At 41.1% G+C, this 144179-nt stretch overlaps 3 protein-coding genes across 6 annotated transcripts in view; 1 reads left to right on the top strand and 2 right to left on the bottom strand.

Moving 5' to 3' along the window:
• Positions 1 to 27074: 27074 nt before the first annotated feature.
• On the top strand, positions 27075 to 44205 carry ENO4 (enolase 4). 2 transcript variants are annotated; one of them, XM_064716672.1, is made up of 14 exons: positions 27075 to 27209; positions 28391 to 28519; positions 29706 to 29896; positions 30715 to 30866; positions 32492 to 32655; positions 32856 to 32987; positions 34339 to 34404; positions 35421 to 35468; positions 36778 to 36945; positions 38126 to 38251; positions 40448 to 40643; positions 41593 to 41660; positions 42192 to 42309; positions 43558 to 44205. In XM_064716672.1, the coding sequence occupies exons 1-14, from the start codon at positions 27075 to 27077 to the stop codon at positions 43614 to 43616; spliced, it is 1752 nt and encodes a 583-aa protein (XP_064572742.1). In that variant the 3' UTR covers positions 43617 to 44205. The 2 variants fall into 2 exon arrangements, with proteins under 2 accessions (XP_064572742.1, XP_064572743.1); XM_064716673.1 differs by lacking the exon at positions 42192 to 42309 and having other exon boundaries at positions 27135 to 27209.
• Positions 44206 to 44690: 485 nt separating this feature from the next.
• SHTN1 (shootin 1) lies at positions 44691 to 99900 on the bottom strand. Of its 2 annotated transcripts, none has more exons than XM_064716670.1 (17): positions 99728 to 99900; positions 92894 to 92946; positions 86361 to 86421; positions 82157 to 82251; positions 79843 to 80011; positions 77237 to 77334; positions 76217 to 76298; positions 74427 to 74521; positions 65592 to 65738; positions 64144 to 64297; positions 63000 to 63105; positions 60795 to 60877; positions 57851 to 57963; positions 57117 to 57170; positions 54310 to 54430; positions 53212 to 53395; positions 44691 to 46217 (listed from the first exon to the last, which is right to left on the bottom strand). In XM_064716670.1, exons 1-17 carry the CDS (start codon positions 99783 to 99785, stop codon positions 46007 to 46009), a joined length of 1884 nt encoding a protein of 627 aa, XP_064572740.1. In that variant the 5' UTR covers positions 99786 to 99900; the 3' UTR covers positions 44691 to 46006. The 2 variants fall into 2 exon arrangements, with proteins under 2 accessions (XP_064572740.1, XP_064572741.1); XM_064716671.1 differs by having other exon boundaries at positions 57851 to 57960.
• Positions 99901 to 137539: 37639 nt separating this feature from the next.
• Positions 137540 to 144179, bottom strand: part of VAX1 (ventral anterior homeobox 1) — an 11008-nt gene continuing 4368 nt past the window's right edge. The window contains exons 3-5 of one of the 2 annotated variants that reach the window (XR_010440748.1): positions 143881 to 144179; positions 138388 to 138449; positions 137540 to 137552 (exon numbers count right to left, since the gene is read on the bottom strand). The exon at positions 143881 to 144179 is cut by the window's right edge and continues 247 nt beyond it. Coding sequence is in view for 1 of the 2 variants with exons in the window: in XM_064716530.1 (XP_064572600.1) it covers positions 143887 to 144179 (293 nt within the window). In the remaining variant the exon portion in view is untranslated. Of the gene's footprint in view, positions 137553 to 138387; positions 138450 to 143754 lie in introns of those variants that run through there. The other variant, XM_064716530.1, reaches the window with a different exon arrangement.

Raw genomic sequence — 144179 nt, 5'->3', positions numbered from 1 at the left:
CCAGTTTTATTTTTCTAAAGAAGTTCCAGCTTATTCAGAATCATGCTGCTCTTTTAATCTCTTGCTGAACCTGCTGTTCTCTTTGTGATAACAATGTTATGTCTTGAGCTACATTAAGATGACTTGAAAACTGAGAAACAGGATTAAATCTTTGTTGCTAATCTTTATGACTGTAACAAAGCCTAATGGGAAATTGGAAGGGATTCAGAGAAGAGTGAAAATTATGAAGGTGCTTGGGTAGTACATATTTAATTACCTTCAGAAGGCAGCAGCTCACTAACATGGGTGTAACCAGTGTTACCCAATCTTCAACACAACTCCGAGGAATATGAGGTCAGACTCACAGTAATGGGAGGTAACTTTTTACTGTTAAAAAACTGTAATGGGATAAAAGGATGAAAGTTGTTTGTACTAAACACCAGGAAGTATTTAAAAACTTTAAATCTGATGTTTTGAACAGATGATGTCACCGAGGAAATGGTTTGAAGATGGAAGTGGGTGGCTGTTGTCAACTGCCCACCCAGGCTGCAGCCTGTCCCCAAGGCACTCTCAAGAAAGGCATGGCCCCAGCAGCTCCTGGACTTTGTGACCTGCTCTGCTGCACAGCTGGAATCCACTGGCTGGAAATCAGCCCTTGTGCTCCCTGTAAGGTGCTGCACATACTGGCTGCACCTGTGCAAGTTCTTCTTAATGACTGTGTTTGCATAATTGCCTGTAAATCCACAGAACTGGGGTTCTTCTACAGCTCTTAAATAACCTGGGCTACACAACCCAGCAGAGTTTAAAGCTGAAGCATTTTGCCCACCTTTGAAAATCCAGCCCAAATGAGCAGTTTGGTTTCCTCAGAAACAGCCCCTCTCAGCAGTCTGGGTAACAGCAAAGATTCATCAGGCCTTAAGCTACAACACTTCTCCATTCAGAACTGTCTAGGGGAAGGGAAGGAGCCTTAATTCTGGAGTTTGCTTTGCCTCTAATCTAGCAGAACTCAGCTATCAAACCACACTGAGACACTCCTTGATTACACATTGGAAGAAAGTTAAATTTCAACAAATGTGAGAGGAGGGAGGGATGGGCTGCTCCCCACTGAAAACTCTGCCACGCTTTTTGCATGCTCTGTTTTGCAATTGTTTTAAAACTGTGCTGAGGATTATGGATAAGAGTATTTTAGGCCAAATAAATAAATGGGACAGAGCAATTCTGCAGTGTCATTCTCCCCACTCTCCTTTTTCTGTGCTTTGAACAGCTAAGCCCACTGCAGAGAGTATTTGACTTGGCAGTTAATCACCAAGGTAAAAGGTCATGTACAAAATCTCAGCTTCCAAGAAACACTCAGTTTAGCAGTTGCCACTAATTGACACCGAGAAAAGATCAGACTCCAAGCACTCAGACACTCCATTTCTCCCCATCAGTAAGTTAATTGCTGCCTCTTTCTCCACCTCAGGAGAGGCACTGGCCTCTGCAACCAGAGTGCCCAGCTTTTGAAGGGAGTCACACACAGTGACCCAGACTTTTGCAAATGGCCCTTCAAAAGCCATTCTCTGGTGCTTCTTACAAAACACATTAAAATTGTGATCTTTCTTTGCTGTCCCTAATTATAAGGCTAATCTAATTCTCACTAAATGTTACAGCAGTTTTTGTATTGGCCCCAGCAGGAGCGGAAACATGGAGTTATATTTAGCATCCAAAGATGATCCACTGTTCACAAGGTCACGGAGTCTGGAACTGAGAAGAAGCTGCCGCTTCTTGAAGTTACTCTCGTGCTCCAGGGTTTATTGGAAAGAAGTTTCTGCTGTTTTTCAGAGATTCTTTGTGGATATTTTTAACCAGATCCCTGGGAAAATCCTCCTAGGGCTAAAATGAGGATTCGATAAGCCTAAAAACCAAAAGTTTCAGTGACCCTAGGTAAAAGTACATTCAGCAGAGTTGGTGTTCAGCCCAGTTTTGCAGTCCTTGTCTTTAGCCAACAGCACACTGCCATCGTGTGGTTCAGGCTGCCACCGGCAACTGGTGGAATATCAGGATGTTTTAATTTTAATTATGCTAATAATAAAAATTAAACCAACTTGTACCAACTTTATACTTTCAGGGTATTTATTGAAATTTTTTTTAATGAAGCAATTAATTTTATTCCCTCTTCAGGCTAGAAGAGTCAAAAATGTTCAGTAGCATCATTCAAAATGAACTGTATTTTGTTTGCTTTACTTTAATAGTGGGCTATTTCTAATGCAGAACATTGCCATCCTTCCATTTCCTTCAGTTGATCCAAAATTTATAGGTTATTTAAATAATTACATTATTTTTTATATATGTGTCTTCATGCACATAACTTCAGTGATCTGTTCAGATGCTCTTCTAAACTGAGAATGAACTTTCCAGTCATTCCCTCAATCAATTTGGATAAGTTTTTTAATTATAACTTGCCACTCCTCTCCCAGTTTATATTCGTGCCTGGTTTTACTCCATCCTGGGAGTCCTGGGATTGTCAAATTTCATCCCATTAATTATTGCCCAGTGCTCCAATCTATCAAGATCCCTCTGCAGGATGTCTTGACCCTCAAGAGACTCAATAGCATCTCCCAGTCTGGTATCAGCAAATCTGCTCGTGGTGCATTCCACTCCTACATCCAGATCATTGAACAGAAATGGCCCTAAAATTGAGCTCTGAGGAACACTGATGATATTCTGGTGTGGTATTTTTTAGGAATTTGATTTTGAGAGGGAGGACTGTCAGCAGTAGTCACTCATAGCTTTTATTGCAACAGCTCACCCTAAAAGGCTGGCTTTATTTTATTCACAAGGATTGCAGCAGTACCTCCAAAGGACACTCAGTTGTTACTATCAAATGAACAACTTGCTTGGAGAAGATAGCATTCAAAGCTCATACCAGGTATTTGTTATTGCATGTCCATGGAAAAAGGTCTTCCTGACTCAGTCCCTACCACGATTCCATGACATCCTGGCTATTTTTCTAAGCTGGAGTTAATAAAAAGTCAGATTTGCTTTCCTTCTGGCACTTCTATATTCAAACATTTAAAAGTAATTTACATGCATACAGTTATGTATATATAAACATACACATTTATATATTCAATAAACATACACATTTACGTCACCTTTATATATTCAGTTTCCTTTTTTTATAGTGTATCCTTTAGCTGTTGTACTGAGAGGACAGATACACTGGAATATCCCACAGGTATGTTATGCCATACATCATTTTCCGTTTGGTTCCAGAAAACAGAGTTTATAAAGAAGTCTTTCACAAACGCTTGCCAGTGTCTTGTTTGTTTTCAAACTACACACCCATAATTCCATTTTGGAAGCCTTCTCCACTGTCTCAGGTGAAATGCAGTGTTCCCTTGAGGGTCTGTGCCTTTGGGCGCAGAAAGCCCAAATCTCTCAGCGTCGGGGTTCCAGCAGGGGCTCTCCCTTCCCTGCTGCGCTGCTCCCATGGATGTCTCTGTTCGCTCCCCTTGTGCAGGACGTGCCCTGGACACGGCGATCCAGAGGAGGGCGTGCTGTGGCTTCGGAAAGTGACCGTGTCCCTGGAGCCCGGGCACAATGCGGGGCACACAGCCCGAACCCAGCGTGGGGAGCGGCACTGGGTGTGAGGGGAGGCAGGAGAGTGCGGGAAGCCGGGACAATGCATTTCCCCTGGGCACAATGCGGGGCAAACAGCCCGAACCCAGCGTGGGGAGCAGCACTGGGTGTGAGTGTGAGGGGAGGCAGGAGAGTGCGGGAAACCAGGACAATGCATTTCCCCCGGGCAGAGTGATCTCTGTGCCCGCCTCTCTCTGGGGATGCTGCCCGCCCGCATCCCTGCGCTCCCAGCCCTGCCCTTGCTCTTCCTTGGATTTCTCCAAGCAAATCATCACACAACACTCAGATTTCAAGAAGTTTTGTAGCGTGGGAGGTCTGCAGTGAAAGGTGAAGATTTTAAACCTAATCAGTTTTCTGAGCTGCTAAACACCAATGGCTTCTCAGAATTTTAGGCTGAACTCACGGTGAAATATGTGAAAAAACATATTTAATATCGAACCTGAGCTCTTTTCCTACCAGAAAAAGAGTAGTATTTCCTACCAGAAAAAGTGCGGGTATTTCCTTTGGAATTCAGAGGTCCAAATCTTCTGATAAGCTTTTTATGTTGGTTCCTGTCGCAAAATTTCATAATATTTTGCAGAAAATATTCTGAGTTGGAAGTAACCCAAGGAAAAGAGCTGCCATAATTTCATAATTTTTTACAGAAAATATTCTGTAAAATTTCATAATATTTTTCAGAAAATATTCTGAGTTGGAAGTAACCTACCAGAAAAGAGCTGCCATATCCCTTTATGAGAAAGACTGTTCAAAATTGGGCACTTAGCAGGTCGTACAGTCATTAAAAATAACTAATCTGTAAACAGATAGCAGAAGGGGCACCCCAAAGACGAGCTCAGGTGGTCAGAGCACGGTGCTGTAACACCAAGGTTGTGGTTCCATCCCTGAAGGGGCCATTCACTTAAGAGTTGGACTTGATGATCCTTGTTTTACTTGATGATCCTTGTTTTACTTGATGATCCTTGGGTTATTTCCGACTCAGAATATTTTCTGTAAAATATTATGAAATTTCGCGACAGGAACCAACATTAAAGGCTTAACAGAGGATTTGAATCTCTGAATTCCAAAGGAAATACCTGCAAGCTCTGCCCTCCCCAACAATTTATGAGATTTACTTTATCAATCTTATGCCTTTGGAAACCCTTAAGAATCATGAAGGAAACAAATCTTGCCATTGAATAAAGGTCCTCTTTTAAGTTTAACATCTTTCCTACAGTAAAAGAATATTTTTCAATGGGAGAAGCTAGACTTCTTAAAAAAGTTTCACCAACAGCTGGTTCCTCCCGTTTTGTTTAAAACAGCAAATATATTTGAAACCATTCAGTGATGAAAATAAAAGAAAACATAGGAATGGTATATTTAAAGAAAATTATAAATCATAGATGAATGTTGCATTTTTTAAAGTATGAAGTATTTTTACCACTATCAACTTTCATATTATTATGCAGAAATAACTACTACAGGCATTTTTAACATTTAAATTCTATTGCTTTTCAATTATTTGATTTGGTAAGGAGTTTTACTAAATGAAAGCTAGGATAGCTTTCATGTCTTCTAATGCATTCTGTTGTTGTATTACTGAAGTCAAGGGCAGCTTTTCCATGGACTTGAGTAAGAATTGAACTTTACAGTTACAGTCAGAGGGAACTGTAGTTCATCTTGATCAAAATTGGGTGCTTTGAATTGCTAAACACAGTTTTTGATAACTTTTGGACAAATTAATATCTTGAGGCACTTATCAAAAGACTACACAATGTCATATTCTGCTGCCCTGGAAATATGCACTTTTACTTTTTCAAGGTCCTTTAAACCTGAATTTCCTGTCCTGACCTGTGAACTGTTATGATGCACAGTTAAACAGTTACAACCTTTTATTTCTGTGATGTTTCATTCCACAAGACCTTCATTTCAACACCTCACATGCTGGTGCTGTGTGTGCAGGACAGTTTGCAAAATGCTCTGAGGTCCTTTCAAATGAAACATAGTGTGGATTTAAGATGGTCAAGCTGACCCCTGTAGTACATCAGAGAGCTGGCATAGTCCCTGATATCTGACCAATGAAAGATCCTCATTCTTTCCACAATATTCAGCGGGTCCTGCAATTTTTCTCTCAACAGGAGACAAAATGTTAGGTTACAGAACCCTTAAAATTCCCTGCTGGATCTCACAGAATCTGCAAGTCCCACCCCGTGGAGAATGCCACTTTGTGGCAGTCTCTGCACATTCCCTGAAAGAGCTCAAATTCTTTACACCAATTGAGTGCATTTCTGTCTCCTTTGAATGGCAGAGTGAATGGGGACACTTGAGAGTTCTTGGTCGCAGACATTCTAATTGATCTCTTGGCTGCAGTATACTGTAATTTGTATGGAAATATGCATTTCTCTCTGGAGGCTGTCCTGCAGTGGACTAAGCATAGCCATGTCACCTAACAAGAGCACTTTATGAACCATAATTTTCTCGGTTCAAATTATATCTCTCAACTTGGGACGTGCATGAAGAACCTTTCCATATACACACACACACACAGGAGAGAACCTGTCAAAACATGCAGCTTTGATAACATTGACTCAAAACCTGAAGGCTTATCAGGAGCTCTCTATGAAATAAATGGAGAAGAGGCTAAAAATCATGTTCTCTTGAGCTAAACTGCTTTCCACACTATCCACAAGACAGCCTCAGCTGTGGTGTCCGTGGTGCAAATCTCATTAGATAGGCATGCAGAACTCACTTCTAAGGAGGGCTCTGCCAGGAGGGGGAATTGGCAGCACACAGAGCACTTCCCCTTCCCGAGCTGTGGGATGTGGTGAGTCCCCAGCTGTTCTCTAGGGCAGAGCTGTCAGGTCTCATGCCCTGGCCCACTCCTTTGTGCCACCTCTGCCACCAGCAGCACCGCACGTTTCCTCCCGGCCGGAGCGCGCCTTCGCTCCCGCTTTGGGGTCCCACACAGCTGCAGGTGCTCGGTGATTATCTGAGCAGCTGCACTGCTCCCGGGGTCAGGGAGCAGGGGAAAGGTCACAGTCCTGCCTCTGCAGCTGGGGAATGTGCGCTTTAGCAGGGCCCAGTGCTGACAGGAGCCCTGCTAGAAGGCGTGCTCCCCTCTCAGGGCTGTGTGCTGCAGGATTTGGCTCTGTAATGACTGGACAGATGCTTATCACCTAACCTTGCACTGGAATCTGTGCCCCAGCACATGGAATCTCATGTCTGAAGACCAGAGACTTCAGAGGTTTGTTTCATAGGCTTAGCTTTCCCATGAAATTTCTGCAAGATACATGAAGAGACCTCAGAGATCTGGCTGGTATTTCCACAAGAAACCTTTTGTTGACCTTACCTTTACCCCTGTGCTGCTACTGATCAGCTATTGGAGACACAGAAACAACAACATGAATTATGATCTTTTTTTTTATTTTTTTATTTACAGAATAAAGAAGTACTTATGGTGAAGGTAACAGTTGTGGACTGATTTATGCTTATTTCTGAGTCTCTCTTGGTGGCAATCAAAAATTACATTTCATAAATACATGTTTGTATACAGTTACTTAAAATGAAAAAGGCAAGTTTTTCATTGCTGAGATTTTAAATGTCATCCACCCAAAAAAAGAACTGTTAACATTTTAGCTGCCCTCAGTAGAGGAGGCCAGTGACTGACATATTAAAAGCCTCAAGGCTGTAGTTATTTACAAATTTTGATTTTCTAGATTCTTCCACATGTTTAATTCTGCTCCTCACCATAAACCTTCCCACTCTATTTCATTGACTGGCATTTTAACAATAATTTTATTTATTCCTAACATTTCTTTTTCTGGCCTGATCTTTCATCACCTTCAGTACCATGCCAAGGAAGAACAAGAACTGGGAAATATCTTTATGCAGAAAACTTCCATTTGTTCTTGTGTACCATTTATTCCACACTGATGGATGCAGCAAGTTTTCACTGCTGCACATGACCCTCTGTGGTATTTCCATAAAAACAGGAATAGCACTGCCCTAAACAGAGGCATAATAAATTAGCAGAATTTAACAATTTTCCTCACAAATGTAGCCCTGAAATCCAGTAAAATAAGACTGAAGAAAAATTAGATAAGCTGTGCTTTACATTAATTAGAATCTTATGGTTTATTTGTCTGAAGAACTTCCTGTGGCACAATCTCCACTGACAACACATTTTGTTTAGGGTATCATATATGTTGGAACATAGATATCTGTTCTTTAAGGCATTAAATCTTTCGTTATGCAAAACCCCACAGTCCTCATATGTAAGGAGAATTTCTGATCTTAAAGATTTATAATTTCTGTTATATTTCCTGAATCTCAATTAGCATTGTGCAATTGCATTTATTTTTATGTCCTAAGCCCTAAACATCTGCGAGGCTGGAAAATCTTAGTGCATTTTAAAATTTCTTTTCATCTAGAGGTGCAAACATAAAAAAACCCCATAAGAAACCATAAACATGCCACCCTATCCAAATAATCAAATCCAATTAAAATAGTAATGTTATTTTGTATGAGACAGTGGATAAATCCCAGGCAGACAGTCTTTTTGAAACTTAAAAATAGTGATTCACAGTTAAAAACTTTTACACAGAATGTGTAAGTTTGCTATCCATCTTATAAGGTAACAAACAGTGGCAAAGCAACACAGAAAAGATACAAAAATTAAGTATTACTTCAAGAATTTAGAGTATGTTTTAAAGACAGGTGTATTATAACCCCCTCAGTGTGTAAGGAATCTGTATCCATATTCAGAGGAGTCATAATTATGCTTAACCTTCAATAGCAGTCTGCCCACAATACTGTTCTGCAGAACTTAATGTGTATCTGCTTTCTCTAAGCATTTTCCTCCTAGTTGTAGCATTTTCAGCTGCCACTGTTGACTGCTGTATCTGATCAAAGTGAAATAAATATTAGCCCCTACAGATATCATCCACCCTCCTTTTTCCTATGGTCAAATGAAGCCAGGTACTCAGGAGCAAAACCAGCAATCAGAATTCCTCACAAGATCTAAACCCTCAGCTGTCAGGTTCCAAGAACTTGACAATCCTGTTCCCATAACTTTATTTGCGTTATTTCACCCATTATATTCCACTTGCTGTCTTTCCATGTGCTACCACCAGCTACAAGTGGCTTTGCTGTTGTCATTTCACTAACACTGAAGAAATTTAATTCTGTCTTCAAAGTCCTTGTACAGGTGGAGTCTGAGGCACCTCCCACAATGTGTAAAATAAAGCAGAAGCAGGTGGGAACTTGCTGGGCATTTTTTCTGTGGCTAAAGTTGTAACCTGCATGCAAGATCTCAAGAAGGATGTCTTTAAAGTCTTTAAGGATGACTCTTGCTACTTTCTCATTATTACATAAGATTCAGATATTACATTTCCATCTTTATTAATTGATAATCCATGCTGCTCTGGATGTACTTTATTTACTTAGTTTCCTGAAGAGAGAATAAACAATTTGATCCCTGAAAGCTTTCTGATTTTTCCCTCCCCCCTTTTTTTTGTTTCATTCTGCTATTGAATGTAAAACAGATGGACAAGATAAAAACAAGGGTGGAAAGAGTGTTCTAATGGACAGGATTAACTAATCAAAGAAAGATGAGAATAATGTTTCCTACTGGCAGGTTTGCAACTCTGTATTTTGCTATTTTGCTTCAGCAGATCCTTAGCAAAATCTACACTTAAACACAGGACAAGGAAATGAAAAGAATGCAGAAGCTGCTTTGTGTTTGGGATTGATTCTACTTCCTCCTATTCCTTTCCTCCACTATTTGAAAATAAAGAAAGAAAAGATACACACCCCATGACTATATTTATTTCCAGTTAAAAGAAGATTTGTGCTTTCTTTTTTTTAGATACTGTAAAGGCTGAACACTCAACTAACCCCCTGTGTTTAGGTTTCCCTGAGTGCTTCACAGAGATTTGTTAAAGATATAAAATAGCACACCAAACAATGAAAGAGCTTGTTTCCCCAACCATTTCTGTTGAAAGCTACTTTGTATTTGTTCCTATGCAACAAAAATTAACTTTATGTGTAGGTGTTCCATGTTTTTACAAACTCTACACTCCTTAGTTGTTATAAGATTAAAACAATTTTCTCCCTCAGTAAATGCTTCCCTTGAAAACCGCTGGAAGCACATAATTCATCTGTCCATTTATAGCTTCTATTTTCTTCCAGGCACTGAGAAACTACTGATTGTGATTGTTGTTTTCCCTTTTAAGAAGCTGATGTTGAACAAGTGACAGATAAGACAATTTAATGTTTTGGTGACCATACAGATCGATTTTTCATTTATTCTGAAGTTTAAAAGACAAAAAAGACAAGCAACTAAGGTATGATTGCAGAGATTTTGTTTAGCAAATTACTCTTCTATACCCAGAAAATTTAACAAGGCACTCTCATTAAACCTGCAGGGAGTTTTAAGGTAGCTTTAGTACCAATATTTTTCAAAAAATGCATTCAAAGATTTTTCCCTTGAACCATTTTCTTCTCTATGGAATCTATCAGAACAGTTTAGAGATACAGTACAAGTCTTTAGGTGTGAATAATAGAAAAAGAGGGGGGAAAAAAGAAATTTATTACCACAGGCTGCAGAAGGTCTCAATAAAAAGATAAATGAAAAGGGAACGTTGTGGGATTTCTGAATTGGACAGAGAAATGGAAAAACCATAAAAATTTGGGAAAATGTTTGTATGGAAAAGGTAAGGATTGGTATCACACTTTACATGAAGACACTAAACACTGCTGAAATTTGCTGTTCTGCATGAAGAAATCCTTCTGGGGAGAGCAGGGGGCCTTGGGTATGTGATGTGGCTGTCCTCAAGAAGTTTAAGAATGAAGAACACCAAAGTCAAAATATTCTTTCCATTTATTCTTCAGGAGTCTAAACTTGGATGCCAGAACTTTTTATCTGTACCCAGTCCTGATGCCAGGTAAGGTGCCACTTGCAAGGAATTTATGCAGTTTTCATGATATTACACAAAAATAAAAACTGAGATGACTGATCAACTCTGAGTAGTCAACAGAGACATTTTAATTGCTTTCAGTATTATCCTAAATAGCTTTCAGTCATGTTTCAGTCATATCCACCATTTTCAGCTTACTGGATATTTGCAAGAAATTTTAAAATTATTTCAAGGATTTGACAGTGATATCCCAAGCAATCCTAGAAATGTCCTGGAGATACTGTGTTGTTTTATATTCACAAATCTTACTGCATTCACAATGTTAAACATCGCAGAACCACTAGAAAAAACCCAGAATTTTAGGTTCAGAAACTCCAGAAGTAATTCTAGAGATAAGCCTAGAGATAAGCCTCTAGATAGAGAGATATAAAAAACATGAGGCTACTAAAAACAGCAGAAAATTCTCATCTTTGTTCTTATGAAGCAATTTTTTTTCTGCCTGCTCATTTTACTGATGGAAATTTTACATCCCAGGGATCAATATCTGTGAAAATAATTTAGAACATGTGTCTGTAGATAGTAATTTGGCACTGGTATTCACTATGAGATTTTTCCATGGGCTCAACTGTTATTCTTATTATTAAAAGTACTACAAATCTTAAGCCATATTAATGAACATGTTTCTATGCAAGTTTTGCAGTACAATAGAATTACATCACTATCAGTATCCTAAAAATAACCATTGGCTCTGCTAAATGCTAGAAGCAGATTTTATTGCCTCATATACTACTCTTGACCACTTAATTAACTACCACAAAAGCTAATTAATTAGACATCACAGTCTCTAATCATTCTGGAATTTGCTCTATTATGTTCAGCTGGAATATCCTCTTTCCTCAACAGACCCCCTAAAGTTTAGATGAACACAATAAAGCACTATGGGGTTTTTATTTTCATCTTTCCAGATACTCAAGATCAGGATTGATTCTTTTTTTAAAGATTTTCCCTATTTAACTCTGTCTTTAATTCAGTGGATGTTTTTGTGAGCTTTAAAGCCTTCAGCCTGTTTGGTGTTAGTGTTCCAGCATTTTAACCTAATATTGCCAAAAAAATCATTCTTGAGAAGGCAAGAATTTCACCAGCTTAACTCAATGACTGCCTGCTGCTGCTCTATCACAACATGCATGTCACATGCACAGGTATTTTATCAAGTGACTTATCAATTAAACTCAAAAGCTGCACCTCCACCATTCTAAACTGTTTTGTCAACAAGATGCTCTGTAAAGTCAGCCAGTGTATCGTGGTGGAATGAAAGTACCAATGAGAAACAAGCTGATAAATTGGTTTGACTAATCATTAAAACCCATCCAGTATAATCGTTTTAGCTGATCTTGTTTAAGTCATTCCGAGGAGCTGCCAAGAGAGTTCAGGGACAGGTCGATCTTCTCTTCGCATCATGCAAGGATCAGGCAGATAAAATCCGATCAGTTACCTGACCATTCTTGCATTTATATGTAATTATTCCCTGTTGTTTTAAAGCTTCCATCTGGAGGAAAGAAATCTGTTCTGCTCCTGACCTTTTCAGACCTCATGTCACTGTATTTAGCTTTAACAGATGGATTCTACTGATCTGATATGAAAATAGAAATAAAAGATTGAAAACATGAAAAGAGCGGAAAAATATAGAATCATTAAAGCCCTGATTCACTGCTAAGTGCAGGTCAGTGGGTGAATCTTCACTGGATTCATGGGTCATTGGTCAGGCCTCACAGCTTGTTCCTGCCCTAAACTGCAAAAGAATTAAAGAGACTCTATTAAGAAGGTGACTGGCACTACCTTCCTCTGAGTGGGAGAGAGCAGCAAGGACTGCTAGCACACCCTGCATCCCCAAGGTCATGGCTACTCCAACACACAGCTCCAGTCTAAAGTGCCACCTCTGAACAACACTCACATCTACCTTGTGGCAGCGAGAGCAATTGCTCTGAGCACAGCAGATTTCTGCACAAAAGTAGAATTCTTCCTGCCTGTGCATGTCTTTTTGTCGATTTATTCAATTTCTTATTCAATTTCACTGAAAGCAACAGAAGAGTATTTGTTGTCTCCAGAGTGGAATGTTTTTTGAGTTGTCTCTTGGATCAGAGATAAGAGCAAACAAAATAAATAATTTTTTTTAAAAAAAGGAAGTGTTCAACATCATTAATAAGAAGGGATGCAACTGTTTCCTATTTTAGTCTTCCTGTTTAAAAAAACCCTACACATCCTATCATTACAATATAGCTACAACTATCAAGTGATATAATTTCCTTTATTGTTTCCTGCCCTTAATACTATTGAGTATTATTAACCAGTTGTCTGTAATTCCCAACTGCTGCCTTTTACTGCATTCCATAGAGGCCAGAGCAATTCCTGCATGTAGTGACCTTTATGTAAATGGGGAATGGTTAAATTCACCAGCCTAAATTTAGGAGTCACAAGTCTTGGTTGTAAGTTCAAGAAACCAGACACCTTCTGAAAATTACATTCACCTTACATTAAAGAAATCCAGTAAATTATTTCACCCTTCATCAGTCTAATACTTTGTGCCATTTCTGGGTAAACAAGTTTGAAAATCTTGACTTACTTTTACAATGGTCAGCAATGTGTTTATGCTTTAAGGGCTATTTTCTCATTAACATAACTCAGCTGAAGTCAAAGTGCTATCAGCTAAGTGAGAATTTATGTTTTAAAAGCCAATTCTCCAATAAGTTTTTATGCAATTTTCAAGACTCCTAAAACTGGCCAACTGTTCCAAAGCATGTGGCCACATATGAAGACAGTCAGTGTGCCACTAAAAAACAGGTGAGGTCAAAGGAAAACTTTATGTATTCTATTGTTCTTGCTATTTTTAAGAAACTCGTTTTTCTACAGTAGTGATGAAATAAAATTTTAAACATGTATCTAGGCTTTTTATTGTGACTGCAGAATCATTTTATGTTTTTAAGTGCTACCCAGGGTGTTTATTTAATATACATTAATAATAAGGAATAGGTTTGCAACAAAGAAGTAGGAGGGATATTATTTATGCAAGGATCTACATTTATTTCTTTTCTTTTCCATATCTGGACTGCCCAGTGCCTGGCTCCTGGAACCTGTGCTGTTTCTGCCCCAGTGCCTAAGGTTTATTTGGGGAGGGGAGGGAGAAGGGCTGCTAATGATCTCCCAGAGATAAATGAAATTGCTGATTTAGTCAAGCTCATTCTTGACCTTGACACAAGATGGGACAGGCAAAGGGAAGAGCTCAAAATAGAGCAAGTGTAAGAAAGGAAGATCAAACGAATGCTCAGGTCTGGCCAAGACCCCCCCTACATTCAGCTAACACCTGGCTGAGTTAGAAAACATGACCAGCCCAACCTTCCTGTAGGAGCCGATTGAAGCTGTCAGCTCCCGGCTTGTCACCCACTGCATCAGGAGGCCCCTGGGCTGCCACAAGAGCCCTAATTAGGCAGAAATGGCACTTGGGCAACTGACCCGCCAGGACCTTTGGCAAAGCATTTAACATCATTAGTTAACATTTTTATTAAAAAAAGTGTGAATGTAAATGAACAGCCAATGCATTTCAATAGGGTTTGTCGGTGGCATTGCACGCCCCCCCACTCTCCCAACCACACACACACTTTTTTGCATGAATAGTTCACTTGTTTTCTCTAAAGGGGGATGGGGAGGTAGAGACTGTTTTTCAAAGGGAACAAGACATGTTCAAAGCAGAAACAAGGTCTTAAACAATCAGACACAAACTCTTGCCTTTTGGGAAGCGTGTTGGGGAGTGAACAAACAGCCAAATGCAATCCTACCTGCAACATGCCTAAGGGGATGTCTGAAAGGGAAGGCAGGCATAACCCACACCTGAGCACAGAGATACAAAATCACATGTTCATCTGATTGTTCCAAGGGTATTCATTGTGCTCTTGTTCTTTTCTGTTACATCCAAGAATAGGTGCCTAATCCAGTAAGCCTGCAACCCTTTGCCACAGCTATCAAATACTACAGCAGTGGAAAAGAATGAACATCTAAGAATATACTGTCCTCCTCTTTCTTTGTAATTCCTTTATTCATTGCACATTACCTTTGACAGAAGATTACCAAAAAATACCACTCAAGCATATTAGCAACCTACCTTAATTAAGTCCCCACTAGCAGCAGTTTATGTGTGAAAAGTTATTTATTCATACAGAAGAGTATGCAGCCTTGAGGCTCTTTATTAGTACTCCATTTTTTCTGCAGGTTATTTAACTGAAGAGTTTCCATAATTTATCAATACCTGCCCAAAATCCTGGGACAGATTTTGGAAATATAAGAGACACATGAAAATTAAACTATTACAAATATACTTCCCAATAAAGAACAGGACAGGGCTTAGAAATGTGTGATATTTTATGTCTGCTTCCTAGGAACATCCCCCAGTCCAGGTAACTTTTATTTTCTTTGAACCCATTATCTCCTTCTTCCTCCAATGGAAGCTACAAAATCCAGTACTAGGGCTGATTCCTTAGGCCAGATAAAGCCCATACTACCCCAGATCTTTGAATTTCCTCCCTCAGTCTATAAGAGCCATACGTTACCAGCAACACTTTTTTCCCACCAAAGAAAAGATTTTTTCATTCCATAACATTCTACATACATTCCGTTACATTCTATCTACATTCTAGCTATATGGCCTATCACTTCTGCTTTCTGAATAAAGTACAAATGTAAGAAGAAAATAAAATAGATCTCCCACAATTTGGAACTCTTCTGGTACTGAAGACATTGGTTCAAAACCCAACTCATCAGTCTTGCTCTGAAGCCCATGGAAGTTTATCCTTTTTCTCAGAACCATGTTTAAAAAAATGAAATAATAATATTATAATTTTATCATGCATTGGCTTACCCAGAGATTCCAGTCCCTGACTGTTTCCAAGTCATGTACATGCCATATCAGGGAAAAAAAACCCCAAACCCAAAACTTGGCTATGCATCTCTCCTGGTTTGGGCTGGGACAGAGCTCATTTTCTTCCTAGTAGCTGGCACAGTGCTGTGTTTTGGATTTAGCAAGAGAATCATGCTGATAATGCACTCATGTGTTTAGCTGTTGCTAAGTAGTGTTTACTCTGAGTCAAGGACTTTCAGTTTCCCATGCTCTGCCAGTGAGGAGGTGATCAAGAAGTTGTGAGGAAGCAGGGCCAGGATATGACCCCAGCTTGCCAATGGGATATTCCACACCACAGAACTGGGGGGAGTTGGCCAGGAGCCACTGGTCACTGTATGGCTCAGTGGATGGCAAGCAGTTGCATTGAGTATCACTTGTTTCTCTTTCATAAATGCTCTGGGATCTACAGATTATCTCATCTAAATTATTTCTCTCTTTGTGTGTGTATCTATACACAAACAAGTGTTTGCATTCTCTTTTTAAACAAGTTTGTGTAGCCTTTGAAACAACATGGAATTCTAGATATACATTTTTAAAGCACAATACTAAATTTTGGAATCCAAGTAAGAAGTCTGGCTTGATCTCTTGACTCAGCTGTTGACATCAAGAGTCATTACAATTACAGCAGGTAATTTTGGCAGCGCTGAAATAATTTTTATCAGTGAATTAACAAAAACAAAATCCATGTACTTCTTTCTAGAGCAGAAATAAGATGAGATAGATATTTTTAAAAATTTATTTGTTAATGATACTCATCTGGTGACTTGTCTATCCCCATGATGCAGGTTTTTGCCTTGTAAGCAGTAATAGGAAAAAAAAATCCTTGGGAATTGCCCAAAAGCAGAATCATCCAAGGCTCAGAAAGTTGGTAACTGTAAAGAGTCTATATGTGACCCCTTTTCCCATCACATGACTATTTTCCAGTCTGGTTCTGCAGTATGGCTGCTCCTCTCCCGCTGGGAGCTCGAGGGGTGGGTGAAGGGACAGAGAGGTGACAGCCTATTGAAAAGCCACTGCTCCCTGCCTAGTTTTGGCACATTTTCTGCAGGTGCCTCGCACTATAGCCACAATAGGCTCTGGAAGAGAGGATTCAGACCTGTCAACAGCTACGGGAGGCAACTGCACAGCTTTGTCTTCCAGGCTCACTGCATTGTCTGCTGCTGTGAACCCTGCAGCACAGGCACCCGTTAATGAGATGAGCCCCTTTTCCCTCCATTTGTTCCTCCCTCTGCTTCTCCTGCCTTTCTGTAATGATTTCACTCGATCGCATTGGTTGCTTTCTAGTGGGGATTGCTCCAACAATCAGATAAGATAATTGCCTGTAGAATACTGCTCAGCAACAACTATTACTTCCTTTGCTGAAAATGTCAGAGCAATTGAAAGCTCTTAGTGAAGTTCAAGAACAAGGAGGCAGAGAAGAGGCAGCTCCTCTATAGGTACCTATCTGTGTATATTTAGCAAGTTTGCAGTGGCCAGCTCTCCTGGGTGAGAGCTTTATAAGCAACATTTTGAGCAGACTTTATATTTCCATGACTTTTAAAACAACTTAAACAATGTAAACATACATACCAAGTATTTATCACATTTACTTCAGCCTTGGAAGACAATATTATAGAATTGCTTGATTTGCATTTCCCCCAGTTCCCATTTCATTTCTACAGACTGAATTAATGCAATTTCTTTTTAATCTTAAATTTTAATCTTAGAATACTGTCTTCATACAAAAGTTTCTGAGGTGAAATGACAGCTGATAGAAAAGTGACATACCAAGAGAAGATCATTTACATATTGCACTCCAAATGTAAGTACAATTAAAATACCAGAAATCGTTTGGGCCACTATTTAATTCACTCCTTCACCTGAAATATACAATGCCACTGCCAAAACCACGTGATGTTATGCCCTGATGAACAATTCAAGAACAAACTCACAGACATAATGCTTTTTATCACTAAAGTATACAGGCTCTAGAGATTTTGTACGTCATCAAGATCTCCATTTATTTGATAGACAGGGCAAATAGGCAAGAAAAAAAAAACACACATGCAAAAATTTACTCAGAGCACAATTGGAAAAACTGCACAAAACCTCATCCTTTATCCTTTTCCATTTCCCATTTTCCTGTACTGTATATGCACTGTCAACAATAGCACACCATCACATAGCCATACCCATCAATTCTTTTTACTGTGATTTTCATAAAGAATAAATAGCTTTTGAAAGCTTCTTAGAGTTCTGTGAAAAGAGCAGAGAGTTGAATCAGCAGCTGGATCATTACAGGCTATTCATATGCTGAGTTACTGAGGAACCAACACAGGGAAATTCCTTATTCTTTGGAGAGGAACTCCAACATAGGCAACCATATGACAGTTGGTTTTTGCAGCATCATGGGATTACAGCACCTAAATCAGTGACTGATACCTGGAGAGATATAGGCCCCAGTCTTGCAATATTATTCAACCAGACTTACACTAGTTTAACTATGTAGAGAGCCAGATGTACAGCTTGTTTATACATTGGATGTTTCAGAAACTGAACACTATTTGAGAGTTAATTTCATGGTTATGTTTTGCTATATAAAGCTATGTGCAGTAGGACTTGCTCCTCAAAAACCTGAATTAATCACAGTGTGGGTATCCAATTAAACCAAGCACCGATTTCGGAAATCTATTTTAACTTCTCAGTTACTTAGAGGCTTTTGCTGGATGATAAGTTTTGCAGTAGTGAACTAAAAGGATTTTGTAGACATATTAAATATAATTTCCTCTTATTCCTTTCATGAGTATAGTTTGATCATTGCAAGAGGCACAATTTTTTTTTTAAATAGTGCCATAACTTGTTTGTCAAAATTAAAGTTGAAATTCTGCCTAAAACTTCAACATGAAGAACTGTCATACGGAAAACTGAGAGTGAGTGATCTCTCTTTGTGTCTGAAGCTGAGGCTAGCAGTCTGACTCTGGAGCCCTCGACAAACCTCACACTTCTGGAGAAAAGCTGGAAGTGGTAATTGCTACTGATGCTTGTCCTGAAACAACTTGGCCTTTGAATGAACTCCCATTACAGTGCAGACTGGTGCAGGAGCTTCACAAACACTTCATGACAGTCCTGGAAAAATGACCCTTTAGAAGCAGAAAACACAAAAGAAAAGCTCTGCTATCTTCTAACAAGGAGTCAGGGAATTTAAGATGTTCCTGTGCTCTTTTTCTTGATTTTAATCCTCACAAAATGTGGGTAGAATTAAAACAAAATTGAGAGCCATGCTGTTTATTAAGATGTTTTGCTGCAAGCAGGCAATAATCCAGCTCAGATTTAAGCCTAAAAGCCTTTCAACTTGTAGATCATATTCTTGATATACACAGGAGGTGAGGAGTAGATGATCCAACAGCCCTTTGTGGATTTCATCTAGTAAGTGCCAGGATACCATTTAACTTTTACAACAGAGCAATAGCGAGCACTTCTTAAAATAATTTCATTGTGTCACCTATTTATACACAGAATGTTCTAGTCTGTGTGTGATCAGCTGCTTCTCTCCCCATGGAACAGGTGTCTGAGAATTATTAAACTGGCACAGTAAAAAAACCTGAAGGTTTTACACCCTGACAAAGACAACTGTGTAGACTTGGTACTACTCTTGGCTTAACCACTAAGCAACAGCAATTGGCAAAAAATACATCCTCTTTCTTTGCTGAGGAACACGATGGATGTTTGGGCACATTAGGTGTAGTGATTGTTTTCTGGTAGAAGCCTGATGAGTTTTACACACAGTCATTCTCATTGCTTTAGGTGCATTTCACAAAACACACAAATGCAAATTTACTATTTCTTCCTGTTCTATAGTCTTCTGTCAAAAACCTCTTTTTCTCACTCCTCCCCTCATGTTGCTACATTAGCTATTTGTAAGAAATGGAGATTAGAAAAAAGTTAAAGGTACATTCCTATCAATGTAACAGACAGCAAGTAGACAATATTTTGAGTGGATAACAAGCATATTTTCTAATAAATAATACATCCTGGCAGAAATCTGACACTGAATTCTATTCTTCAGCACAATTCCAGTTACGCTCCATTGAGCCATGACTTTTTTTACACTAACATAATGAAATACACCATATCAATACACCACAACCAAAGAGGGTTGTGCAATTCCATCAGTGCAATTAATGCAAGAAAGAGAAGGACTTACTGGAGTGAGTCCTGTGCAGGGCACAAGGAGGATTAAAGGGCTGCAGAGTCTTTCATAATGGGAGAAGCTGAGACAGCTGGAACTCCTCAGTCAGGGAAGGGGAAGGCTCAGGGGACTCTCATCAGTGTGTATAAATACTTGATGGGAGGGAATGAAGAGGAGAAAGACAGACTCCTCTCAGCAGATCCCATTGGCAAAACAAGCAATAGGAAAAATTAAAAAATAGGACATTTAGTGTAAGACAAGAATATAATATTTGCCATGAGTGCAGTCAAACACTGGAGCAGGTGGCCCAGAGAGGTTATGGAGTCTCCCTCTGGGGATATTCCAAACCTGAGTGCCCATGATCCTGGGCAACCTGCTGGGTGGACCCTGCCTGAGCAGGTGAGATGGAGTAGATGATTTCAGAAGGGCTCTTCCAACCTAAATTATTGTGAGTCTGTAATTTACATCATAGGATAGCTTCAGGAAAGAAAGATCAAATTTTGTGAAAATTCATTTGAAAGCTGTACCCTTGTGCTCTAGGAATCTGAAATGCTGTGTTAATATTAAACAGCATTTTCTTCTAAAAGTCATCATGTTAATTACCTTATTTATTTAATAAAGTTTACAATTGTTCCGTTGAACCAAAAATATTTTCCAAAACCAAGCCACATTCAGAAGCAGAATATTTCTACATTGGTCCATATGTGTTTGAATTTTGAAGCATTTTTATCAATGTCTGAAGATAATGAATGCAGGTTTTCTATTAGAAACATTCACTATCTCTATATTTATATCAGCCACTGCTTAATTTTAGAAAACAGAGATATTTGAAATCTGAACTAATCCCTTCTGTGCAAATGCCCATGCCTGGTTATTGCTCCAAAAGTCACATCTCTTCCCAATCACTACAAACCCAGCAGACCGACCTCATGGCCATGGAACTCTTTAATTTCCAGCCTTTCTGTCAGAAATGCTATGCATTTACAAGTGTCATCGATTTTCAATGGAAGTCAAAGGTGCACAGGCTCACTCAAAATCTTCTGCTTTGAGACAAACCACACAACAAGCTTCTAATGGGATTCTCTCAGTACAAAAAATTTATAAAAATAGTATTTCATGGATGAGTACACCCCTGAGCACTAATGCCAGTCAATGGATTCTTTTCCTACAAAATAAGGTATATTTCATTGCAGAAGCTGCATGCCATTCAAACATGTCTGAGTGTCTTATATGGAACTGGTAATATTATGTATTCTTCGGAAGTCAGACTTTGAAAAGCTTTTCAGTTTACAATACCATCTCACTTCAAAAATGTGCATAGAGTATGTAAGATCATTATTTTCTTTTCTTTCTTTTTTAGTTAACTGAGTCTTGAAGTGAAGAAACAATTAATGGTAACAACAGAAATAGGGGAACATCAGGAATTTTGCCTCCACACCTCACACAGTATTTCCCTAGCCCCAGGGGAACTATTTAAAACTTGTTTGTAGCAAAAAAGGGATCAAAATGGTTATAAATGTCATAACTTTCATTAAAGATCTGAAAATGTTGCAGAGTTGTAAAAATACTGCAACAGGAAGCAAGTTTTTTGAAAAAGAAACTGACCATATTTTTGAATTAAAGAAATCTAAATTAGTGAAATGGAAGAAATGAAGTCAGTTATAAATTCATATGATCTTATGGGCTTATCACAAAATGATAGTCAAGCTTTTGCTCCAGATGGTGCAATAGTGCTTGTGACATCCACTTTGAACTGCAATCTAGTTATGTGTCAGGCAGGAGAGTCCATTATTCACTGCATCAGTGCTGGGGAAAGAAGGTTAAAAGTTCAAGACATGCCCCAAGTGATTAAGGTTGTAAAAATCAGGAGATATACCATGGGGAAAAAATGCCACTCTTCCTTTTCTTCCATACTCAGTTTGTTCCCCAAAAAAATGTGCTTAAGAAAAAAAAAACCAAATCCAAACAAAACACCAAAATCCCAAACCAACAAAAAAAAAAAAAAATAGGATGCAGGAATACCACAATTCCCTACAGTAATGTACAAATTATCTTTTTATTTTAACTCCTTAAACCATTCTGCCACCAGCTTCATTTCACCTAGAAAGAAACAAAAAGGCTTCTCTTAAAATCTGTCCACAAGGACTTGAGAACTGAGTTAACACTTTCTCACTCGTTGTGATCTTCTTCTCAGATATTACATACTTGTAACTAACTCACATTTAAAACTTTATTTTTTATGTACCCCACAGATCACCAGTTCATCTGCACAAGTCAGGCTTCCCTTCTCAGCCTTTGCTCTGCTGATCAGTAACACAACCTACAAATTGCTTCCCACCACCCCAAAAGTTTCTGCATTTGGAACTCCAAGTGCTACTTCTCCAGTACTTAAGCAAATTTAGATTTCTAATTCAATATAAAAAGAAGAAGATGCAAAACTTAAATGGTGAAGCTAAAAACGTTCCAATTAAAAAAATATCTTCTGCAAAATTCTCCATAGTGAGAGTAATGTATGGAAAGTATTGGGAAAAAAAGGTGCTTTAGTGCTCAGAACCTTTGAAAAGGAATGAAGTAATTATTTTCAGGAAGGTCTCATCTTTCAACAAACAGGTAGAAGAGAATAATTCCATTGTAATAATTTTTCTCTCTGCCGTTTTCTAACTCTCTGTTTATCTCTGAGCTTGATTGCACATTTGTATAAATTGTATTTTGTATTATGTACTATAAATGTATTATGACCACGTTGCTGCATCCTCTTTCAAATTAAGTGAATACCTCATATGCAATAACTGATGTATTAGCACACATTTCATGTAAAGGAAAATACTGAATATGAATCTCACAAAGCCTGATAACATTCAGACTCTGTATATATTTGTAAGTGTGTTAACATTTCAGAGTAGCATATTGACAATGCAGACAAAAATCCCTGTAATCCATCACATCAGGGTCCTTGAACTATGTAGGATTTAGTAATACCCTAAAGTTCACAACAGTCAAAATGCACACAAAAAGAAATCCTGTAGCAAACTCCTGATATCCAAGACTAAACCTAGCACTCATCAATAACCCATGCATTACATAAAAAAACCTACACACTACAAAACCATATCTAAATTTGAGGACAGCCTTCTGCAAACTCAAAACTCAGCTCAAAAACTTGTCTTTAAATACTGTGTGTACCAAATCACCTTTGGAGCTAGGATGATAAATCAAAGCCTGTGAGCTCCCAGCCTGCAGATCAGCAGGCTCCTGCACACAAGGCCAGGCTCACCCTCGCACAGCAGGAGCTGAGCAGACCCACAGGAAGGATCCTCAAAGTTTAGAAAGAAATTAGTACTAAAGCCCACTCAACTTGAAGTAACCACTGGAGCGGAGAATGATTACTCAAGGCAAATGAACTCACATAGGAGTACTTGGGAAATTAAAATAATAGTGCTCGGGGAGCTGGGGAAAGTCTTAAATAATTATTAGAAATTTCCAAACATGCCATATATATGTTACTTAAGTCCCTGCAAGTTTTTATCTAGTCTAAAAGTCTAATCTAAATGTTGTGTTCAGCCACGTCCAAGGACAGAATCTTTTGTTTAATCTTATACATAAAGTTATATTTAGCTTTGTTACTGGAGTTTTTTCTTTAGAGGACCCAGAATATTAAGAGCAAAAAGAAACACTACAGAAGCATTTTATGTAAAAAAGTAATTTAAAAAAAGCTTTTAAGAAAATTAAAATGCATCAAAACCAGTATTATATCTGTATAAGAGTAACATATATGTATATATAAGTAACATATCTGTAGAAGAGAATTTGTATCACCAAGCTAAAAAGGCAATCCCAATTTTATTGGAAACGTCACGCAGTTTTTATGTACTGAGAGCTGACTTCAAAGAAGCCCTTGTCAGTGGAATGAGCACACATTACTCCTCTGTGAAATCCTACAAGAACACAGATGGCAGTGAGACCATGATCTTAATTGATTTAAGGGTCAAGTTTATATCTTTAAAGAAGCATTTTAGAACAGCAAAAAGCAAATCCTTCATACAACCCTTAAGCATGTGGATTATAGTTGGGTTTAGAGCATTAGCACCACGTATTTGTACCAAAAGAGATGCAGGTGAAAAAGGGAACACGCACAACACAGTATCACAAAAAAGGAAAAGCTGATTGTCATTTCTTTCCTGGCACAAGAGTTATAATAAAGGCTTGAGTTGAGATAAAACTGTACAGTTGCTCTCAAAAGGAACATGACCCATTTGTCTCTGAAACCAAAATAAGAGGCAATCTAGAAGATTTGGGGTAAAATCTGCTGAGAAGAAACTAAAATATGATGCCACCCCTAGGAATGTCATGATTGCAATTACACAGATGGGGGTTTAATGTATGTGTTGATATAAGTGAAGTACCTTCACTGTTTAAAAACAAAAACAAAAAAAAAGAACTGCTACAGGGTGTCATTTGTACCCAGTCATTTTTCAAAGGCCAGAGTTACACCAATCACAGGCTTTTCGTCACTGGGCTTGTTCCTTGGCTCTTGTTACATATACTTTGATTAGAGAGTTTTTAATTACACTTTAGCCTGTTAGCACCATGGGGCCAATAAAACTAAGAGAAATAGAACTAAATTCTTTTCATTCAACACAACTGGTAACTAAACACCAATTAATTACACCCACACAAGCCTAATGAAGATAATGGGGTTGCAGAGAGTTCACGGATGGTATGAAGTGGCTTGTGGTATCCTAACCTTAATCAGTTAACTACTTTGTAATAGGGAGGATCACAGGATAAGCCACCCTCTTTCTACATGCTTACAATTACTATTACTGTTAATGGAAATTACATGGCCATACAGATAATTCATGTAACATTCACTTGATCAGGAAACAAAAATGATAAATACTTGAGGGACTCCCTAGCAGTATTTCCAAGAGTTTATTGAAAACAAGAGTGTAGTATCATTCTGTTTCACCTCATTGCTTCACTTAAGGCAAACCTAAAGAATTTCTTCTTTTCCAGGGAGGGGACATCCATAGCATCTCTGGGAAAGCTGTGCCAATGCCTCACCAGCCCCACAGTAAAGAATTTCTTCCTAATATTTAATCTTTGTCTGTTTCAGTTTGAGGCCATTGCCCTTTCTTCTATCACTAAATACCCTTGTAAAAAGTCTCTCCCCATCATTCTTGTAGGGGGCCTTTTTAGATACTGGCTCTAAAGTTCCCCTGGAGTCTTCTCTTCTCTAGGCTAAACAATGCCAACACCCTCAGCCTGTTCCTCAAAGCAGAGGTTCTCCAACCCTCTGAGGATCCCAGCTGCTTTCCTCATTCTAACATTCTACATCCTCCTCATGCTGGGCTGTAGTGCTCCAGGGGGGTCTCAAACAATGGGCTGAGAGCCACAATCCCCTCCCCTGGCCTGCTGCTCCTCACCCCTTTCATGCAGTGCCCAGGGGTGGCTTTCTGGAATGGCAGCACAGATTGCTGACTCAGGCTCAGCTTCTCCTCCACCCACAGCCCAAGTGCTCCTGCTCAGCCCCTGCCTTCCCCAGCTCCCTGTCCCCTGCAAACACCATGCTCAGGGGGAGCTCCATCTGCTCCCTGTGCCACTGGCAAAGCCATTCAAGAGCCCTGGGGCCAAGGGCAGAGCCCTGAGGGACACCCTTCATCCCTGGCCTCCACCTGGACATGGAGCCAAGTGGTCCATCCATCAAATCCATCTCTCCAGTTTAGAGAAAAGGATGGCATGCTGGCAATGTCAAATGCTTTGCACAGGTACAGGTAGATGACATCAGTTACTCTTCCCTCAGGTACCAGCACTGTTACCCCTTTGTTCCCTTAACTTTTCTTTTGCAACTTGGGTGGCGTAGCTGCAGCACTTGCCAGTGAATGGTAGCACAATAGCCATTGAGTGTATCAGCCTTCCTCATAATCCTAGGCAATCAGTTCTCCAACTTCCTTCTTCCAGAGAAGTCTGACATTTTCCCATGTCTCCCTTTTATCTCCAACATGTTCCTTCACTGTCACTCTGAGTTTTTAAGATTTTCTAAGCCTTCTGATGTTTACATTCTTGTAGCAAACTTTCTCACACACTTTCTGTAAATAACTTGTTGTTTTGCATCCTTTTATGGAGGAGGAGAAATTCGACGGACTATTGGTTTGTCCAGTGTAATTGGAGAGGTGGAACTTTCAGCCTCCCATCCAGTGTTACTTTTGTAAAACTATAAATGTTGGAGTCAGAAAATAAACTTCCCTTTTTCTTCACCTTGAGAGCAGCGGTGTTTGCGCTTGTGTTGTTTCGTGTCCTATAGTGACACTTCACATTTTGTTTAGAGCCTGTGAAAGGACAGAAGGTGGGAAACTGATAGAGAGAGGCACTTAAACATATCACAAGGCACAGCTCTCACATGGAGTGGTATTACACAGTACATGACCATGCACAGAGACCGCCAGATCATCACCATTTACCTCCAGAAGCCTTTTCTTCCAGGAATATTTAATTAAACTGGAGCTTTCCGGGGCAAGCCTGTGCATGTGACAAATCTCTGGCACAATGTCACTACTGCCACCCAGGCCTCTGACTGCACAAGCCCCTCCTGAGGCAGTTGTGTGCCCAAAGGAGCAGCCACCCACCACACCAACTCCTCCAGAAGTAAGAAAATCTAATGAGACATTCGCTACCCACTCTCCTCAAGGAACAGGTAGTGTCAGTTTAGAAACTTTTTCAGAGGAAACAGCTTTAAAAATAAGAGGGTTTAAATCTCTGGAGAGGTACCATAGTGTTTCTAAGGGATGTGAAAGGAAAAGAAAATGAATCCTTGGGGATTTTTCTTCATTATCACCCCACCTGGAGAAGTGAGCACACAATGGGCAAAGGTCCACACATATTGATTTTAGAGCTGGGGAAGTGTGCAGCTAACAGCTTTTAAGTATCTCCATTTTCAGTTACTTCAACAAAATTACCAGTGAACAGTGTAAGAAAGTGAAAGTTTTTGTAGGAAATTGCGGGCTAAAAATGATCATTTAGGTCGCGAAATGTTTCCTTTCATTGAAAATGGAGGGCTTTCAAACGTAGGAGTTACTGCGGGCGTATTGCAGCATCGTCTCCACCAGACATTTCCCAAACCACAGCCTGTCCCTCTCTCAGAACCATAATATTACAGAGTTTTGCTGCTCGGAAGCTTTTAAAACCGAGGAGCGCTTGGTCGGGGCGTCCCGACTCCGGAGGCGGTGGCCGGGCTCCGAGGGAAGTGCGAGCACCACGCGGCTCTGAGGAACCAAAGCCAGACCGAACCAGCCCTACCCCAACCCTGGGTGCTCCCTGAGGGAGCAGAGCCTCGGGAGCAGAGCCTCGGGAACGTGGAGCCGGGCACAACGCCCTGAGGTGCCGCTGTCCCGCCTTGGGGCTGGCGGGGAGCGGGGGAAGGGGCGGGCGCTCCCTGGCTCCGTTGCCCGGCAGCGGCCGCGGTGCCGCGATGGAGGCGAGCGAGCGGCGGCGGCTGCGGCAGGAGGCGGCTGAGTATTACCGAGGGCTCCGGGTGCCGGAGCGGATGGAGGAAGTGCTGAACGCCCTGTTCCCGCTGCCCCCCCAGGATCTCTACGGGGAGCTGGTAGCGCGGGGCGGGGAAGCAGCAGGGCGGGAGCGGGACGGCCTCTCGGAGGGGCCGTGTGGGTGCCCGCCGTGCCCATGCCTTTGCCGTGCCCGTGCCTTTGCCGTGCCCGTGCTCCCTCACGGCCCTTGCCCTCAGCCAGGGCGTGCAGCGAGGAGCTCGGCGTCTCTGTGGTGGCAGTTCAGTGGTTTGTCCCCTGGCCCGGGCGAGCATTGCCATGGTTCTGTGTTTGTGGCCCCTGGCAGCCGGTGCTGTGCATGTCCGCAGCAGCCGGGGTTCTTGTCTCGACACAAAATAAAGTAGTCCACAGATGCACTAATGTTTGTCCCTAACAAAGCTGCTGCTCAGCAGGGATGGCTCCCGGGCCGGCGGTGACAAGAGGCTGGGTGCTGTTCACACTGCAGCTGCTCGTGAAGGGCAAATGGGCCCCCATGGAAGGGTCAAGAATCAGACCAAATTTATCTGTTCCCACTTGGCAAAATATTGTTGATGGTAGTCATAATGAAACTTCAATTAGTGGCGATACTGAAATCACCAATACTAGAATAGTGAGTAGCTCTTGAAAGAGAAAGATTTCTAGTATGGTCTTTGATGGGACAGTGGCTGTGGGATGGAAATATTCAATCCCATCTTACACTGTTTCCCATCTCCAGGTGTTTTGCCATCATCAGTGGAAGGGACTGGAACTGGTAACACCTTATCTTGCTTTGGTAGTTGGCATATTCCTCTTCTTCACAGCCTTAAGTGCTTCATGCTTTTCCCACTTGATAACCCATGGTTTGGTGCCTCTCCAATATTGGATTAAATAATGAAACTAGTAAGGAAGTACATAGTAAATATTACAGGTAAAAATGCAATCCTTTTTCTAAACCAACATTAGTGTTTATTAACTACGAACTCAGACACAAGTGTATTGAGTTATGATATTTCATCAGGCCCAATAAAGATCATGTTGGAAGAAGAATGAGGACTCTGCCTACCAGAAATCATGGTTTCCACTTTCTCACAGGGCTCAAAGCTTGCTGGAACATATAAATCATGGAATAATAGAATATGCTGGGTTGGAAGAGACCTGCAATGGATTTGTTTAGTGGTGGATTTGATTTTAAGGTATTTCATGGAATAAAAGCCTCTTTGCCTGGAAATAGACTTTTAATTGAGTTCTTTCTCTTTCATTTAAGGCTAACTACTTTTCTAAATTTTCAAAAGCTCCAGTAATATGCAAATTAGTTGGAAGAAAAGTTATTGATGGAGTTGGTGAGCCAACATTAGAAGTGGAAATATATTGTACAGTTAAAAACTATGAGAAGGTATGAGCTGTTTCTTCTTGTTTTATTTATTTTACTAGGACAGTATCTGAGAAAGTTACTATTCTTCTCACATCCCAATGTATGTTTTATTTTCCATCTTTATGACAAGACATAAATCCCAGTTGAGTGTTGTAACTTGGAGAAAAAGGTGTAATGAAAAGTTAGACAGTGACAGCAGCTATGAAAGCTTTATTTTTCAGGAATTAGACAATATTTTGTGAGTGGGACCTGATAGTGTATCTCTGTATGTTAGTTTTTTTTTCTGTCTTAATGATCATGTAGGTTTTCCTTACACATCTACTAACCTTATACATTCACTTTCATTTCACCTTTTCCTTTAATTTTCAGATCTTTGTATTTCTCTTTGTGTGACACTTTTAGAAAAACACAGTACAGCTGAAAAACAGTATGGATAGAGGCACTTCTTTTACATTGAGCTAATAGGTTGATGTGGGTGACAGTAAAGTCAAACATACCCATTTAGCACCTGCAGTGCAGAATTGATGGCTCATCTCTTCCCCAACCTGAAATATTCAAACTACATCTTTGCAGCTCTAGCTATTGTGGAGTAATTATTTCTACTTTCCCTCAGTTGAGCTCTGGTTCACTTAATTCTTGAATTACATGTAACCTCATAGATATTCACAGGATGTAAAGTTAATACTGTTAATGCAGGCAACTGTGGGAAATTTGTAAATTGTGTCTTCCTTTAAGTGAATTTTCCTAATATCATTTGTTGTTCATCAGTACAGAAAGATAGGTTTGAATTATCTAAGTAGGACAAAAGTAATTGATCATGAGGGATGGCATTAAGCATGAATGCTGATGAATCATGGTACAACAGGCTACCAACAGCTGCAATAAAAGGTGTCCTAATGACTGTGTGGTCCTTAAAATAACTCCATTCTATTCTGATAGCATAAGGCAGATCTGTCAAGAGGAGTTTTGCCTATGTAGTTATAATTTTAGGTCAAAAAGCTTGAGTAATGTCTGCAATTACCAAAGTCTAAAAAGAAGGTGCTGGATGAAAATAGACAAGTGGAGCAAATAGATTTGGAGATATGTACTTGTAGAGTTGGTAAGGAGATACCTCTTAGTCTTTCAAAGGACATTTCCAAGATAGAAATTAAACAGTGTTTTAACCCTTTTACATTGTTTTGGTGTTTTGGTTTTTTTTTTTTCCCAGAGGATTTGTTCCAGTGTAATGGCTACTCATTCTCAAATACCTGAAAATGCTTTACCTGAAATAATTGAAGCTGATGAGAGAGAAAGAAATGAGTCTGTTTATACTGCTGTGGAATGGGTCTGTGACTCACTGAACACAATCTTAAGGGACTTGGACCCTACTGACCAGTGTCAAGCTGATAAGATGCTTGGGTAGGTCTTGCATATTATGAAAATTATTGCATGTGAATATTTGAAATATTCACCATTAATTTATATTGCAATGAAAGACATGTAGAATATTCAATGTTTTCTACTTTTTAAAAAATATTTTTAGGATATAAGGTCTGTCTCAGACCCATTTCACTACATTATTGCCTGCTTTTCATAATTATGATATAAAAAGCATGCTGGTTTGGGTTGCAAGACTGAACACAGGCTGTAGCAAGCAGACCTAATTGCCTTTCATGTGCATTTGGGAAAACCTTGATAAAGGGAATAAGGACTCAGTTGGAAAATGAGTCAAAATAAGATTTTAATGCATTGTTTACACTACTTTATGTATCTCACATACTCAGTTTGCCTGAATTGGCTTTCTGTGACCCTTGGGTGAAGATTTCACTTCATGCATGTAATTGAAATTCATTTCACCTCACTGTCTTAACCTAGGCCAGGCTGATGGATGCCATGAAGTCATGACAGGATCTGTTCCTACCCATGCAAAGGAAATAAATCCTTCATGCTCAGTCTGCTCAGAGCTGACTTTCAAACCACAGTGATTGACAAAGCTTGTCCTAAGGTTTGCAATCCTTGTGGTCCTTTTTTGTTTAATCAATGCTACAGATGGCTACCAAAAAAGAATGATATAATAAATTTATGGACTTCTCCAGCTTCACACAAGGAATCTATGGCAGTAGCTCAAATAAAAGCACTTTTCCTCCTAGCATGTTCTTTACCCTGCATCACGTCTGTCTACATGTCACATGTCTAACAAAATTTTGACCCAGTCATTTTCATGCATCCTCCCTCAGTGAGTACTTTGCAGAGAAGGTAGAAGAAAGAAAGGAAATTGAAAGGCAAGAAAAAGAAATGAGAGAGGAAGAAGAATCAGCAAAAGTCACTACTTCCCCTGCTTCAGGCCATTCAGCCGCGACGCCTAAGCAAAAAAAGGGACGAAAATCAGGTTGTACTTTATTTAATTTTAACATTTTCTGCAATACAGATATTGAAAAAGGTCCTAAAAGACACCCTGTCTCATGTTCAGAGGGTTTGGTTACTCTCTCCTGACCTTTTTGATCACAGCAGTTTCTGCAGCAAAATGAGGGAGGGGAAAATACAGTTTCCTCATCATTCACATGCATTGGTTGAACAGTTTCTGCCTTTGTTTTACTGTTGGTTTAGACAGGAGGTTATTATTCTTCAGAGTGAGGAATAAGAATGGAGGAGGATGCAAATGAAGAATGAAAATGATAAGGAAAGAAAAGGAAATCACAGAACTGAGTAGTAAAAAGGAAATAGAATTAAGATAGAAGCTGAAAACAATTGAAAGAGGAAGGAAAGTTTCCTTCTAACACTGAGAAAAGGAGGAAATACAGAGAAAAGCAAAAGAGAAAGAGATAAGAGGGTGAAACATGAATGAAGGGTAGTATAGAGTAAAAGGAAGTAAGCAAACATCCTACTAAAAGAAAAAGGAAAAAAATTATGTGAGACTAGAAAAACAAGGTAAAAATACACAGCCAAAATGAAACAACCCAAAGAAAAAACCACCATGTGTTACCTCCATCTGTACATTAAACTCAGACAAAAAAGGGTTGTTGTCATTTGTTGGAAGGACAGAAAAATTTGGCAAATTATTATTTCTTATCAGTTTACTTGCAAGTATCATATACTGTCAGTAAAATACCTCCTACTTCATATGGGGAGGTATTTTACACTTCATATTGGATGTGTGCACAGCAAGTTCACCTTTCACCTGAGATTTAACTTCTGCAGTTGTCAGGTCCATCCAGATATCATCATGGTGTATTTGATATTTGAGTCAAGCTCCTGCTGATGCATCTATTCTGTGTTTTCACTAATTGTGGCATTGACTGTAATATTATTGTCAGACTCAGTGCATGACTATTTGGAGCCAATATCAAACAGTTCCCAATGCAGTGATTCTTGGGAATCATCACTTATTGCAGCTTCAGAAGGTGCTCCCTCTAAGTGTTCATATAAGCAGTGTAGGCAATAAATGTGGTAGTGGAAACTGCTTGTTTTAAAGCATTTTGGACAAAGTTATTGTATCTGAAAGGGAAATAAATTCTTATGAAAATTTAGTGTGTAATATGTTTTCTCTTTGGGAATTCCAATTGTAATAGGCCTGAATTTTTTCTCACAGTCATTACTAGATGAAATCAAGTACTCCCAATCAGGTTATAATGTAATCTGCAATTTTAATGCAAAATCTGAGCATTTAAGGAACACAATAGAGAAGATTGAAAACAATACTTTTGAAAGGAACCTGAAAAACAATATAATGTTATTGGATTCAAACACAGATAAATAAAAATACATATTTCAGTGGCTGAAAGATGAAAAGAAACAGACTTGAAATGCATTTGAAACCAGAGTGAGGACAGGTACTCTTCTTATTTGTAAGGTCATTCCATATAAAACAGCTGACAAAATTAAGTTTTTTAAAAAATAAAATTATTGTTTTTTAGTGCATTGAGTACACAGTGAATATTTACTCACATAACTCTGATCCACGAGCATATATTTAGCACCAAGAAAATGTTTAGCTACTCTTTCTCTGTGTTGCAGGAAAGAAGGTGTCAGAGGACACTCCCATCCCGCCTGCTGAGCCTGCTGAGCCAGTGCTGTGTGGCAGCTTGGCCATTGGGGGAGCATCACTTGCCATAGCCAAGGCTGGGGCCACCATCAGCCGTGTCCCTTTGTACTTGTACACTGCACTGCTGAAACACAAGGTACATGGGGCTCTGGTCATTTGCTTTATTTCCTCCCAGTTATCAGAATTATTGCAGCTGTGACAGTGTTATTCAATCTGCCTCATAGAATACGCCCTTAACACCATTGCCCGTGTTTGAATCCTGTACCATAACTCAAATATATAAGAAATTATTCTGATTTTTACATTTTTATTTTCACCTGGCACTCTCAATTACAGGAGACACCTAAAGAAATTACTTTACCACTCCCAATGGTTACTGTGTTGTACTGTGAAAAAAATTCACCCACAAAACTGAAATTAGTCAAAGAAGTTATGCTTATACCACCAGTTGAGTTATTACTCCATCAGGTACTGTTTCCTTTTTTTAATAAGTGTATTCTATAGAAATCATACTAACTACATATGTACATAAGTATATAGATCTTTTCACTATAGTCCTTACAAATTATAATTTTCATTTTTTCTTAGCTTAGAAGGCCAAAGTTTTAACAGATGTTAGTGCAGAATTCTAACACTAATAACATTAAATTAAGTAAAAAGATGATTTAAAAGAAGAACCATTAAGATTTAAGTTAAAAATGGATGTTTGTATAGAGGAGAAAATCAGTGCATTGAAGAAGATGTCAAGGAATTGTGTTACACAATAACAGATTTTGCATTAGTGGATTATAAATATTACCAGTTGTTTGATATAGAATACAAAACATCAAAACCCATAACAAATTCACAGGAAAGCAGGAAATATTTGGGAATAAGTTGCTTTAAAATGAAATTGTGACACTAGAAGGGAATACAAAGAGCAAGAAGGATGGGTGAGACAGATGGGATCAGCCCTCTCTCTTTTTGTTTAGCCATGTGTTGCATTAAAGAATGCATCTGCACAAGATGCCTCCATTAGGGCTGTGATTTCTGCTTTGTGTGCTGCTGACCTGAACAAATAGCTGAGCTCGATTCACTTTCTTTTTGCTTTTCCTTTGACTTTTCTGGATTGTCTCCCAGAGCAGGATGGCTCCCAGTGCCCGTGGCAGAGCAGGAAGGTGTTTGCTGCCCTGCAGAACTCGAAGCTGTTTGCCCTGTGTTGGTGCCAGCTGTGACTGACTTCTGCCCCCTTCAGTATTCCTGTGCTGGCACTGTTGGGGAAAATCTGAAATGTCCTTTACAAAGTTCACACTCAGCATTTACTAGCTCAGCTGAAAAGGAAAAAGAGCCTTGCGTTAAAAACAATGAATCCATTTAATTGGAGTGTTTTAAATCCACACAGTGATTTTTTTTATCCTGCTCCTTGGAAGTATTCTGAAGATAAATGCACTCAGTTCTTGTCAGAGTTTAGGAAGTCTCAGGCAGAGTCACAGTTGGGAGCAGGGATTATCACCTTCCCACTTTCAGATAGAAATGCACACCCAGATGTTTTTTACTTGTTAGATATCTGAAGGGCTGCTTTTGGGGAGGAGAATGCTTTCCTTGACATCCCATAATCAAATATTCCTGCTCATTCCACTGCTACTAACCCTTTATCGTTGGACATGGCTGCATTTTGTGGATGGAGACATTGTGTTAAGGAGTCTGTAATGGTCTGAACTTTTTTGAAGACTTTATATTAAAATTTGCATTTAGAATGAGTGTTGTCTCTCTTCTGATTTAAGCTGCTAAAATGAATTAATACAACTTTCTTTTGAAGATTACTGTTGTTTCATTTCAGGGCATAGAAATAGTTCTGGAAATTCAGAAAGAAATTACAAGAAAGATGGAGTCTCCAGGCAAAACGGTACAATAAAAAATGTGTTCTTACAGTGAGGTGTCCTTCATTTGATCTTTTACTACCCTTGTCCTTTCAAACATCCTCATGGAACACTTAGCCTGTTACAGGCCTGTGACACAGAATGGAGGATGTTTTTCTCTCACAGATGAATAAAACACTGCCCATTTGATGATACTAAATTAAAATTTAGAACAAGTCATTGTTCTAAGCATAAGGCTTTCTGTTTATCTGAAGAAATATACTGGGAGTGAGTGGTATCAGAGGGCATATAAAATATATATTCTGATCTTGCTACACCTCTCACACAGAACATATTTTATTCCAGGTACTACTACTGTAGCAGCAAATCAGACTCAGTGTGTGCATGTGCTTTTTGGAAAGCAATGTTGTGTTTCTCCAAGTAGAGAGTCTAGATTCTCATTTTTGATGGACTGGATGAGAAAGTCTTGAAAAACAAATGATGGTTGGACAGATGTCCACCTAGAAATAAATATTTTAAATTAGTAACCACTGCAAAATAAAACTATTAAACTATTGAATAAAGCTATTTCCTAATTGAAATATTTGGTCTCTTTTGACCAAAATTCTGTCAATTCCTTTCCTTTCCTTTCCTTTCCTTTCCTTTCCTTTCCTTTCCTTTCCTTTCCTTTCCTTTCCTTTCCTTTCCTTTCCTTTCCTTTCCTTTCCTTCCTTTCCTTTCCTTCCTTTCCTTTCCTTTCCTTTCCTTTCCTTCCTTTCCTTTCCTTCCTTTCCTTCCTTTTCCTTCCTTTCTTTCCTTTCCTTCTTTTTTCCTTTCTTCCTTTCCTTTCCTCTTCCTTTCTCCTTTCCTTCCCTCTTTCCTTTTCCTTCCTTTCCTTTCCTTTCCTTCCTTTCCTTTCCTTTCCTTTCCTCTTCCTTTTCCTTTCTCTTCCTTCTCTCTTTTTCCTTTTTCTTTCCTTTTTCTTTCCTTTCCTTTTCCTTTTCTTTCCTTTTTCTTTGTAGTTTTCCATGGAATTGATTTTATCTTCTTTCACTCCCAACAGCCTGCTTCACGAGCAGAGAGTAGGAGAGGAAGAGGGCACAAAGCTCAGGTAAGAAAAGAGATTTTCTCTCTAAGCCTTCAACGAGGTATTAACAGCAGCAGGGAACTTAAAATGTTCTTAAGAAAGGAAGCATTAATCTACATCACCATTTTGGAAAGGTCAAGGCAAGACTTCAGTATTCCAAATGCTCATATTTTACATAAAAATTTAAATTCTTCTGACTATACCTTCCTGAAAACAACAAAAAAATCATCATCATGAAGTGCTGGCCAATGTCTTTCTGGTGGGGAGTTTCCATATCAGTACCACAATATGGACAGCAATCATAAAGTAGAATATTTCTGTGAGATATACACAAGGAAACAATGCATTAGATTCTCTGAAAAAAATTCCTTTCATTTCAGTAGGAGAAAACTAAAGGAGACAGTGAAACTGAATTTAAAACTGATAAAGGCACCATGTTAGTTTGAACTTTTTTGTGAGGGAAAAAAAGGAGAAATTACAAACTAGGCAGTGAAGAAGAACTTATTTAGGTTAAGGGAGTGAAAACTAGACAGAGAAAAATGTTTTTATACAGATAAACAATGCTTTTAATACATGTAACAAGGCACAGCATATGGGCATCTTGAAAACCACATGAAATTGCAGATTTAACCTCCATCTGAAGTGCAGGAAAACTGAGGCATCTTTTGCTGTCTATTGCTTCATCTTTATAATCCAAAATTCCCCAGACTTTAAAGTTAAAAATCTATGTTTGGAAAACTACAGAAAAGCTGACAACAGAGGGAAATACATGAAATATTTGCTCAATACTTGCAAATGTGGCTGATGTCCAGCAATTCTGTCCCTGAAGCAGGCAAGTGTGTGCAGCTGGGCTGGAGGTATTTCCCTTCTATGAAATTTGTTCCTTCTAGAACTCTTGGAAGATTCTTGAGGTTTCTTGAGCACTCTCCAGAGTCAATATCAATGTTGTAGTTGAGGATTAATGAGTAAAAGCTTTTAAAAGTGGAGGATATGTTTTTTTGGGAAAAGGGTTGGTCCATAACACCAGAGCATTTATGGCAACCCAGTGGTTGTTAAGAGTGCCTTTAAGATAATTTTTTAAACCAGTGGTAGCCATGCAAGACTGAGATCTGCATGAGTAGAAATATTTCCAAGGACTGTTGCTCTCTACTCATTAGTACTTGATAATCCCTCTTTCCTAGAGAATTGTCCTTAAAGCCACTAAGGAGATTTGTGAGAACAAATCTATAATTTGATGACTAAATGCAGACTGAAATGACAATGAAAAAGAGCCCATAAATATGTATAATAACTATGTGTGTAAATAAAATGATTATTTTTGTTTTGCTTTCAGCCAGGACCCTTAAAAAGAATTTCACACTTAGGCTGCCTGATAACAGGATATGATAGTCTGGAACAACTGCTACTGCAAGTGCAAGCTGCTTGCAACAGTTTAGGTCTGGAGCTGGGAACAGACCTGTACTTAGCAATAAATTGTGCTGCTCATGAATTAATGGATTATGTAAGTTATTTTTCAATTTCAATTTTCTTGGGTTTTAAAATAAATGTAGCTTTGTTAACATTATTATTATGTTGCAGACTCACCTACAAGCTCCTAACTCCCTTTTTTTAAGATAGCAATCAAGCAAACAGAAAGAATTATCTCTGCATTTATGAATTCTGGCTGAATCTGCTTGTTTTTCCATTATATTAAGCCACATCTCTTGTTTGCTTCAAACTGTCCTAACATTTGCTTGTATTTTTACTATGGTATGTTTATATATACATTAGTGCCCATCTCATTGTGCATCAACATTAATGTTTTAATATCAGTTTTTTAATGTTTTTATTTGACAAAATCTGTTTATCTCCTGATAAAGTCTTACAGTTCTTGCCCCTCATTCCAAGATCAATCAGATTTTTTTCCAAGCAGAAAAAGAAACTTCCAATTCCTTTTAGTACCTTATAAGCTTTTTGTGTGTTCTGTAGTGCCAAAGCTTCCATTACCAATATCTTTTGTGAAAGCAAAAGATATCACCTGGCTGTGATATTTGTATCCTATAACAGAATGTGCAAAATCTTAGCCATGGAATTACCAGTAATTCTGTAACTTTCTGTTATTGAACTGTCAAAGCCACTAAAGCAGTGGATATCCTGGCACAGTTTTAGTGTGCCCTTAAAATTCCTCCCAGGCTGCAGTTTGTGCTTCCCAGAATGATGAGACTGGTTTTAAATGAGTCTATTTTATTTTTTTTTGAAAGGGGAAAGAAGCAGGGAAAGGCAGTATCTTGGTTTTGGGCACTGAGAGTGCACTCCTTGCCCCAGCAATATTTTCTTCATCAAAATGAGGAGAAAAAAAAATTGCCTCTTTTTTGTGGGGGGGAGAGAGAAAAATGAGATTTTCTTTTTCACACGAGATTCAATAAAAATGTCAAATATTGCTAATTTCATGCTGCAATTGTGTCAGACTGGCTGAAATGCTGAAATAGATCTCTCTTCCTTTGGCATGAGCCCGCTGGAAGCCACGGTGTCACTCGAGGCAGAGTTTTCTGTACCAATGTGCAGCCAGCTCAGGCACAGGGTGAGGCAGAGGAGTGGATGCCTCCTGACCGAAGCACAGCCAGCCCCTGCCTTCACAGGGATGGCTGCACTCTGCTGCTCAGGGTCCTCATTCCTCATCTTCCATGCTTTTTGCTTTCTAGGATAAAGGGAAATACGAAATACTCACCGGAACATTCAAAAGTCCTGATGAAATGGTTGCCATGTATGTGGAAATGATTAAGAATTTTCCTTTTATTACTGCATTAATAGATCCCTTAAGAAAAGAGGTAAGATACCACAGTGCAGCCCTTTAAAAACTGGTGGTACTGTTCAGTGCATATCACTAACCTTTTCTCATTTTTGCAAAAAATGTAAAATACAAAGCTTCTGATTTTCAAGTTTTTAAGCACAAAAATATTCCTGGAAAATGCATCTAACAATTTATTTGAATATATTTTATTAGCAATATCCAAATTTTTCAATACTTTTTACATAATTTCTGATGGAAAATCCTGACAGAATACAGTGAGTACACATACCTTAAAGAATTACAAGAATTTGCTTTTTTTAAATCTGATTCTACTTGCTAAACCACTGTTATTTTGATTACATTTTCATCTTTATGTACACTATTCAAATTATAAGGTGAAATTGTAAAATTTAAGTGTATTACAAAAAATTGATGTGTTATATTAAGGTGGAGAAGAAAAAATTTGAACATTGTTGTATATTCAGCCAAAAATTCACCAGAATGTTATTGCTGCAGTTTTTTGTGATGGATATTTATAACCAGGGTCCTTTCACTGGCAGCATTGCTCAGCAAAATTTTTCAGGTGGGAGTAAGACACCTCTGTTATCAAAGTTAGAGGAGTTAATTAATGTGGCCAATCAAGAACAACAATAAAGCACAATAATATTAAGCATGTTATCAAGCTGTAGATGGATAAAAGATTGTATAAATTTAAATATTCACATTTATACATGAGGTTAAATTTCCATGTGTTAAAAAAAGAATAAAAACTTAATTGCTGCAGAACCTGCAATTGTAGACTGAGATTCTGCAGTTGCCCAGCTTAATACAAAATTTGCTCTTGGTGTCAAATTTCACTTTATCTTCTTAAAAATAAATATAGGGAGTTCATTTTCATGAACAAAACACAAAGACTGTGATTGAAGGGAGAAGCAAAGTGATGTTGGCTCTGTGAATCTGCCCAGTGCCTGAATCAATAATTCTAAAACTGATGAACTGCCAAATCCATCTGATTTTGTCCTCAACTGGAACTTTAAAAGTTCATTTTTTGAATAACTGTGTTTGGGATTACCTCACTCTGGTTAGCCTTGCCTCCCTGTGTTGTTTCAGTCTGACTCCCTGAATTACCACGTTCCAAAACACCAGGTCACTCCCCACTCCTGCCAGGGCTGCAAACGTCCTGGAGAATTCTTATGAAGGAAAATCTGTGCAAGATGAGAATCAGCAGGAGAATTGCAGCACACAGTGCAGGGCAGATGGGAACAGAGTCCAGAGTTAAGGGAAATGCCTCTCCTCCTCCTCCTCCCAAATCTCCAAGGTTTACCCATGCCACATCTTTGCCCCTGATAATCAGATCCTTCAGGATTAGTTCTGGTACCAATTCAATAATTCATTGCCAGACACTAGACCACTTTGGTGTTAAAATTTAAAACATTTGTTCAAGTGTCAAAAACTTCATTTTCTCTTATGCACAGGCTTGAAATCCATGCAGGAATGGCATCTGATGTTGATTGCAAGTACATAAGTACAAAAAACTGATCCACAGACCAAGAATGGCAGAATTATGAAATAGAGATGTTTCTAATGTGAGAACTTTGCATTCTGGGGATACAAAGCAAGCAAATTAATTCGTAAATTTCTTCTTTCAAATTTCTTTACATATCCTTGTCCTTTATTTAGCCTGGACCATGTAGCATGTGGACAATGCATTAAAATAAAGAAACAAAGACCCTGAAAAATGGAGCTTTGCTAGAAAAGAGAGCATTGTATTCCTCTGTTCCCTATGGGTCCTGCCATTGAGTCTATGTCTCCTGTTCATTGTTTTATGTTCAAACAACTGTGACACTTGAGATATAACACAAAAATGAGTCATTTGAATAAAACAATAAAAAATTATTTTATGTTCCATCAAAATGAAATAAATTTCAGTAGGGAAATCAAAATAGCAGACCCCTACACTTAATTTAATTTAAATATTTTAACTATATTTTGTGCAAATAGTGTTGATTAATTTCAGATTAAAATGTATGTTTTCTAGCATAATCTTAAAACCCAAGGAAAATCCAAGTGGTATGTTTTTCTTAGGCAGACAGATTTAAAATACAGTATAAAATGTAGTATGTTTATATGAAGGGCATATTTAGGATTAAACCCAGATTATTATTTGATTTTTAGCGTTTCCATTCAGTTTAGTTTTTTAAACTGCAGTTGTTTGCTCAATTTGTTTGTGCAGGACAGGGACCAGTGGAGCAGCATCTGTCGTGCCCTTGGTTCCAAATGCTTCCTGATTGCTGAAGATGCTGCCACACAAATTTCCAAACTCAAAACTGACCAAAACATAAACATAGCAATGTGCAGTGGTGTTGTCCTGAAATACATTAACCAGACCACGGTGTCAGAGCTCATAGAACTGACTGCAATTCTGGATGGTGAGTAGAGGGGGGAAAGGCTGAAACCAAACCCTGCAAGCCACACCTGTAAATATGACGTGGTTTTATTTAATTATTCTAATTAATAAATTCTAATTTAGAAGGCACTTGTCAGAACAAACTGAAATTCGAGTTTTGATTCAAAAATCCCTGTCAAGGGTCTTAAAACAGCAGTAAAGGTTTCAGCTATTGCCAGTTAATACACTGTGAGTGTTTTGAACGTGGGTGCCCTTTGACACTGCAGCTAAGTGACATGCAGTTAGATATCAGAATTAAAGAAAATAAGAGAGATGTGGTCAATTCATCTAAATTTTGAATAATTTTAGCATTAATAATTTAAAAATTCAGATGTGTGCAAACTGTTTAAAAATGTATTTAGATTGATTATTGAAAACATATTATTGAGCCTTTGTGGTAAGTATTAAGAAACTGTGCAGCTTCACATGTAAGATTTCTCTTTGTATCAGATTTCCTTTATTAATTTTATACCTAAGGAATAGTGAACAAATTTAATATAGCTTACTTTTTTTCTTATTCCTTAAAAAACACCCAGAGTCACTGTATCAGAGTGAGTAAATAGCAACTAAAAGATTCCATTCAGTCAGGATGGTAAAGTCTTTTTGGAATAGAAGAAAAATAATTACTATAGTGAGGAACACATTTAAAATAAATAGCACAGCCTGTTCAGACAGATCAGTGAGAGGCAGAGACCAGGACAGGATGTTAAATGTTCCCTTATCCATCTGAAAATAAAACAGAATGTTAATGTAGCAAACAGCAAATATAGCAATGCAGTTTACATTTTTGTCAGGTGGGGTTTACTCCTGTTTAAGCTTGCATAGCCCAAGGGTTTAAAAAAAAAAAAAAAAAAAAAGAGAAGTCCAAACAATTTCTGTGTCAAATATATAAAATATACTCTAATGAAGGTGTTCCCTCCTGTTATATATAGGTCAAAGACATATTTCCATATTAGGAAGTCCAGATAGAGAATCTTCAGATGAGAGCCTCGTGGATCTGGTAAGTACTGAAAGCTGTTCAATTGCAGAATTGCAAAAATACTGCTTTTAACATGCACTATTTTTTAAGGAGAAAGCGTTTTTGTGCTTGAGAAAGAAACAACATTTTACAAAATGGGCTTTTTCTAGGGGGTTGGGTTTTTTTTTTTTTCCCACAGAGAATGGTTATTCTTTTGAGTGTAAAGAGAGCACACAGGAAATTTGCCAAAGCAGGGAGTATATTCAAAAGTGTGTATGATCCATTTGCTTGCATTAATTTATAAAAAAAACTGAGTTACTTACAACATTCCAGCGTAGTAACAACACTGTAAGCAAATATCCCTAACACTACTATATTTAATCTTTTGCACATAAAATTTCCCTTCACATGCCAGCTAAAATTACTGTTTGCATCGGGCAGATCTTTCACGGGGAGGTTTTATTTCCCCGTTTTTCTCAGCAGAGAGACGAGGGTGCTCAGTTAGACTGAGGATACGGTGTTTAATTTTTGGGAATGACTTCGCTTGGCCAAGTGAGGATTTTCTCGTTGCAGGCTGTGGGCCTGGGTGCCAGGTTCCTCAAGTTGGGAGGTCTGTCCCGCGGAGAAAGGGTGGCCAAATACAACCGGCTGCTGGCTATAGAGGAGGAACTGGCCGCGAATGGAGCGCTGCGTACGAGCTTCTTTCTTACTTTGTTTTCAGCCTGCCATGAATACGGGCACAAAGATTGGAGGGAGAATGATTGAAACCGCACCCCAGGAGGGAAGCGGAATCAAAAGGCTATAAATAAGGGCTGACAAAAAAAGCCTAGGATAGCACTTGCCACAATGTATATTGTTGTCCTAATGGATTATCTGTTTACTGAATGTTAAAATAGACCCCTTCTTGAGGAGTAGCCTACATTAAGCTTTTTTTCCCCCAGAATTAATTGGTTGGAGTCTTGAAGCCCACGGTGCAAAAAGGAACAAAACAAAAAACCGTGCATATAATGTGTCGAAAAGCTGCCAAAATGGAATTTTAGGCCAAATACCCCACCTCCCTCGAGGCCCGAAACATATATTGCTAACAAAACTTCACTTCACAACCCTCTTTTGTACGTTACATTTCCAGCAAAATGTGTTTGGAAAGCTACAATTGCGTGGGTAAGCCTCAAATAAAACCCAAGAAAACCCCAAGTTGACGATGCACATTCAGCCTTAGCCACTTGTATGCATCTGCCTGCCTGTTTCAGGACCTGCATCTTCTTTTTACACTGTACCAAGGCACTGTTAAATGCTTAGCAGTTCATTAGAGCCACTTCTCAACTTGCCCAGGTATCAATCAAGCCAGAATAAAGACATGCAGTCTAAAGGGGAGGCAGAGAGACAAGGAGAGGAAGAATGGAAGGAAAGGGTTTGCAGGAATTGTATTATGCCTAAGAAAAGGAAACACGAAGCAGAATTAAGTCATTTTACCCTCTTGTTTGTAATAATTTCCAGTGTTCTACACATAGGGTAGCAGCACTTGACGTGCACGCTATAGAACAAAGTTTTTAGTTGAAATTCTTTTTTTAATTGAAAATATGTTGAGCTTTCTGAAAACTCCCCCTTGCTCATAAATAAGCATTGTAAAAACAGAAACTTTTTTTTTTTTTTTGCTAATAGTTTCACAGAATGCACTTTTCAAAGATAAGATAGGTAATTACAGAACTATGAATTTTAGCTGCATCAGCAGTATTAATATATTGCCTCCTCAAATAGTGTAGGCCATGTAGACCATGGCCTGGTCCTGTACTCACAGTGTTCTTCCTTTCTAAGGAAGGACCAGACCTCTAAAGGTGTGTCCAGCCTTGTAAGCATCATGTGGCATTTCCAAAAGAACATCACAACAAACCCCATTACAGCAAACATGAGCTGCCTGTTTCTTTTTCTTCTATTTCAGGTAAACCAAAACTTGAATTTGTTGATTTTGCTGAAGAAAAGCCAGCAACAACTTCCTGATGTGCTTCCTGCCCCACAGAAGGTTTAGCTGCCTCCACAGCTCTCAGCCAGCCCTGCAGATTCACAGCCTGCCTGCTCAGCTCCCAGAGAACAGCACACTAACCTAGGCTGTCAACACTAACTTTGGGATAAATTTCTAAGAAAAAACATTTGCTAAGAAACTTATATATTAACTATTTCTAAATCCATTTAATTTTGAGCAGTTCAGGCAGATATCTCTAAAAGATTTCAAATACTGGCTTCTCTTTTCCCAGGGACCATTGCCTTCAGCTGAAACCAAATTAACTGAGCAGTGACTATAGTCACTGAAAACACCACAAAATTCTGTGCTGCATTTACAAATTGACAAAACAAATACCGCTGTGTTAAGTAACTAAATGTTTGTTTTGAGAAAATCAGAATCTCCCTCCATACAAAGAGCAAGCTGTTGACAAACAGTAAAAAAACCCCAAACACAAACAGAACACCACATTTTACAGAAAAACAAAGGCCTTGAGTGTTCTGCTGCTCCATCCTCCCCACCCCCTCAGTGCTGCTCTGAGATCCAGCCTGCAAAGAAGAATTTGCTCCACTTGCAGCCCTCAAGACAAGTGCAAACCCCAAATGCTGGGCACAGAGCTGGGACTGGCATCAGTAGGAAGCCTGCTCCAGTTGGCAGCAGTGAGTAACAAGTCAATTCCACAAGGTCTGGGAAACTTGTCAGGAGTCTTTTTAATAAGCAACAATGAAAAGTTAAAGAAATAATTTATGTTCTAGGTAACAAAACAGTTTAAGTAAAAGAAATGCTTCTTGAAAAACTTCTTGGTTTTGCATAATTTGAAAATCTGAACATATAATACAGCAGCAATAATTTGAGGAAAAAATACATATATGAAATTTTGCATTTTAAGTTCAGTGTAACAGACAACTAAGTAAAAAATTAACCAGAACCAACTGCCCCCAAGAAATGAAAATATCAGTGAGAGACAAATTCCTGCAAGTTTATGAACTGTATGTAATTCAGTCATTAGATCAAGTCCAAGATTTTCGTAGCAAACATGCAAAAACCACCAAAATAGATGTGAAACCACCACACTCATTACTATCATTTTATTTTTAGGAAAAGCACCAGACAGTTGCATGCAGAGCCAAACCAACAAACTCAGAACATTCATCCTTTCAATACTATCACTGTTTCAAATAATTAAATAAAAAAGAATCCAAGTGCATTCAAGTACGTGCCCACCCAATTTCAGTTACACCAATCTTTAGGTAAATCCCTGATTCCATTTGTTCATTATAAAAGAATGAGATACTGTGCTGAATTTAAAGAGACCACAATGGAATGTGAATTGGCAGTGGAGCAAATCAATGATGTTCCTATCTCACCCTTGCCATAGAAATAAGGGCTGAGGGAAACTGGGATTTGTGTTATCAAATACAGACACCTGAAGTGTCACCTAATAAAGAAATTAATGCCACCAGTGTGTGCCAGGTTCAAAGCAAGGGCTCATTTGTGAGCACTGTGAGCTTTCAGCTGGGAGTTCTCAGAATGCTGATGATTCCCAATAACTTGCAGTCCTAGAATGAATCCCAAATGCAGCCCATACCCACTGGAGCCTAAGGCAAGTTATTTTTGTGCAGCAGTAAAAACAGACTCCAGCTGCAGCAGTTCCAAAAGCTGCTGTGTAACATTGAAACAAAACTCAGGAACAAGTCTTTCTTTGCAAAGCTTTTAACCCAGCTGAGAGCACCAGTCCCAGCCCACACAGCCCTGAGTCTGGCTATCACTGCCAAAAATCCTGGTACCACAAAGAGATGCTGCACTGCCTCTGCATTTCAGTCTCTGTCCCCTGACAATCTGAGACAGAAGGGTTGTGCTTGTGCTTTTCATTTCCTGCCTGTGTGGGGACAGCAGGCAGGGGACCAACCAGATCTTGGTTTAAGTGGGTATCTTTAGAGCAATGTGTCTAAACACATTTTTATTAATAATCAGTAACACCCCCATACTGAAGCTGATGAGGGTGCAATCACTTCCAGGGTCTAACCCAAACCTGTCCAGCTCAAGAGGGATGCAAGGGGCTTCTGGCAAGCTTTGGAACAGACCTTCAACAAGGCATCTTCTCAATAAAAGAAGAGTTTAAAAAGCCTCTTCAAATCCATTTTTAAAGGTAACTGACACAATCTAAGAAATTAATAACCATACCTGCAAAATTAAAATGGGAAAGGGATTTTGAGTGACACACAGTTATTTAACACTTCAGTGCATGTAACAAAAGCTGCATACAAAAGACCATTTCAATCTGTATTATTTCTGTCTGGAGTACAGACCGTGGCCCCTAGTAACACACCTAAGCAATTCACATGTCCAGATAATGATTCCCAAAAGGTACAGCCTTGCAGAGTAACAATTAACAGCTAGAACTATCTGTTTCTTTCATTTTCCCAACGTTAGTTTCTTTATGCAGTGGCTTGCTTTTTTCCTCTTTCACTTTGTTCTGGTTCAGGGCATTTTCAGACACTTGATCCCCACTGGTGGACACAGGATCTAAAACTACCACGGATTCTGTCTCTTTTTCACTGCTAGAAGCTTTTCTTGTCAATTCTGTGTGACTAGTTGATCTAGAAGAAAAAGAATAAATATATAAATACAAATGACAGTTCACATATGCAGAAAAGCATAAAAACACAGAAAAGCATTTCTATTAGTAGCACATACAACCAAGACAGGTCTGCTAAGCTAATAAATAGATTTATGGATTTAACAGCTGTTATGTACAGATAGCAGTGCACAAAATGCAACAGTCACATTCCCTCTCCTGAATCATTTGTTAAGCCAGGCATGGAAGATGAAAAATGAACTCATAAGGCACTGAAAAATGGCTTCTGCACACCTCTATCCCAGAGCCACCTGCCTGGGGGCTGCACTGCATGACTGAGGCACAGAGTAACCAGGTGTTCCCTTGGCTGCTGCTGGTCTCACTGGGAGCAAGCACTGAGCATTTCTGGAGATTCACCTACTGGTCTGCTGAACTGTCAAGGGTGTTTGACCCACGCTCTGTGCTGCAGAAATGGGGTTACACCACCATTGTTTGCAGAGCAGGGATTCTTGGGGATAAAAAAGCCTCTGAGCAGGGAGGAAGGAAAGGTCAGAGACACCTGGGTTATTTGTCAAAGCTGGCATCAGCCTATAAACACTAAAAGCACTTGTGTGTATTCAGAAGCTTTGTACTGGTGTTGAAAACATGCAGGCAAATCCTTAGATTAGCTGGAATGCACCAGCAGAGAACATGGCAAACACTGGGAATGCTCAGCCTGAACAAGTGGCAGACTGGGGTGTTCCCACTGCCACCTTAACCTTGCTGGGTGGGCAGACAGAGAGCCTGAGAGCACAGGCTGTGCCTCCTGCACCCTGCACTCCAGAGCCTGAGCCCCTGAACCTGAGCTCCCAGAGTCTGAGCATTGCAGAGCCTCAGCCCCCAAAACCTGAGCATTGCAGAGCCTGAGCCCCTGAGCCTGAGCATTGCAGAGCCTGAGCCCCCAAAGCCTGAGCATTGCAGAGCCTGAGCATTGCAGAGCCTGAGCCCCCAAAGCCTGAGCATTGCAGAGCCTGAGCCTTCCAGAGCCTGAGCATTGCAGAGCCTGAGCCTTCCAGAGCCTGAGCCCCTGAGCCTGAGCCCCCAAAGCCTGAGCATTGCAGAGCCTGAGCCTTCCAGAGCCTGAGCATTGCAGAGCCTGAGCCCCCAAAGCCTGAGCATTGCAGAGCCTGAGCCCCCAAAGCCTGATCATTGCAGAGCCTGAGCCCCCCAGAACCCAATGCCCCAGAGCTTGAGCCTTCCAGATCCAGTTCCCCCATAGCCTGAGCCCCCCAGAACCAGATCCCCCAGAGCCTGAGCCTTCCAGACCATTAGCACCCCAGAGCCTGAGCCCCCAGAGCCCCCAGCCCAGTGCCTGTGGGCAGGGAGCTGGGCAGGCTCAGGGACGGCAGCCACACTGCACTGGCCCATCCTTAGGCTCAGCCTCACAGGCCACTATGGGTGCACCATCCACACCCACAGAGCCCAGACTGGGCAGGTGCTGAAATCCCTCAAGCTGCAAGGTCCTACATGCACTGTAGGCTTGTCCTTTTTTCCTCTAAATTTTTATGTTTATTTTTAAGAAACAGTCTTCCATTCTGGTAAGGTAACACCCTTGAGAGGAAAAGGTAGAATCAACTCGGGGCCAGGGAAAGAAATTCAGCTACAGGATCCATCTGCCATGAAATGCCCTTTATTGTGACAGTCTTTGTCCTAAAGAAAATGACAAAGAAGAAAGAGGTCACCCCACTCAAAAATCAGAACACTGGGTGGGGACTGCACCAGCTCCCATGTGATGGGGAGAGGGTAAATGAACAGGTTAAAAACAAAAAATAACCACAGAAACAACAGTTGCTGCACTTTCCATTTCAGAAAGAATTTACTCAGCTTGCTGCTGCAGCACTGGATAGAACAAATGAAATTCCATGTTCAAGCTTTAATTACAAGAATTGTCTCTAACATTAGAATTTTGGTATAAGTTAATTAATGCAGAAATTGGCACTAATAGATACAGTTTCAGACTCATTTGATTATCATCAGAAGCTAGTGATTTCAAAAGGAAAATAATGCTTATTTTATGCAAAAGTTGTCAATCATTCCAGAAAAATACAAGGCGGGGTATTTTGAATGCTACAGCAAATTAAACTTTTTAAAGCAGTGTAACCAGAAGAGGGTTATTTTTAAAAGTGCTACTTTTGAAAAGCTGATTGCCCAACACTATAAAAATGGTCAAAGCCATAAATGCCAAGTTCATTTTTATTTCACTTTGGAGGTAACTATCTTTCAAATCCCAACAGCTGGACTATTTAATACAATCTGGTGAATCAAAGTATAATTCTTCACTGGGCTCACAGTGGGGAGTCTGCATTAGTGTATGGCAGCATTCCAACAACTGATGCACAGCCAAACGCTCTGAAGTCTGTTTCATTTGTAACAAAAATGGATAAAATGGCAATCATATTTACCACCTTCAAAGGACAGAAAAATGAAAGATGTCGATATAAAGTAGTTTAATGGAGAAAACCGGTGATTAAATCAGTGTTTGCAGCATAAAAATAAGAATTACTATCCGACTTTGTTGTACCAGTATTGCCTTCTTCAAATCCTTCACACTGGTGCAGCACCAGCCTGACAATGCTGCTGTTACAGCTAAGGCATTGTTAAAAATTATTAACCCTATTTATCAGTTATTCACAGCTCACTTTCAACAGTTTGCCAAGAGCAGAATGTTTCAGTGGGAAGAATGAACATAATTTTGGTGCTCCTTTTCAAAAAACAGCATCTACTTGTACAAATAAAGCTGGGAAAAGCAATGAGCAAAGACAGAGTTTGCTACAGTTCTGAAAAATTCAATTTTGTCCAGCCAAGGTATTTGCATTCAGTTCTGTGCAAAGTTTTTCTCTCACTGAGATTGTTAATGCTGTTATCAATATTCCTGTTATTTGTCCAGCTTTATATTTAAACAGAAATTGAGACCCTAGTTCTATTGCACTCATGCACACACAGTTGCTCACAAGTATGCATGCATTTTTTAATGACTAAACACATCAAATCTGCACTGTGAAATATGGATTTAGATGAGAAATGCATTTGAGATTAATGCTGTGAGATATGCAATACTCCATGCTTTTTAATGTAAGAATATCAGAAGCAATCTGTTCTGTTTATATAGTTCCAGAACCTACAGAAAGTGTAAATACTAAAGGGTTACTAAAGCCCGTGACGTAGCACTGCTGTGACCTTTGCATAAAATTTACAGTAGGAGTACAAAAGGACAAACTAAGGATCAGATTGTCAACTGAGACTTGGATGTTCTTTGTTTCCTCTGGAAATATTAGAACCTTGGCATTATTTAACCTGGGTCAGTGTTCTATTCGTGAAATCACTGTAAAATCATTGTAGTATGTATCCATTAGAAAACAGAATTTTATGCCAGTATTCATTGAGAATAAAAGCAAAAAACTGCACGTCTATTATTTCAGAATTCTTAACAAGGTAGGAGAATAAACCAGAGAAGAGCACAGGCTAATACTGAGCAACAGTAAAAAAGACACCAATTCCAAGTTTTGAAAGTCTGAGATGAACAAGGAATTCCATCACAGCACCACCAGTATTAGTCCAGCAGTGATTACAGGGAACATTCACAGTGACAGTGGTGAATGAGCCCTCTGCTCCCTACTGAAGTACCAGTGCCACCAGACATCTGTGAGGGAAGGCAGGAAACCTTCTCCATTTCAGAATGCCCCTGCTAAACCCAGCTGAGTGCAAAGGTGGCCAGCACAGCAGCCAGCAGGACAGAACTGCAGACAATCTTTAGCATGGACATTGGTCCCACTTTCAGGTGCTTCTTTTGGAAAAGCTCAAGAAGATCAGAAAATTTACTTCAATGAAGAATCTTGGAGAGCTTCTGCCTGCACTGAGAGGGCACACAAAGAGTACAAGCTAAGAAAAATGCCTCAGTGGCTTTTAAAACAGTTAAGACTGAGGAGACCTCCAACTTCCAGAGCATCCCATTGTTTTCTTCATCTGTTGTTTGAACTAAATTGCCACGTTCAAGCTGCATGGGAAAACCTTTGCAGTTCATTCCAGCTGAGGCTGAGCTGCTCCCTGCAGAGCTGGTAGATGATTTGGGGTACTAAGATTACAGCTGGGAGAGGGAGGACAAATCCTTTAATTGTATAAAATCATCAGATTAAGACTAACCCTCTCTGTAGTGCACTCTGTCAGCAGAGAACTCTGCACCCCAGAAACACAATGTTTACCAAGTGCTGAAAAAACGCCCACCAAAAAACCCAAAATCCAGGGGCAGGGCCAGATACACCTTTCCCTTCTGTGCCCACACACTGCAGGGGGTCATGGGAACTGGCTTTGCTGCCAAGTAAAACAAATTGTCACCTCTTCTGAGCAGTTGTCCCAAAATTACACTCATGCTGGGTTAAACACTGGGGAAGAGATCTGCAGAGGAAGTTACCTGCACACTCAGGTGAGGCCTCAGTTTCTCTACAGGACACAATTACTGATGTCTCCCCGCTAAGCAGCACCTCAGCAAAATTTCACACATTCCAAACCATCTCCTTGATGGCTTCAGACACACAAGAACCTCTTGCACTGAAATAACACCTCACCTAGGGGCTCTGAACTCTTCTATAGCAAGTTGTACATTAAAATCTAGGTGAAGAGAAAAGAATAAACCCTGCCCTGCAAGAGACACCTGGCAGTGATGAGACATGCAGTGCTCCCTGTGATGGGAAAGGTTTGCTCAGCTGCTGCAAACACATTAACAAGTCACACCTTGGTTAGGTTGCAAGGAATTGCAAATGATGGGAGCTGCATTTTTAATCTCAGGTGGGAATAAGGAGAAGAGGATATCCAGTCCAGGCAGGGCAGGGTTTGTTCAGTGCTCTTTAGGGAATGGGGTGGTGCAACAGGAGCAGAGTGTGGAGGGAGCAGCCCCTGTGCAGGGCACACAGCTCAGGGTGATTCAGTGTGTGCCCCCCAGGACATCCAAAACCACAGATGGATCACATGCCCTGGTTTAGCTTCACTCATGCCATGAATCCAGGGATCCAGGATGCACCAGGGGCACTCCAGATTACAAATCAAAGCACAGCAAACACAGACAATAGTGAGATTTGCTTCAGAAGTGCTCTGCTGATCCAAGCTAAGCTGCTTGCAGGGAAGCCCAGAAAGCTGCCTGGTTACAGAGCTGAGCTGTCAGACCTGCTGGCCAGAGGAACTGCCCTCTGCTGCCTGCTTCCAACACCTTTCACACCTCAGAGTCTGGAGGCTGCTTCTACCAACCTCTGCTGCAAAGAGCCCCCAGGAGAGAAAAGCAAAGGAGCTGCTCTGTGCTGTGGTGTGGGGCCTGCAGGTTATCCCTGCTCCTCCTGCCAGCCTGGCACACAAGAGGAGAGCCCCAGCATCTCCTCACTGGAAATCCACCCCCAAGGATGAGTGTTCCCAATTCAGCAGGTTTACACCAGTGACTCAGAGCAAGGAAGCCCTGCAGCACTAAGGACTCTGGCCCACCACATTTGTTTTAATGCTTTAAACAGATAAATTCAAGTGAAATGTGTCTTTTGGGATGTCACTGAATAGGCAAGCTGAGAAATAAATTGAGCTTCACATATGCTTTTCTAACACATAACAACTGTGACTGTCAGCACAAGAACCTTCCCACAGCCAATTCACCACGCATTCTGAGAGACCTTGGGGCCTGCAATTATTTAATTTCCTTTCTTGTAAATGCAATTTCCACTTAGTTTGTTGAAATAAAGGTACACAAAAGGTGGCAGGAGTTGTCTTGTGTTTTCTGGTTTGTTCCAAATCACAGAAATCCACAAACTACAAACACAATTTTCAGGATCAACCTCACCTTTCTGTCAAGGGTAGCTGCTCAAGAAAATGCAATGGCATTATTCATGCCTAAACAACTGCTGAAAATATCTTCATCTTTCTGGTTAAATTAAAATGAAGATCATTTTTCTTCTAAGGATACTTAAATGAAATAAAAGGGGAAAATACATATGATTGAAAATAGCATTCTGCTTTTAATTCTCTGTGGGAATTAAATACAACTGTAGAGCACAAAAGGAAATTGGGCTCTTTATCCACTCAAAAATAAATGATGGAAGTACCTGCATAAAAGTGAAATATCAGTTCATAAAAATAGATGCAAACTGAATATTCAGCTCATTTGTCATGACTTCTTCCTCTGAACAAAACAATGAAGACTTGCTAGAATAGGTACTGGTGGTATTTTCTAACTGACAGAGCAGGAAATCAGGAGTTTAATTAGCCATAACTACAATATTTTGCCAATCTGATTTGTCTCATCTCTTTCCTTTTCTTGAAATGACAAACTGACAAGCAAACTGGCAAGGCAGCAGAAGCAAGTGCATGGTTCAATTCCAAAAGGAGCCTGGTACTGTTGGAGAGCAAACCAATCCTGCAGGGAATCTGAAATAAATATTGCTGATGCTGGTTTCACCCTGATGCTGGTTTCAGGTCTCCAGTTTGCTGTGATGAAAGATTCTGCTGCCTATCTGTGCAAATGCAGCACCTTTTTTTTTTAACTTGAGATTTCAAGGTAATTCAAAATTTTTACCAACAAATTTTTAAGAGTAATAGTCAGGACTTGTTTTGGTTCAACAGAAACTGCCCTGCACACCAGCATACAGACCAAGACGACTCACATGATTGTATTTTATAAACTACTTTTAATCAAGAGTTAACAATATAACTATCATCCCTCTTCAGGATATGGAAAAAACCTTCAACCTTGTTATTCTTCAAAATCTCTTGAGGGTTTTTGTTTACAAAAATGAACATTTTTTGAAGAATGTTTTCAGGTTTTAGAGGAAAAGAACTTCATTAAAGAGAATTTAATTTCTCCTTTCACATGAGATGCAAATTATCTAGGGAGTCGGTGGTAAACAGCTGCAGACTGTGCATTTATCTTGTTAACTACAACTGATATTAAATCACTTCCCAAACACATCTTGTACTACAATATATCTAGAATTCCATGTTCTACTTACTGTAAAGTAGGCTTGGAGCCCGTAGCACCCTTAGGCTGGCTGGGGACAGGACCTGAGTTGGGTACTTTGGAAGTGAAATCTGTCTCCACATCCTTCTGGTTCAGTGCTGCCTGTGGGGCACTGGCTCCTGAACCCAGCACAGGCAGAGACTTTGATTCTGATGTGGCCAAGATTCCAGTGGGACCTAAAATCCAAAGAAAGTTTAATGCTTCTGTTTCCCAGATTGGTCTGGAAACAACACAAGAGCAGAGCAGAATTCAACTAACTGCAGAAATCAAAATGGAATTTTAATGAACAGCATCCAGTGCAAGAGAATGTCAAAATACTGCATTTCCAGCTCCTGCTCTCCCTTCCTTGTACCACAGGCAGCATCTGCTGTGTTGATCCTCCTGCCCTCTGGGGGGACAAGTCCTGCTGCCCTCACAGCCCCAACCAGGCACAGCTTTGGTGCTCTCCCAGCCTGACTGCAGAAAAGCTGCTCCCAGTACTAATGAGGAGCCAGTGAGCTGTCTGCAAATCCAAGATAAAGCTCTACACTGACATTCAAACCAGCCACAGACTCACATTTGTACAAATTGTGTTTGCAGCCAAGCAGAACATCAACAGCTTCTTACAGAAGATGACAGCAAAGCACAGCATAAAAACTGGAGACCCCTGGTCTGCAGAGGAGGTTAATTCAAATCACCACTCCTAAATCTCATTTCTCTGGCTAGCATTACTCTCAAGAGAATTTTCACAGTAGGTCTGTCATGGTTTGATGCTGGTGCAATGCCAGTGCCCCCATGAAAATACATTCTCCCTAGTGTGTACTGTGAGATGTGACCAGAAATAGAGCAAAGCAGAGACAAGGTTCAAGCAAATAACATCTGAGCTCCAGGATGCAAAGAGGAATTAATGTGTCTGTGTGTGCAGAAAATCCTGACAGAAGCATCTCTTGGAGAAAATGGGATGAAAAGCAACAGCTGAGACAGGGAAGAAGAAGAAGAAGGTGGTGAAGTTCTCATGGTGGCTGCAATGGCAGTGGTCTGGAAGAGCATGTGAAGCTTCAGGAGTCCCTGATGCAGGGAGAGGAGGGGACTCCTGGGGGGCAGCACTCACTGCCACTGTCCTGCTCAGTGGTCACTTTCCGGCGCCGCAGGACTCGCTCCAGCTCCGTTTCACCACTGTCTGTCTCCAGGGACTTCAGGCTCCGGGAACTGGTGGATTTATTCAGGGTTTCCTACAGCAAGAGAAAGGCAGGAGAAGCTCTCTGAGGACAGATGATGCCAAGCAGCTCATGTGCACAGCTTCAGAATCTTTCACACGGCAGCTCCAGAGCAGCTGCCAGGCTCTGCCATTGGTACAGCAGGAGCAGCTGGAATTCACTCCCCACAGCTCCCTTGCCTGGATTCATGATGCAGGGACAAACCACACTCACTGCACATTAGAGGGATGATAACAGGCTGAAGAGAGATGCCCCGGCCCTGCCACTATGAACAAATTCTGATGTTTGTGGGAAACTGCCAACTTCCTCCATCTTAACGTGTGAAAGATCTTCAGAAACTGCTGGAGAGTTATCATGCACATAATTAACCTCTGCTAACAAGGAGCCAAAGATCCATCTTTTACTGCTCCAGTGGGCTTTATATTTTAGCATGGTCCTGTGTTGCTGCATCCTGCTGTATACATGTGCAGAAGCCAGTATTTACCAGCTACAACTGCAGCAGATTATATCCTATAATGTAGCTGATCTGCCATAAATCTGACTCTATGTCTATATACTTCAAGGTTTTTCTTTTGCACAGAGTTAGATCTCAAGCTGAAACAGTTTTTTATACATATAGAACATAAACAAATTATATTAATAAATATTACTAAATAAATGCTACTAATAAATACATAAATAAATGCTATTACTGCCTTATGCCAAGGCTAGCATGTGGTATCAGTGAAGCTGCAAGCCCAGGAGTGCTTTTATTAAATTTAGCTTCTTCTTAAAGCCTGAAACCTCACAACCTTGCCTAAAGGAATTTAAACACACATTTAGTGCATACTGCATGCATTTCCCCATTCCTAAAAATCAGCTGCTGGATCAGAACACACTTGATTGTAAAATTTGCCCAAAATGTTTATAATGCAACTGGAAATTTGGTGCCCATATACTATTTCATTTTCCCTCTGAGTCTTTCCATAAATCTTGTTCCATAAACAGGAATTTTAGCATTTTACCAGATCATACAGCATTTTACCAGATCATAAAGAACATTCTATTGGCATGTTTTGTTGATAAGTACATAACCTTTGACCAGAAATAGCCAAGGAAAAAAGGAAACAGCACTACAAGTTGCAAAAGCTGTCCTATTTTCAGGAGCCCTGCAGAGAAGCCCTTAATTCTTCACTCCTGCCTAGAAGTTAAAAATTTTTCTTTCAAAACTATTTGAAATTTAACTGAGCAGGGTATTCATTAGTAGTATGTCCCAGATCTGTACAAATGTACATGTACAAAAGCAACTTAAAAAAGAGAGTCACTCAAACTCTGGAATTTACACAACATAAATGTGTTTTGTTTGTAACAATTATATGGAGGTCTACACAAAATGCATAATTAGCATAGTAACAACAAATGTTTACTCCATCACATTCCACCCCCATGTTTGTTGTCTGACTGTGCATAATCACTGCTCTCAAGAACTGACTGGAGCTGCATTTTATCCAGTTTGCCTTGCACTGCAAATACCCTGAGAGGCTCAAAGGCAAGGAGCCTGACACAGACACGCAGGGCCTGCAGGATTCTCCCTGCTCCCCCTGAGTGCACAATCCAGCTTCCCTGGTGTCAGTGACACAGTGCTGGAGAAATAAAACAGGTATTAGAGAGAGGAGCCTGGGCAGGACAGCCCTGTCCAACCCTCACTACTGTGCAAACAGCACACCACATCCCACCACTCCTGTAATTATGGAATTCTGCTTAAAGCACAGTCTCACTGTTGCATTTTATTCCTTTCCTATTTACTGCCACCTTTAATTAAGTGTCCCTCTAATTAGGGCTCAGCATTAGGGTCTGGTGACTCTCTAGACCATTTCTTCCCTTGCTTTCACATGACTGGAGAACAGCAACTTTTACCCATCACTGGTGATTTTAAATCCCACTCTGCTGTACTGCCTTGCATCCCCCAAAACCCCACTGAACTGTTTTTGTACGGGCTGTTTAACCACAGGGTGATGAGAATGATGAGCTTCACCTTCTAGAGTAGAAGTGAAGCATTTTGCTTCAAAACTGGCAGAATTTCAACTGCCAAAGTGGCACTTCAAAAGTTTCAGGATTACAGAAGTCAGGGAGCAAGAACTACAGCTCCTTCTGACACAACTTTAGTTCTTGTGCAAAAGAAGCAACAAGCAATGAGTAAAGAACACAACAGGAGCACATTGCTCTCAGCTGGGCCAAACATGCCTAATGTTTTTATTTTGTGATAAGGGGTTATATGGACAGCTATTCAGAATCCTTCTTTTCTACATATAAATGCAGACAGACCAGAGCTATTGCTTTATTTAAACCTCACCTATGCTGACAAGAAATCTGGTGCCACAGGAAAGAGACCAGTTGATGAGGACAACTCTGCATCTACTGTATGTGCAGTCCAGGGGCTTTACTTTGGACTATCCTCCATCCTTAAGCATCCCCACTATGAGTATTTGGAATTTTCCCAAAGAATCTATGGCAGACACAGACCACAAAATCCCCTCTAGTAGCAGGAGCACACAAACCCAGAGAAGAGTGCAAAAACAAATTCTCCTTAAGTCAAATGGTGGAATTGGGAGATTTGCTTTGGTGGCTTCAACCCAAAGTGCAGAAGTTTCACAGTTTGCACATAAGGCCCTGCCAGCTCAATGAGAAGAAAATGAAATTTAATATGAAAGTTTCTTCTTACCAGAATCCCTTTTAGTTCTTTCATTGCACTTTCAGAGGGCTTTGGTGTTTCTGGCTGTAAGCAAACACAAGACACAAATGTTAAAAATCACATGAAGTGGCCCAGGAGAGACTCTGTGCCTGCAGACAGACCTCACCCAGGGGCTGCTGCCCAGGCCTGTGGCTGTGTGACATTCCTGTCCCCTCCTCTCCTGGGCACAGAGCTAACACTCCATCTATTTCCTTACTCTGATGAAGAGAAAAGCCTCAGCTCTCAGCACGGTGACCCACAGACTCAAATAAAGAATATGCTTTTGTGAAGGAGGTAAGCAATGTTCTACAGTAACCACATTCAGGTGTTAGGTGTAAGTGTTGCATAAAAGAAAAAGAAGTGTTAATGCAGTCTACTTGTTGGTCATCCCCTTTAGCCACTTCAGGTACTCTCTCTGTATTTTTTGTTTCTTAACAGCTGTTTGTTTACAAGCTTCTTTTCTGTGTCAAAGAAATTGGCCTTTATTTACTTACTGCTGCCTTCATTTGCATTGTTTTTTGGGTTGTTTTTTTGCTTTCTCTTTTTTTTTTTTTTTTTTTTTTTTGTTCTTCAGGTATATGCTGCTCAAATTCATTTTATCCAAAACCAAATAAAGTAAATGAGGGGAGGAAAATGTATTCTTCTGAATATATAACAGAAAAGTTTATTTTCAGTGTAAATTACTGTTCTTAGCTAAAATGATTGGTCTGCTACTTATTCCAAACCTTTGTTTTAGGCCTGCTTGACTGGTTGACTGGTCTCAGGTGAACTCCCTTTTTAATCCTGTCCATCATTTCTTCCACAGCTTGCCTCTTCAGATCTGTAACTTCTTCACCTGCTAAAAAAGGCAAAGAACAGATCACATTTCAGACAGGAGCTGCAGAGAAATGGCACAAAGTGAAAAACCATGCTCTCATTCTGGATACAGGGATCTCTGCTACCAGCTCAGCTGCCCCCAGCTCCTCAAGGATAAAATTCCACCCTGCACTGAGCATCCTGACTGTGCAATTGCCCAGCTGCAGAAGTTTGGACAGAAGCAGGGCCCTCATCATGACAAACACAAAGCTCCAGGACTGTTTGGGAACTGCACAAGCTCAGTGCTCAGGATGAAGCAGCAGGGGCTGGAAGAACCCAGCTCTGCTTCCAGTGGGGCTCAGCAGAAATCTCCACAGCTGCAGTGACACAGGAGAAGCTGCCCCAGGACAGGGACTCCCCCATTTCTCATGGGTTTGAGGAGCTGGCAGGAACAGCACACCAACACCTCAGCCTGGCCTAAACCCACCCCTCCTAAAAACCCTGTGTCACGTTAAAGGGAAAAACTGAAATACCACGGAAGGAAATGGCTGCTCTCTCACGAGATTTGGTATCAGGACTGCAAATTATTGAGATGACATAGGAAGCTCTGTGATGAACCTAAATAATGCCTGTTAACTTATTCTGGATAACAAAAGAAAAGACCCTTAACATACCAGAAAGGGGAGGGGGGGAAGAGCACTTAAATACTTGGAGAAATAGGGTTGATGCTATTCAAAGCTGCCAACCTTGTACCTTATGTAACAGGAATTTTTAAAAAAGACTTCTGCTCTCTCACTTGTCAGGGTACTCTTGATGATTCATAGAAATGTGGTTTATGTATTCTAAGCTGATTTAATGTCAGCCTTTAATTTCACAAACAGCCTGTTTCAAATATAAAAGCTTAATTGGTGGTATGGGATAGAAACCACTCATTCTAAGTCCTTAACAGGGGTTAAAACAAGACTCAAGTTTGATATAATAACTAGATAAAGAAAGAATTTTCTCCCTTTTTTATTTTAAGGACAGCTCAACTATTAAGAGGAAAAGCAGTTTATATGTAATTGAAGAAAGGTCAGAACTGTTAGTTTCCTAATAAATAATGAAAGAATGAGGAGTTGAGAACTTAAGAGTGAATTTCAGAGTATTTCATGCAATCACTGCTTGTGACAGTCTCAACAAAAAGTTGTAATCAAAACATCTAGGATGCTTCAAGGAACCCTGACAAATCAAGGCACCATAATTGGACTTCTGCTGAAAGATAAGACTGACCCTTCATCAGAGATCTCAGACAAGGTCACCTCTCTAACTATTCCATCCAGACCAACAACCTTGTTTCTCTCAGACTGGTAACCAGTTCCCAGAAATTCCCCCAGGGACCTGCCCAAGTCACTCCACTCCTCAGTTCCTCACCTGAGAATGGGAGGAGTAAAACTCTGCTTCCCCCACTTCCTTCCTCTTGGTTCCATGCAACAATCCAGCCTGACTTACATACCATTAGTCTGCTAACAGCAGGGGTCTTTTTAACAGTTATATCCTATAATTTCAGCCAGGTTCCCTTCTTTGTTTAAGTGGCAGCAAATGAGTTAAGCAATTCACTAAAAACAAACTCCTGCTGCTTCAGAAGGAAGAGAGAAACAGCAAGAAAACCCTTGGTTATTTAACTGGCAATGCCTGTCTAACTAGCCCTGACTCCTCAGGCACTCACAGTCATTTGCAAATCTGTACTTAACTCCTGTTCTCAACCTACTAAGTTTCCAGCTTCCATTAACAACAATAAAATGCAATTTCAGCTGTTACTTTGCATGCAGAGCCACCTTAGTGCAAGACTGTTTTGTTTTAGGTTTTCAGTGTTATTAAAGGATTAGAATTACAGTCAACTCTGAGTGGTAATTTCACAAGATATGAATTGAGGGACGAAAACTGAAGTATTTAACAAACAAGCTCTGTGGAGAGGCTCTGGACAGAAGAAATTGCCATGTGGAAATTCAGAAATTTCCCTGTATTATGCTGAATAGAGCCTGCTCTCTGTTTAATGCTCATAGGTTTGTTCTTCTGCCTCTTGCAGGTAACCTGTGGAAGCACAAAGCCCTGCACATGCTGCAGCTCAAGCAGGAAGATTACAACTTTTCTCCAGTTACAGCAAATGTCAGGTGTTCCCTGGAGGTTTTTGACCTCAGCCTCAAAGACTGTTCACACTCAAATCCTTTTGGAAGAAGTAAACTGGATGCTGATGACCAGCTCAGTTGTGGAGGCAGAGGTGCCTATGAGGGCCACACAAATTTACTTGGGATCTCAAGGAAATTTGGAGTAGAATACAACAAAATGCTTCAGCTGTGACCATCTGGTCTAACAGCCTGACCACTTCAGGGCTGAACAAAAGTTACAGCCTCAAAACCTTACAAGCTTGGGGCACCAGCCACCTCTCTGGGAAGCCTTTTCTAGTGTCTGGCCATTCTCACCATAAATCAAAATTTCCTTATGTCCAGTCTAAGTATTCCTTGATGCAGTTTTAAACACTCCCATGTGTTCTGTCACTGGATCCCAGGGAGAAGAGCTCAGCACCTCCCTGTCCCTTCCTCAGGAGCTGTAGAGAGCAATGAAGTCACTCCTCAGCCTCCTTTTCTCTGAATCAGACCAGCCCAGAGTCCTCAGCCACCTCTCCTAGGAATACCAAAGCTAAAGTACCAAAGGTACCACTTCCCATCTTGGTGCACATATTCCTGGGCTGCAATCCCATTTCTGGGATTGTGCTGGACGTGGAGAGCTGTAGATAATGCTGACAATCAGAAGCATCTGAAGCACCATCTTTATGCCCAGCTCCTTTGTGCAGCCCCAGAGGACAACCCACACAGCCTGAGAAGGGATGAGCCATACCTGACTCCTGCTGGGGAGGTTTCTCCTTCTTGCTCACGTTGGTGTTGGAGTGAGATCTCTTGCGAATCATGGACATGAGAGACCTTGGGGGGAAATGAAACTGCACATTGTCATTCTGTCCTGGTCCCCACTGCCATTCTGTCCTGGGTCCCCCCACTGTCAGAATGAGCCTGAACATGACACACCAGCAGCCTGCTTACACCTGATTATACAGCCACTCACAAAAGACTCATTTAATGGTTCTTGAATGCAGATGCACTGAATTACCCCCCACAATGCCTCCCATCAAAATGCACCAGAGAAATTTATTTCTTTTTAACAGGCATTAGGCACAAATCAAAACACTCCAGATTTGAATATTAAAAGCCAGGGTCTCATTGTGACACATGACAAACAGAAGCTGCTCTGGCATAATAAACAGAAAGAAGAGCTGTAGATGTTGAAGTATTGTTCTCCAGAGGACACTTAAATATGGTGATCAGTATCTCCTCACCATTTCCAAGTTTGTAATCTCTTACAGTGTCAAATAATTATCCCCTCACTATATTCACAATGTATAAGTCCACACCAGCAAATGATTCATCTTCAAGAACAATACAAGCTCGTGTGCACATCTGATGTGTCAGTGAGGCCAGTCACTCCCTACTGAACACCACTCCTCACACAGCAGTGACATCCCTGCCTCAAAGGTCAAAACTCTGTCCCAGAAAAATGCAGCAGCCAGTGCCTATGTCCTAAAACAACTTCTATCCAAATACACATCTCAGTGCATGAGGAAATAGTCTGACTTTGCATGACAGGCCTTAAAATTAATAGTTTCACCTACTCCAAACAGTAAAGGGCACAAATTTGAACAGAAAAATCCCACGACACTCCTACACAGTTAATTCATGCTATCCATCAGTGAGAAAGGAGCAAGCAGGCCAAGTGAGTTAATGGACATAAAAGAAGCAAAAGGCCACACACAATCTGCCTGAATATGTTTAATTTCTAAAAACAATGCAAGATGCACAAAGGGATGAATTGTCCCCAGTAATCAGATTTATTTTTAAGTTTAACACAGTAGTTAACAAGACTCCTGGGTGTCATTTCTACTACAGAGGGTTGCAAATTGTCATCCAAGTCCATTTATTTTTAAAACCAAGCAGACAATGTGAAGATTAGCAGTTTTTAAAATTAACTAAGTGCCTTTTAATGTTTTGTCAATTAATTTGGGTCTAATGCCTGATACATCAGCAGAGACTGGTCATCCTCTTTTATAGTCCTTTGTAGAAATCAAGCCAAATTTTGATATTTTTGCCAAAAATGCTTGATGACTGGGTGGTGATTTTCATTTGTTATTTTTTTTCCTCCTTTTTAACTTATGAAAGTAATTGTGGGAACTCAATGGAGTCTGCATTTTCATCATGAGTATCTGACATGAAGGGACACACAATAATCCAACATATCCTTTGGTTCAAAGGAGTTTTCTTGGCAATAGAAAGCATTTCACAAGTCTATAATTACAGCTATCAGGTGAATAGGAAAAAAAATAATCTCCTAAATTTAGAGGAGACAGGTATCCCTCCTCCTCCAAAATCACAGTCTAGACAGTCTGTTAGGCTTGGCAAGGCAGGCACTGCTCAGAATTGGCCTGGCTGTTAAGTCTGGGAGCAGGTGGGGCACTGAGCATGTCCTGCAGTAACACAGTAAACAGTAAGTATAGTAAATACAGTGCAACCCCGATGACAAAGGGAGAAAATGATGCATCTGATTCCACTGGTATCAGAAGGCTAATTAATTACTTTATTATCCTATATTATTCTATATTATATTAAACTATGTTACACTGAATCTGCTCAAGCACTCAACTCCACTCAACTGAACTGCACAGAATCTTGTGACTGACTGCTGACCAACAGCCTGGACACAAAACCCCCTCACTTTGGGTAAACAATCTCCATATTGCATTTCACTTTTGCACAAACACAGGCACAGCCAATGAGATAAGAATTCTTTTTTTTCCATTCTCTGAGTTTCCCTGCTGAGATTCCCACAAATCTCCTTGCTGTGCCTTGCTTTTCTCTGGGAGGAGAAATGCGGCCACACTGCAGCTCAGGAGCCCCACCCAGGTGGAGAAAGCCTTTTCCTCTGAACACACCGCTCCTGCCTGGATGCCAGGGATGAAGGAGCTGTCTCTGCCCTGCCCTGGCTGGGGGCACTCACCGGATGGGGTTGGGAGGAGGAGGAGGAGGGAGAGGAGGCGGAGGAGGAGGCGGCGGAGGCGGGGCAGGATTTTCAGACTGCTGGATTCGCTTCTGGAGCTCATCAACTGCACGGGGGCGAAGAAACAAACCACAGTCAGCTCTCTCATCCCCTCTGCAAACCAGCTTTGAGGAAAAAACTCTACTAATTGACTAAAGAACAAACAAGAGTAAACCACACAACTGCCCAAAGTCAATTTTTGACATTTTCTACCAAGAACAACACACAATATTCCCACCAGAACAGCTGCCTCCAACCTGAGTTGCTACTGAAACTGAAACTCTCCCTTACAGGACTCTTCATGTAAAATGACAGAGCAGGGAAAACTTGATCCCATTTCTGCAACAGCATATCACAGGTTGTATCTGAGAATGAACTAACAAGAGATCAAAGAAATGGACAATTTCAACCTCCAGACCTGTCTCTGTCTTGCTGGTGGTGTGGGCTTTCCCCATAAAAATGGGTGAAATTGGGTCGTGGTAAAATAGATTTTTTTCTCTCCTGTTTTCATGTCAGACCTAAAATGCAGAAATTACTTTTCTGTGCTTGAAATGCTGTCAAATATAATTAACTGGGGAGAGGCAGAAACAGAGAAAAAAAAATCCTGAATTTCTTTTAGTTACAAAAATCCTTAGCAACTGTTTTGTGTGCAGTAGGTTATGGGAGAAGTAAGAACATGATTTCCAAAGTGGATATGGTTCTTTGTTCTTGCAATGATGGATTCAAATTAAAATTGCAGTATTTTAAGCTTGCTTTTAAATTTTAAAAGGTAAAAAAAATTAAAAATCAACTGAATGACTTTAAAGTCCAGGTATAATCTTTTGTGTCTTTCACACAGACACCTATTCCCATATATTTATCCATCTGTAAGACTCAGGGCAACCTAACCACAGGAGTTTTGTTCCTTTACAGAAGTTTTACAGGGTTATTCCTTCACACACATTTTGGACACAGTTTTCTGCAGGTGAAGGCAGTTGCTGTACTTTGTCTAATGAAGCAAGGTCTGGGTCACTGCTACACAAAAGCTTTTAGGGTCTCAAATGCAGATGTGCACCAAGCACACACACACCTTACCCCTAAAATCAAAGTTATTACACAGTTTTACCTGAGTGCTTTAGGTCCCTAGCTTTTTCTTCTGCATGCTGACACTTCTGCTCCAGTTCTTTTTTATCTTCTTCCAAAAGTTCTAGCTGCTGTTTAAGGCGACCAATCTCCTTGTGCAGTGACTGATTCTCTAGCTGCTCCTCTAATTCTTTAATCTGCAGTTGGCAAACAAGAGCATTCATCACAGTAAAAGACATTTTCTGTCCCTCCTGTTGGCAAATAACCCACTAGGCACAGTTATGCCTGAAAACATCATGTTATAGTACAGGAGTGAAGCAAAAGTCCCAGAAAAAGGAAAATTTTTGGATGAGAGCTGGAAAGATTCTTCTGAGATGTCAGAATTTTCTGTTATGATCCCAACTTGCTTTAACTCTTCTTTAAAATATGTATTTAGCTCAAAAGTACTTAAGCTTTACATTGTTCCCTTTTCTTTTTATAGAGTTTTTATCACATAATTAATTTCAGAACATTTCCTCATTTGAAGCACGAGAACGTTGACATTTTTGTTCTTTTACTGCTTCCACTGACAGGCTCATTATTTAAACTCCCTTGTCTCAACCCATGCAGATGCCAGTGGGGAAATTATGGAATATCTGAATCAGAGGCAGCATTCAGATGCAGAGTAACAGCAACTTCACAGCTCCCCAAATATATACATTTTGTTCTAGACTTCAAAGTAGCCAAAGATGCAAAGGTTTTCTATAAACTGGAAATGATTCTTCCAAAATATTCATTCAGAGCATTTGAGAATGCAGTCTTAGTATTGCTGCACTGATGAAAGAGCAGGAATTGTTCACCTATCCCTACTCTTACTCTACTGACAGAGTTTTAGGAGAAGGCCTCAGGGCTAAAGCAAAGCTCATTTTCAGGCTTTCCTGGCAAAAAAAATGGTGATTTCTCCCAGTAAAGAGATTGATCTAGTCTAGCTTCAGAGAATAAATTTGTTTATATCCTATCAGTTTAGATCTTCTCACAGCACTTTGCAGATTTACCTTACACTTCCCTGCTCCAGTGTGTCTGTCTGGCTTTCCATCCATTTTTCAGCAAGAACCAAACCACTGCCCACCTCTCACCTCCTGTTCTTTCCTTATACCCCCAAGGCACCCTTTGTATTACTCAATGTCCAAAATATGCTCTTGCCATCTCTTCACTTAATGGAGCCTGACTCACTCACTGCTTGTAACTGCACTCCACAGGCACCCAGAATAAAATACTTGCCTAAACCTGAGCCTCTTCACACTCAGGAGCCTCTGAGTTCTGCACTCACATCTCAACAGTGACTCAGAAAAAGGGAATCACAACCTTTTCTGAAATTTAAGTTTTTAAACTCGAAGCTCTTACAGGGAATATGATTTCAAGTAATTCTGAATGTAATTAAGACACAGCACTCCTTAAATTCAGGAGGTTTTCAAAGACTTCTAGGTGAGATGAAAAGAAGTTCTGTTTTACCTTTTGCTGGTGTTGAAGCCTCTCTTCTTCTAATGTGTGGGTTAGCTTAGCATTGTCATCCAAAGCCTTCAAAAGCTGTTGATCAGGAGCAAAATTTTGCAGAAGCAACTGACTCTGCCTTTTCATCTTGTTTTGTTCAATAAACATCTGCCAAAACAAGCCCACACCCAAGAAAAACAACAGTCAGGCAAGCACAGTCTGATGCTAAAATGGCAACTGGAAAGAAAATGAGATACTAACATTGTGTTAATGTGGAAGAAATAATGAGGAAGAAGCTGAGAAGGAAGGGGAAAGAAAGTTTGAGAGCAAAATTCACAAGAGCTAAGCTCACACTGAAAGGAACCAGGTGTTTGCTCAGAACCACCCACTGCTACACCTCCATTACCCACATGTTGGCAGCATTCAGAATTTAAACACATCTCTCAATTCTGTTTCCTGGAAATGGGAACAATCTGACCCCCATTCTGGGAGCTCTGGAAAGACTAAAAGAACTCTAGATGGAAGATAAAATGTCTATGAATTCACAAGCCATCTCCTCAAACACATCTGCAAACCTTGGCATAAAGCCACTGACTTGAGGGTGAGCTGGGTATGTGAATGATGGAGACTCATTTCTTCAGGAAACGAATTTCAGTCCATGGCTGTGTAATCAGTGTAGGCACTTGCCCTGGGAAAAGGCTTTTTAGGACAATTTCAGCCTTTTAGTTCTGATCCTTGTGTTCCTACTCTTCCCAAGTTATATTTTTGATCTTGCAAATGAATACATTGTGGGGGGCAGGCAAAAATCAAAAGGTCTGGAGACAGGACATTGATAAAAAAATCCCACACATCTCTAGGCTTCACTTAAGAGGTGCAGAAGCTGTCAGCATATGCAGTTGCCCTGAGAGATCTGTTCCTCCCAGACTGTTTAGGAACTAGGAAAAAAAAAAGATTGCTTCCCAACAACAAAAAATTCCTAGTGAATTTGTTCTGCACCTTGACATCTCTTTCAGGTGGATGTTTGCCCTCAGGCAACGAGGGCTTCCACTCGACAAACCCAGCTGTGCCTGTTCTTGGAGCAGAAACAGGGACTGGGTCATGCTGAGGTTTCAGGTGAGTGTGCACAGGTCAGCAGAGCCACTTCTGGCAGCAGAACAGAGAACAGCCTGAGAATGCAGGTACTCCCCCAGACTGCAAAAACACTGTTGTAGAGCTCAGCAAAAGCAAGGACATATTTTAAGAATAAAGTATTAGAAATACAAAAGTGTTGTGACATCTTTTCAGATTCCCATTCTGTTTATTCACAAACCAGAATTACAGATATGACACACGGTTTCTTCCCCTCTGGTGCCACTGCAGTGCTCTGTGATTTATTTATTTAATACAATTACATATTAAGTATGAGCTGATGCTTGTGGCAAGCATTCTTTGCACAGACACTTCAGCTGAGCCTCCCCAGCAAGCAGCTCTGTGCAGACAGACTGAGAAAATCACTGAACTCTTCCCTGCCCTGGCAGCCCGTGTGACCCTGCATGCCAGGAGGAGTCAACTGATGCAGCCCTAACACCAAAAACCTGCAGTGAACACTCCACTGGGCAAAGCTGTGCCAGGGGGGCAGGCAGCAAAGCACTGGAAGCATTTGATGGAGAGGAAGTGATGAACGTGGGCACTGGTGCTGCAATTTGTTATACAGCAAACAGGAACAAACTGCTGACAGTGCAAAGTGAAATGTGCACTGGATATCAGCTCTCTGTCCCCACCAGTCAAACCAATTTATGCTTATGTTATCCTTTACTAGTAGGGCTGGGGCAAAAACAATTCAAGGGCAAGAGAATTTCAGAATCAAAGCTACCCACAACAATCCATGAAGGTTTGCCTTTGTACTGCAACAAATTCATTTAACGCTTGGGAGTATTCTTAAAAGAAACAGCATCTTTGAACCTTATACTTAAGAAAGGCCTCTAAATCACTGCAAAACAACTCAATACTGTCTCTGAGTTTTCTGTGTTCCTGTCAAGTCACTCACAGAAGTTATTTAACCCTGACAGAAAACAACCTCTCTCCAGAAGTCAACTTCAGCAAACATCACAGTTTACACACTGTGAACTTTCAAAGCAAAGTGAAAACCTGGATTTTTTTTCCTTTTTTTTTTTTTTTAATCTGAAAAATACTTCAAGGTGATCAGTTCCAGATTTTTATTCACCAAGTTTCTGCCACTAAATCCAACCAGAGTTGTTCCAGCCTGAGGGAGCAGAAAGCTGCCAAAACAAGAAGAAATCAAGTAGAGCAACTTGATTTCTTCAACTTGAGCAGATACTTCACCAAGTGTAGAAAATTCATATTCACTTTGTTTCATGTTCTTCTGCAACAGAATGATAAAAATCCTTTTGAAGACCTGGATGAAAACTTTTTCATTCAGAAGCTTTCACATCAAGTCCTGCATTTTCAATTAGCTTTATAAACTGCTTTAGTGATATTGCAAATATTTTCCTGCTCACAAATATGAAAGCATCTTCAACATCACAGAAGAATAATTTGATATAAGGTAATGCTGCAATCAGACACACGGGAACCAAATTCTCATGGGGAGTCCCATCCATCTCAGAAGTTACTTACATAATTTCTATAAGTCCCAGCATATTCTAAGTGGAAGGGACAAAACCAGACAGGACATTTGTGTCAGGCAAACTGGTGATACTGATTCCAAGTTTTTGAGAGGCTGCACTGTTTGACATAGGACAAAAAAGACCCTTGCAAATTAATTCTAACTTAAAATTTAAAAAATCCATTCTTGCTTCAGCAGGGCGTAAACCTGTCTGTCTGCACAACCCTGAATATTAATTAAAGTGACTGCTGAAAAGGCAAAACAGCTCCTAACAAGATTATGTGGACTAGGTGGAATTTAACCAATTGATGGATTAGTTCCGACTTTGCCACCTGCTAGACAATTATCTGCAGAGCATCCCAATCAATGCTGGAAACACAAGTCAGTGGTGCAGGAATCTGCTGAAAACCACACCTGCAGCTGAAGGCAGACCACAAAGAAAAACAATTTGGTTACACCTATCAGTCTCATTTTTAAAATCACCCATTGTTGTGCAAACCAGCTATGCATCTTCCTCTCCCTGAGTTTACAAAGAGAAGCTGCAAAGTACAGGAAATCTGGGAGCTGGCCACTTTCTATCAGCAGAGTTTTCACAAGAGCTGGGGAGGTGGAAAGAAGGGGTGAAAATAATGGAAGGTTTTCCCTCAGCCTCAGTGAGGCCACAGCTCATGCTCAGCCCCTTACCCGACAGAGCGTTCACTGCAGCTGGTTTTTGTTTACAGCAGGGCTGAAAAAGGAATTCTTCCTCATTAAAAACGTTAGAAGGCAACTCTGTTAGTGTCAAATCCCTGGGAACACCAAGCCTTGTTCAAGTAAGGTTCAGGATAAAACTGGATACTTTCCAACCAACCCTTCTCCCAGGAGCAAAACAATGACAAAGGGAATTCTTTAATATCCATGTGAGGCTGCACTTCCATCTATGCATCCTTTGGGTATTTGAGCAATAACCTTTTTGTCTTAGTTACAGTTTAAGGGAGAAAAATGCCCCAATTTTCCAATGTCCAACAACAGCAGGTGTTGTTCTAATAAGGTAATCAATGGTTGCATAAACTAAAATAAAAATCAGTGGCATGATGTCCATTATAAATAGAGTAAAAAAAGGTAAGTAGTAAGGCAGAGTCAAACTTGGGAGAGTCAAACAGAAGAGAAGATCACTCAGCTGAGCAGCTGGTCATTTTTTCAATCCTCAGCAGCAGTACCCCATCTCCTCCAAAACCCAGTGAGTCACAGAGGGGTAACCCATCCACATCTGTCACAGTTTACAGGAGCTGATGCCTTTTCCTTTTGCATTACGTGTACCCCAAAGCCCCACAGCTTGTGTTCACACCTCAGCTAAGTCCCAAGAGAGGTAGGTTCTAGGTATTTGTATCTCCCCAAAAGAACAGGCTGTTTGAAGGATTTCATCTGATGGGGAGGACAGAGTAATCATGTCTAATTATGGCTTGACAGGGCACTAAGTGGCACTAAAATTAGGATTAAAATATAACTCTAGGTATGGTTTTTAGTTCAATGGCTAATCAGGAAAAAAACCAAAAAAACTCCTTTAGAGGAGTCAAAGTCTGATCTAGCTGTATTAAGTGAGCAGTGTGACCATGAGATAGCCAAGAGTCACTCATAGATGATTCATAATATTTCTGACCAATAAAGATAAAATCCAGTTGATTTTAGTTACCTGGCTAAATGCCAGACAGCTTCTGAAGGGACTGTTTAAAGAGCTACAAGCTGCAGCAATAGTAAGTTTTGTGGCTTAAAAGAAGAGATCTAATTCATTCAGAATGGGAGAAATGGAGTAGATGAGTTAAGCCTATTTTCTGTCCATCATTTGCTTCTCACCACAGAGGTGCTTGGAGCATGTACTTTGGAGTGTGAGCAGACTGTACTCCCATCAACAATGTGACTTCCTTAAAAACAGAGCATTATTTATAAATTTATAATAAACATTATTTATTTTACCAGCCTTCTCTGTACAAAAGGGTTTCTCAAACTACAGCACTCATTCTTCACTTATGAGGCATAACTGCACAAAACACAGGGGAAATATAATCTCTATTGTTATTTATTTCTTCATTTCCTGCAGTTTTCTTTTTGTTATGGTAGAAGCATAGTGATACACTCCATAATGCTCACAGCCTTACAGCATTTAGACACCATCTAACAGATTCACAAGCAGATCATACACCACATGAAAAAGGAGGAAACATCTTCACTTTTTTTCCCCCCACAGACTAATTGCCTGAACAAAAAGAGATGGGGGGAAAAGAGACCAAAGATTTTCCTGGAGCATACATCTGTTACCATTCCCCAAGCCTCTTCCTGGGAAAAAGCTTGATGAAACAAATTAGCATTACATCATGCTTCAAAAGTGGTAACATCCAAGCTCAGGAGAATTCATGTACTAACTACTTATGTCTCTTTAATTATTAAATCCAGTTCAGTCAGCAGGACTGCAAATTAATTATCCTCAGATACCAGTTGCAGTTGAACTATATCTGGGGAAAGCACAGAGAGTGGTACTGGCAAGCACAGAGTTGCTTCTCCAGGGCTGCTTTCACAGTATCCACTCACAGATGCAATATGTTAATGCAAAAGTCCTCACAAATTAACCCAAAATGTCACAAATGCATCTCAGGAAGAGGTCTTTGGGAGCTCATGTCATCAAGATAACCAAACCCATTGCATTCACCCTTCTGAGTAGTGCAGACACCTGCCAAGAGTGACAATGATTTTCCCCAAGTTGACAGCCACCTTTGATCTTTCAATATGGGAAGATTCAGTCCCAGAGTAAGAAAAGTCAGCTGTGCACTGGCCCAGGTACGGGATGCAGGTATTTTGAGGCAAACAAGTTAAATACACACATTTTGTTGTGCAGTAGTTACTTAAAAGCACAAACAACTGTAGGATGGTGAAAGCATTGAGGAGGGAAAGTCAATGAAAAAATGAATGATGCACATTAGAGATTCACTGAATTGTTTTAATTCATCTGGATCATATTTCCTCTGAATGCAGCCTTTCAACTTCTTAACTGCAAACTGTTTTACAAGCTACCATAAACACTTGGGAAACCTTTCTTTTCTTTTTCCAGTTGTGCATTTTGAGCAAAAATCCTGTGTGAGCCTCAGAAGTGAAAGGAACCCCAACAAACTGCTCAGCAGTTTCACACTTCATTTCTATTTGTCCAAAACACAGAGGGCAGGGAAAAATCAGCTCAATGTCATCTCTGAGAGCACACTGCTTCTTCTCCATGAGGTTTCCAGAGCACTTCAGGTGCAGGGATTATCTCTCCACCAGCATACACTAATAATAAACTGTTCACTTCTGCTGGTTTTGGCTGGAAGAGTTAATTTTTGTCACAGTAGCTGGTATGAGACTGTGTTTTGGATTTGATAACAGAAAGATATTTTCATTATTGCATGGAGTCAAGGCCTTTTCTGCTCCTCACCCCACAGTGAGTGAGCTGGGGATGCACAGGGAGGGGACACAGCCAGGACAGCTGAGGCCAAATGCCCACAGGGACAGGTGCCACGTGGCACCAGGCTCTGCATCCAAAGCTGGGGAAGAAGGAGGAAGAGGGAACACTCAGAGTGATGGCATCTGCCTTCCCCAGTGGCTGCTGTACCTAATGGCGCCCGGCTTTCCTGGAGAAGGCTGAGCACCTGTCTGCCCATAGGAAGCAGTGCATGAATTTCTTGTTTTGCTTTGCTTTTGGGTGCAGCAGCTTTAGCTTTACTTAGGACACTGTCTTTATCACAATACATGAGTTATTATCTCATTTTTAACTTCCAATTTGCTCCCCCATCCTGCTGGGGGAAGGTGAGCAGGCAGCTGTGTGGGGCTGAGTGGCCAAACTGGGCTTCAACCCCATCATCACTTTACAAAATATTGTTGCAGGGCAGGATGTATGTTTAATAAACAACTTATGCAAGATTATTTTGTTAAACTCAGGAGATTTTTGCATGGCTAAGAGTATCAATTTGCTTCTCACACCGTGTTCCTCTGCTTTTGGCTGCATGTACTGTATTTTGCTCATCTTTGTGGGAGAGTGCTTTTCAGGGCTACCTCTATATTATTGCAATGGCCTTCAAGATACTCTCTGCCTTCCTTTGTTTTCTTATAAACTGCTTCACAAACAGCTGAGAGATCTTCAAGTGTCTCTTAAAACCTGACACTAGAATTCTGGTTAAGCTTGCCAAGATTCCTGTGTTAACAACCCTGTTTTATTCAGGTAGGTACAGATTTTTCCATGCCTCCGCCCCTTACACACTCTATTTATTTAGTTCTTTTATGCAGATTCCTGTACCTTTCACAATGGATTGTGACTCACTTCAAAACCTCTCTCCTTTTCCTTCCCCCTCTCCACACCACGGCTGACAATATTTACTCAGTTTCTTTAGAACCTCTAAAGAGCATGAATTCTAATGTTTGAAGTTGGATCACTGTTGATTAATTAAATATATATTATGGTGGTGCCAGCAGCATGACTATAATTAAAGCTGTATTGGGCTTTTTTTTTTTTTTTAATTTTAATCAAAAGCTCTGATTTTCAAGTGTTGCCTCACTCCTATATGTGCCTGCTCCCTCCATGTCTCTGCTCTCCCCCATCTGTGCTGGCTTCTGCACAGAGCTCACCTGCCCTTCCCTCTCACACCTGCACTCCCCAGTGCTCCTGTTCTGGGAACAGAATCCTCCTCACCTGCCACAAGGGCAGGAGGCCAAGGGCACCCCTTTGAAAAGCAGCCACAATGCAAAGAGAGAAGATGAAGCCATGCCATGGAGAGGGGGAAAGGGCTGAGTCTGAGTGCATGGGCTGACCACACCATAAAGGAAAACTTAAGGTGCTTCAGCCCCTTGGACAGACAACGTGCCCACCACCACACAGGCACCTCCATGGGATGTAGTTCTGATACACATTTGGCTATTTGAGACATACAAAAATACAAAACACTAAGATGTGCTATTTTTCAGCTGCAGTGACAGCCACATTACTTGGAGCCTTTTTCCCTTCTCCAAGTGCTCCATACAAATCAAGAACAAAGCACTGCACATGCAGTGTTGTCCTTTACCCAAAGCTCTTCCTTCTGTTGACACTGCACAGCTTGACACAACCAACTACTGTGGCTTTTGCAAAATCCAAGCAAAATCCTGCAGAAATTTTGAGGTTTAAAAGAAACATTTTATAGAGACAGAGACAACAGGCTAATGCAAGCAGGCAGGAAATCCCTGAACATCCTTACCATAATCCAAACATAGCTCCTGCAAGCACATCCTAGAAAACTTAGCTCTCCAAACACAGCTGTGACCTTGCAGCCTGATCCCTGTGAGAGGAGGCTGACACAGCCTCACTCGAGCAGAAAGCTGTGCTGCTGTGGATGCAGTTGTGGCCAAAACCTCTCTGATGCCTCAGGTCACTCAAGGGACACCATCAGTGTGAAACTAGGCCAATGACAACAGGTTTAAAAGTCATTTTAAATATTGGTTCCCCAAACATGAATCAGCAATGCCTTTGTTGTCACGTGGTCATGTATTTTAAGAACTGTTCTAAAAATCTTTCTGAGCAGCACAATACCACAGGAAGACAAGCAGGTACAGAAAGGGAAGAATAATACAGGGCTAAAGTTCACTGTTACAGTGATCCCAATTTGGATAAGAGAACTTTATGGAATTTAAACCTTCAAGCAAACAGCTGCTCTGACAGTCTGCACTAACAGGGGCCCATAGTCTGGAAGTGGCAACAACTAAATAATGACAAAACCCAAGAAATAGCTGTTTAAAAATAATCAGCATTTTTCTGGCATTGTACCTAAGTAGCCTGTCAGCTCATTAGTCAATTACAGAAAGTACTTTCAACATAATCTTTCAAAATGTGTCCCTCAATTGATACTGTAGTTTTGCAACATCTTTTTTAGGAGTTCACATATTTTTCAGGAAAAAAAACAGCCCTTCAAATTATATCACTAGAAAGACAGCTAATCCCTTCCAGTTCCAACCACTACATATTCCACACTGGGATGTTGTAGCAAACTGAGCCCATGACAAATTTAAAATCCTGCCTTGAAAAGGGACATAGGTAAGACTGCATGAATAATTCCAAAGTGCTTTATAAATGCTTGCTGAAACAGTAAACTCGTTTTTATGGATGAAATACAGATGTTACCTAAGCAGAATGGATGAGAGCTGGGAATTGAAATCAAGTCATCCAAGCTGGCAAGGTTTTGCCCACTTGCAATGTCTTAATTTTTCCCCTGACTACTCACCTCCTGTGCAAATGACTCTGCCTTCTTCCGCAGGTTCTTTTCCAGCTCAAAGTTTTCATGAAGCTCTTCATATTCCTCTACTGCCAGCACAGACACTGTTTACATGAATTAAACAAGATCAGAAGGAAAAGTGGAACAGATCAAAAGAAGAAGTACTGTTTGATTTTCCCAGATAAGCTGCTATTCCCTAGCACCATGGAGCCCTGACTGACAGCATGACCTAGTTTTACATTTTCATATACAATCTTCTTTGCAGTATTTGTCCTAAACCTCACCACATATATGCACAATTACTAATCTTCTGAACAGAGAAACAGTCCTCCTTTTCAGACTCAAAATCTCCAGTAACAGGCATCAAGTACCACAGACCAGATTTTGCCTCTCTTTGCCTCAAAAGAGCTTTACTGAATCTATCAAAGATTATGTTATTCTTGAGAAATCCATATCTGTTTACCTGGTTTGGAGATGAGCATAACAGTTTTCAATGTGGTAATTTAGTTAATTTAATTTAATTAAAAGGAAGTGGTCATTTAGACAGTGGGATACACATCCAGCATACCTGACTCTTTAAAAAGCAAATAAACAAAAACCAACCACACACACAAAAAATACCCAACAAACAACCCACATATTTAGAAAGATTTAAGATCAGTTCATCAATTCTGACTGAAATGCACTGAGTGCACAGCTCCAACACAGTGCCACATAAACAAAGGGTACAGGTGCTATTGAATACTTTGGTAGCTCATTTTATGCACACACAAAAAAAAAAATCTTGCTTTAATTTAACTCTTCCCTCCAGGAAAACAGGCAAATGTGAAACTAGGGGTTGTTCTTTCCATAATGCTTAGAAAAAAGAAAAAAAAATTTAAGACAACTTTCATCTGTCATATTATCCCATCTAAAATCTTCAAGCTAATCTGTGTAATCAGCTGTTCTGAAGTTTGGTGTTTTGAGAGCCTTCAAGCACTGCCTGTCATGGGTTAAGAAATGCAGACACATGGAGGGGGTAAGAGATGGACACCAGGAAAAAGCTTACAGGATTTGCCCTACTATATCTCAGCCACTTCAGGAAAATGGGAAACACCCAATGAGGCTTTGCACCAAACAATTCTTAATTTTTTATGGCTTAGTAAGGAACAAGAGGAAAAGGCAGAGTAATCTAAAAACTAAAACCTTTTCCCTCTCCTCTAAACTTCTTTGGAATCAACTATTACTTATGTAGAAGCATGCACCTTCATTAAGCAAAACCTTTCTTTTTTTGAGTTATACCTCTTTTTAGTCTTTCCCTGCCCTGGTTCTACCTCTCTTCTCATTCCAGTAAAGTATTATTTTCTTCCATAACTTGGAAATCTTATTTCTCATATTCCAGCATTCCTGCCTATTTCTCATCATCCTCTGAACATAAAACAAGTTGTTACCAGACCTCAGACATTCAGAATGAGAAGCTGCATCCCAATGAAAGGAAGACTGGTGTAATGATTTAGGAAAGCAGGAGATTAAGGTTCAAACCCCTGGTTTCCCACTTGTGGCACGCAGGAAAAGACTTCCCTGTTCTCACATAACACCTGCTGTTCACTTTGTCACATTTTCCTGGAGTACAGAGAGTCTGGAACAGTCCATGAGTTGATGCAGTGCCTGCAGCAGTCAGGCCAGGTGTCAGATCTGAACCACAGCCACTGTGCTGTAACCTCCTCTGTACTGCAGCAGAAAAGCTCTGCACTTCTGCAAAGCATGCAGCAAACTCTTAAAGATGCAGCTCTCTTGGAGAACCTGCTGAGACTACACACCTCTGTTACATTTCTCCAACAGCTTTTGTTGCTTATTAACTTCAGTCGTCAAAACAGCCTTTTCTTCTTTCAACTTATTTACCTAGAAAAGTATAAAGAACACATCAAAACCAAGAGCATTTCAGCTAATGGCACAAGGCATTCAGCACATACAGAATTCAAGCAGTATTTTGCTGTCAGTAGCTCTGTTTCCTAGGTTTGGCTGGATGCTGGGGTTTCCAGTGGGATGGAAAGCATTTGTACTCCACCTTACAGATGTTGTAACAGATGTCACAAAAGGGTTATGAACTAATCCTCCCATGGCACATTCCAGTCACAGCTGCAAATACATGATCTTTGGAACCTTTCAGGATCAGGTGCCACAGCACCTGGTTGGAAAGTTACTGACTCTTTGCATTTTAATATAGTCAGAGCCCTGTTTTGGTTGTTTTTTCCCTGGGCTCTGTTTATTGTCCAAGTGCTGTCAGCTGTGTCTTTCTGAATGCAAGTGCTGCATAGACAGGAAGAGCCACTAAGTCCTGATTTGCATCAGTACATGGCTTATCCAGTTTTCAAGCAGGAATGAAACTCTGCTGGCTTAAAAAGCCAATTTGCTGGTCTAATTATGATGACACAGCACTGCCAATGGCTGAACTTAGGGATATACTCAAAGAAGTAGCACCAGTGAATAAACTATGTGTACTTCAAAAGTATTTCTGACACATCTGTGGGTTTAAGGAAATCCAGAAAACCCTTCAGGCTGTGATGGGTGAGGGGCTGTCAGGAAGGGGAGGTGACAGCTGTAATATGGGCTTAGATCAAACAGGTAAGGAGAAATCATGTGCCAGCTACAGTGGCACTGGACTGTGATGCAGAGGATCCCTTCCAGGGACATGCCCTACGTGATCCATCACTGGCAGGACTTGAGATTAGACAGTATTCAATTAACTTCACAACTGTTTTCAGCAAAATAAGCTAAAAGTTACAGAAAGGACAGACTCCAGGCTAACATGGTCTCGCCTTCCATGGTACAATACATACTTCTTCAATTACTTCTGCAAGTTTGCACCTCAGGTTTTCCAGTTCAATGGCCAAGGTCTTCTTTTCCTCATGAACAGATATGATTTGATCTCGCAGCTCTAGGGTTTGAGGAAGGAAATGAAGAATATATTTCATTGGAAAAACAACAACAAAGGAAATGTCACAGCAATGCAAGTACAGTTGAGTATGAAACACCTGAACTACGTATCAAGCATCAGCTGTAACCAAGGAACATCCTCAATAATTTATGAGCTTTGCATAAGTGTCAAGTAACAGATCTATAACTGGGTCACAGTTTCAGATTTACTCTGTTGAGGTAAGCTCCTTGTTCAGGCCTGCTGCCTTTATTTGCATTTTGAATGATTCATTTCCTGTTATAACATGGCCAAACCCAAACAGAGGGTCCTAAGTCCAGCTCTTGAGACTGTCACATCACAGAGACTCTGGTATAGAGGCAGCAGAAAACAATTTTTAAGAAGCATCCTTTAAAACAAATTAATACACTTCAATTCTTTTTGGATCGTGAGCTCTTGTCACAAGGGAAATAAACAAAACAACAGGCAGTTAATACTTGGGAGGTTTTCACAGAAGAAATTGTCCTGAACAGCTGCCAATTTATAGCCTTTGTAACATTATGTGAACAGAGTCAGAATATAACCTTTACTGATGGAAGAGCTAATGCTTGTAATTTTCCCCTCAGAATTTTTGTTCCTTAATTATTAAAATATGAAATAAATTAAATTCACAATGGAATAAAACACTTGATTATAATCACTTCTTAACAGGAGATCAGTTTGCATACATAATATATCAAGGTTTAGGTTAACATAAAATCACCACAAAAATCAAAATTTATTGATATATATTAGCTTTCAGTAAGTGCTCTCATTCCCCACCTGCTTCCAGTATTTCAGAGCACTGCTGTTCATTGAACACCAGCCATGAGTTGAGAAAATTGTGGCTAATCAATTGCACATGATGATGGTGACATGCTGGATGTCATTCTGGTAGGTCTCACATCTTGAAAATGTCCATTCTACACCAGCATCCCCCTCCCAGTTCTGAGGCCTCACATTTATTTTCCTCTAAATTAAAATCATACACTTTTTAAAGTAAATAAAAAGATCTGTTTTCCCAGAAGATTTTTCATACAGCTTGTCCATTTTATGGATTTGTGCTCTCCAGAGAAATTAATGGAGAAAAAATTCTCAGTGAAATTTATGAGACTTGGATTAATTCTGGTTTTACAATGCATGTATCAACCTCACTATGCAGAGAAGAAATCATATCATAAGGTTTTACTACCTTATTTGTGTATCCTTACAGAAAAGTGGTGGGAGAGAAGGAATCACTCCAAGAAACATCTGATACTTTCTGGAATGGTGAGAAGGCTAAAGGACTTAGAAGATTCCCAAAATACCACTTTTCATACTTTAATGAATTGTTCATCAAGACAGAAAGCAGATACATCAAAACCTTTCTTCAATAATTCTCTAATTTGACCCTGCTACACTCCCATCTGATTTGCAGCCAGTGTTTATTCTCTAAATGTATTCCTGACACCTTTCTCCACTACAAAAGTCTCATTTCCCATTCAGATGGGTTGCATCACACCATTTGCTGCCTTTTCCTACATCTAGAGGATGGAAAACTGATTACAGAATGGTACTATGACACCCTATTTCTTCAGTGGGACTGTTTCACAAGCATTTTTACAACACACACACCATTTTTCTTCAGTGATACTTTGTACCACTCCTTGCAGCTGCTGCATTCAAAAAGACAACAGTTAATAAGGTCAAACTGAAAGTTCAAAAAAGTTGTACTTAAACATCATGTGCTGCTCCAAGTTACAACAAAAAAAAAAAAAAAAAAAAGTGAAAGCCTTTTTTTAAAGAAGTTAAACAATTAATCTTGTCACAAAATCCAGAATGTTGGCATTCCACTTTTTTGGATACTATGCCACAACAGTATAGAAAACCATGATGACTTCATCACAGGGATGAGAAATAAGGCTTATTTTGGTCAATGGAAATATTAACTGCCTTTCAAAAAAGCAGCAGAAATTTCTGGAAAAAAACCCCACAGCTCTGTCTTATCAATGTATTTCATGTTCTCCAGCTGTGCTGTTTTACCCAGTACAACAGTCCCTCTTTAGGCTGCTTGTTTGGTAATAGCTCTGGAACATGAGTGAAGTTTGTGCATACAAAGGTACATAATGGAAACAAAAATGGAGAGTATTGTCTGACAAGCTCTGAAATAATGACATTGCAGTTGAGGTGACCTTGCCCTTCTACTTAACTTTAATTTTTTTAAGAGTTTTAGGAAATGTTTCTTTTACTGATTCAGCAGCATTGAACTCTCTTAGCTGGGTAGATCTCATTTTCCTATTGCATTTAACCTCCTCTGCAGGCTGTGTATCCCCCACCATTTATGTTACACTCTACCAGCCCTCCATGTTCTCAGTCATTCCTGGAAATTCTTTGATTCTGACCACTCCCAGAAGCATGACTTGGAACAAGACCAGTCTCTGGCCCACACCAACACTGCTGTTCTTGAGACAACTTCTGCCCTGCAGGTGGTGCAGGATCAGCAGCAAGGCTCACCTTTTATTTGCTGCTGACAGTGCACAGAATTGCATGATCCAGAGGTAGCTTCTGTATCCGTGGATGATTCATCCTCATCAATGTTGATCTCTTCAGTGATAATTTCTGGGCCCAGTTTGGCCATACAAAGCATACTAATTCTTTTCAAGGTTTTATTTTCTTTGTTCAGCTGAAAGGTGAGAAGTACAAACAGTAAGGACCTAGTTAGTCTGTCTTTAAGATGCTGGGCAAGAAGAAAAAAGTCAACTGTTTTTTGTCCTTTATCATTAAAAGATCTATCAAACAAAGAAGTCAAAAGTAACATTAGATTAAGTTCCATTGAACATTGGAATGGTCTGAAGATGGGGTGGTTATCCACTTTTTCCTCTGAGAGGCTTCAATTCAACATGATGCTTTATCCATGCCTTTTTTTCCTCTCTGGTACTTCTGTTTAAATCAATCACATCAACTACCAAGCTGACTTAATGCTACACAGGCTTTGTGACAGCTGCTCACCTTTAAACATGTACCAGGAGTCCCAACTGAATGACCTGAAGAAGAGTTTGTGCCCCTGAAAGCTCATCTGGTTTTTCAAGTTGGATCAATTGGTTAAATAAAAATCCTTACCTTCTCCTGTGTATAAACTACAAATATATATAATAATATATAAACTATAATAATAAATAATATAACAAACTATATTATCTATTATATAATTATATATATTATAGATATCATATATATATATATAATATCTATAATATATATATGCTACAAATACTACTACTACTATATTCCTAGTCACAAAATAATTATCTCAAAATTCTTTGGAGTTATTACTGTAGAGTCAACACACATAAGATGGGAGCCATCTCATGAACCAATTCTTTATGGGTCAGACCAGGAGTCAGAAACCACTTTGGGCTGGATGCCTGAACACATGGCTGGTTGGTGGATGGTACAGAAGAGATTCTACAAAGCATCTCTGTCTTAATGAACAAAAACTGAACAGGAATCACTGCAAATATTTAATTCTCTTTCACTGTCCTGCATCCAGACACCCCAGGGGTGTTCAGGTAAATGTCAGGGTGACTGCCCACCCATCAGCCAAGCATTCCCTGTGCTCAGGTTTAAGAATGAAACTCAGTTTTCTACTAAAGACACACCATGTGCCAAAGTCAACACAGACTTCAGAACTCCAGTATGCATCTTCAAAGAAAACATACACTATACTGTTCATCTGACCCCAAATTTTCACCTAAGCAATCATCTCTGATCCCCCTTATCCTCAGCCCTTCAGTTATGGGAGATTTATTCAAGAATTTATCTCCTTCCTAAGGAATGAAAGTGAGACAGTGGGGAGAGAGGTGTGAGGAGCCCTACATGGTGCAGCCAGCTCACAAACAGCCCCATGGAGCAGAGGGAGTCTTTGAACTGCCCTTGTCCCTGCATTACAGGCAAAGTGCAGAGAAGAAGACAAGTTGCATAAATGTGTTCATTTTCTTACTTATATGCTGATTGTCTATCTTATGAATTCTAATATAGTGTCATTATGCAAACAATTAAGTAAATACCTCCAGAAAGTACATTGCTAATGCATCTAAATTAAAGTGATTTCTTGCTGGTGTGATTTTTACCATAACTAAGGATGTACTTTGGGCAGGGAATGGGGAGGGAGGGGAAAAAAAAAAGGAAAAAAAAAAGGCAGTCAGCATTGCTAATGAAATTTGGTTCAAAATTGCTGTAATCCATTTTCTGATGAAGTGGCTCAGATGCATTTTACACAACCAAAAATATATAAGAGAGATAAAAACATTCTTTAATAATAATGCACTTCTGATGAGATGGAATATAGAAAATTACACACTTGCTAAATTCATCAGACTAGACGCAATCAACAGAGCAGTGGAGGTCACCTTTCCCCTGCCCTTGCTTTGCTTTCATAAACAATCACCTGAAATGTAATGCAGTGGTTGACTTTTTCCATTTGATTTAGACACTGAAATGCTCATTATTGTTTTCACACAGAGGAGTTCTAAAACTTATTTTCCATTTAACCTAAATGCATATGAAAGCTAGAGATCAGGATGCTGGTCCATGAAAATAGAAACAACATTAAAATGGTATTTTTCCTTTAAAGGCAGGAATGGTGCTTTGCATCTCGCATCTGGCTGTTAGTTTTTTGCCACTTCTAAACTATTTCACAGCTCCACAAGGTTATACAGAAATATATAAGGGTCATGCATACATTCTCAAGTTTTAAATAAATAAATAGATAAACAGGTGAATAAATAGATTTAAAAAAAAAACCCAGCATCACCATAATTCTTCTCACCTTAGAAGCCAAAGCCTCAGCACTTTCACGGCATGTCTTCTCAATTTCAAGATGGTTCTGAATACAGTTCACTTCCTCAATAACCATGTGAGAAACTAAGGGAAGAGTTCAAAAATTAGTCATTATTTTCCTGAGACTGACACATGCCTCCCATGATCAGAAATAGAATATCTTCTTTTGCTAACTTTCATTGTGAGCATTTCAAACACAGGGAAGTACATACTTAGATATCTCCATGGATAGGAATGGTTCTGAGCATTGGATATTTGGGTTGTTCCTTTAAGCAGTTCTCTCAAGTCATGTTTGCAGCATTAGAGGGGCAACTGTAGAACTGAGTATAAACTTATGGAAGCAGAGGACCAGCAGGAGCCTCCTTCACAAATCTCACTCATCATCTTTATTTCACTAACACCTGAGGAATCAGAATGACACCCTCAGGATAATCCCTTAGGAGAGGTTTACAAAGCTCCTTTTCACTTTCTGGTCTGTTTCTCATTGCCAGTCTCTCTGTGCTTGAGCAGGCCCCAAAATGAGCACCACGGTCTCACCTACCTCCACTGTTCACAACACAGATTTCAAAACACTCCCAAAATCTTCCCTGAAACCAAGACTGGGCTGTCTGACTGCAGCTGGAATGCATGGCTGTACATTTGATGTCACGGCTGGAGGAGCAAGTGCCACATCTGTCCTCTGCACTTAGAAAATCCCTATTACAATTGTGGGTACACATCACTCTGCCAAAGACAGGCAAAAGAGTGACCAAAAAGTTCTGAAACAAATTCTGTTCTGTAACACAGGAGACCAATGGGAATCAGAAAGAATTTAAAAGCACAGATACATTCTGGCCTGCAATTCTACTCATCTCTCAGCAGTACATCTGTACTTTAGTAGTGTTCAAAGTCTTAAGGGACAGGTTATAGGTTGCACAGGGGAGCAAAGCAGAAAACCCCAGAATAGTTTTCCATTTCTCAGACTCATTGATGCAATTCCCTCTTGGCTTCTGGCACCCTCATCTGATCCCAAACAGCAGCCTGGAACCTAATTCTGCAAATCATTGCAAGGCACAAATTCCTCTTCAGCAGTGTCATGATTCCAGTGCACAGAACACTTGCAAAAATGCACAGGGTACTTGCAGCTGAATAACATTTTGGAGCAGGAACAAGGCTGGAAAATATAGTGTAAACAAAGAGGAATTTTTTCCTAGTATTTCTTCTCATTTTCATCAAGATAAAATTTAAAATCTAGGGATTTCATACCACTGGGTAGAAAACCCTCCTTGCCCTATTCCAAGAGTTTTGACCAAAGACTGAAGAGAGATATTTAAGCCATCTTTGATATACAGAGGTCATCTTAAAAACTACAAAACAGAACTTCATGCTAGGAAAAAGAAGGTCATTAACAAATGTTATTTATGCAGCTTTATACTTAACATCCCCTGAAGCTTTCATTTTTGAAGTTTTGATGTTGTCAGAGGAAATTAGCAACACATTGGTATGGTGAGTAGCTGCATGAAAGACCCAAAATCTACAGAAAAGAAAAGGCAGGGCAGTGTACTGGTAAATCTTGGTCTATAAACTATATTCACATGAAGTCTTCTACCAGGAGTGCAACCAGACCTCTTTCTTTGAATGTCTTTTTATTTTCATTTCTCCTGTAAAAATTATCTTCATTTTATTTTAATTTCTCTGTGGATAAATAATCTGCTCCAAACGTGTCCTACCAGCTGCTACATTTTAGAGACATACAACACATACAATTAGAGAGAGGAAAAGTTTCATGCAGTACATCTCCCTGTCTCCTCTGGTTTTATTCTACTGAGCCCTGGGAGCTTTGAGCAGTGAGATGCTTTGGGCTGGATGAAGGAGCAGTGGAGATACAGAGCTGCTCCCATTTTACAGACAGGAATCCAAGGGCCTCAAGCAAGGCTAAAGTTGGGAAACAAGGATCGGGCTCTCATGGCAGAACTAGGGATTACTCTTGGTTCATTTAAACTTAATTAACCTGCAATTATGATTAACTCAGGGGAAAAAAGTCTTTCCAAATTAAATACAAAAACTATATTATTTCCTAAGTCTGTCCAAAGTTCTTATTATGTTAATATTAATATTCATAAAGAAGCACTAAGTGGCCTGAAACATCTCTAACCTTGACAGTTTTTTTCAGGGGTAATAATAATCCGCAGCAAATGCAGGCCAACCAAAAACCACTTAACTAATTAGTAGTTGCAGTCACCGAGAAAACATGAATCAACACTGTTATTACAAGTGGCACATTTGAGTGGCATCTAATTATGACTTGATGAGCACGATACTTGCATTATCAACATTACTACTGCATCCCATCAGGGACTAAAAGCCGCTGATGGCATTGACTGCGAGAAACTCCCCCTCAATGGTCCCGCAGCACCCAACAATCTCCTTGGCAGGGGCACCCTCACTAAATGACATGTTAAGCATAATTACTGGTAGACATTGTAAATAAACAGGATTGGAAGTGAAAATTGTACCAAGTGCATAAGACACAATCTGACACATTGGAAGTGGCAGCCTTAATTGAGAGTTTCTTTGACTGCTCAAGATCATTTCAACTGCATTTCTCGGAGGACAGTGATTATAACTGTGGAGACAGACGGCATAATGGTATCAGCACTGCTGACAGAGCAGTGAATTAAATTGTATCTGCTGTTGTGTGAAAGCCTTGATGAGAGGTACAGATCCTTAGTGGTCTTATCATTATAACACAATGGTCATGTTGTCATCAACCTTGCTGGCTCCAATTGAAAAGAAATGATTGTGTGTTGAAGCTTTCCCCCCCACCACCACCTTCTATCTCTTGTGCTCAATAGAACCAATTTTCAGAGAGCTATGAAATCACGCAATAGGGCCTAAAATGCAGCTGCTTGGCATACAAACGGGGCCCCATTAAACTGGAATCACACACAATATGTGTTTATGCCAGGAGAACAAATAGAAGCTGAGTACAGGCCAAGTTTATTCACAGACACAAAGCCAATGTAGCTCTTCATCAATATAATTGCCTTTTATATTGTCGTTTAAATAATGGGCTCTATTATTGCTTTAAAATCCTAATATTCCTGGCATTTTATCACTATGTTTACAAGGTATGTCCTTTAAAAATGTGAAAGGAAGATAAAAGAAACCTATAAAATCTTACAACATCAAATATTACCTCAAATTTTAAGTCTTAACTACTTGACATTTTCTGCCACACTCCAGTATTCCTCGTATCATAACAAAAACAAAACAGGCAGCCGTTTTTCCAGAGGAATTGTACTTCTTAGAGAACATTCTTGGTTACCTAAGATCATTCAAGGCAGTAGACAATTCCTGTTGATTTCAGATTATTTTCCATAATTGTACCACACGAACTATTATAAAACAGAAGTGAGCAAATTCCTCTTTAACACAGTCACACAAAAGTACAGACCATGTGATTTCCTCCTCCTGCATTAACTTCATCCACATTTCTGATGCTTCACCGTGCAGTTCACTGTACTGGCACAAACCAGATGTAACAGACCACAATCCCATTGTAATTGTCTCTTCTAAGGAGCTATTCCACTAGGATACTTCCACTCCCATTAGATGTGCTTTGTTGCTTCCAGACACCACACAGTTTCAATAGAACCATTACCATAAAAGTGAAAAACTGAATATTGAGGTTCTCACAGCCCAGACGAGATAGAACTTGCTCTAAAAATTAGCACCTGAGAGCAGTTCGTCCTAAAAACCTTTCCTGGTGTGTCTGTGCTTAAAGTAGTATTAGTCCTTCATTTAAAAAATGGCTATTATTATTATTATTATTATTATTATTATTATTATTACTACTATTATTATTATTATCATTATTATTAGGAATCTCAGCATCAAATCACTTCAAGCATGCATCATTCCAAAAGTCACTTGCAGAATCCAGGTGAGATAGAGCCACCTTTGCACCACTGTATTTTCACCACTTTGTACCTTGAGAGTGACTACCCATGCCAGAGAGTACAAGTGCTGTAAAAGCATTTATTCTGACTACTGTGGGCAAAGTCTCACTGGATTAGCTCCTTAAACTCAGCTTTCAAAAAGAAACAGCAAGTGGACCTGAATCTCAGCATTGTTAACGCTGCTGTAGAGTGTGCAGAACTATGTTCATAATTGTCTACGTCAAGAAAATCCCACTGACATTGTCAGCTTACTTTTCTGAAACTCCTCCAGCTTTTTGACAGCCTCATCTCGTTCTTGCTTGATTTTGTCACACTGTAGGAAAAGAGAAAATTGAAATGAAACACTGATCCCAGTTATTTAATTAGCAGTCAGTCACAACATGCAAAATCAACCAGGATCAATTGCCAGCACAATAATGTACAGAAGCTTATCAAAGCATTTCTTTTTCCTTTCAGCCATGTAAGATCAATGGAAATTATGCATAAAAAATTCATTACTCAGAGTACTTCCCAGCCAAACTGGCACACTGCACTTGATTTAGGTTCTGATTCAGAGCTACTCTGAAAATATTTTAAAGAGACACATTATCCCAAACCGAAATAAGCAGTTATCCATGTTACACCAACAGTAGAAGCAATACTTTGCATGTCAAAAATAGACTTTAAGTCTAGTTTCTTTAACACAAATAGACTCAGAAAAGAGGCCTACATTTCTATATCCACCATATGCAGGGAAAACCTCAAAGCCAACCATCAGGGACATGCTGTTTAATTTCATTACATCATGAGCAAAGTTTCAGCTTTGTAGAGAGAAAGGCACTCATGTTCATGCTTTAAGGAGTTCCCATCACCTCAGTTTTATTAATTTTGTGGTTATTGCTAACACTACACAGGCTTGCAATCACTGATCTTATGATGGAACGGGTTCTTCCCAAAGAAAGAATAAAACAGATGTGAAATAGAGTTCTCTAAGAAAACCCATTCTGTAAGTAAATGAAAGAACTCAAAGAAATGAGTAAAATTCACAAGAGACACAGTCAGTGATTAACCACAGTGTGAAAAACACATGACCCAGGGGGAAGTATGACTGGCACACAAGGTGCCTTACACACACATCCTTCCTCACATGCGGCTGGGCATGTTCACAGCAATAAATCAACCTAAAACCATGAGTTAACTTCTGGAAGAGGTCTGTGTGACTGAGCTCCTTACAGTGCAACTCCAATTACAAGGATGCTGGCCACTGGAACAGAACTGGGTAAAAAAATCAAAAGACAAAACAACCCAAAAACCCTGAAATGATTTTGCTCGATTTTCTGTTTTTCCACATGAGGAGCCACTTTGAGTTAGCTGGGAAAGGAGCCTGCTGTTAAACAACAAGAAGGGGGAGAGTCTGATTCAAAGGCAGCCAAATTCAAGAGAAAACATCTATCAGCTACAGAGGACCCTGGATGAGACCCAAAGAAGGATCTGCTCTCGGGCAAGGCGAGGATGCCACTGGTGCTGGCTTGGGGCAGATGGTGGCTATCTGTGGGAGCAAAAGGAGCTGCACTCAACAACAATCTCTCTTCTGATGGCACTGGGGTGATGAGGCTTCAAGGGACAGGGCTGAGTAGGGGGACAGGTCAGTCCCAGCTGCTGTAAGGACTGTGAAACAAGGCAGAGCTGCAGAAGGAGCACAGACACGCTGAGCCAGCAGCGCCGGACGAGGACTCACCATTTCCTGGGGCCCTGCTAACAAAGAAGCTGTGGAGAGAATCTTGCAGAGGAGAGGTGGGGAAGGGAAATCCCTGCACGAATCTTGCTGCCCTCCCTCTGTTTCCTCAGAAAAAATGTGGGTTACCTTTGTGGCAGAAGTGCAGTCTAAGAGCAGAAGGCAGCGAGAGATGCAGAAGGTGTTTCTGGCTGTTCTGCAGAGCACAGTTCTGCCACAAAAGGGAACTGGTGGGAGCTGCGGTCTCCTTGGATTTCCCAAGAAAGACCCTGGAGCCACAATGACATATTTCACCCACACATGATTTTTCTGCACACTGCAAGCTTTCAGCCCACTGCACATTAAATGAGCAATTTAAAAACCAGAAACATTAACATTTTAAGGATCTGATCTGTTGCCTGTAGAAGTCAACAACTTTCCTACTGATGGAAACCTTGCTGTAGAGGACATAGCACACTCCCTTATCCCAACGACAGGAAAAAATCCCTTTTAAAATCCTCCAGGCAGCAAAAACTCCTTTTAAAATCCTCCAGGCAGCAGGCTGTAAGGCAAAGCAGCTTTCCCTGTGCAGTGAAAGGGGAAGTTAAATGACCTATTCCACTTCACCTCGAGTGCTATTTGCAGAGAGAGCTCCATTTGGACCACGGCAAGCTGACTATTCTCCTCATAACTGCCACATTTCTCTGCACAATCAGGGTCTCTAGGCTTGGGTCTCTGCAGAGCAATTCCTGCTCCCAGTTGCAGTTTTCTCAATACCTTCCTTTTGCTGCTACTGTGCTTCAGAATGAAAGAAGAAGAAGAAAAGGAGAGTGGGAGATTGCTGCCCTTGCTGAAATGATCAATGGAAAGCACTTTGCCTTCTGTCTTGCAATCAGAGCCATGCAAGCAGAGCTGTTACAGGTCTTTCCAAAAAATACCCTAGTTTATCTTCTAAGAATTAGGAAAAATTTGAGATTTTCTTTAACTACTTAAACTGTTTCAATTTTGAAATTTACACAAAAATAAAAAGCCTATAAACTATGTTTCATAATAAAAACTACTGTCACCCTTTAAAATAAATTGACCTTACCTTTAAAACTGAAAAGTTTAAAAATCAAAATTTAGATGTATGAGCTGCTCCTAAAATGCTCCAGAGAAGTCCTAAAAGTTCATAACCATCTCACTTTTCAAAAATGCAGTTTTAGGCATACACAACAATCATTAATGGACAAAAGTATCACTATTCCTAAATATTAAAAGGCAAATATCATAACATGACTATAAAATCTTCACTTTCCACATTCAAGCACATGCAACTGCTAAGGAGAAAATCTCCATGTATTTACTAAGCTTTCCCTTTTCAGTGTTAAGGGGTAACTCCAAACTAAAGAGTAACCTTGAATAAAAATTAAGAAGTTTGTAGCTCCTGGATTGCCAGTCAATTTTCAGTTTTTAACTTAATTAAGAGTTCCAGCTTCTCTGCAAAGTAAAACAGCCCTTTATTCTATTTTATTTAATATATCTAGTATTAGTATTAGTAATCTAATATTTATACCACCATTATACCACCTATAAAACCCTAACAAAGTAAACAGAAAATACTGCAGTGCTGGACTGGCTACAGTGATAATCTCCTAGCAGTAAAAATACATAGCATCTGTATTTTTAGAAATTAACAGTCCATTTTCCAAAGTTGATTTTGTGAATAACTCCATATATTCTTCATCTTTGCAGGCACAAGTTCAGAAGATTTGTCAATCCCACTCTTTTCAGATTTTAGCCTTCTAGGTAGCCAATACACAAGGCAATATTTTAATTTCTAGTTTCTTGTCTATTCTCTACTAACAGGCTTCTTTTTTGCCAACTATTTTGCACATAAGCTCCTACAGACTTCAGTAAAATGCCTTCAAAGGGCAAAGACAACAGGGAGATTGTTCAGCCCAGATATTAAGATGCAAAAAGTTCATGTAGTAGTCATATAGTCAATTAAACCATTGCTAAGCAACACAAGACACAATTCTTCCCCATTTACACAGATTGTGAAATGTATGCAGATTTAATGCTTGTTCTAAAATTGTGAGTTTGGTGCAGTGCTCAAAAGTATCCAATGACATTTGCAGTGCTCTGCTCAGAGAAACAATGAGTATGTGATCAAGGCAGAGTCCCTTCCCCATTCCCACTTGGTGATAAAACGTATAATGCACTCCATCCTGTGCTTTAGCAGAGCAAACCCCATGAATGATGTATCAGAGATACAGAATTACACCTACCCTTTTGGATAGCTGTCTTGCTTTTTTTTTCCCCCTACTGGCAGCATGACAAAACACTGTCAAAACCAGCGTTCAGAGTCATTTCTGTCTGATTAGCAAGTAGTCAAATATTTATTCATGATCTGACTCTGAATATGTCAGAACTGCATATTAAGTTACCCACATTTGTGTGCAGCTGAACATTTGTTATCCATTTTTGGGGGGCTGGTATGAATGTTTTGTTGGCTGCATCAATAAAAAAAGATGACCTAAGAGACGTAATCTGACAATATAATTTTGCCTCCATTATTTCTAAAAGTATTTAAAAACACTAAGAAAAAATGTCTGGGGAAATGTTGTCAGAGACTCCACCAGTGGTCTCCAAATTGGCAGTTTTGCAAGGCAATGAGGAAGAGACACTGTGGATGAAAGATCTTGTCTTTTGCTCCTGAATTTTCATGGTTATTAGCATCCCTTTCAAAGCAGCAGTGCTTTGAACAAAGTAACCCACTTAAAAGTCAATTTACTTCCTAATTTTAAGGAAAAATATGGAACAAAGAGCATAAATTTTCAAAAATTAAAAATATATCTTAAGTTACCTGCCCGTTATCCACTATGTTCCACGTGTCTAATGGAAACTAGGACAATTTCTGCATGCACAGCTCATCTTTCAGAGCCACACAAGCACTGCAGTGACCTAGGAAAGTATTCCAAGTGTACCAAAAACACATACACACACACTGCTATTTAATTCCTCTGTGGCACTTTCCACACACAGTCTGCAAGTCACCTGCTAAAAGAATTAACATCTCATTCTCCTCTCCACGCAATTATGTGACCACAGCTGACACAGAGGAAGCCACTTGCTGACATCCACAGTGACAGATGTGGCAGAAAAAGGAACAGAAGTCACCCACAACTTCCCAGACCCACAGGCAGAGAAAGTCTGTGCTGTATTTTTCCAGCAGCAGGTTTGATCCTGCAAAGCACAAACAGATACAAAGCAAGAGATGCTAAGGACCTTTAGGATTACTCTGCCCTGCCATAACACAAGGAACAGTTTCTTTCAGTATTGGCCCTGGAAGCAAATATAGCCATGAACTCTGTATCAGTAGATTTTTTTTTTTTTTGTAGAAGAAATGCACTTAAAGCCCCACACTAAACCACTTGAGTCCAAGCACTTGAACAATGAACCATGACTGCTTACACAAGCACACCAATTTGCAGGATGGAGATTTTGGAGGTAGAAAACTTGCATAACAACTGAAAATCCAGCCCTGAGCACGTGTTTAACTATTTGCTCAGCTGGGAATGTAATCCCCATCGGCTCAGACTTGGGGGATTTTTGGGTGTTATGCAAGAATTCCGCAAAAGTTCAAAGCAGCCTCCAGATGAAACACACAAGAGTAGCTAGAGATATGCAGATGTAGGAAAGAAGTCTTGTGAGAAAGAGGAGCAAGGAGGCAAGAAGAGCAGAATGGAAAAAACAACCTCAGAACTTCTCATTCCATCTCTATTTCAGAAATAAAAATTTTCATTGACATTCCCTTTGAAGAAAAAAAAAAAATTAAATAAAAATGTAGCTCAAGGGAAGTCTCCCCATTCCTCCCTTCCCGAGCTAAACAAAGTTTTGCTGAAGAAACACCAAAGCTGAAATGACTTGGGTTCAGGGAAAGTGGACAGTCTGTTTTTCATGAGGTGTACTCATGTCCTGGCACGGCACTCCCCACATGTGACAGAAGCCAAGAGCCAGCATGGGACAAACTAAAGGAACAGAGCAGAGCAGGGCAGGATGCTGAAACCTCTCCCAGTGGTTTGGAGACTGCAAGAGAAACCTGCCCAGGTGTTAAACACGCTCCTACATGCCTCCCTTTCTGCTGCCAGAGACAGCATTCTGGGCTGGAAGGAGTCTTGGTCCAGGTCAGTCTTATTCTCATTTTCTTCTGTGCATTTCCTCCAAAAGCAAAGAGAGAGGAGAGATTTCCTGGGATGAGCTCAGCAGAACAGGAATGCAGCAACAACCAAAGTGAAAAGGACAAGGAGGTCAGAGCATAGAGGGAATGAAGCACATTGTGCTGACCACAGTAGAAATACAAATAATCTTTGCTGAATCATAAGTGTACATAAGTATCAAATTTTCTTCAGCAATAAGAAAAGAGTTAAGGCCAAGGTCTTCTCAATACAGCCTTGAATTGAAACATTTGTAACTAAAAATGACCATTCCAAAATGATTTCAAAAGAAGCTGAATTAAACCTATGTCTCCTGGCAGCTAACAGGGATTTAAAACCCAACAGATTTCTTCTTACATCTTCAGCTCACTCATACTGGAGAAGAATTGTGCTTACAATACAGTGTAGCACTGACTCCCCTGCATGCCTCCCTACCTTCAGAAATCATATTCCTACATTATGAAAGTTCAGAAGCTGAGGGAAGGTCTTCTCTTTTTTTTGTTTCTTTTCAGTAATTAATTCCCCTGTGCAAATGAAGTCATAATAAAACAAGTCTTAGATCAAAGAGAAACAATTTTATCTGGACACGTGACTTGGTCTATGCTCCCACTGTTATCACATGCAAATCTGGTAAAGCAGCAATCACTTAAAATATATTTACAGGAACTTTTCTGCAGTGGGACAGCCAGAATAGTTGTAAGAGCTGCATTCATTGCTCCATAAAACACAAAGGTACAAGTAATACTATTTCTTCTTCTTCTTCTTCTTCTTCTTCTTATTATTATTATTATGTAACAGTGAACTCAAAAAAGCAGTCAGGAATCTGCCACAGTCCAAAAGGCATTCTGGTATTCAGCATTTCAGTATTAAATGAATAATTGATTCATACAAACCTCTTCCTTCGTTTTCTTATTTTCTGCTCTAAGCTCTTCATATTCGCCAATAGCTACACAAGGGGGGAAAAAGAAAAAAAGTTAATATAGCAGTACCTCTTCCCAAATTAGTTCTCCAATTGATTAAATTGAAAACTCTTCTTTTGTCTATGCAGATTTCTTAAATAACATGGGTCATAAACTTCATTAATAGCCTGTTAATATCCTATGAACTGGATAGACCTCTAGAATAGAAGCAATTAGGAAGTGTCTGAAAAAGATGATAGCTCCCGAAAAAATCAATTTTTGATCAATGTAGAGTTAAACAATTTTATTGATTGAGTTCAAAAATTACAAAGTGGATATACTGGTTTGCAGTGACCATTTTAAACCCACACTGGCTCAGGTTACAGATCAAGCCCATAAAGAATGGTCGGTGTGACACAAGGGTACTTGCAGAGCAGCTGATCCCTGCACCAGTAAAACCAGGGTCTCCCATCCATCCCTTTACTTTGTCCCCACTTCTCCTTATGTACCCCAAATTCCATGCCCAAGAAGAAGGAAAAACAAAACAAAAACAAGAACAAAAACAAAAAACCCCAAAACCCCACAAAACAAAACAAAACAAGCCCCAACAGGTAGATGAACAACCAAAAACTCACACTGGTGAAACAATATATTTCCTACACAGGAGCACAAAGACTGTGTCTCTTGGTCACTGCTCCACTGCCAAGCTATTCCCTGTTCCCCTCAGGAAAATAAGGGAAGAGACCTCTACCATCCAGATGCATGAAAAGGAATGCAAACTGCACCAACAGATGCAATTCAAGTTTCTTCATACTTGAAAACTGCTGGTGTTTGCTTGCCTTTAAGGTAAAATCATTCTTGACATTCAATACTTTACAAATGACTGAAAAATGTAAATATAGATTTGCTCCACCCTCAACAGCTCTCTTCACACACTCCATGAACAGAGAACTCTGACTCATTAGCCCTGAAGGAGAAAATAACAGAATATTCTGGGCTATAGCTCTTAACCCACCCAAACTATTCTCAGCCAACCCTGCTCTTTCTTACAGTAAAAGAGTAAAACCCCAAAAGAGCCAACGTGAGTGAACACAGCATGTTCCTCCACAACAGTGGCCTCACTTATTCACCAGCTACTCACTCCACAGCTCAGCTGGCCAGAACGGACTGTCCTGGAAACATATCAATACCCTTTATCAGCATTAAATTAAGCAGGTAACTTTGTATGCAGAAGCTCCTTTAATTATAACTTAGTATTCTGATTTTCAGTTGTCAACCTGTGTCTCCTGGACTTGAATTTGCGAAAAGAATGTAAGTATTATCTAAATTAGATGTTTTATATATTAGATACTTACTATGGCTGAAAATGACTTATTACTAAAACAAGGCCATAAGGGTAAAAGTATATAATGACTATAATTCACAATGAACAACAGGAAAGACACCTTCATTTACACAGAGTGAGGTGGTGACTCTTCCTACTCTTTTTATTAAAAAATTAATCAATCCCTTTCCTAAAGCTGCATATTAAAAAAACCCAAGTTAATGAAAAAACCCCAAACTTTAAAAATGCTACATGCATATACTTCAGTATTTATATTGCAAACCAGGGCAGCCTTCCAGTTGATTGAGAGCCATTCCATGACAAATCAATAAGTAATGGATTTAAAATCTATTTATTTACTCAAAAAATAAGTAGAGCTGTCAAAGGAAGCAAGTGTCACTCCACTTTTTTTTGCTTCCATACCATGGACCAGGCATGTCTTTACTGGTACAGGCAGGAGAAAGAGCTGATGGGGCAAGAAGTGCTCTGCTCCAGATGAAACAGACTACCCCAATTAAGTCATATTTTATTTGTAGAAGTAAACTAACACCTGGCTTTTTGGATATATCATTAGAGACAGAATTACCCCTGTCAGCACCAGAAGCTTTAATGGAATTGCTGCCACCACATTGCTCCTCCCAGTGTACATGGAATAGGAAAAATCAGGCCAAGAGTGCTGTGAAAACTCTTGAACAACAATGGCCTCCTACATGGACAGCATGCACAAGACTGTGAAGTGCTGTCAAAAGCATTAAAAAAAGCCAAAAGGGATAATTTTTTCCCTTGTTCACCATTTTAGGTTCAAAGATTCCTTCTGCTAAATCCAAGTTACCAGTATTTCAACAGGATGCAGTAAGGCACCAGCAGCACCAGCCAGGTGCACACTATTTTCAAATAAAGCCTGGGTGGCATTTTCAACACCTCCTTCTGTTCAGGGCAATCTATGGGACAGCAATACACCCAGCACCTTACAATGACTCCAAATCCTGACTCACAAACCTATTAGCAGGCCTAAAGCTTACATGGGCAAACCAAGCTTTGGGTCAGGTATCAGTTGCATTTGCTGAAACCTACACGGCTCAATTACCTTACAGTTCTTTAAAAAATAAATAAAAAGCACCTGTGTAAGTACACAAAGATAAGTGTTAGGTACAAATACTGTAACTCAGCTCCTGTATCTGTGTTCCCATTTGCCTGGATTTTACTCAAATCTATGAAAGAGTGTACAAGTAACTTTAATAAACCCCAAATTTGCATCTTGCAGTCTTACACCTTCCTTGAAAAAACAGAGCAGGAAAACTAAACACAGCACTGCCTGATAAAGACCAAGCACTAAGTTCACACCAAAAAACTTGCCTTCACAAGTTTCTGGAAAAAAATATAGGGTTCACCACAAGAAACTGAAGTGGGGAAAACATCTGAACTCTAATACATTCAAGCAGGATGGGTTCTGCTGGGGAATTAATGCTCTGTATTAAGATATACACCCAAGTACATGGGGGAAAAGTGAATTATAGAGCAGGTGACTACAGAAGGGAAGACAACAGCCAAGAAGGTGTCCTAAGAAATTTCTCTGGCCATAAAAATTACTGATGTGCTACAAAGTAGAATTAATTTGTCAGGCCACATTAGGAGCTTGTCAATAGTATACATTTAAAAGGTACTTCTATGATATATTGCTGTCAGATTGGCAGTCTAGTCTGTTCTTAAGAAGATACACATAAGATGTTCCCTTATTCAAAGGAACAGACATTATAAGAAAAAGTTTAAAGAGATCAAATAGATCATAATTTAAAAAAATGTATCCAGAGCCACAGTGCTTGGGACTAGAGATTGGAAATCATCACACTTCATCAAATCCAGCCAACAAACACAGAGCAAAGTTAGACCATTCAAAAATGAAGAAAAAAATCCAGGCAATATAAATACCTTTAGTATATGTGTGGTTAGAACAGTTGTTAACTACTGTAATGGTTAATGTAAAAAAATTTAGCAAAGCGACCAGAAATTTGGCTATGACAGTACTGAAGTGTAATTTTACCTAGTTTGTAACTCCAGACACTTTGATCACTGACTCCTGTTTTCAGCTGAACAAAAAAGGGACTATTGCAGAAGATGACTCTGTCTTTAAGGGCAAGGTTCCAGCAGTGCCAGTAAAACCAAAGACAAACAAGGTAATCTTCCAGGCAGATTATGATTCAGCTGTTAGTCAAGTTTGCTAACATTCCTCAGGTTCTACAACCAACCACTAATAACACAAAGTTTTGCCAATATGCTTTTTTTTTGTTTGTTTGTTTTATGTCTTACCCACAGAAATAAGGGCCAATTGAATAGAATGTACATCACTGGAAACATCACTTAAAGTACAGTGAGGCAATAGTAATATTTATAGTGAAACTGCTGTATTAAACCATGACATTTCAGAAAACTATTTGAGGGTTAAAACTCAAACAATACTTTTAAGTCCAAAATATCATCAATACAGAGATCTTGTTTCTTCATGATGCTCACCTTAAACTTAGTAATGGAGCAAGCTGAAGAATGATCAGTATCAGGTATCTGAGTCTAACACACAGGGCTTGGAAAATTCAGCATGGGTGACAGATAAGACTATCTTACACACAGACGGCTTCAGTGTCCTCGTTACTGCTCAGAGCTCTGCCAAACAACCAAGCAAATGTGCCCAAGCCCCAGAGAGCTTCACAGCTGCCACTGAGAATTGAGTGGGCAGCTACGACACACCTGCCTCAGGTTCCTCTCCTGACCTGGGCGAGGAGCAGTGAGAGCAGCGGCTGAAATGTGACAGCATCAGCCACAGACGCTGCTATGGCACCGCTCCGCAGACATCCCATTTACCTGGTGCCAGGCAAGCCTCTCAAGAGCAGAAAAACACATCCTGAAAAAGAAACCAAGCCAACAGCTACTGAATGAATGCTTTCTGAAACCTTTCCAAACCCATTTGCATTTTCCAGAAATCTGACTACACTTCAAAATGTTACAAAAACCCGAAGCCGTACACTGCTCTGAACAAAATAAAGATAGGACAAGTCTGTGTACCCATTACCCCAAATATTCAGATCCAGCAGATCCTTCCACCAACTGCATTTTTTCCCAAAATAATACTGTTATCTGCATTTGGAAGCAATAAATAAGAAAATTAAGAGACTCTGTTCAACAGACCATCCTAAAATTACTTGAGGGAAGTTGGTAGTATCTAAAATAGTCTTGTTTTTTTATCAATAAGAATGGAGGGGACACTATTCCAAATTACAGTATATAAAGAGTTAGCAAATTAACTTGTCTACAGTAACAATGTATTTTATCTAACTACAAGAACAATTTCATTTATGTCATTATCTTTTCACTGCTTGAGTTTTTCACTCTAGGAACCAGACTCATCAGTCAACACAACTTAACTACTGATTTAACTATGTGTGCTACCATTTTTTTGCATAATGTAAGATGTAAAACAGAAGAGTATTTTAATTTTTTTCCCCCCACTGGCTAACTTTTCGCCTACAAAAAACAACTTTCTCACCCACACATCATCACAAAAGTGTATGATAGCCTAACAGCAACACACCAAAACTCCTGTGTTTAAGGATGAACATCCATCAAGAACAGAGCCTTACAGGACTGGGTCTGCCAAGTGCAGCTTCTGTTTCAGCTCAGGTGGATCTGGGACAGCCAGTCCTCAAGTTACAGTAACTTTCCCTTGAACTAATTCTTCTAGTCCTGTGAAATTTCCTTAGACATTAAACGATATCCAGCCCACTGGAGGAGAAGACTTTCAGAGAGCAGAACTGAAGCCCTGCTCTAAAAAATTTCAACAGACTCAATTTTCTCTAAAGAATAACACAAACTTGTCTTTTTTGCAATTATCATTGTCATTTTAACAAATGCTGTCTTGGAGGCAACAGTACTGGACAGAAGCAGTCAGCCAGCATGAGAACCAGATTTTGAGCCCTATTTTTTGGTCTCAGATTACCTAAACACTCAGCTGTAAGACTATCATTTCACACCTAATGAATCCTTCCAAGGCAGAATGTATCTTGTGCTGATGGTAATAATGAATGCCCAAAGCTGACCATACAGGAAAAACTCAAAAAGTGACAAAGTAGGTCATAAATAGTCCATTAATATTCAAATGAAACTTGGTTAGGAAAAGCTTCTGCTAAACACAAAAGTAATGGAGCACATTTACGGTCAGAATGAATGACAGAAAGATGGGCACTGATCACACCCCTGTAATTTCACTCCTTTACACAACTTTTCCCAATAGCTCCTTTCCAAACTGTCCCTCCCCAGCTCACAGGAGACCAGGAGAGCTCAGTAGTGGGAAATACCAGATGTGAATTCCAGCGTGGCTCCTTCACACCTCCTGCACATGCAGGAGGCAACACCAACCGCTTGGTGCACAGGAAGATGTTCACAATTCAAACAGTTTGGTGCACGGGAAGATGTTCACAATTCAAACAGATCTTCAAACGTTTCAGTGTGCCCACCTGACTAACTAAGGCTGCAGCTTTGCTGGATCAACCTGGCTTAGGGACACACTGACCATAGGGGAGTTAAAAATGGATCATGAGCACCCCAACTCCTTTCCTTCTTGCAGAGAATTAAGCATTACAGTGTTCTAGTTTCTGAGTCAGACTACGATGAAATCATATGAAACTCAATGAAAGTGAACATGCTGAAATTCTGGCCTTTCCTACTAAAGCACCGAAAGTGACTCATACACACCCAAAGCAGCCCAGGGTGGAAGTACTGAAGTGCTACAGAAACCGACAGCGCATCAGGACAGCCCTGAGCGACCAGCGGGAAGTTTGATCGCTGATGGGGACAGGGATGCCAGGAGCTCCATGGCTCGGGCCAGGACCGGACCCTGCACCACGGAGCGGGACATGGGACACTGACAGCTCAGCACGGCCTGGCTCAGCTCCACGCGAGGCTGAGCTCCTCGGAGGGACAGCGAGGAGAGCAGACTGTCACCCCAGGAGCCCTGGAGCTGTCCGGTGCTGCGGGCTCCGAGCTCCCCGCCAGGGCAGCACCGGGCACCCGGCACGGCCCATGTGCGGCACCGCCGCCTCCCGCCACCGCCATCGGCCCCCGCGACGGCCGCGCTGGCAGAGCCGCTCGGTCAGCGGGGCGGGAAAAGCCCGCAGAGATCATCGGCTCCAAGCCACCTGCGGCCACAGCGGGCACCTGCGGGGCGGCGAGGCGGCCGCGGCGGGCGCCCACATGGGGAAGAGCCAATACGTTCCACTGCCCTGCTTTATTTCATCAAGGCTTTTATTATTTCGCTCCGCACGGGCAGAGCAAGGGGCCTGGGAGCGGGGCCGGGGGACGCCCAGGCCGCGCCCGCCCCGCCGCGCCCCGTTCCCCCAGCGGGCACAGAGCCCTCGCCCCGCGGCGGCCGCGCTCCCGCCGGCCGAGCCCGGGCCCGCGGCGGAGCGGGGGGAGCCGCTTTCTCCGGCGCCGGAGGCGGCGCCGCCCGCCCCTACCTTGGTCCTTCAAGCTGGCGAGGAGCTCCAGCTGCTTCTCCTCGTCGGAGCTGTTCATCCTGCCCCGCCGCCGCCGCCACGGGCCGGCGGCTGCCCCGCTGCGCTCCGCCCCGGCGAGCGCGGCTTCACCTGGCAGCGGGCGGGCGGCGGCGGCCGCAGCCCCGGGGCGCGGCGGGCGCGGCGAGCGGCCCGGCCCGCTCCGCTCTGCACATGCCCAGACTCCCGCGGCGCCCCAGTGAGCATGTGCGGGTGCGGGCACGGCGGGCCCGGCCCGGGGCGGGGGTCCCGGCTGCGGGAGCCGAATTGCACAGCGGTTCGGCTGGAATGGGCTTCGGAGTCATCGAGCCCAACCTGTGAGCGAGCACATCCGTGTCAGCCGCACCATGGCACCAAGCGCCACAGTCAGACTTTGAGCATCTCTAGGGATGGTGACTCCACCACATCCCTGGGCAGCGCATTCCAATGTCTAAGACCCTTTCTGTGAAGAAATTCTTCTTAATGTCCAACCTAAACCTCTCCTGCCTTAAAACTGTGCCCTCTTGTCCTGTCTGATTTCTGGGGAGAGAACCTTACCCCCATATGGCTCCAACCTCTTTTCAGGGAATTGTAGAGTGAGACGATCTCCCCGGAGCATCCTCCAGGCTGAATACCCCGGCTCTCTCAACTTCTCATAGGACATCTGCTCCAGACATTCTACCAGCTTTGTGGTGTGTCTGAAGCAGATGTCCTACAATATCCTGCAGCCCTTCCCTAGACTCGCTCCAGCACCTCAGTGTCCTTCCTGAATTGAGGGGCTCAGAACAGCACTTAAGCTGTGGCCTCACCAGAGCCGGGTACAGGGGAAGCATCACTTCCCTGGGCCTGCTGCCACGCTGTTCCTGATCCAGACCTGGATGCCTTCTTGGCTGCAGACCAGCACCCCCAGGTCCATTTCCACCGGGCTGTTTGCCAGCTGCTCTCCCCCAGCGTGTGCTGCTGTTGGTGTGGCCAAAGTGCAGCACTCTGCCCTTGGCCTTGCTCAGCCTCATGCTGCTGGCCTTGCCCCATCGATCCGGCCTGTCCAGGTCCTGCTGCAGACCCCAGGCAGGGTCTCCCACAGCATCAGTGCTCCATAAACTGAGATTAACCCTACTGATCCATTCCCACACTGCTGCCTGTGTGTTGCTGCAGTTTTAATGGGCCCTTTTGAACAGCTTGCATAGCTCAGCTTTCCACTGAGGAGCCCTTGCCCAGAGGAATGGGGAGACATAAAATGCTTGTTTGAGTGCTTTGGTACAAAGAAAGCTAAAAGGTTTTAAAAGAACCCTGGAAGCTTGCATTACTGTTTGTGAGGATCCAAGGGAAAACAATTGCATGCCGGTGTCCAGCACTTTAAGGAAACTTTGGTACAACATTAGGGCAGAGGGCTTTGGCAGAGACCTGCTGTGTTCACCTCAGAAGAACACACTTCTTCTCTCTGCTATTCTCTGATGATCCCTTTCTGAAAAAAGGAGGGGATCCAGTCATAATCTCTGTATTGAAATGGTTGCCTTACCCAGCTTACCCCAGGGCTGACAGTAAGTGCGATGCAGAGTTTGCTCCTGTTTATACATTTTGCTGAGCTCCAGCAGCAGTCAGCTGAGCAGCAGCTATCTCCAGACTGACATGGGCAAAGGTTCAGTTCATATCCCTCCCTCTCTCCTTCTTTGGCAAACACCCATCAACCCCTGTGGCAGGCAGGTCAGAACACACTGACTACGTGGCAAAATTAGTTAGAAATACCAGAGAGTGAAAGGAAAAACTGCTACAAATAGTTGCTCAGTCCTCCTGCCTCCTTCCTCCCATACCGTATCCTCTAGTTTTCCCGTTTTTACCTAGTAAACCTTTAAAACATGAAGAGGCTCTATCTGGATGATTTACAGCATTTTCTGTCCTACAGGTGGTTAATGACACGTGTAACATCCTGGAGAGAAGCCATAAGAACCCTGTGAGCTGTGCTGATGTCTCAGAGGCATGATATGCCCCAAGGCAGAGGCAAGTTCATAGGCTAGTCAGCTTATTTTGAGCTCATCAGCACAAACACCTTTAACTGTACCAAATGCAAAGTTATGGATTTGTGCTCCTAGTCAAATGCAAAGAATGGGAAATGACCTTGGAAAACGAAGGCTCTGTAGAGGAAGTGGGAGGCAAAGTGCAAGCAATTATGTAAGTGCTGTCAGAATGTTACTGCTGCAAAAGAATGGCGGTATGCTGACAGGGTAAAAAAGTTTCTTCTGCAACACTGGCAGGACCAAAATAAATTTTCTGTATCCAGTTCTTTAAAAAATGGTACCAAAAATTTAAAGCAAAAGTACAAGAGAACAAAAAAGACCTAAAGTTTGAGGAGAGTGCTTTGCAAACGAGAGACCTTAAATCCTTGATCTTTTTAACTGAGCAAAAAGGGAACAAATTATTTGGTTATGGCAGTTTCAATACTTCAGGGCTTTTCAGCCTAGTGGAAAAGAGTCAACCAGAATCTCTGTAACCAGAAGCTGAATGTAAAAGCTACAAATAAAGCCACACGTCAATAAATGCCTCCGTTTGAAGGAACACAGAGGTCCTATTTAGGTCCTTGGAGTTCTGGGATGACCTTGGTTTTGAATAGCCCCCACTTTAAGTCAGAGCAGTTTTGCCAGTGTTTTACTTTTTAGTGTCCTTTCTTGGGCTGCCTTGTTGGCTTCCCTTCAGCCACAGGTCTCCTTCCAAGTCCCTCTTCCCACTGCCGATATCATTCCCTTTCATTTCCAAACCAATTTCCTTTATGCAGTACAACAGCAGGATCTGCAAAAGAGTCATTGTAGGGTTGCTTATCCCTGCACAGTGCCAAGGCACTGGACATTTTCATCCTCCAACAATGTCCTGTCTGTTGTATGCAGCCAGAACAGGGCATAAAATCCCTTTGATATCTGCAAAGGCTGCAAGTCAATTCTTCCATTATTTTATTTGTTTACTCAAGTTAAAGTAATATGTCCACATCAAAAGAATTCACTTCCATAGTTTCTATATTAGGGCTTCATAATTTTTCTTTTTGTTTTTCTTCACTTATGTTTACATCCAGTTACAATGCTTTGAAAAGTCAGCATTTTAAAACAAGGATCTCCTTGTTTCAGACCATGCTGGTTGCAAGAACAGGATGGCTGTCACTGCAGTAGTATTATTTACTATTACTATAGTAATAGTAGTAGTAATGATAATAATAATATATTAATCAATTGTTGCTAATATTTTTCTAAGTTAGGAGATAGCTGTAAAGTTAACTCTATTGCTGATAACTGATGTCCTTTGGGAGACCAAAATTCAGATGGATTCATCGTAGCTCTAAATTCTGCCAACTCATGGTTGCAATGGATGAGAATCTGTCTGATATTCTCAATTACACAGTAGCCATCAATCATATAAAGTAGGCTAATTGCAGGGGAAAAAAGAAAGAAAATAAAAAATACTGGAAGTTCTAACTTAGTCTTATTTTGGGATAGATCTTAGTGAGGTGTTGGACACCTCCTGTTATTCTGACTAATGCTTGAACCTGATGCAAATGATCAGTTCCCAACAGGCGTGTGTAACTCAGGCTGTTGTACCTGCTTGCATATAAGTTTTTCAACTTTTTCCATGGTTCATCTCTTGGATGGGACTTTGATGAACAGTCAAACGATAGACTTGGCAAGTTGAAAATATTACCATATGACAAACTGGAGCAGGTTGCAGTGGTTAGTCACATAACTCCTAAATTCATAGGGTATAGAGTGAAGACCTAGGAATTCATAGCATAATAGAATTTTTGAATTTTGAAATTTTGAAATTTTGAATAATTAAATTGGATAATAAATTAAATTTGATAATTGAAACCATTATCATGCGTATGAACAACTTTGTCCTGGGACCACCTAGAAACAGTAAAGTGTGAACTTTATCTGTAAATCCTTAGAATTTTTTTTTTCTCCTATATTAGCTGTTTAGCATAACAACACTCATAACTGGGCGTACAGAAGTAAATATTTTGATACCCTATCAAGTAGGTCAGGAAGTTGATGTGGTTGTTATCTATCTATCTATCTATCTATCTATCTATCTATCTATCTATCTATCTATCTATCTATCTATCTATCTATCTATTATCTATCTATCATCTATCTATCTATCTATCTATCTATCTATCTATCTATCTATCTATCTATCTATCAATCACTCAATTATCTATCTATCATCTATCTATCTATCTATCTATCTATCTATCTATCTATCTATCTATCTATCTATCTATCTATCTATCTATCTATCTATCTATCTATCTATCTATCTATCTATCTATCTATCTATCTATCTATCTATCTATCTATCTATCTATTCTATCTAAAACATGCATATTCCCATTCCTCATTTTGGGATAAAATTTACTCAGACCTTCTAATGGATACCAAGACAGCCTCACCTCTGTCACATAAATAAACCCCCAGCATCTCCAAGAACAAAGAGCAAGGAAGGGAGCAGGAGACCCCTCTGGCTGGGAGAGAAAGGCGTTCCCTTTGGAAGCAGTGCAGCCCATCAGTCCCTGCAAAGCCTGAATTGACTCCTGAGGGTTCATCACCCTCCTGGTGAGGAGAGCTACCTGGTGGAAAGGGCCGTGACTGCAGGCTGAGCACACCCCCAGGGCACCACTACAGCCATGTGTGTTTGCTACTTCCACAACACACAGATTTCATCAGAAGTGGGGGGACAAGGTAAAATAAACTACATAATCACTGCACAGATAAACAACTATCAATAAATTAAAAAAAAAAGAGAGAAATGGCAGTAGCTATTTGAGCATCTAATTAACAGGATGAATAAGACTAAGCAGCTTGTCTTGCTGAGGTAATGTATATTTTTCCATCAAACCAATCAGTGCTGAATAATGACCGGCATAATATATTAGGGTAAATATAAGCACTTCTTGTCTCCCTAGGACAGAAACTAACTAATCAGCACACATTCAAACTGGAATATAAGTATGATTAAAGATTAAAAAAAACCTCAGATAATACAGATTCATTTGAAAAACTTTAACCATTTGATTAGAGACACTAGCATGATCTTTGCTAGTCATCTCCATCTAGGATGGCAAACATGTCTGTCTCTGCACAGCAAAAAGGCACAAATTGATTGGGGGATAAATCAGAGGAAGATTAAGTATTTATCATGGCATTTTTAAATGCTCTAATTGTACCATAATTGACAATCCTGGATATTAAACTTGCAACTGTAAACTATAACTAGGCAAATTAAATCTACTCACCCTTCCTAGCAGTTCATTGTACTTTATGGATGCTCACCTCATATAATTTGGTTGCTCCATCTTCAAGCACAGACAGGTGGTGGATTTCACCCTCTGAGGTGTGAACATCTGCCAACACCTGCAAGGAGACATATTTAGAGATAACAAATAGCTCACTAGTGAGATCTCCCATGCTTCCAGCCTGTCAGAGACAAACTCCACACTTTTGCAGAGTTAGAAATTGAGTCACTTTTCAGACCCCTTTCCTGAAGTGGGGAACCCTGTTTTACCATCACTGGGGAGGCTGTTGTTGCAGTGGCTTTTATAAGCTCCTCTTGGGTTCTTTACTTTGTTCTGCAACAATTTGGATAACTGGGCTGCCAGAGTAAAGGAGAAGAGAGGTTGTATAGGAATCTTTAAACCACTAGGTGTTATGTGATGGTAAATGACAATAGCAAAAAATTTTGGCCTTTTTTCCTTAGGAGAAAGGGATTATCTATTTTTAAAAAAGGGGAAAAAAACCACCTTAGCCATATAGGATCAAATATATCTGTGCTCGTAATTTCATGGTCACTCATGGACATAATCTGATTTTGGTGTGGACAGATGTTTATGATGGAAGAAATCTTAAGGAAACAGTACACTGCAGGCTGATGAAGTGTCATTGAATATAAAAACTTGTTCCTTAGTAAGTTATTCCTGGAGCTTGCAGTGCTGTTTCATACCTTGTTCTTTAATAAACAACTAACATCATGTCAAACTAAATAATAAAATCAGTTAGTTGGGAACTTAAATACATTGCTATACAACAGTCAAGGTCTTTTGGTACTGATCATAAGCATCTTAAAAGACCATTCATTATGCATAGCTTTTGAATTCAATGCCACTGTTATTTTGCCTACATCTTTATTATGCTGATCTGCAAAGTTGCCATCATAATTAATTTCTACAGAAAGGGCAAGTCATTTCACTTTTATTAAGCAATTTTGCAGCTTATGAAAAATAACCCATTGCCCTGCTTCCTCAACACACTTTCCATCTAGTATTTATGTGCAACTGGAGCCACTTTGTCTGTCTCTCTCTCCCTCTCAGTTGAACTTTGCATACAGCTCAACAGCAGTTGATGCTTTTGTTCCTGTTGCAGACTTGTCCCTTTTCTGGTGCTTGCACTACCTCCATTTTTCCACATAATTAGGGTCAGATGCTAGTTCCCTGAATTAAAAGGCATTTGGGCTCTCCTTCCAACAAGCCTTTCTACTCCCTTCTTGCAAAACAAAGCTGTCACATGCATTCTTTAGCTGGTGTTGGATTACATTACACCACTTGACCACACTTACTACATTAAGATAATTATGCCAGGTATTTTGCTGATAAAAATCACCATGGCATTATTGTGTGCCGTGGAACTCTATCAGTTCATGTCAGCAGAAAATTGGGTTCTTTGTAAGAATTTAGGGACAAACCTCAAAGTTGCCGTAAGAATTCTCACCAGCTTAAGCAGCATTTCTGGAAGTCCTTCAACAATGCAGAAGGAAAGGGACCAAGGAGTAAGCAAATTTATTTCCATAAAAATACCCCACAAACTTTCTGCCACTTGCCCAACTGTACATCATCAGGTGGCAGAGAAATTCATCCTTTGCAACACTTGATTTTGCTGATTTGCAGTGCCACAGGCCAGCTCCTACAGCTCACACAAGCACTGCTCCTGGCTGTGCTATAAACAGAGATAAAGAAATTCTGTAATGAACCTTGAACTAGAAAGTCTGAGAGGATTATAAAGGGCTGTTCAGGAAGGATAAAAAGCTGCTCTCTTACTGGTACTAAACTTGACCCAGAATGTTAAAATTTAAGAGAACTCCTTGCTTTGCCCTGTGGCTTCTCAGCATTAAATGGCTTTTCAAAAAGCTGCAAGTTCCCACCAGAGTTTGAAACCAAGAATCACAGACAGTGAAAATGGAATACAGTGTGCCCACTAGGGATTGCTGCCATGGAGCCTTTTGGTCAACAGGACACTGCAGTGTGTCTTCTCTATGAGAGCAGGTCATACAATGCCTCCTAAGAGTGACATTGAGGGGGAAAATCCTGCCTGTCATGCTGGTTCCCAGTAAACATCTTCAGTTTAAAATTATTCTCAGTTCACCCCATTTTATCGAAACAAATTCCTTGGATGAGAGTATATACTATTTCTATCACCAGAAGTAGTATATATGATATTCTCACTCTGCCAGTGCTTTTGGTTTGTATTATTTTTCCACATTAATAGATGTATGATGACAGATCAGGCATTAGCCACATCTCTGGGTCTGATCAGTCAGTTATGTGCTGGCTTAATTGCATTACTTTTAACTGACTTGCTTCACATTCCAAATATCAAGCATATCATTACTCATATATAATAAATATACAGTAAGTATAATAAAATACCCTAAAGCTATGTGAAAATACTGCTTTTATGCAAAAAAATGGAGGTAATCTCAGAGAAGAAAGCTATTTTCTACATTGTACAGAACTAGTGCAATGAAACAATCTAATAAATGAGAGTGTTCTCACAAGGTGAGTTGTTTTGTCAGTTGAGTGCTTGAAATGCTATCTAATGTCTCTGTGGAAATGGCTGAAAGAAACAACAGATGTCTCAGATTTTTGCCTTTCATGTCTTATTAAAATCAAGGAAAGATGGAAAGGCAAACAAAGGGTTACTCAACATTTTTCTCTCCCTGGAAGAAGTTCCTGTGAACACCACCTACAAGAAGAGGCAGTGAGAACTGAAAGACAAAAAGCAATTTAGATAATGATGAACATTTGTAAAAGAAAAGATTCATTAGGAACACTATTCCCAAGGATAAAAGGTGGAAAGGAGACAAGAAATTCTGCAAGCAGCTGATGTGAAGAGCGTGGCAGCGCCACTGCAGCCTTCAGCAGAGCCATCTTGTGTTGTTCCCTGCCACTCACATCCACTGAATGAGACGCTTCTGATCTGATTTGTGCTGCATATTTTTGACTTCACTCCCTCATTCAGACTCACAGCTCTGGCCTCTGAGGCACATCCCTGCTCTGCAGGGACTGAGAAGCTCTTGCCTAAGTAAGGCTCAGGGATTTGGGGCGTCTTGCTGGGTGTTTGCATCAGGCTGTTCCACCGTCACCACCTGAGATATCCCCAGCTCCTGCTTTCATCCGCTCCCCACGCTGCCTTACATGTGAAGCAGCAATGTTTGCCATTGTTCATTATCTGCTAAACTACAGGAATTATTAAAATCTGCTTCACATTGCTATGGTAGCCACTTACACTTTGCACTAGAAGCCAAAGTAAACACCCAATCCCTCATTCTGTTATTTTCTCCTTCTGTTGCTGCAGGAAGATGAGTATGTAATTTGCATTGGCTATACCAAGCATCTCCTGATAAGATGAGGATCTTATCAGGCTATCTTAGACAAAATGCATATGCAAAATGTGACCCAAGCAGTATTTCTGACCCAGGTTTCAGCACAGCCTGGGGAGCACATGTCCAAGCACCATGCTGTGTGTGTGTGTCACTGTGTGCTGGGTGCCACACAGCCCACCTGGATGGCTGGAGATCCTGACAGTCCCTGAGGACACCTCTCCTGCCACTCCCACACCTCCACAGGCAAAGTTCTGAATCCATCCAGGCTCTGATTGGCAGCACTCGATGAAGCTTTAGAGAAAAGGTGCCAGAGAAGAGATCAGCCTGTTCTGCAGTAAAAGCCACTTAGAGAAGATGTGCAGAAATCCAGCTGAAATACATAAAAAAGTAAAATAATAATCCTACTTTTGCATTCCTGTGCCAAAATACTGCAAAGGAGTTCACACAGAATAAGTTGGCTTTGATCTTAAAAATTTTACACTTCAAATAAGGAAACTGAAGAGACAGTGCTTCTTTCCTTAGTTATTTTCATTTAAGGCCTGAATCCCAAGGTGCTGATACCAATGGGATGTGCTGATGCTAAGTGCCACTGAAAATTGAGAAAAAACAGTTTTTAAAGCATTCAATGAATGATATCATACATAATGCCAAAGGCTCAGGCACTGGAAAAGATTGGGCTGATGGGTGATATTTGTCAACTTGTCTTTAGACAAGGCTGTCCTCAAATAGAGTGCCCATAGAACAATTTAAAAAACCCCAAAACCTCTAATTAATTAATTTTTGGACACTCCCTACAAAGATTCAGACCTTTTATTTATATACAGATGCATGAGAATCAAAACACTTCTGTACCTACTGTAAAAGTTTTTAGACTAACTGTAGAGCTCTGTTGTAGACATGTCTTTTTAAGGTTTACTTTTGTTTGTAGAATTGCCAAAATTTTATGATGTGGACTAAAGCATTCAGTGCCAAGTTTCTGAGTAAAACCAAATTTTGGGTTTGTTTCAGTGGTTACACTGCCACTAATTTTCATTCCTTAAGGGAAAAAAATCAGACCTAAACCAAAACACATTACTGCTGCTTGGCTGGGAAGCTGTAGCACCTCTCCACCTTGTGGCAGCTCTAAAAACCCAGCCAGGGATCCCTGTGGTGGCTGGGAGACTTCTTGGCCACAGAGTTTGGTTTTGTCAAAGCAGAACGCAGGAGAGATGGGGCAGAGCATCCTGAAGAGCAGAGCCTCTGCTCTACCTGGGTCAGAGCAACCCAGAGATGGGCTCTGGAAAATCCACCATAAATCCACTCCACTCATTGTAAGGGTGAAGCTGAGCAGTGTCCTTACCTGCCTCCTGTCCTTCCTCTCCCTAGGTTTAATATGCTATAAATTAGGAAATACCTCTAGGTGATGTTATAAGACAAACCCCAAACAATTACCCTTTTGAAGATGGCCTGTCAGTTGTTCCGCTTTCCAAGGAAAAGATTTGGGCACGTGTGCCCTAAACAAAGGTTCTAATCTTGACAATTCTTCTCTGGAGCAGGAATTTACAGCTGCAGGTGCAGGGTGAGGGAAGGGAAAGGGGAATGCTGTGAAGGGGCACTAACCCCTCTATTAAGGCCAGGCTGCTGTAACATGCATTCCTGTCTCAGGACAGGTTCACAGCTGCAAGTCCAAGCAGCTGCATTCCCTCCAGAGAGGGGAAGATACAGAGCCATTTCACCCTCTGCTGGGATTGAAATCAAGTCTCCAATGCCTGTGGTACAGCTCATGTGAGACAAGAGATTCATCCCTACAACACCACCAGCTCCAAGATGTTTCCAGACCAGCTGTTGAAATAGGTATAGAGTGGTTTAGGTATTGAAAATAGGTATAGAATGGCTTTGTAGCAAAAATGTCACAGCAACACACTTCCACCCTGGCTCTGGGTCCTCGCCCTAAGTGAACTGACCTACAGCCACAGCAGCATTTGAAGAAACCCTCCCTTCCACCAAACCCATCCACAGCCCTCCAAGCCACTCCAGAGGCATCAGAGGAGCCCAAACCAGGCAGTCTGTCTTGAACAGCAGATTTCTTTGGAACAAATGCTCGGCAAAAAAAAAGCTTTTACATTTTTGCTTCCTGCAGTGCCTCAGAATGGTGTCTGTTTAACTAGCATGTGCTTATTAATCTGGTAAGGAAGGCATTCTGGTGTGGTTAGTGAAAAACACAGGCAATTGTGTTTTGTGTGGGAGACAGTCCAGCTTGCCAAGCTTGTCTCGACAGCCTGTTCTGCCCCATCATTTATGAATAACTATTTTACTTCTCTAAAGGAACCAGCTCTATTTTATGGAAGGAAGGATGATCCTCTGATCAAATCCATTGGTAAAAGGGTCTGAAAATGAAGGCAGCTTGCAGAAGTGAGAATTGCTGCCCATCTGGGGAGAGCTGGCACTGTGGGTCTATGAGATCTCCAGCTCTGGCTCTGGTGCCAGCATTAGGGTCAGTAATGAGTCTCAGGCCCATCCAGATCTGATAAAGTTCTTGGCAGGCACCAATGGCCATTTAGTCTCCCTTCTTTCTGCTGAAGAACAACAGACTGCAGTCAAAAAACACTCCAAATTGTCCCACTCACAGGTCATTCACACAATTTACCCATGCTGGCAGATGCTAGTACCTTTCTGTCTCTTTCTAGAAGCTAGATTTATTTTATCAACAAATAAATCTTGAGCCAGTCTGACTTGGCAACCTAAAGATGAACAGTTTGAATTTCAATTTCCTCTCTTATGCAGTCTCACATAAGAGAGATGTGAGACATTCCTGTGTGTCCAGAACTACTGAGAGCCAGCCACACTTTCAGTAAATATAAATTTTCTAACTCTGCTGCTTCTAATGCTCCACTGTCTGTCTCTAGTGTCTTAGTATCTCAGTAACACTTTTGAAATATGTCTTAGCTTTGAGTTTCAGGTTAAGAACCAACTGGATTTTATCAAACAACAAAAAATGATCATCCCATCAGGAGCTCAGGAGGAAATATCTTGAAAATACCAATTGCTTTCCAGTTCTCTGATATGTGGGAGGAAGCCAACTGCCTCAGTGGAGCTGCAGCAAGTTCAAGGTACAAATGGTAATGGAAGCTGGACAGAAATGTATGAAAAAGGGAGTAGCAGGGGAAATATCAAACAAAGAGTAGGTCAAATCCTAGTTGGAATGAGAGTACAGTGAGGTGGGCAGTATTTAGCATAGGAAATCAACATTCTGGTATGCACTTTGTCTTCCTCTGCATTTCTGCCCTCTTATTTCTTTCAGCTGCTCAGCCAATGGAAAACATTGCACTGATCAGGTATTTTCCATGTCCCTTCAGGTTGCAGTTCCCTCTGCTCACAAAGCCCACCACCCACCCTTTGGAGCTGTGGGATTTCATACCTGGGATTGCTCAGGGCTCTATTCAGTCTGTCTGCACTGCAGTGGCACCTGAGCAACCCTGGCTGAACCCTGTGCTCATCATCCCAACTGCTATAAAAACTCTTGCAGGCACTGCACCAGCTGAACCTCTCCACCCCAATCCCTCCCCCCACCCCAAAAATAGTCAGCTTCAGTAGATAATGCACAGACTGGTATAAAGGAGGCAGTACCAGTGCTGTCATTAGACTGCCTCTGTTGCTGTTTTCCCCATTTCCTTTTGCCTGTCAGCAGACCTTGAGCTCATGACTCCGGCCCTTTTGTCCTTGCTTTGGCACATTCAACATGTGGGATTCATCACCCTCATAAGGGTAGCATCTGCTTTTAGCTGTGCAGGAATTCTATAAAGCATTGTTGTCATTGGTCCAAGAGAGAAGAGCTATCAGCACAAATATCACAGATGAACTGAAATAAGATTTTCAGGATATATAGGTCTGAAATATTTCTGACAGGTCAGCTAAAAGCTGCATTAAGGCAGAATATAACACACATCAATCTCAAGAAATGCTTTTCTTTCCTTGACTTCTACCCATTGGAGCAAATCCTGAGCCTCTGAGTCAGCTTGTTGACATACTGGGGCAGAAATGACTGAAAAACACTTGTGAAGAAACATTGCAAAAGCTCTGTAATAAACCTCTATATCTTAACTCAACATTATTGATATATACAGCAGTCACTCTTTATAGGTTTGCTCAGTGTCCTGGGCAGCCAGGAACCACACTCATTTTAGATTATTAAAGTACAAGTGCATCTCTATTGACATAAACTTGGAGAAATACATCAAAGGAACAAAAGTCAGGTCTTGCCTCCCATGAGATTAAATCAAGAGAGATTAGTGCAGGAAGGACAGTGACAGAGAGAGAGCCTGCCATTGAAATTGAGGCGTTATAACCAGCTCCGTTGCCTTCCCACTTGGTTTTGTCAGGAGAGAATCCAGCACTGTGCTTTCAGGGGGTTAGTGGACACCTTGGAGCAGCCACCAAGGAGTCCAACACAGCCAGCAGTGGTGGAGGGATTGTTCACAGCTCCTGGACTGTGTGGATCAGGGAGGTTTGGGCCCTCAGCCCCTGAGCTGCAGGGCTGCCTAAAGAGGCTGGAGCAAAGCAGCCCCAGGAGAGGCTTTTGGGCTGGTGGAGTCTGGCTGGACTGGAGTCAGGTCTGTCTGACTGATTAAATAAATTCTGATTGATTAAATAAAGGGCATCTTTATGTCTGTAGACCAGCAGGGATGTCTGAGTGGGAGATCTTCCTACCTGGGAACAGAGAATGACCCAAAAATGCCTAAATTCAGACAAATGTGTCTCAGCAACTCAGAGCTGAGAGCAGGAGCCCCCTCTTAGCAGGTGTCTCTGGCTGCAGGGCCAGTGCATTGCTCCATCCTCCCTTTGCTCACAGACTGACCACAGTGAGGTTCTCAGTACTTCAGCTGCCCTAAATATCATTTATCCCATGCAGTCAAGTTTACTGTTATGGAATTATGGAATTATGGAACCCTGGACACTTATAAATATGAAGACTGCATTGACTAATGCCTCTGCCAATATTACATGAAAATAGTTTAAATTTAACTGCGTTACTGATTCTTACTGAAGGATGGCCTAACCCATCCCAGGGATAAATGTAATTCTGCAAAAGCTCACTTAGCTGCCAAATACAAACTGGAATATTTATTCTTATATGAATAAAATACCAACTGCCTCCCATGATGGTAAACAGGAGCAATATTTAAAGGACCTAAAGTACATGATGAGCAGTCTCAACCATTTTACAAAAGCAAATGTAATAATAGAGAAAAAAAGGGGTCTTATGAAAATATTATAATGAAAATGGCATTCAGAAATCCATTAGCTGTGCTTCATCACAGCACCAGGAAAGTATTTCAAATGTAAGCAAGGATCTTTGCTTTTAAAATCCTTAATGAAGATGTAAAGTACTAAAAGCCACTGGGAAATCTTAAAAAATGAAAGCAGGACCGTGCAGCAAAGCGAACACCTTGGTTCATAATGGATTACAAGTCAATACTGTTGTTCTTGCATACATTACTGCAGGCTGCCATTATCTGAGTGAATGAAACTGCAAAACTCACCTACTTTTTTTTCCTTGGCCTCCTTATTTCTACTAAGATTTGCTTCATTTATTGATCTCCCTGATGGGTACCATAGCAATGGATGAAACAGGGCCATTTATTGAAAATTCCTTTTATTAAGTTAAACAAAATGCATTCAGGTGAAAATTGAATGGAAAGATAAAATGGGCACTGAAAACAGGTAAGGGGAGTACTTGTGGAGGGTTGGGTTTTGAAACATAGCTAAAGTTTGTTCTTTTGGTAGGAAATTCAGTGTAATCTGTACAGTGCAAAGATCCCAATGGTTCTTAAGGAGAACATTAGGATTTATTAGGTGCAGAAGCTCCTGGTTTCTGTATCCTGCAGCAACATCTGGGGATCAGAGCCTCCCAAAGCAGATGGTGAAGACACTGCTAAAGACTTCTTTAAAATGTCCTGCACTAATAGGGACCTTTTTCCTGCAGATGTACACTTCAGACAAAACCTGTGATTTTTTTATGACCACATTTTTTCCAAGTGCTCACCCCCTGTCATTTTGTTGTCAGGTATGGCTACAGCAGGGTGTGTTGTGCAGCCACTGAATGTCTCTGAGGAGAGCAAGGGTAGTTTATAAGGGCATAATTTCACTTCAAACAAGTCAGTCAGTAGTACATTGCTTACCCTGCCACGACAAGGAAGAGAAAATGCCCTGGAAGCTGCAAAGCTCTGGAGTTTATCCTTTACCAGTAAATGAATTGAGGAAAACTAAGCTGATACCTCACATTTGTTAATGTAAACCACAATTAATGGAATCCTGGCTTCCAAGGCAGGTGGTATCTGAGAAGAAGGATTATTGGAATATGTTCTGCAGCAAGAACAAATGCTGTGCCTGGGCCAGTAATGCTGGGCAGCCCAGGGTGCCCACGGCTGTGCTGCAAGCAGTGCATTTGTGCTGCAGGCCCTGCTTGTCCCATGTTTGCTGTGGCACACAGGGAGGGAGCACTGGGGATGTCCCATGGCTGGCCAGCAAGGCACATCCCTCCACATGGGCCTCTGCTCTATGGCAAGTTCCAGCTCTCGTATCCCTGTAGTTCCAACTGCAACAATATCTGAAAATTACCTGCTTGGCTAGGACTGGACTCCAGCACATTATAATGAGCGAAAAACCCCAAATCCCTGAATATAATCAGCTGTAGAACGATCCCCAAAGTCTCACCTTTGGCTGTCGTTCCATCAGAAGTCAAACAAGCCCTGGACTCACTGGTCACTTTCTGCTACAGGCAGGATCTGCTCCTGGTTTGCACCCTCTGAGTATCTCTGTGAGTAGCACAGCCTCCTTGCATCCTCTTTGCAGTGCAGGAAAGGTTAATGTTCAGCCCTAGATTGAAGGAATCTGGCTTTGAGCTCCCAATTATCTTAAATACAACCAAGTACACTTTTTTTTTTAAAAAAAAGATGCTTTAAAAGCACACAGCTGCATAAAGGATGAATGATTCACTTCCTCATGCCTGATGGAAAAGAGAAGTCAATGTCTTAAGTGTAATAAAGTTGATGAATTATGGGCTTTAAGAGGCAGATCTTGCATTGGAATAAAGAGAATGCAGCAGGCAATCAGTGTTGTGAAACTACTGTTTATGCACTTCACAGCTTAACAAATAACATAACAATATATAGAGATTGATTTTATAATACAACATAATGATTTCATGCACAGTGGCTGTTCTAAAGTGATGTATTGTTTATTGGTTCTGTCAGTGCCCAGCAGTAACTGGTTATTTGTCTCCCTGTGCAAGAAGGGAGTTGGCAGAATCTTACCTTGAAGGCAGTGCTGTTTTCTAGTGGTTGACCATTCAGAAGGTGTTACAAAGGCTGAATCTGTGCTGATAAACAAAGGAAGTCCAGGAATAAATCACTGTCCCCAGGGTCAGCAGGCTCAGCCTGGCTTATAAGCTTTCTGCTCAGGGCTAGGTCATCTTGATGGGCCATGGATGTGGCCCTTGGTGTTTCTTAGGCACACTGTGGCTTAAGATAGAAATAATTGCAGTTTTAGGGCTTCTCTTTAACTTTCAAAATACATGAAACAACACAAGGGCTCTGGTGCATCTCTCTAGTTTGGTGATTTTGGGGTTGTATTTGGTTTGCTTTTTAAAATTAGCGCGAACCATCCTATGTGTTGGGCAGTGGGAGTGAGACATGGGTGTCACCCAGCTGTCACCCGGCCCCCTGCTCTGTCCTGCACTGAGATTTTAGGCACTCAGTATTACTTTCCTGACACAGGTTTTTCAAGTGGCTGTGCCTGATGATTTGGGGCCAGAGGTGAGAAAGAAACTACTCCCTGCAAAATCAAGGTGGGCACTGAGGGATGGCAAAGCAAAGCACGAGAGTCTGGACCTGCATCTTTTGAATCCTTCACAGGGTTTTACCACCCTGCCATGTGTTCAGGCCTGGTGAGGTAGCTGCTGGTTTCTTGTGGTCCATGGGTGTCAGACCCAGTTCTCTCCGGAGCTGGGTTCTGCAAGGTCCCAGCGCGTGGTGAAAGTTGTGCAGCTCTCGGAGGACAATGGCTGTCAGGTGGGACAAAGATAAAGGAGAGATGTTTGGAAAACAAACATCCAAAGAATAAAATGGCTTGTGCAGACTGACCCAGTGAGCCTGTGTGTGCAGGTGTGTGCAGCACCTCTGTGGGCACATGCACCACTTGGGTTCTCTCTGTTGCGTTTGGTGGTTTGAGTCACACCTGTCAAACCCCAGGCCTGAACCTCCTTCTATCTTTGGACTATCTATTTCCTTTTTTTCTTAATTTTGCAAAAACCCCCTACTAGTTCTGGACAGTGGCAGAGAGCACTCACTGTTCCAAAGCATCTTTATTTGTATGATTTACTCTCTTTCATATCAAGCTGCCTACTCTTGTGGGCACTGGTAGAATCAGAGCTGTGTCTGTGCTTCTTCTGCAGGATTTCTATGTAAGATCTCAGAGCCAAAAGGCTTCTAGCCATGCTGGTACCAGTGCAGATATTGAATATTTGGTCTGATATTATTGGGTCAGCAAAGAGTTTGATGTTGCATCCTCAATGGACCCTTTTTATTCTCATTATTTTTTCTGTGAGAAAATAAAGCTTTGAAACTACTCAAATGTTGTTGGCCTTGCCTTATTGCATGTAATTTTGAAGCATTTGTTCCAGGCACACTACAATTTTTGCCATTTAGTGATTACCTTTAAATTCCACGAAGCCTTTTCTCATGTGCCCTTGTGCAGTGCTTTGGGAGATTGTCTGATGTGAAAGGCACTATTACACATTGAACTGATTATTGTTGTTTGTTGCTGTTAACACAGACAAGAAACCCTCCTGGCAGGGAAACAACTTCTTTGCTAATAAGTATTCATAATTTGTATCTCAGCAAAAGATGTAAACATATATTATCATTAAATAGGCTGTAATTTTAATTGCCTATAAATGTTATTAATTCTGATTGTGATTATTCAATAGGTAATAAAGATAAAGGCTGTCAAAATTAATTAAGTACATATTCATTAAATTCAAGGTAGCTTCAGTTTCTTTATTGCACAAATACAATTAACACTTAATCTGAATCTCAGTAAGTTACATAATCATGTGACTCAAAATAAAGGGAGGATACAACCTTGGCCTTTTACTTTTTACATGGGAAAACATTAATGATGCTGACATTGGAGACAATTAGACAGTGTCGGCCAATTGTTTTTAGTCAGCTTTCTCTCACATCTGTGGTGTCTACAAGCAAGAAGGGCCATTGTTTCTGCAGGCCTCCGTCGCGCTTTGGCTCTTTGTGCTAACCGTCAATCTCTTGCTGAATATCAAAGCTGTGAGGAAATTAGAACAGACCAGCTCTACTGCACCACACTAAAGCTTAGCAGGGTGCATCCACTATGCTACTAATTAGGCAGTGGCCAACAAAATAACCTGTCAATGTGTGCTTGCCATTTCCCACACACCTGCATTTCATACACTAATAAGCGTACAGCCGCGGAGAGAAAGGAATAACTGCTGAAGTGTGAAAAATGAACAAAATATAACAATGTTTCTCTCCCCACCTATACTACTGCCAATTACCATTTAACATGAGGTAGAATCAACATGTCGGAAGAAATACAATACAGTATCTGAAACTAAAGAGGGGGTAGGAAGGAGCAAAGCCACACATAGCGAGTGTATTAATGTTTGCTGCAGAACATCGCGCTAAGTGGAATCTCCCTTTATTTGTATAAACCAGGAGGTTGAAAATGATCGTGATTAGGGTTTTTCTATTCACGTCAGCCCAGAGAGAAATCCATATTTTTGTTGCTTACCAAAAATATGTGAATAAAAAACAGTGGCAAAGGACTCCTCCAGTGCTGTTCTAGCAGACTGCATCCTTCATGTGCAGCAGTGCGGCCAAGCCAGCACAGGCTGGCTGAAGTTCTCATCTCCTTTTCATTTACTTTCTGCCAGCCAGTTGCAAGCCTCTCTAAAGCTTCTGTGCACCATCCTTCCACCTTGCAATTCCTTCATTTGAGATCATGTCAGTCAGGATGTCAGTACCCGCTTGCCCAGTGAACTTATCACTTTTGTGCTGTTATTTCCTGCCATGAATCTTTCCCCAACCATACACACAGTTAGAAAACTCCTGGAAATTACTTTTCTGTCCGAGTGCTGAAAGTACACAGAAGTGTCCTATTATTACTATTTTGCTAAGAAAGTGGGAGGAGGAATGCTTGTGCAGTGATTAGAAATATTGTGTTTGAAAGCAGCTCATCCCCAAAACACAGAAATCAGTTTTATTACCAGCGTTGCGGCATCGCTGTGAGCTCGCACAACTCCCACTTACGAGCCCTTGTAAATTGCTAGGTTCCGTACCACAGTAATTCTCACACCATATATTTCTTTGCCTTTCCCTTTGCTTTAATGCCTGATCAGATTGCAGGAGTGATGATTTAGAAGTGATATGCACCGAAAACAAAGCAGAGCAGAAGTAAAGATATTAAGTCAGGTGCAAAGCACCCAGGGCCAGGCTGCTAAGGCCATTGCCTTTGCTAAGGGTCTGACTCAGCTGAATTCAGCACTTCAGACTTGGAGCTCTTTATTTTTTTTTCCCCTTTGCACAAACCCAAGGGTTATAAATGCAAATTTACTCATATGAAACACTGTGATTCCCTGTAGAACTCCCTCCTCCTCCATCCTGATGCATATACTTAAACTCTCTTTTTTTGTTTTCTTCCATGGACTTGAGCTTTGTTGGATCAGGTAAATGAAGACCAGAATTCTCTTCAAAAACAGATTTATGGAAATATATCACTCCTGAGTAGCCATCCTACCAGGCATCTTCAATATAAAGCTGAATTTAAAACATGAAATGAAAACCAGAAGGGCCGACACTATGTGTGGATGAAGCTGTTTTCCTCTACAAGAAAAATCACTTCATCTCAATATGTAGGAGAAATGACTATATTGTTATGCTATCCTTGATGGAAATCATGCAATAAAGGCCAATATTCAAATGGTATTTGTTAGATACTTTTGAACACCACTCTGCCTTTCATTAGACTTTATCCAGGAGCAGCATTTTCAATTATAAATAAAAACTTTCTCCGCCTCTTCCCACTTGAGCTCAAGTACAGAAGGCCCCTATTTAAAATGCAGCTCCCGAGCAGGCCACCAGGCCGCCTGTTCAGCTGCCAGTGGCTTTTGTGTACAAAGATGTTAATTGGTCCTAATCCCCTCCTAGAAGCTGTTTTGGTAGCCTGACCTGGCACCCCAAAGGACACCTTGGTGTGAAAAACTAAAGGGCCCATTGAAAAGAGAGTGAAAAGCAGCACTGAGCATTCCAACACATTTTAATTTCAGGAATTAAAAAAAAAAAAAAAAAAAAAAGAGAAAAAAAAAAAAAAGAAAAAGAGAGGAGAGGGGAGGGTGTAGCCAGAGGGGTTAGGGCAGAGGGGGGGATGGCACACATCATCTTGCTGATTCTGAATTGGTCATACAAAGCTTTAGCAACCATGAAGTAAGCTCTACAAACACCCTTTACACACACACACACATCCAAAAAGGAAAAAAAAAAACCAAACCAAGATATTCTTATATTTCAGCTTCAGGTTTGGATCTTTCTTCCATTTTGTTGTTCCCAAAGCACAAACTCTGCTTCGGAGAGCTGAAGGAACCCAAACGCAACCCAAGGGTCTGACATCCCTTTTTCTGTCCTCCCCTGGAGGAGCTGGCTAAATCCAGCCCAAAGTTGGTTTCCCCACGGATTCTGCTGGCCCATTATGTGGCACAAATAAGCATCCAGGACCTGAAGGAGAGAGGACATTTTTTATTAGGGACTTCCAGAGCAACCGGGGCAGGGGCGGAGGGGGAGGACGGGAAGGACAGGGAGAGGGAAAAAAGGCAGCTATTATGGCAAACTTATAATCAAATGTACACAAGAAATGTTAGATATAAACACTCCCCCTTAGGAAGTTGTAAAATGCTATCTGTCCAGCACGCCATTGTGCAAAATGTACATTTACAGCTTGGGTGGTAAATTATGCTAATAGAATGCACAAACCTCAACCGTGAGGTTTTGAATTTTTTGACACAGTTCACAGATCAACTTCATAGGTCAAAGGAGTTTGCCTCCCACAGCCTGATAAAGTAGAGAGATATACAGTCTGTGTGTATTATTATAATTTTGCTGAAGGCAAGTTTCTGGGTAGGATATATTTGGTATATTTTCGTCTCTGAATTCGCTCATAATGATCATTTTTCATTAGACACTGCTCTAGGCAAGGACAAAACACTTAGGAGACTCTTTTCATGGAAGTGTTTCAAGGTGTTGAATGCAAAAACCCAGTAATAAAAGCTTCCATAGCACACCAATGTACACAGAAAAAAAGCTACAGTAGCAATTCTTTCACCAAAGAACAACTGCTCAGATGTACTTTTTCATGAGCTTTTGCAGTGCAAGGGGGAAAAAAAGGGCATATAAAATGTTGGATTCCTTAATCAGCAGAGATTTTCTGCTCAAAGAACAGGGGCCCATGGTTAGAGTTGGAAGGTAAGACAAAGCCACGATTCTTGCACAATTATTGTAAAACAAACAAACCAAGCCCCCGAACACAAAGCGCCTAAGAAATGTGGAGTATCCATTTGGAGAGAACAGCAAAAAGTGCTGCATTCTCCTGCCGACCTCCTAAAGCACTTCTGAGCAGCTAAAGTTTGCAAATCACACTGTTGGCATTTTCCAGACTCATAGAAAAATATAAATATAATTTAATGCCAAATTAGGAAAGGGTAGCTGTCAGAATTTCATCTTGGTCAGTTATCTCAAGGTTCATTTTTGATTTGAATGCAAAATTCACTGCTCTCATCATGATAAAATTACTCTGTCTCTGGCATGGCATTTTCTGGATCAGCTGCTGAAAATGTTATGGTAAGGTATATCTCAGAAATATATATATCAGAAATATATATATCAGAAATAAAGGGGGACCACAAAAGCACCTTAAAAATGAATGAAAATGAAGATGATCAAGCTAAAAAAAAATTTCCCTTGGAAGCAGAAAAGTTAAATGAAGGGAAATGTTAAAACGTCAATGCAGACTTAAAATTCTGATAACATTCCTTTTCCTAAAATGTATTTGTCTTTTTAAAACATACAGCCATATTTTATAATTTTGGTTGTTTTATGGGTTTATTTCTGTTTCAAATAACTACTTTGCAATGAAAGCAAAGGCAGGAAGGAACTCAAAGGGATGCAGGGAGAGGAGGTTTGGGCGAGTGTTTCCATGTGCACCCCCTAAGATGTGCTGCAGGAGCTGCTCAGCAAGCACAGAGCATATGCTGGTTGAAAAGGTGGCATTTTTGAGGAGTTTTAATTAAAAAAATCAGAGTCAGACCTAGACCTCAGTCTGTGAGTGATCTGCAGGTGAATAATGCTCTGTCTCCTGAACTGAGCTGATTATTCACATGAGTAAGGTGAGCAGGGCTTGTTCCAGGGTCATCCATGTGAGTCCTCATTATAGAACAGCCCTCAAGCTGCCTGAAGTGAGGCAGCAGAAGTGGCTGGACAAACTAACCCAAAAAAATCCTCCTGCAAACCCCACTGTGTCTCCCCCAGCTCTGCAAGTTTCTCTGGCACTGCACAGGGTCAGAGCAGAAGACAAATCTTACCTCAAAGATGTCCCTGGAAACCAGAGCAGGTCATTAGAAACGTTAAAAAATAGTATTTATTTTCAAGGGAATTTAAAATTAACTGCTCCAGGGCACTAAATGGTTCTTGTTTTTCATTGGGCTGCTCAGAGAAAGCTTTCAGCCTTGCTTGTGAGCTGCTGCTGGTGTGTGTGGATCTGTGCTTTCCTCTCAGTATTCCTGCACTTAAAAAATATATATAAAAGGGAGAGAAGCAGCCTCTGAAAACCACTCCTTCCTCTTTTGGGAGGTGAGTGTATGGTGAATATGTCAAACTTTTTTTTTCTCCCCATTCCAATCATTTCCCTCCACTCCCCCCTCACATTTACATGGTACTTCAATCCAGTTAATGTTGTAATCCAGTGTTGTAAATGTCACAGGGGTTAATCTCCGCCAAGCTTTTAAGAAAATAAATCAGCATTTTGACTGATTTGATACTTTAAAAAAAGTTTCCACCCACTCCTCCTTTCTTTTCCTGATGTGGCAGGAGGGGTATTAAACTCTGGGTGAGCCCATAAGACACTGTAGGATATTTTCTGTTATCCCTGCCAGGTGGCAGAGAACCACAAGAGTGTACAACTCCTTTTTGCAGGAGATTAGTAAAATAGAAGGATTCCTAAATGAGGGCCTGATCCTGATGGGCCCCCGTCTGTCCCCGTTGAATTCTGTAATAACTGGGAAAAAAAAGAGATGAAGCAAAGAATTTGAACAAAAGGGGGAAAAATGAAAAATGAGCAAGAGCATGAGGTGGCATTGTTGCTGCACCCAGAAAACTTTGAACTGTCTGCTGCAGAGCTTCCAGGAATTTCCAAAGTTGCAGCTTTTGCTTTTGAATTTACATCTGAGGCTCCTGAGGGGCATTGGTGGAAATCACACTCACACCTGTTTACATCGACACTCAAAGGATGCTGCTCACTCCGAACACCTCTGTGGCTGGAGGCTCCAGCAGAGCAGAGCTGGGGAGGGCAGCACGATTCCAGGGGGTAGGAAATGCCCTACAATATCAATAAAATATTACAGGTGTTCTCTGCACACTCTGGGTATATAAACTTCTACCACCCTACTCCAAACGGGAAACACTTGTATCTGTGTTTTAGAAATGAGGAGGTTCAATAAAAAGCTGGCACATGGCTTTCAGAGAAAATCTGTCACATAATCAGGAACAGAACACAAACATAATGATTAAAATCTCAGAGGGCTGTTGGGGGGTCCTGGCCCTACAGCACACCCTCTGAAACCTGCTGGCCTTGAACCCAGGGCTGAGGAACCTCCTAAAGGAGGTCTCACAAAACTCCAGAATGTTTAACCTCTCACATGGGATACACCATCCCCCAGCTCAGATTCAGATGATAGCAGTGGATTTGTGAATCAATTAATTCCTTCTCCAAAAATCTCTATTCACCTTTTTCTGCAAAAGTCTGGCAGTATCAAAACGTGTAGTTTTTCTAAATCTGCTTAACAATGAAGCACCAAAAAACCCACCCTTGTTCTCTCTAAATAACCTACATGCCTAGAAAACAGTGAATACCCAGTGAATACACAATTTAGGGAAAATCAATCTACATCTGTCTCCCAAAAGCACAGCAAAGGTAGCGGATGTGGATTGGCTTCCTGTATTTGCATTTCCTTCACACAATGAGTGGATCTAGTTACATTTGTTTCACCTTTCAGCTATTTCTCCAATTTTCCTTCCTGAATGGAGGAATTTATCCCTTTTTTTTTCTCCCAGAGTCAATGCTGGGGAGGGAAGCAAGGAAGTTATCAAAGGGGGGAGGGTGGGGAGAACAGCCTAGGCAGAGCTAAGGCTGTAATTACCTTAGAAACATAAAGGTCTATTCTCTCATTGCTGAAAAAGGGGAATTACACACATAACTTCCATTAACATTAATGGGGCTCACCTACATAAATCCCTGGCACATCAATGGGAGAATAGATCCTGTATAACTATAGGTACTGTTTACTCAAAGGAAGTGTGTACCAAAGCATGCTGCCTAAATCAGGATAGAGTGGGTGAAAGCTCTACCTTACTCATTTCATTGTCATTTGCTCTTGAAGGGCAATTATCAAGAAATTATTAGGTAGTGGCATCTTAATATCATGCTCTCCTGCCTTTTTACTTCTTCCCTGACAAAGGCAAAAGCTGACAGAATGTAAAATATTTTCATAATGGATTTTTTCCTAGTTGTTTTTCTGGTACTCCCCCTTTCTACAAACAGAGACACACATCACTTGTGTTTATCCCTCTCTGCTCTGTCTCTGTGTGTGATTATGAAGGCTGGGCTGGTTTATAGCCAGCAACATGAAATAAAAGGACTTCATCTCCCTTTCTTTTCATGGATATAGGGAAGAAAGTATTTGCCTTTCTTTTTTTCAAGTTGATCTGCTGTTCAGAATGGCCATTGCATGAATGTCACTCCAGATACTGGAGTGGCAGGGGATTTAGTGCTCACCAGCACTGTTAAACACAGTGCCACAACATCTCATTGAGTCACTGCAATCATAAGGAGGGAAACTGGGAGCTCCAGCTACCTGCTATGCTTTGAATTGCTCCAGATTTTGGAGTGGTAGGACAAGAATAAAGAATATTTAGAGCAATCCTGGAACTGCAAATCACCATCTGACACTTTATGGCTGTAAAAGTTAAGCTCCAGTAATTGTGCAGCCTGACCTTGGCAGGCTGTCTCAAGGCACTGCCAGCACCAGCACGGTGACAGGGGGGAAATGCTGGCTCCAGGCAGCCTTGTCACTGAATTCAATGTCCCTTTCCATGTATTACTAAAATCAGCCCTCAAAGTACCAAATAGTTAGCTCTTACTTAAATTTTACATCATTTACTCTTGGTTCTGGAAGGGTTTTATGGTTTGGGTTTTTTGTTTGTTTGTGGTTTTGTTTGTTTGTTTTGTTTTGTTGGGTTATTTTGTTTTCATTTGGGTACTTTTTTGTTTGTTTTGGGGATGTTTTTGTATGGTTTTTTTTGTTTAGTTTTTTTTTTTTTAATTCAGAAAGTTTAAAATTCATCCCCAGAAAAGCATTGATCTTTGGATGGGGCAGATACCACCCTCATGGAGGAACTGAGTGAAAGGCAAATATCCTCCAGGCCATGCAGAGCAGGACCCAGACTGCCACTGACCTGCCTGGTCTGATCCATTCCTTCCTTGTTTGCTCTTCAATGGTTTTTTGGAGGCTCTGGATGGCTTTCTGAGGGAATGCCTTTCCCTACTGTTCCAAGGGGAATTTCTCTTTTTAAGGGGCTCTTTAGCCAGTGTGTGGTGCTCTGCATCCCCTGCATTGCTGACAAAAAATCCAGAATGAAAGCAAAATATTGTGTAGCAGAATGTAACTGAGACAAATGTAGGTGGTGTTTAAAACAGAACCCCCAGCTTAAAGTCTGGAAGCACTGTATCAAAGTAATTTTTTGGTCTGGGAGTTGTCAGTGTCTATTCTAAATGCAAGGATAAATGGAGGAGCAGAAAATAAAATCCAGACCTATTCAGGTCTGATATATATACCAGGGACATAAAATGGGAAGATTGGATTTGTGAAGAAGCACAGTTAATGTGAGTGGCATGAGTCTGCTCAATGTATCATACTCAGAGAGGAAAATCATTTGTGATGGTCCTGCAGCTCTTCTAGGCAGCTGCAGAGATCATATCAAATCTATTTAAAATGTGAAATTTCTGGTTCTGTATGTCAGAGTCAATTATGTCCCTGGCATTGAAGAGGGCAGAGTTTCACTCCCTATAAACACAGATGGAGTGAAGCTCTCATTGTTGGCTTCTTTGGAGCAGCTCCTTCAGTGATCCCCCTTTGAATGAGCCATATTTCTCTGGCTGTGAGGGAAGGCCAGGTTCTGCAGACCTTGTTTCTGTGAGGTGTGGATGAGCCAATGTGAGTTTTGCTTGAGCAGGGGCTGCAGATGTGCCCCTGTGCTCTGACAGCCCCCAAGAAAATTGTTTTATAAACAGCAAAGGCAGGCAGAGCAGGACCAGCCAGTCAGGATCAGGGAATCACTTTGGAAAACTTGTGAAAACAGGGGAGAGATTTTAAAACCAAAAAGCTGTTTTTGTTACAAACAAGTGTCCTGTAAAGCTCTTAAAATTTACCTGCTCAGCACAGTATGCAACAGTTGAAGTATAATGTATTGAGTTTTCTTGGAAAAATTAACTTCCCTCTTGTATTTAGCTGCCAATTTTTATGCTGAACTTTTGCCTTTCCTGGAAGTTCCTCACATGAGCACCTGTGACCAGATTTTCCCTACCTGTGTAATGACCAGGAAGGAGGAATACACTAGGCATGCTCTTTTCATCTTCTCATGGCTGAAGCATGGGAGACTCCTGCATCAGACTCCTGATAATGGGCCCTGAATACAAAATAAACTAAAGTAACTAATTCAGCATCACCCAAATGTACCTCCTCATAGAAAAGCAGCAGTGCCCTGGACCACTTGGCCTGCCTGACCTGCTGCCATCTATCAAACCCTATTGATAGAAATAAACCTTGAATAGAGCTGCTAACACAACTCGTCTCTGAGAATGGCTCCTGACACCACACTTATGGTGCCAGCTTGGGGCTTCAAAATTCCTCCTCAAAATGCATGTTTGCACCCTGTGCATGCCATTCCCTTCTTACTCTTTCTTCCCAGAGAGCACAATCACCTTGATTTGGGGGTTTAACTTGTGCAGGCAAAGAAATGCTGCCACATTTCAGCAACAAAGACTGTGATGCCAGTTGCTGATCTCAGCCATAATTATTGAACAATTTTTTTCTTTGGAAACACACAATTATTGAATTCATTGTAGACATACTGTATGCACTAACTTAATTTTAGCTGTATAATCTTATAATGGGCATCAATGAATAGAGGATTAGTCAAAACCTGTTAATAAAGAGATAAAAGAGGCCCTCAGATATTTTCCTTTAAAAGGCACAGTAAGGTTCAAGTTCTGCTTCTAGAGCCCAGCTTGCACAGTGGGCAGCACAGTAGGCCAAGAGGGAGAAATCACTCCCTTTAAATTGTGGATTAAAAGCAAATCTACCTTGCAGGTCTGACTTGAGTTTTGATTTAGCAGTAAATGCTTTGTCTCAACGTCTGTCTCCTTTGAGGTCCCTGAGAACCCCTCAAGGGGTGATGGTCTGCACAGTGCCCCAAGCCCATGAGTGTTCCTGGTTGCTTTTGCATAAAAATCTAGGCTCTTTTGCATAAAAATCTAAGGTTGCAAGGCCTGTGATGGTGTGGGGCTGAGCTGGGGCTGGCAAAGCAAAGAACCAGCAAAGGGAGCAGCAGGGCAACCTCATTCCCACACTGCTTCAGCTCTGAGCTGGCAGCAGAGCAAGGACAGCCCAGTGTGCAAAATACCCAAATGTGATCTGTTCTAAGGTGGATCAGACAGAAGATTCTTTTTTCTGCATGTGTGATCACAGACTTATGTGTTTCAAACCTTAGGAGGAATAAAATCTCCAAGTGGTTCACATGGTGGTAACTTCCTGCAGCTGGCCTGATTCCATGCATCCGAAGTTGACAGAAACTCCAGCAGCACAGGCTGCAGTGAAGTTTAGGTGAGCTGTATTTAAAAATTTATTTCAACACACATTGGAAAATTGTTTGGAAAATGTGGACTAGGAACAGAGGAGTAACTAGAAGGAGAGGTTAGCTGAACATCATCTCTGTGCCACTGGGAGTATTTTAGCTGCCTTGCTTTTAGAAATTTGGTAAGGAGAGAATGGCACATCCTGAGAACTCTCCAGTACAATAGATCATTGTCATTTCTTTCACTGCCTGGAGAACAGACTATCCCAAGGCTGTTCTTGCAGGATTTGTAATTTCCTTCTCAGAACACAGAGAGGTAAAGGACAATGTCAACAAAAAACCCCACACTTATTACCATTCCTCTCCCAGAAAACCCCTGAGCCATGAGATGGCTGGGATGTAATACTACCATGGTAGTCCTATGCCTGCATTGTCTGAGGCTTCTCAGTAAAAAATTTCAAGGACATTTTTCACCAAAGGACATCAAAATCCACCTTTTAGCACCATTTTCCATTTCAAAGCTCTGTCAAATTATTCCTCCCCTGAAAAAGGTGTGAGCACACCAGGATTGTGCTATTACTGCTGTTGTTGCTTTCATATTACAACAGCTCATAGTGAGACTGGAGACAGGAATCCTAAAACCAGCCTGCATGGTGTTAGAGCAGGTGGACTGTGCTCTTCCCCTGAGTCCAGGGGCAGTGTAGCACCAAGAAGTGCTGGCTGGACCTTAAGGACTGCTGGCAGAGCTGAGGGGCAATAGCTGTCACTTTATTCTGCACACTTAACTCCTATTAGTATTAATGGAGCAGCACATAAACAGTTGAGAGCAGATCATGGCCTGCAGCTATTTATGTATTTCTGTCTCATGTCTTGCATTTTATGGCGTTGTTCAGTGGTGTCACCCATAAGCTTGCAGTCATTGTGTTTCTATTTTGACATAGATAGGAACGTGCATGTGAAATTTGCACTGGCAAAAAGGGAGGCGTGCATTTTGAATTGAAGTGTATCTTTCAACGGGGGAAGTGAATTTCCTTACGTAAATTCTCCTGCTGCACAACCCCCCACTCCAAGACTTTGTGTGGCCCCCAAGAGCTGCTTTTTGTAGGCTGCTGGTGCCCTCACCATCTTGTGCAGGACTTGTTTATTTTTATTCCAGTGGCACTTAGAGCTTCCCGAGGAGTGAGGTCCATTGTGTTATGTGCTGGGCACACAGCTGAATTGGAGCGAGCACGGCTTTCTCTGTGAGTGCTCTAGAGAGAGAATAGATCATTAAGGTCACTTGTTTTCCTTACAGAGGCCAAGGCAGGATTGATTCCTACATTATATTCTATCCCTGTATGTATTTTTCCTTCCCAGTTTCAAACAGCCGAGGTACCAAGATATACTCACTTCCCTTAGGAGAGTCTTCTGCCACCCAGACATCTCGTTCAGACAAAGTTATGCCTGAATTTTTTAAGCCCACATTTTTAAAAATGTCATTCTATTATTTCCAGATGGGGATTGTTCATGCAGAGAAGGACACTTGTCACAGAGGGAAAGGGGAAGGAAATCGTGGCCCCTGCCAGGGCAAAGAAAGGGTTGGAGGAGGCAGCCTGAGCCAACCACAAGAAGAGTCCCACTAGCTCTTTCTACCTCCACCCACTTCCAGACACTCCTGGCCATGTTTGAGACAGCACTATTGAATCCATTCAGCACTACAGCATTGTATCTGTGCACAGAAATGCACTTCAGCAGGCCAACCACCCTTAAAACCAGCCCCATTGTTTCTCCTAAAAGCCTCATTGAAATCTGTATATATAACTGGCTGCTGTTTTGTGAGTTAGCCATACTTGTGTGTTACTGATTTGAAAATGAATGCTCCTTGGAGGGTTATTTGCCTTGAAATACCCCTTCTCAAAAAAAATGTTCCTCCTTCCTCCAACAATACCAGTGTGGAAATGCCACCCTTTAGAAAGATGATCAATATTGCTTTGTGGACTGGGATCTGATAGGAATTGGTGCTGGCAGGGGCATCAGAGCAGTGGTTTAACAAATCTGTGTCTGTTTACTGAGGAGCAGTGTTACCTGCCTTGCCCAGCAGAGAGAGACACAGCCACTCACACACCTCACAGTGCTGCTCTTGCATGCCCTCAGTGAAGCAGTGAAAGCAGCTGGGCTGGAAGGAGCTGGGAGGAGCTATTCTACAGACTGCATTTTTCACTACCAAGATATCTTGCAGTAGCAGATTTGTTTGAATTCTTAACAACACAAGCACAGGCTGGGAGCCCTGGCAGATCCAGCAACCATGGCACCTTTTCCTCCAGGTGATGGTGCAAAACAGGGCAGGGTGAAAAGCATGATAGATCTGTGAAGCACCATTCACAGCTGGGTCTGACAAAACTCTGGTTTGTTTCATTAATAACACCTAGAAACCCCTCAAAACTATAAAAATGCATTGTCAGATGTTCCAAATGAAAACCAGCAAATATACCTGATGTTTAAATATCCAAAATGGTGTGCCAGCCTTCACCCTTTAGTGAGCCCCATGCTGGTGATCAGCAGCTCAGCAGCTCGCTCAGGGCTTTGTTGAGGTAGGTGCCTCTTTCAGGGTACAACTGGAGTTCCTGTCCACCAATGCAGCCACCACACAGCAACCATAAAATCACAGACTGGTTTGGATTGGGAAGGTTCTTTAGAGGCCATCTAGTCCAACCCCCTTGGATTAAGCAGGAACACTTTCCACTGGACCAGGTTGGTCAAAGCCTCATCCAACCTGGACTTGAATGTTTCCAGGGACAGGGCATCCACCATCCCCCATGGGCAACCTGTGCCACTGTTTGGACTCCTTCATTGTAAAAAATGTATTCAGTATATTTAAAATAATTAGCCTTTGCTGTATCTCTACCAGCACTATGAAAAATCTGTCCTCACCTCAGTTTTAAACCCCTTTAAGATCAGGTGCACCTGCAATCCCACTTCACTCAGCCCCTGGCTGGATGAGGTTTTCCTGCAGCTGCTTGTGTGCAGCACTGAGGTGCATGCCAATACTGGCTTCCAGGTGCATTAAGACACATTCAGCTGTGGGTAAGGAGGGAAAAATCTCCATCTCCACCCTGAAATGAGGGGTTAAACAAACCTGTGGCAGACTGGAGTGCCTCACAGAGTGTGGTAATGGACTTGGTGCCACGTGGATGGCAGAAAGTGTACACGATATTGGCCAGTTGTTTGATACTGCCACTCTAAAGGCCCCAAGAATTAGACCAATTTCACACTAGAAGAGGTGCTTGTTTCTCACATTTTCTTTCACAGTTGGAGTCCTGGTCACTTGTTGATCTTCTGTCCTCATAAAATCTTTCCAGTTCATTTAAAAGTTGGCTCTCTTGTGCATTTCTTAAATTCTTTCTGAAGCTCAAGGTTTGAAATGCTTCCTTACTTCTGAGACTCCAAGGGCAAAACTGTAAAAGTGAGCACCCTGACCTCAAAGGCCTTATGCTGCCAGATACAGTCAGCAAGGGTTTGTGGCAAATGGGGCTGTGGGATCATGCTCCACTGTTTAGCACTGACTAAACAGTGTCTTGTACTTGAAGCCTTCAAAATCCTTTGCTTTGTCTCCAGCCTTCTGCAAAGCATCTCTCTGATACAGAGCAGAGTTCTCCACAGAGAGATTTTCAAACTTCTCTTTTTAAAATTTTGCTGTCCCCATAAAAAAACAGGTGGTCATATAAGGCTGGTGAATTATTTCCTTTAAGTTAAGGACATCTCTTCTTTCCCTATAATTTTAGAAAATACAGGTGTTGAGTCCTTTCAATGTGGTTGTTTGCAAGATAACTCATGAAAACATGGTGCTGCCTGTGCTATTCCCTTTCCCTCTCTCAGAGCACACTGTGTACATGGAGATGAAAATTTCTTACATAACAACATAGACCAAGTAGCATTATATTAATTAGCAATTGTACACAGTTCTAGCTATGGAGGGAACTGAAGTCCTGCATTGTTTTGTGGTACAAAACTCACCAGTTCTAGAAAATTCATGCAGGAATTCACCAGTAGATTAACTCTTGAATTAATCAAGACTGAAGGTGTTGCCTATTAGCATTGTTGCAAAACATATTTTTGGTTCCTATCCAATCCCAGACTACCAAGAGTTAATATATTCAATATTAACTCATACACACTTGGGTAATCCCCACAGGTAATCCCCACAGTACTACCACCCAGCAAAGCACACCTGGAAAGTACAGAACTCCCTTGTCCTCTTATTATGGTGCCAACATATTGATTTTACATAAATTGAATGGGTTTTTCTTCTTTTTCTGGTACTTGTCACCTCTTGATTTTGCACATCATGAACTTGCAATGAAATACCTGATAGTTCTTTATGAAAATGTCATCAAACCCCTGATCTGGATGTTTAGGTTAGTCTCTTCATTTAAATCTCATACACTAAATTTCAGAGTAACAAAGAAAAAAGATTCAGCTTTACACCAAAAATTGTTTCCTGGATTTGCTCTTCTGTTGGGTTACTCTCTGTTTTAGCCTGCACAAACAGACATTGCCAAATCTTCTCTGCCACTGAATTCTTTTCTGTGTTATCTGCATATCCACACCAATTGCCTATGGAGTGCAGGCTGTTTCAAGGGATGTTCTTAGCAGAAGCATAATTGTATTTACATATAGCCAGATGTTAAATTTCTTGGAAGCTCTAGATAGGTGAACTCTGGAATTTTTTATTTCAATAAATTGTTCCACAGGTATGAGCAGGAATATTTTATAGTGCTAATATACTCAAATGCATCTAGAGAGGAATATATCTGCCCTCTAAACTGTGAAAACAAATGATCAGGTAGAAAATTATCATTTATCTTCAGTTTAATATAAACTAGCATTACAATTCTTTAAAGGGTTTGAACTTGTAGCTGTAGACTTTCCTCTGTTTACTATATTCTTAAGGACTAACAAAGCTATTTATTATTGTTATTCATATGAAAGAAGTGCTTCTTGATTGGCCTAATTATGCAAATGCACAGCAGGGGAGAATATCTACCTACAAATCTTACAGATAAACTAAATAAGAGTGGGAGCAGAATGGAAAGGGAAAGCAAATTAACAAAGTGGAGCTCTCTGATTACCAGCCAAGGTCTGCACATTCTGTCCCCACTGAACTTCTGTAATGTTGTACTTTCTCATAGAAGTTTACCAGACACACAACCATAGTTCTGGAAAGAGCATTTAATGCTTCTAAATAAGGATCCTGATCACCTACAGATCTTAGAAATATCTTTTAAGTGATGTCAAGGAAATAATCTTGCTCCTGTTAACTGGGACAAGACAAAATTGTGTTTCATGTACATTTGGATTGTATGGAGGTTACGAAACATGGTGTGCTGATTTTGGCTGTGGTAGACTCAATTTTCTTCACAGTAGCTGATGTGGGACTGATGTGGGACAGTTTGGATGTGCGATGAAAACAGTGTTTGTAATTCAGGGATGTTTTTGTGAGCAGTGCTTGCGCAGAATCAAGGCTTTTTCTGCTCCTCAGCCCACACCTCCAGTCAGCTGGCTGGGGGACAGCTGGGACAGCTGATTCCAGCTGCCCACAGGGGTATTTCCTACCTGTGGCATCATGCTCAGCATACAAACCTGCTCACAGGGTATTTCCTACCTATGGCATCATGCTCAGCATACAAACCTGCTCTCAGGGTATTTCCTACCTGTGGCATCATGCTCAGCATACAAACCTGCTCTCAGGGTATTTCCTACCTGTGGCATCATGCTCAGCATACAAACCTGCTCTCAGGGTATTTCCTACCTGTGGCATCATGCTCAGCATACAAAGATGCTCACAGGGGTATTTCCTACCTGTGGCATCATGCTCAGCATACAAACCTGCTCACAGGGTATTTCCTACCTGTGGCATCATGCTCAGCATACAAACCTGCTCTCAGGGTATTTCCTACCTGTGGCATCATGCTCAGCATACAAAGCTACAGGAAGAAGACCCCTCTGTGGTTGGAGCTGTAGGGCTGAACCAAGCAGGCAAACCTGCCAGAGGAAGATGTGCACTGTGGTATCAAAAGGGAGTTGCAGCAACCAAGAGTTTCATTCGAAACAATTTTGCCTTTCCTGAGCTCTCTTTCCTGATGAAAGAAATTCATGACATGGCACCTCATCCCTGACCGATCATTTTGGTTTTATCAAGAGCTGCCTTAAAACTACAGACTCGTTTTGTGGGACGTTCAGATCTATTGGTTTGAACTCCCCCCTGTGCCGGTGTCGGTGCCAGCCCTGCCCCGCAGAGGCGGCAGCGATTCCCTCCCGCGGTCCCGTTCTCACTGCCCGGGTTCCCATCCCGGCCCCCGGTGCTGCCGCCGCTGTCCGCGGTGCTGAGCGGCCCCGCAGCTCCCGGCCCCGCCTGCGGAACAGGCTCTGCCTCCATCGGGCACAAGGTGAGGTCCCACATCATCGGGACCAGGGTTTGTCGGAATCCAGGACATCCCTCTGGCTGCCCTGGAGGACTCGAGACCTGGCAAGAGGCTCCAAGACCTTGGCACGCAGTCAAAAACACCTGTGTCTTTGATTTTAACCCATGGAAACAATTACCAACTTTGTGTGAGGAGTTACAAGCCACACAGGTTTGAATAGAATGAAAGTGAATTACCACAGGGTGGAAACGTAGAATTTTGGGGATTTAGAATGAGGGTTCAAGAGGCAAGAGGGAGGAATCTGGATGTGTTCTGTCCTTCTTCTTCTCCTTCTTGTCCTCCATCTTCTGCTGTGGTGGTGGCACTTCTGGATTGGTTTAGGGTAGAGACAGACTGCCTAACATAGGTGATAAGTATTGGAAAAGTATTGTAAATAAAGTATGTGTTATGCGTAGTTTTTAGCATAAAAAGATAACACCACCCTGAGGCAGTCAGTGTGCCTCAACCCGACCTGCCGGACAGATCTCAGCGGGTCACAGAAAGAATGTCATAGATAAGAAAAAATAAACAACCTTGAGAACAAGAGCCAAAGAATCCTGTCTTCTTCTTCGGTCTTGGGGCTGGGAAAAAAGAGACTTTCCAATATCTCGGGGGCATCTCGACACCAGAGACCTCGTCAGGTTCCTCTCTGAACATGAGCAGTTACACATAAAAGGAATTGTATTGATATTTCTGTTAATTCATTTTTGTAGCGTCACTGGTGCTTAGGGCACTCTTGCAGAAGAAGATCATTTGCCTGAAATCTTTATGCCTTGAGGCATCTCTGGCTAAGCTGGTGCTCTGGAGCATTGCACTGTATTTTCCCTCTTTGATTCATGTGTCTGATTGTCCAAAAACAACACGCCAAAATTTAGCTAGAACATTGGAATAATTGCCTTAACTGTGGATGAAAAGATAGAGATAAAGCTCACACCTTATGTTTCATACTAATTATATCCAGAGGATGCAAGGTTTGGCTTATGGAGAAGTTTTGAGACAGTGTCACCATCTCAGCTTACTGTCCCACAGAGCCCAAAAAATAGAAGATAAATACATGCTCAAAACTCCTATTTGCAGGGAGAGATTTCTATAGACATATCTGGGAAGCTGGATTTGAGCATCTTCCAACAGACTGAAAATATTTCTTCTTTATTTGGTTCCTTTTTTATAACTGTGTTTCATGATAACTACTATATTCATTGATTTTTCATCTTTTCCACATTTATCCACTCTTTTCAAATAACCTTCACATATTTGTCCTCAGCATTGAATATGCTTCTAAGGAACTTGAGATGTGCAATAGAAGAGTTTTTACTACATGATTAGATGGCCATTTCTTCTTTTATATATACAAATTAGCCCTTGCTTCTATGAAAGTCTGTGCACAGAGTCCAAGGCATTTCCCTGAGGATCATTAAATCAGGTGACCACATTTCTACTTAGAAACTTCAGGAGCTCAAATTTATAATGAAATACAGACTAACAGATGAACTGGAAATGCAACTTACAAGTCTGGTGCTTTCCCTTTGCAACAGACAAATTTAATTTATAAAAGTTTTAATCAATTCCTCTGGGTTTTTCCCCACTTGGCTCTTCTGATAAAAGAGAAATTTATTCTGAATACAAATGGTCTATACTGAGACTGAAGGCAGTCCCTCTATGGTGATCATCTTCTCACAAAATACCATTTAAACTCTACCTGGCAAAGGATCTGATTTCATCAGGTAAAAGGCAGGAGGACACTTTGCTTCTCACTTTGCTGAGAAATAAACTCACCAAGTTTCTCAGGATCTTAATCTTAACAAAGGGCAACTATTTCATGTATCTCATATTATTTTCCCTACGATCACATTCAAATTACACCAGTGGAAGAAAGTATTAAATATACATGCAAACATCATTAAGCATGTGTATGTATCAATTAACTTGGTAAATAATAATAATGACAGTAAAAATATCTAAGAAAACACAATGCACTGAGAAATAATAAGCATAATCCTTTCCATTCAAAATGTTTCACTCCATGGGGCCAGTAATCCAAGACTGTTTCCATAAGGCTCTGCTGTTTTAGCAGCTGTGACACAGTATAAAGTTTCCCATTTGGAGCCTGAGCACAATTAAAGTCCTCCTCAACACCTGATGTAATGGGCTCTTATTTGCTAATTCATCTCAGTAATCAGCTGATCTTGAGGATGTTCACAATGCTGTGTCCAGAGAAATATAGAGATTATCTTGGAGCATGCACTCAGGATGCCTTGGATTGGCTATTTATCCTCCTCAGCTCTTTATGGCAACAGACACTTCACTCTCCTGCCTGTTTCTAATTTCCATTTAGGATTTGGTTTATGAAATTGTTTAGAGGCCTCAAGGAGATTATAACTGTCTAGTGGTAGACACCCTTTGGAGGTTTAAATTAGAGACCAGGCAAGAAAATAAAGAAAGGAAGAAAGATCAGGGCTAACAAGAGGCAATGAGTGCTAACACTGAATTGGAGTCAACTATGGTGGCTGTCAAATTTTTGATCACAATTTTGCCTCAACTTTATTTCAGTACACTTGTACTTGATATTTATATCTCCCTCTGAATAGGTTTAGATGAGCATCAGCATCCCCATTGCAGAGGAAGAGCAGATAGAAACTCACTGGCCAATGTCTAACAGTGCTCTCAGAATTGTACAAATTCTGGCAAAAATGAGAATTCGTCTTCTTAATTTTTCTTAATTTTTCTTCTTAATTTTCATGGCTTTTGAATTAAGCCAAGAGGACATCCTTCCATGCTTCAGGTTGTCCTTCACTTGTTTCTCTCTCTAACATCATTTTTGTAGCCAGGTATGACCTCAGTAACCTTTCTCTCTTTTGTGTTCTGGCTGGCTTTCTTCCCAATATCCAACCTGAATCCACACCTCATGACTTGCCAACTCATTGCTTGCCAGGATGAGTTTCCTTCTACTTTTTGTCCACTAAAATAAGAGGAAAAAAAAGGTGGAAGGGAATTTAGAAGAACAAGAACTCTTGCAAAATTTTGCTGGATTGATCCCTGTGCAGCTAGACTAATAAAAAAATCTTCTGATATATAAAGGATACCAACCTTAGGAAAAATTTAAATTCATGTTAAATTTTTTAAATTTTTGAGACAAAATTGGAAAACGAGTTTCCCTTTGGTTTTCCATCCATCTCACAGACTGGTTTTCATGCACCTTCAGTGAAGTGCTTCTGGATTGTTGTGGTGGTGCATCTGCCACCCTCCTCATCCTCGGGCCTGCTCTGTGGCCTCAGAAGCTCCTGATAAACCCTGGTGGAACCAGCTGGGGGTTGAAGCGTCCATTTACCACACCATAAATCACTCCCTGCTTGTACCAGGAGCTCTTGCACTGTAGAGGTGGAAAGCACCAGAAACATCAGCTTCCAAAAAAGGTGGGAAACAAAGGATAAGCAATTTTCTTTTGTAACCTTGGTAAACCACTTACCTGGGCTGTGGCCTGAGTGAAGTGGCACCAGTGTGAATTGTAGCCTGGGTGGAATGGTACCATTGTCACAGCACTCTGGGAAGCTGCAAAAAAAGCACAGCAGTTGTTGGCTTGGGTTATGGTCAGGAGGGAAACCTACTGATGGTCAAAGTCAATCATCCTGTGACCCTGTAAATGTGGTCCTAAGTGAGACCCTTTGAGTTCTCCTGGACTGCAGCAGCTGCACCAGCTCCTCCCTGTGACTGGGGCACCTCTCAGAGCTCCCAAGCCAAGTCTGTGGTTCTCAAGGAACCATCTCTGACAACAAGGCTGAGGCTGATTCCCCATCCCACCACATCTCTACATTCCTCAGAGTGAAACCCTTGCCTGTCAGGAAATGCAAAGTGTGAGCATTGATGATTTGGTGTGAGTATTTCACTGAACCTGAGGGGAACTTTTGATAGGAGCCTTTACACCCATAGACATCTGTGTACACATAATTTTACCTGTGTGCCTGTGAATTGATTATGGTATGAATGTTACTGTCTCAAATCTATGGTTAAGCCATTGTTGTAGTGAGCCCTACTGAATCACTATTGTAAATGTTAAAGAATTCAATGATTAAGTGCTGCTAAACCCCTTTGCATCCATATCCTTCACACCCTTACCTGCTTTTGCATTCCCAGATTCCATACAAATAATTTCAAATTGCTTCTAATTTGAGCTTCCTTTATACACTTTAACATGTGCAGTAAATAGTAGAGTGAACCTTGCCATCAAACTCTGTCAAGTTGTATTTCCACAAATTCATACTAAACCCGTGCCCATACCTTTGGTGGTGTTTCTTCAAGCTACCAAACCATTCATTTGTGAGAGCTGTAAGAAGAGGTTTCTGCCAGGTAGCTGTGCCTGGTTCTGTGACAAACTTTGTGGACCCACCTTGTGTGGATTGAACTCTTTTATTTGCCCTCTACATCTGGTTCCTTGGTTTTCTGCTTCAGCTGAAACACAAAAAAACAATTTATTCACCCAGGCTGTGGCATCTCATCAGATGAGGCCTGTGATCCTGTTTTCTTGCATTGGCAATGACACCAAGTGCTAAGAAAAGGTTTGTGTTCTGGGCAAATCCTTATACTGATGTGATGTTTTCATTCTTGCTCACAGCAGGGAGATCAAACAGAAGAATGGGTTACAGATAGCTGAAGAGAAAAAAGCTCTGGGAATTTACTTTTTTCCAGAGAGAATAAGAAAAGAGAATAAGAAAAAAAAAAGAGGCAGCACCTCTTGGCAAACAGTTATATTAAGTACAGTTTGCAAAAACTGTGTATGAAAATAAGTTAAAATTATTTTGATTGTTCGTGAGAAAGGAGACAAAAGGTAACATGGTAAAAAAGTTAAAAAGGATGTGGTTGCAGAAGGTGGGAACATCTGTTCTGCTACTTCTAATGAACTTGGGACAATTCATGTCAATAAAAATTTGACATATAAAAAACCCATATAAACATATTAAAAACATATACAAAATATAATAATTTTTGTTCTGTGTGTGATTAACTGTGGAACTAGCTCCACTAGAAAAGTTTGAGACTTAATATACAAACTAGAGTCAGTCATTTACACAGAGATGAAGAACAGCATGAGCACTAACAACTACATATAGAAAGATAATAAATAAATACTGTGCTTAAGTTGCTCAGCAATTATAAGAAGCAGAAAGATGGGGAGTAAAGTGCTTGTTAGAGAGTTCTTACACCTGAGTCAGAAGTGTCCCAGGTCAGCCCCTGCCAGCCAGCACTTTGGCCACAGCTATGGCCCAGGGTCACAATTTATATTGTGGCTTTTGCATAGACAGCATCACATGCATTGATCTCATTTTAGCTTCCCTGGTAATTTTGTTAAACACTTGCTGGTGGCTGTGACTTGCTTCTGCTCAAGAGTTATTCTTTGGAAGTGTTTTTCTTTCCTTAAAAGTAATTAAATTCTCTGAAGTTAATCAGAGACCTGGTGTGCTTTTTTCCATGTCACAAGGTCGTGTACCTTGGGCTGATGACAGGATTGCAAATGGGGACAGAGTGGTCAGAGGCTGCACTAATCCCTGGCATGAGGATATGGAGGAGCAGCAAATAAAGCAGGGTCTATGTTAAGTGGGTGGGCAAATGCTTTTGAAAATATCCTCTAAATAGACTGATTCCTCTTTTCCCTATGTGTACCTGGCTAACATTGTTTTGTGTTTTCCCTGGGTGCTCTGGAGCTGATCCTGGGAGCTTTTCCTTCCTGAGAGCCACAGGAAAAGACATACTGTCCATGTACCTGTGAAAATACTCCTTGAGTTGATGAATTAGCCCATGCTGCACTCCATCTTTGTAAATCCTAAGCCCTATGTGTAGCTGCTGCTAAGGAAAAATTTAGAGATGTCCATGTGCCACAGAAATCCTTCTGTGATTTCCTTTAAAAATTCATGCCAGATATAGATTTATACTTGGTTTATTTGCTTTCCTACTAAATATTCCTGCCCCTCACATTCACACATGCTCCCTCTGCATAAACCAAATATTTCTCTGATTGAGCTCTAATGCCCCAGTGATGGCCACAAATAAAAATACAGCAAGAAATGCAGCAAAACCTTTCAGCAGCAAATAGCTTCAGGAAGGTGGCTTGTGTTCATTGCTCCAGTAGGATGAAAATCAGCATTTCAGTGCAAACAAGCAAGTAGTGTCTCTGGGCAGCACACAGCTTCAGAACAGCTTTGGTGTAGTTGGAAAAAAAAAAACCCAAAAAAATCCCACTGAACCAACTAACCAAAAAAACCAAACCAGCTTTTATATTCAGCTTCACTGTATATGTAGATGTGTGTATGAATGATTTTTAACTTGTCCTATGCAATGACACAGGTGGTATTCCCTCTTTTTTTTTTTTACAGAAATGCAAATGAATATATTTTATATGTCTGTTCTGTAGAAAGCAGGGTGTTTTGGTTCTCAGGGACCCCGTGCTTTTGAAATGCTGAAAATTTTAAAGGAAATGACCGATTGCCTCCCTCCCTTGGGGCTCCAAGGTTTTGGGGTTTTGGCCTGAGTCACAAACAGAGACTGAAACAGAACTGTGACAGCCCTACACAGGACTGGGGAGCCTCTGGTTTTTGCTCCAACCCTAGCCCACAAGCAGCCCCTGATTTGGGACAGGTGGAATTTGAAGGAGACAAGAAAAAAAGAGAAATTAAAATTTCCTGAAATATTTATTTCAACTGAATGCTTAGACAAGACTCCTTCACACTTCAAGGCACATCCCTCTTTTTTTTTCTTTTAAATGTTCAGAAATAGTTAATAATAATAGTAATAAGAATAAAAATGTCTAGCTCTTCACATGAATACTGAGGACTGCAAAGCTGTAAAACAAGGGCTTCTGCTATTGTGTCAGCAATTTAGCCTGGTGCTGGCTTAAACTGCCTTACAAGGGGAGCAGAGAGCTTACACTGACCACAGCTCCAGCCCTGAGACTGCAGATCAGGCCAGCAACCAGGGAAAAAGAGCTTCATGGCACCTGTGTGAGGGGACAGGAATGCTCCTGCAGTCTCTGGTTAAAGAGAGGAGCAGGGAAATCCTCTTTTCAGATGAGGACACCTGAGCCAGCTCTGTCAGAACACGTTTGTGCTGCTGTTCCCATAGCTCACAACGCAGCAGCGAATTTGGGCACTGAAATGGCCCCATCTCAGCTGCAGGGAGGTCCTGCAAGACAGGACAAATTCATCACACAGCTCAGCCCCCTGTTTGGCAGGGGAGCCCAGAGAGTTTGGGTGGTGATAATTCCCTCCTTGGGAAGGGAATTCCCAAAGGCAGCCCAGGCCAGGGCTCCCTTCTTTCTGCGGGGCTGTGGGTGATGCTGTGCAGTCCAGGCAAGTCACAAACTGAAAACCACCCTCTCCCTCCAGATCTCCCTGGCAGATCTCTTCTGTCACATTCAGCTATTTTCTTTTAAATACAACACTTTTCCCTCCCCTCCCCCTGAAGTTTTCCAGTCTTGACCAGCAGTTTCAGCGTCACCTCTTCAAATGTCACCTGTGATCCCCTCCTTCACCCCGGCTGCCCTTCCCTAGATAATTTCTACACTCTTCATAAAAAAACACCAAAATCAGCATCACCACTGCATCCTTCCCCCTAGCCTGGAGCAGTGCATCTGCCCTGGCTGGGACAGGCTCGTGGCAGAGCCCAGTGGAGGCCACAGAGGGACCTGAGGGCAGGGCAGGGCTGTGGGGACAGCAGGTGCCACCCTGCCCAGGTGGCTTGGCCTGGGGAGCCAGGGCATTGGGAAACCTGCACTCCTGCCCAGTAAAAACCCTCAGGGCTGGGCTGCCAATCAGAATGGAAGCAAGAGCTGCTCAGAAAACCCCTCTAAATATCTGTATTTGTGCACACAAGCTGAGCAGCGTCTTTACATGTGCCTGTACATCTGTATGTTGTCACACACGCATGGATGTGCAGCCAGGAGTGGCCCGGCATGGGCAGGACAGGTTTGGAGGTGAGCAGTGCCCTGCACGGGGTGGCACCTGGCAGGGTGGGCACCTCCGGGGCACCGGCAGCACCACGGGCACGGACACAGACAGGGATCAGCCCCCGGGCCAGGGAGAGCTGCAAGGGCTGGGTCAGAGCCGAGCACGGGACTGGGAATGCCCCAAACTGCCCCAGCCGGGAAATCACCCTCTACGAAGTGGATCTCACAGCCCCCCGCTTAAAATGAAACATTAAATTTAATTTTAAAACCAGGAAAAATCGGGCAGGTTAAATAGGGATAGGGCTTTGTTGTTATTTTGTTGGTTTTTGTTGTTTTTTTTTTAAGTGCACGTGTAAATGAAGGCAATTTGGGTGCTACAAATATAAGACGAAAATACACCTAATTCCGTCATCATATAGATATAATATATTTCACTCTCACCACATAAATACAAAACATCCAAATATCCAAAACATTCAGAACAAAAGTTAGTAGCAAGGGCTCAGCGCTCGATTCATTCATTATTTTTTCGACTAGTTGCCTAGAAACTTCAGACGTAAATAATTTACAATAAAATTACTATTTTCTTTTCATCCAGCTCCTTCTGTCCAGTTCTGGTCTATAGTTAATTCTATATTCTACAGCAACCATTCCACTTTTTGTAATTTTTTTTTTCTTTTTTGGTTACAGTTTGGTGGCACGTATTTATACAGTTTGTAAACGCCATGTGTTAAAGTTCAAAGAAAGAAAAGAAACTTAAAACCAAAGTAAATAATTTTTTCCCCCAAAGAACTACCTAAGTACAGCATCCCTTTTGTGGCAAATTCAAGTACCGAAATTGAACAGAAAATCGATCCAGAATACTAGAAGGTGAAATACATATGTTTGTGGAGAAAATAGCAGTAAGAATTATGAAAAAAAAAAGTTTGTTACATAGATGTGTTTTAAAGTACAAAAATAACAATAAAAGATACGCTTTTTATACTTTACGTTCGTTTCAAATGAAGTGTGAGCGATATGCGAGAGGGTTATTTTAGGAGGAAGGAAGGCTACGGGGTTTTTTTGTGTTTTGATGAACACTGAAATTATTTGGAAAAATCAAATAGAGCAATAAAAATTAAAATTACGATCGCAACAGATCTAGGTACAAATAGATTTGTGAGTTCCGTGATTTGTCTGCAGGCTTGTTTTTGCAGATAAGCTCCGCGGGACAGGCCCGTTGGAATTCAAATAAAAAAAAAAAAAAGGAAAAAAGGGGAAAAGGGGGGCGTTGTGTTATCTCGAAGGAAGAGACAATTTTATGCAAAATTTCTGCAGCCACTGGTTTCTGTCTCCCCTATTCGTGACTGTACGTTCAGTCAGTCTCGGCCCTTCCCACATTCAAGATTTACGGTGAAAAAGAAAAGTTGCTGGAGGATTTCCTGACTGGTGCTAAGGGCTCGCTCGGGGCTGTAGTGCAGCGAGTGTGGGGGTAAACGGGGGCCACAGGTGGGGCCCCAAAACCTTTGTGCTTAGAAATCACTGAGTCCGGGGGACACAAAAAAACCACCCCAAAACGGGCATCACCTGGCAGCTCCATCCTCCTCTCTCCGAAATCCCGCTCCCTCGCTCGGCATTGGCCGAAGCCGATGGAGGGGAGCCCGGCCGACCCTCGGCCCGACCGCTGACCCTCTGCGTCCCTTCCCGACCGAACGAGCAGCGCGATCGCCCCTCCCGCCCGGACAGACGGACCGCGGGCAGCGGGAGCGCACCGGGAGGCGCCCGCAGCCCCCGCCGCGCCCCGGCCCCGGCCGCCCCGGGCTGCGGGCCCCGCTCCGCCCCGGCCCGCGGAGGGAGCCGCGCCGCGGGGCTCGGGGGCGGCGGGGAGCGGGGCACGGCTGCCGCCGCCCGTCCCATAAATACCGCCACAAATAGAGACTATAAATATAAATAGGGGGAAGGTACTTAGAGTCAGTCCAGTGCTTTTTTCTCAGCGCTCTCTTTATTGTTGGTCCGGGAGTAGGGCTCGAAGGCGGACGAGCTCAGGTAGCGGGCCGACAGTTCCTGCAAGTTGCCCGCCAGCGAGCCGGCCACGGCCAGGGGCGCGGAGGAGAGGCGGCCGGCCACGGAGCCCAGCAGCGCGGGCACCGGCAGCCCGAAGAGCCCGTGCCCCGCGGCCGCCGCTCCGTGCAGCGCCGCGGGCGGGGGCGGCCCGGCGGCTCCGCTGGCGGCCGGAGGGTGCGGGGAGCCGCCGCCGCCGCCCG

Source organism: Zonotrichia leucophrys, chromosome 6 (genome assembly GCF_028769735.1).
Source record: "Zonotrichia leucophrys gambelii isolate GWCS_2022_RI chromosome 6, RI_Zleu_2.0, whole genome shotgun sequence".
NCBI classification, from domain to species: domain Eukaryota; kingdom Metazoa; phylum Chordata; class Aves; order Passeriformes; family Passerellidae; genus Zonotrichia; species Zonotrichia leucophrys.
This window is presented reverse-complemented; position numbering and strand designations above follow the sequence as displayed.

What these genes read in the sequence shown, in the direction of transcription:
- ENO4 (XM_064716672.1), top strand. Translation starts at nt 27,075, where the DNA reads ATGGAGGCGAGCGAGCGGCGGCGGCTGCGGCAGGAGGCGGCTGAGTAT. An exon ending in TTGAGTTATTACTCCATCAG is followed by an intron (nt 32,988 to 34,338) that starts GTACTGTTTCCT and finishes GTTTCATTTCAG; the next exon opens with GGCATAGAAATAGTTCTGGA. An exon ending in ATGAGAGCCTCGTGGATCTG is followed by an intron (nt 41,661 to 42,191) that starts GTAAGTACTGAA and finishes TTCTCGTTGCAG; the next exon opens with GCTGTGGGCCTGGGTGCCAG.
- SHTN1 (XM_064716670.1), bottom strand. Translation starts at nt 99,785, where the DNA reads ATGAACAGCTCCGACGAGGAGAAGCAGCTGGAGCTCCTCGCCAGCTTG. An exon ending in CTGAGGCTTTGGCTTCTAAG is followed by an intron (nt 80,012 to 82,156) that starts GTGAGAAGAATT and finishes CTCACCTTTCAG; the next exon opens with CTGAACAAAGAAAATAAAAC. An exon ending in CTGTCAGCAGCAAATAAAAG is followed by an intron (nt 77,335 to 79,842) that starts GTGAGCCTTGCT and finishes CTCAAACCCTAG; the next exon opens with AGCTGCGAGATCAAATCATA.